Source organism: Strongylocentrotus purpuratus, unplaced genomic scaffold, assembly GCF_000002235.5.
Source record: "Strongylocentrotus purpuratus isolate Spur 01 unplaced genomic scaffold, Spur_5.0 spur5_scaffold_6, whole genome shotgun sequence".
Classification (NCBI taxonomy): domain Eukaryota; kingdom Metazoa; phylum Echinodermata; class Echinoidea; order Camarodonta; family Strongylocentrotidae; genus Strongylocentrotus; species Strongylocentrotus purpuratus.
The window spans coordinates 2945741-3072193 of record NW_022145612.1 but is presented as its reverse complement, the minus strand read 5'-3'; the positions used below and the strand labels follow the sequence as shown (position 1 = coordinate 3072193).

Sequence of the window (126453 nt, the reverse complement as noted above, 5' to 3'; positions counted from 1 at the left end):
CCCCCCCGTTGTCTACGCCCCTGTTATTTGCTCAAACTTTTTTGATTGGTTTGTCTGATTTTTCTGCTTCTATTGAAAGTAGGTTATTTTTAGAGTGGACTTGCCCCAGGACAAAGCTAAATATGCAAATCAACAGTTCAATGATTGGTAATTCTGATGTGTGTTATTTCTATAATTCATGTTCTGAAGTTTCAGTTTGGATATATTTAAGCGCGTGCCAAATGCCATGCCTCACCTTGCTCCATTGTTCTCAAGAATTATAGTAGATTAATAATATCTTAACAGAATCCCGAAGATGTATTTTACCCTGCTCAAGATATCGAATTGTTCTCCGAAGAGGACATTTTCCTTTCATGGGCATGATACTGAAACGCCTTCCAGAAACACGTTTGATTACGCAATCCTAACCGGAAGTGATTGTGGTATTCACGTGTGTAACGTATTGATTCCTATCTAGGGCCTACTGTGTATACGTACGGCACGTACGATCCGAGTATAAGCGACAGCAACTACTTAAAGGAGTCCAGTCTCGTCGCCTCTAACTCTAAGCCTTGCCTGAGTTTTTCCACTTGATTTCGGTAAGTATTATTTGTTCGGATAAATATTATTCTTGTCTTGCATGGTTTAGATAATTATATCCTAGATGTGGAGGGTGATTTATTAGCATGTTTAGATGCCAATACATTTGGGTACAGTACGTAGTTGACTGCTCTCCAAACAGCGAGGTGATCCGCCCCGTAAGCTCGGGCTAAGCGGAGCTGAGCTCGGAGCTCGTCGATCAGTGGGGTTTAGTGAGCTTATTTTGTAGCCTGTTCATACTAACGAAAATTTGTACGGAACTCGTGAAAAGAAATGTTGAAGGGAATCATCACATAGCGAAAGGAGCATACAGACATGAGAGACTAGAAGTACTAGAAGTAGAATTACTTGTATAACGTCAGTCGTCACTAAACAAGGAATGATTGTTCTTTTCGAAAGTGATTCCGAATATTAAATTGGAAATAGCACCCTATCGCCATGTTTATTATCAACTAGAAAATTGCCACATTGTTATTACATCATTTTTTTAATACATACGTGTAGTACACTTTTTGAAAATAAGTACACTCCAGGCGCGGATCCAGGATTTTCCAATAGGGGGGGCCGGAAATTTGAAAATTACGCAGACCTTTTTTAAAACTCAACATATCAATACTTACAAGGTCATATTAGAAGCACCATACCGGTACAATTTTTGTCATTTCAATCGGGGGGGGGGGGGGGGGGTATAGCCTCTTGCCCGAAAAAGAAATTTTCTGGTTTCACAATTCGGCTAGTGAGCGAAGCGATCGAGCAAAAATTTGAGCATAATATGTACATGTATATTATGAAAGTGTTATTTATCATGAAAATAAACGAGAAAAGATATCAAAAATTCATATTCGGGCAGCTCGCTGTCCCCCCCCCATTACGCGCGAAGCGCAGAAGCTCTGATGTTTCATGAAATTATTAGAGGAGAGGATTCGTTGAACCATTTTCGACTCTAAATCATTGTATGAATTTAGTTCGTCCCCCCCCCCTCTCGCGCGAAGCGCGGAAACTTTGACCTTTCATAGTTTAACGAAATTATTAGAGAAAGAATTAGAAGATTCGTTGTTCCATTCTCGGCTCTTATTCCTTGTCTGAACTCAGTTCCCCTCCCCCTCATGCGCGAAGCGCGGAAACTTTGACCTATCATAGTTTAATGAAATTATTAGAGAAAGAATTAGAAGATTCGTTGTTCCATTCTCGACTCTAAATCCTTGTTTGAATTTAGTTTGTCCCCCCCCCTTTCGCGCGAAGCGCGGAAGCTTTGACCTTTCATTAATTATTAGAGAAAGAAGAAGATTTGTTGTACCATTCTTGACTCTTATTCTTTGTCTGAATTCAGTTCCCCTCCCCCTCCGCGTGAAGCGCGGAAACTTTGACCTTTCATAGTTTAATGCAGGGAAAAAATTAATATTTATTTTTCGGGGGCTACCTTTCAAGCTTGCCTGCGTGAAAATAACATTCTAAAATTTGTTTTGCATTGAACTCTATGCAAATTTACAGGGGCTCTTTTCTGATTTTCGGGGGCTATTTTGGGCATTTCAGGGGCTAATTCGCTCCGAGCCCCCGTGTATTTTTTTCACTGGTTTAATGAAATTATTAGAGAAAGAATTAGAAGATTCGTTGTTCCATTTCTCGACTCTAAATCCTTGTTTGAATTTAGTTCGTCCCCCCCCCTCTCGCGCGAAGCGCGGAAGCTTTGACCTTTCATTAATTATTAGAGAAAGAAGAAGATTTGTTGTACCATTCTTGACTCTTATTCTTTGTCTGAATTCAGTTCCCCCCCCCCTTCCCCGCGCGAAGCGCGAAAACTTTGACCTTTCATAGTTTAATGAAATTATTAGAGAAAGAATTAGAAGATTCGTTGTTCCATTCTCGACTCTAAATCCTTGTTTGAATTTATTTCGTCCCCCCCCCTCTCGCGCGAAGCGCGGAAGCTTTGACCTTTCATTAATTATTAGAGAAAGAAGAAGATTTGTTGTACCATTCTTGACTCTTATTCTTTGTCTGAATTCAGTTTCCCTCCCCCTCTGCGTGAAGCGCGGAAACTTTGACCTTTCATAGTTTAATGAAATTATTAGAGAAAGAATTAGAAGATTCGTTGTTCAATTCTCGACTCTTAATCCTACTCTGAACGTAAAACGCAGAAGCTTAACGTTTTATTAAATTATAAGGGAGAAAGAAGACGATTTGTTGTACCATTCTCGACTCTTGATCCTTATTTGGATTTAGTTTACCCCTCCTGCGCGAAGCGCGGAAGCTTTGACATTTCATTAAATTATTAGAGAAAGAAGACGATTCTTTGTGCCGTTCTCGACTCTTAATACTTGTCTGAATTGAGCCCCCCCCCTCCCGCGCGAAACGCGTAAGCTTTGACGCTTCATTAAATTATTAGAGAAAGAAGACGATTCGTTATACCATCCTCGTCTCTTAATCCTTGTTTGAATTCAGTTTCCCCTCTCCCGCGCGAAGCGCGGAAGCTTTGACATTTCATTACATTATTAGAGAAAGAAGATAATTCGTTGTTCCATTCTCGACTCTATATCGTTGTTTGAATTTAGTTTTTCCCCGCTCGCGCGTAGCGCGGAAGCTTTGACATTTCATTAAATTATTAGAGAAAGAAGACGATTCGTTGTACCGTTCTCGACTTGTCAGAATTTCAAAAATATTTCCTTGTCTGCTCCTTTTTCGTCTTATGTCCTCTCACTGCCCCTACCGCCCCTGGCTATGCGCCTGCTTTACAGGGAAAATGAAACAATCATGATTGTGATAGCACACAATTAGACTAGTAGAAATAAAAGATTTATTACACCCACCATGGATAAATCCATGGTTTTACAAACATGAGTTCAAATACAAGCACAAGCGAGTTGGTATGAGCTGAATCCAAATGAAGGGCAAAATAAGAGTTGTGAAGCGGCCCTACCGCTAATTTAAAATTTGACTGTTGAGTATATAGCTTCTATTTAAAAGACATCCAAAATAGTGTGCCCTTTTCAAATTCTCACTAAAGAGTAGTGACCTTTGTAGCGCAGGGGCTGTTTTTAACGTTTAACTTTGAATCCGCGGCTCGAGATTTTATGCGGCCGGCCCGGCCCCCTCTATTCAATGACGTTTGCCAAGCTTACTGGAATGACCCCAAATCTCCCGATTACAGTTTTTCCCTTATTCGTTGTTACTGTCACTAAGCGCCATTTCCTCCCCCCCCCCACCCCCCCCCCTCCCCCCACTCACTCAGTGTTATCTAGGGTACGCGCAATTATGTTCCCTCTCTTTGAAAGCACCCCTCTATCTCCGATGTGTAAAGTCAGTACGGGCCGGACTTTGTTGCGTGAAAAGTAACCCTTTTTCGGAGATTTTGGAAACACAAATTGGGGGTGGGGGGGGGGGGGGGGGCTTCCTTCGTTATCATTTTTCCTTTGTTTTTTTTCTCTCTCTCTCTCTGTTTCTTTTCTCTTCTTTCTTTTCTCTTTTCTTTTTTTTTCTCTTCTCCTTTCTTTTCTCTTCTCCTTTTTTTTCTTCTCTTCTCCTTTCCTTTTTTCTCTTCTTTTCTTCCTCTTTTTTTTCTTTTTTTTGCGCCGCCAATAGGGGGGGCCGCGGCCGTTTCGGCCCCCCCCTGGATCTGCCACTGCACTCATTTCGTAATGTGAAAGAAAACGGCTAGCTACTAGCCGGGTTCCAAAAAATTGTGTACACTTAGCTTTAGCCGGAACAAGATAACATATTTTGACCATTTTCATCATCAGTGTTTTTTCTGATTTTCTCTCGAAATCCATCCATAGAGATGTCATTATTAATAGCAGGTGAATGAAGTGGCTGCTAACCAGGGGTTAGCTAGAGAGAGAGAGAAATATGCATAAATTAAAATACATTAGTAAACAAGTCTCTTGGGCCATTGCAGACAAATGTCAGTCAGGCATATATGAATGTTATTCAAATCTGTATAGACTTTATTCAAGAAGGTGATAGAACAAAGAAACAAAGGATAGCATAAGGAAAGATAGGAAGAGGAAATTAATAGAATGATAAAACAAAGAATAACATAGGGAAAGACAGGAAGAGGCAATTAATAGAATGATAAAACAAAGAATAACACAAGAGAAGGTGATAGAAGGAAGAAACAAATAATATCATAAGGAAAGACAAGGAGAACGTGATAGCATGATACTAACATAAGATTGTGACATACATGAGTATACGAGAGTATCATGTGAGCTTTGCTGCGTCTGATTTACTTGTTATTTTACTGTTTTTGATTGACTCTTCTACTTTTATATTCATAACCTGAATGTGGACTGATATGTAACTGTAGGTAAACTTATTTGATCATTGCCTGGATTCAATTAGTAACTGATTTTAGTGTATACTTTGATTTTGATAATATCACTGAAACTCTTCGTTAACGGAAGCCAACTTGTATTGGTCCCACTTACTGCTCCCAGTGCTGTTATTTTCTTCCACTCTACTTGATCACTACCCTTCACTATAAGTTATTGTCTCTCTCAATCAACCTGAACCTACCCAACCCGAGTAAGCAGATTATCTATTTATCGAACTATGTGAAAAGCAGGATTATACATTCGAGTCTTGCAGTCTCATCAACCCATCAAAAGGCTAGTCTTTTCTTGTGAATACAATGGCTGGTGGAGCCTGAAATCGGAGCATAGAGAATCAACTGAAGGAAGCAATCGTTGATGAAGAGATTCTCTCTATTTTAAAGAAAGCCCTCCTCGAAGCCCTGGATCCCAGATTCCAGGAGATTATTGATCGCCTAGATAAGCAAGATAGGGCTATCTTTGATCTACAAAGTAAAGTTGATAAACTCAAAAATGGGCTTCTAAACCTGCAAAACAAGTACCAAAATTGTGAGGAAAAAATAAAAAAGTTGGAATTATCGATAAACGATCGATGAGGGACATCGACAGGAGGACTCGGCTGCCACTCCTTTGAGGAGAAAACCACGGCCGATCATTGTGAAGCTAACATTTTACCAACACCGACAGAACCTACTGAGAAACAGAAAAAAACTGAAGGAGAAAAAGACGGGGGTAAGCATCTTTGTAGAAAACGGGCGTCGACTACAAACAAATAGGGTTATAAAGTAGTGAACAGGACGGGTTGTCTGCAGCCAATTCGCATTGTTAGAGGACGGGAACGCCGTCCTCGTCCACACAAAACGATTGTCTCATATATAAAAATGATGGCTAGCTGAACTCTGTAAAGTGTATTTTTGATATTTTTGGATAATTTGGATATCTATAGCATTGTTTGACAGTTATTATGTTGTGGTGTAGTCTCTTAAAGCCCCACTGTACTATTTGTAGCTACATGTACTTGCTCCCTTTATATAGAAAACTTCCCCAGTCGGTGCCTGTTGGTCCCACATGATCCCCTTTTTATATGTTAATTGAGGGCTGAGTTGATGAAATACCCACCTGTCAGTGACCTTGCTGGGTGGTCTTATCCCTTCTAGCCAAACTAGTACTAAAGTCTAATGTGGTATTTTTAGTTGGTTAAAGCTTATTGATCTGATCAATTTGGACCTTGATCTATATATGTATAACCATGTCCATGGTATAACAATGTAGTGTTGAATCCACGCTCATCGAGCATGACAAACTTCGAACTTTAGCTTGGCCATGATAGAACGATTGAAAGGCACATCAATGAGTGCTTTAAAAGGACTTTATAACATTGTTTAGATGAGGTAAAATGGTGCTTAGGTAGTGACTTCAATGCTGGATGTGCAATTAAAGATTATCTGAAAGTTTCAGTGAAAACAGACCATTATTAATGATAACAACTGGAAGAAAAAAATGACCTGATTGATTCCTTAATCTCCCAAAATATTATTACAATTTGATTACATTTTAGGTGAATGTTAATTGTCACAAAGCAATGACTTCGCTCTACATGTATATACTATTCCTGACATTTAAGAGTTATTTTTTGTTGTTAAAGCCTGTCTTATGTCTTAATTTTATGGAAAAATTTAGTAAAATTCAAAAAAGGTTCAGAGAATTTACTGTTAGAGGGTGTCGCACAGTGACGCCTTCAAAGAAAACCATAAATATCTTTGTAGTTTGAGAATTTGTTCATGATTTTTTGCATGTTATTGTTAAAGGTATTACAAAGTTTTGGTATGGGGTCATGAATTTGGTTCAAATTAACATATTGGAAGCATATGCGTTCATACAATATTCATTGATCGTTTCTCGAGTCTAAAGTTATGAAATTATAAATAATAAACTCTTTATGTTGTATAGCTCCCTCTCAAGGTCAAGATATTAATTTAACTATGAAACAATGTTTCTTGACTAAAATCGACCGATTAGCTAATCCTGTTAGGAAATTACATATATCACAACTACATATTCTGAGATTTTCATGGTCGCAGCTACCATTGCACGGCCATAGGCGCTATTTGAAAATTATCAAAATTTACAGGGAGCACCGGTAAATTTTTATATTCAATTTTTCTCGAAAATAGAAGTGTTTTAGGGGCTAATATTCTCAGTGCTTATAAAACATCCACAGGGCATCCAAATAAATCAAAATTGTAAAGATTCACTATCCACCCAATTTTCAAAATTTCCCAAAACTTTGTATTACCTTTAAGAAGGTTAGTACAGTAGAAGGAATAAAATAAGTAACATTTCATACAAAAATTATTTTTTTATCAACCTTTAACAATGTTACTGAGCCACTATAATGTATTTTTCTTCATTATTATATCTTGGGTAAGTCGTAACTTTGTAGATATTTTGACAAACAATGCTTTATATGACATTGTAATTTTGATAGTCTGATCGTGACTTGCCAAAGTGGTATTTTAACTTCCGTTACTTCCTTGCACCCTCAATTCTAGAGCCATAACGAGGCCTACCCTCATCTGAAATTATAACCATTTAGTTTTACAGCCTATATACATGTATGCACTTAAATTGAAAATCCATTTGTGAATTGTATATTTTAAATTCTGTAATGCAAAATATCAGTGTGATATTTGATTTTGAAATACCCGAAATAAAAAATTCAAACCTGGGTTTCAGCTTAATGGTCAGGGAGCGGGCGGGGAACAGTTTCAACTTGGGCCTACTTAGAACCCGGTTTGATTCTTTTCTTTTATCATCCGTCAAAGACATTCTTTGAAATAGTAAGAGACTTTTAGTTACTCAATTCATACTGCAGAAGAAAAGACAGTTTGTTTGAAAATGGATTTTTATTTCACAGAAGAATTTTATTTCCAGTTACAATGATTCATACAGGTTTGAAGAAAAAAAAAAACAGGAAAATTCTTTATTTTGAAGGCAAACAGACTTTTAATTATTAGGTTTTGAAATAAAACAAATTAGAGAATGAACTGTCACAAAATTTCACCTCGTGTAAAAATTGACATTCCAGCCACTTTTTTGACCTGCACCGGCCAAGTTTTAGGTATATATATATAGTTAATGCAAAATCTATACGGTTTCCTCATATAGGTTCATAAATTTATTGGGGTATTGGATTTGGAGCCTGGCTAGTTTTGTGCTCAGTTAAAGAGAAAACTGTTATAACTCAGGGTTATTATAACATGTAAATACTGCTTCCACATGAAAATATACATTCAAGGAAAGAAGAAAAATCTTCACAAGAAACAGAATCAATTTTTACAAACACTTTTTCCTTCATTTTTCTTTTTACATTGCCAATTTCAATGATGTTCATATGTAAATCAATATAATTTCCATACAATGTGTATGCTAAATTTATAATTGAATTATTCTTTGTAGCAGTACATTTACATGCTTTCTATAGATAGTTCTACTCCTCAAATAATCAAATAATTTACAAGCTCTTGCTAGCATTGATATAAATACAACATCTGGATTGAGACTGGATCATACATAATATTATTATTGTACAGTTTATCCATCATATTGTTGGTTGCTTTTTCATTCAGCACCAGACTGTAGAATTTTTGTAACTGCACTGACATTATTTTATCTCCATAAACACACATCTATTTTGAATAACAAATATTTTAGGTAGAAAGTGATAGAAAGCCTAAAATGAAAGGTTTGACAAAAAGGTTTGATTTAAAAAAAAATAATCAAAAAGTATTTAATAGAATGTGTAATTATTCCAAGTATTGTTTCATTAGATCATTAACAACATCTGGTTTGTGTTGCTGAATAGAATGCTGACCCCCTTCTATTCTCTTGACTGTAAGGTTTGGACAGAACTTCTCTGTCTCGTATGAAAGCTTGGTGTGTAAAGCTGTATCTCCTGTTCCCCAAATCAAGCAGGTTGGAACCACAATTTTCCCACATGGCTTGTTAAACAACTCCCCTACGAGATTCCGATAGTAATTGATGAAAGTTGTTGACCGACCTGAATTCACACAATTGTAGATCAAAAATGTATACTTTTGTTATCAATGTTGAAGTTCTTTCTACATTTTCAGAAAACAAGCTTATTAAAGGGAACCAAAACCTTCATACTAAGTTACTTTTATTGTAAAGTTTAAGGTATATGAATAAAATCAGTGAAAATTCGAACAAAATCGGCCAAGGAATAAGGAAGTTAAAGCTTTTTTAAATGACTAGTCACTAGAGGGCGATATTCAATTTGATGCGTCATTTGTGGACAACTCTCCATGCCTTTTGTACTTCAAATTTCACAATTCTTTCGTTTTTTTTGTATTCATATGTGTTCTTGATCTGACTTCATCACATGTGAAGTAGAATATCATGTTGTATTCTATATCTTGCTTTCAGGGGAGTAGATTATCTCAATCACAAGAAAGAAGGAAAGGAGCGGACTTTAAATTTGAGTCAAATACAGGCCAATAATACATTGCATGAGGTATTACCTGGTCTAGAGAGAGAATACTTGAATGCGTCAACATCTTCGTCTGTACCCGGGCCTATCTTAAAGGCTTTTTTCATCATAGCATAGTCCCCCATCGATATCATCATCTCCGGTAGATAGGGCAGTTGGAAAAAAAACACGTACCTGTCAAAAAGAAAAATTGGATTAGTGAATCATAAATTATTTTGTCTCGGTGAATCATAAATTATTTTGTCTCAATAATATGTAAAACTGAAGTCATGACATGATGGATAAGTTTTTTTTCGTGAATAGCTCACAGTTAAATTCTATGGAATTAGACATTGTGTTAGACATTGCGAAGGTGAACTTTTCTCCTCTCTCCAAACAGGGCCTCGATAGCCGTTACAAATTCAAAAGCTTTTACATATTTTAGGGGTTTTAATTGCACCCTAGCCCTGCTCCTGATATTTCATTTTATTCTTGGTTCGATTTATTTATATTTCAAACTTTCATTATTCTGCTTCTCAAAATATATCATAGATAGCTTATTATTATATATGTTATAAGTCCTCTCAAAAGAAAAGTCCCTCTTGAGTCACTTTGTGAGTTAAAAAATCATTCATTTTGTGTGTTGAAACAAATGAAAAAGTTGTCCAGCACTACGTCACATTGATATTACCGATTCAGCCAATTTGAAGTGCTCATAATTTTTGTATAGGGATTACAACTTTCAAAAATTCACACCTTGTTGTATATCCCATTTCATTAAAATTTTCACCAATCTGCTTTTCTGATTTTTCTGGTTTCTTGTAGAGTAGTTGTCTATTATACTAAAGGTTGCGTTTCCTATTTTTACATTTCCCTGTAGCTTTCCTACTTCTTTTGCTTCTTTCTCACCTTTTCCTAAGTGTATCAGGACTTTTTCCAAAGGTATAATGCACCATGTATGAACTGTTCTATTAGTGTTGTTGTCGTTAATCATCATGACTATTAGTAATATTATTGTTATTATTATTATTAAGAGGAAACAACAGTGATCTCACCATGACATGTTCATCTGAGCAATAGAGCTGGTGCCGTATTCCACAAACCTGTCTGGATGAGGTATGTTCATAGGAATGTACTTGTCTACCATGTCTGGGTAGCGAGCAGCAAACTCCCATGCTATCAAACCACCCCAGTCATGGGCTACTAGAACACAGGATTTATGACCTATGACTTTGATCAGGTTACGTACATCACCTAAAAAAGGACAAACAGAATATCCCTTTTGTTAGGAATTACATATGGTCACACAAGTTTACCTTTTTAACATATACCGGTACTGCTAATTTCGACTTATTACAATTATTTATCAATGGTTTAGTTACAACATATCCATGAGTGTACCGGTATATCTTTTTTTCAGATAATTTCATAAAAGTTGATCATAGCAGTACCGGCAACTTAATCAAGTACTAATCCTACCAAGAAAGTTGTGGAGTTTCATGTAGATAAATAAATACAGTTATATTTTCATCGAAAATATCTTAGTGACCAGACTCTTCACACTAGTTGGTTTATATTGCACATGTAAGTATGGTACATGTAATTTTTTTGTAAGAATAAAACTGACTCTTTATCGGGTCATTCACTGTATTGATTGATTAGTTTCATACATGTATTCACAAGGGCGTAATGTTAGGAATAAATATTGCTAAATTGATTCTTCATAATTAAAAGTTTATTTATTGATAATATGAGTATTATACGCTTCGTACCAACAAGTTTATCCAGTGTGTAGTTCAACACTCCAGCAGGGGCATCACTCTCGCCAACTCCTCTCATATCAAATGCCACACAGCTGTAAAGTATGAAGCAAAAGGGCAAATGAATTCATTTGGCAAGTAATAGTAATCTTTCGTCAAGCATTACAAACATAAAGATATGTTCTGTAGTATTCTGTAGTATTTCAATAAATTGTATGATTTTTTTGTGGAGGGGGGGGGGGGGGGTTCACTGCATCATATCTCAATGAGCCTGAAGACAGGGGTCATCCCAGTAGACCAACATTCCATGAGATCGACAGCCCACGAGACCGACATCTAGAAAATGCTTACTAGACTGAGAATTAACATGTTCATAGAACTGCACAAGAAATTTAGAGGAGATGAAAATTCTTGGACTTTACCAGATTGATGGCTCCCAACACTTTAGAGGGGCTTTAAGTTAACTTGTTCTGAAGAGAGTGTGGTTGTACTCACTGATAATCTTTGTTAAATGCTCTGATCTGATGTCTCCATGAATACCAACATTCAGGGAAGCCATGGAGGAATAACATCAGAGGATTCTTAGGGTCACCTGACTCTACCACATGTAGTTTCAAATCCTGAAAAGTAGAAATGAACAGATGATAGTTAGCAGTTTAAACATGTACATGCACAGTAGATTAGAGATGTCATTTTTGTCATAACATGAAACTTGATGAGACCAATTGCAAAAAAAATCCCCGTTGTCCACTTACACCTAGCTGGAGAGTGGCAAATGTAGATTAAGGTCTTATTAAAGGACATTAGTACTGGGCTGGGATTTGAAGCCTTACCTGAACCTTATGAATACAAGTAAAGTGAATGAACCACTATACCATAACACCTCTACATGTGTCACATATATGACTCTGAGTCTTTTTAAGTGTAATGTTCATATAAAACTATTGAATAGCTTAATTTCTCACCTTAATATCAATGAATTTATGTGTGCCAAGACTTGGCTCACTGAGGCAGTCTGGTCGGACGTCCATTAGCTTTTTATTGAACACCCATGATGGTCCCTTGAAGATAAGAGCACCAAGGAAAAATACCATTCCTTTGCACACGCTCAGAATGAACAGTGGAAACAGGATGATGTTCCTGGCGATGGTGTAGCTGAGGAGAGTCTGGAGACCCATGGCAATGCTGCAAGAAAAGTAAAGAACAGGCATGAATAAACTAATCACTTAGCCCTAATAAGGCCGGGGGGGGGGGGGGCCATTATAGCCCCCCCTCCACAATTTTTCAGATTGCTCGGGAACGCATATGGATGGCGCCCTGGCGCTCACTGACTTTTTTCTTTCGAGTCTTGCGCAACTTTTAAAAGAATTATTTTGAAAATCGGACCTACGGTTACAAGGTCACGTGACCTTTTGTCTTTGCATGTCAGCCCGAAAATCGCTCATTTTCGTGATTTGTGTACAAAGCATATGGAAAAGTCATTTTTCCTAAAAAAAGATCAAACATGGGTTATTGGGTCTTGTTTAAAGTTTAGGTGGTTGTTTTGGGAGTCAAAAAAGTTGAATTGTAGTAAGAAATGAAATAAAACAACAAAAACAATGGAATACTTAAGTTAAAAAAACAATGAAATACATAAGAAATTATTAAAACAAGGGATAACATAAGGAATAAGCTGGCTCTTCCAAATTTTTTTGTTGTATTATTATTCAGAATGGTCTAATGAATATATGTAGTGAAAAAGAATGCTTAAATATGAATAATATATGATTAATGGGTATAAATGTGATTTTTATGACTTTATTTGCATAAATTACCATAAATATGCAAATGAGTGAATTTTTCAAAAAAATTGAAATTATCATATTATTCTATACACTTCACTTAACATGCCGTACTAAGACCTCAAATAGCCTGGCCTTTTTAGGGTTCACTCTGCAAGAGATATGTATAACAAGCAAGGAGGGAAGGCCCTGGAATAATGCTTGTAATAAGCCAGTTTACGGTTGCAGTCTGCAGTCATTGCGGAACAAATTGTGAAATAGTGGATACGTGCTCATGAAAGTCATGTAATCATTATTCATTAATGAACTAGCAGTGCATTCCATGATACACAGGCAGAATTACAGGTGGAAGTATTCTTTGAAAAGGGGAAACAAAGGCTATTTATGTAGCACCTCCATTGCTGTAGAAGTGATTATTTCAAAATGTACAAAGTGGAATCACTTGATGTTTTAAAGATCTGTGGATATTCGGGGTCATTGCAGAGATGTGCTAACCGTTAACTGGTCTATTCACACTGCCTTAAATCATTTTGCATCTGAATAGATGTCGTGACTATCCGAGTGTACGTCTGCTGTGGACATGAATGACATTCTTCCACTTCCACACAATCAATCCACACAACCAATAGTCCTTATTGCCAGATATTGTGTTAGTTCTGCATATAAATACAAGGAAGATGGGGGAATATATAATTTGTAATTTTGAGTACCTTTAGCTGGAAATATTTGTGCTCCCAACTTTAAAATTTAGACTGAGTTCTCAATGCTTTCCTGGTTAATGATGATGAAATCATGCAAGAATAGTACATACTCGAATGTAGAATATCTGCTCCAAAGGAAATGGGTGTACGTCATGAAATCAAGCTGGAAAAGGATTTCTTGTACTTGGCATATACAACTTTATATGTATGTACTGCAATACGTGGTCTGATCAAAGTCCATGGTCTGACAATTTCCACTGTCTACACATGGTCTTCGATCAAGGTTCATGCTTTGAACAGCTATAACAAACTGCAAAGTCACTGTCATACATGGGTATAGCATACACTTGATTTTGTCATTTCTTTATTATAATTCTTCTTTATCTTTATTTCTTCTCTTTTCTGAACTTTTTTGTGTAAAGGATCAAGATTGGTATTGTCAATTTCTTTCAATTTTGGCACAGTCATGGGTCATTGTCATAAGACACCATAGCAACATTTTCAAGGTCATCAGAATTTTCTGAAAATCAACTCATGATCACATCTTCATAACAGAAAGTCATTTCTCATTCATATTAATCATGATCAAGGTCAATACCTGTATGGTCAATTTCAGGTCAATTTAAAAAAAATGCTCAGAATCGTCTCAAAATCATTTTCCATACTCTCTCTCTTTACTCTCTCTTGCTCTGTTTCCCTTCCTCTCTCTTGTTCTGCACCCTCTCCTTCTCTTGCTCTGTCTCTGCATCTCTCTCTCTATTATTTCCCCCTCTTCCCCTCTCTGTCTCACTCTCCCTCTCTCTGTCTCCCTCTCTCTGTCTCCCTCTCTCTGCCTCACTCTCCCTCTCTTGCCTTGCCTCCCTCTTCTTCTCTTGCTATGTCTCCCTCTGCCTCTGCCCTTCTCTTTATCTTTCCTCTCACCCTCTTCCTTTCTCGCCTCTGGTTCTCGTTCTCCCTCTAAAGGCCTCTATTATGTCTTGTAATATGTTTCCTAATTTTCTCTAGCTATTTCCTTTACCCTTTGTATTCTTATTTCACCCTACCATGTTTAACATGGAGAGAAACATGAATTGAAATACATAGGTAAACAGGTGTTTTCATTGTAGTTATTATAATCACATAATTATAATTTTCATCTATATTATCACCTATATCAAAAATGATTTTTTTTTTAAATCAGCATGATTGCTATCATTATCCTCATCATTTTCTCAGTCATCAATGCCATTTCTACTATTATCCTTATTATCATCGTCATCATCCTTATCACCACCATCATGATCATCAATACTGCAATATCAATTCGTCCCATATAATATATGATTCTACTCTCCTTAAATGATGTTTATAGTCTTCCAGTTATTCAGATTAAATATCAGACCACCTAATTTGTTCCAATGAAAAATCAAATTTATTGTTTTCTTCTATTTTCTTATGGACAAAAATTTACTGTACCACAAAGAGGCCTACCGTCATATGAAATTATAACCATTTATTTCTACAGCCCATATACATGTTTTTAATTAAATTGAAATTCAGTTTGTGAAATGTATATTTAAGTTCTGTATTGCAAAATATTATACCCAAAATCAAAAATTCAAACCGGGTTTCAGCTTAAAGGTAATACAAAGTTTTGGTATGGGGTCATGAATTTGGTTAAAATGAACATATTGGAAGCATATGCGATCCGACAATACTCAGTGATCTTTGTCGCGGTTGAAATTGAGTTTAAAGTTATGAAATTATAAATAATAAACTCTTTATGTTGTATAGCTTCCTCTCGAGGTCAAGATATCAATTAAGCTATAAAACAATGTTTCTTGACTAAAATTGACCGGTTAGCTAATCCCATTTGGAAATAATATATCACAACTACATATTCTGAGATTTTCATGGTCGCAGCTACCAGTGTACGGCTGTAGGGGCTATTTGAAATTTATCAAAATTTATCGGGAGCACCGGTAAATTTTAATATTCAATTTTTCTCAAAAGCAGAAGTGTTTCAGGGGCTAAATTTTCTAGTGCTTATAAAACATCTACGGGGGCATCCAAAAATATCAAAATTGTAAAGAATCACTATCCACCCAAATTTCAAAATTTCCCAAAACTTTGTATTACCTTTAATGGTCAGGGAGCGGCCGGGGAACTGATTCAAGTTTTTTATCATCTGTGTCAATGACATTCTTAGAAATAGAGACTTTTACTCAATTCACACTGCAGAAGACAAGACAGTTTGTGTGAAAATGGATTTTCATTAGACACAGGAAACATTTTTCTCCATGCAGTTATAATGCACGTTTGAGAAAGATTACACTCAGAAAAATTCACTATATTTTGAAAGCAAAACAGTCTTTTAATAACAGGATTGCAATAATTGATGGGCTTTGAAATGATACCAATATCTGTATTGGAAAATAAATTGTCAATGATTTTACTAAATTAATAATTAATCAAAGAGACATATATCACAATTCAATTTGAAGTACAAACAGTGACACCCTAAGTACACCAAAGCAACACCCTAAAACCACACACTAAACGCAACACCCTAACGTTGGCAAAAATCATAAAAGAAAAGAAAGAAAGAACAATACTAGTACCCTGTAAAATTAAACAATTTACAGAATGCAGCTATATCACATGAGGAAGATATATGATGTGGAATTTTGCATGCTCCTTGGCAACTAAAATTTTGTCAAGAGTATTCAGATTTTGGTTTTGGGAGGGCTAGGTTTCCAGTTGAATGAAGGCAATATTGTGGGGCTGAAAATACAAACATTTCATGTTAATATGGTGCAGTCAAGCTATGAATTGATTTTTTTTCTTTGTGATTCTAATGTATTAAAGTCAATCACTTGATGAAGTTAGTGATCAGAGATAGATATATGTTGATAGGGATTTACTCTAAGAATAATTTGAATTGTCCTATCTTCTGTAATTGATTGGTATAAATTCACTATTTTGAAAGCAAAATAGACTTTTAATAATAATAGGTATCCAATGATTTATGAGTTTTGAAATAATACAAATATCTGTATAAGAGAACAAACTGTCACAACATTTCTTCTAGTGTATACATTGACATTCCAGCCACTTTTTTTTACCATGCACAAGCCAATTTTTAGGTATAATGTACATTTATATATACTAAATGCAAAATCTTTACTGTTTCACATACAGAAATTATTGGGGTATTTGAGCCAGGCTATTTTTTATGCTCAGTTTAAGAGAAAACTGGTATAACTCGGGTTATTATAACGTAAACACTGCTTCCTCATGAAAATAAATGTTAAAGGAAAGAAGAACATTTTTTCACAAGAAACAGATTCAATTCTTACGAACACTTTTTACTTTAATTTTTCATTTCATATTGCCATTTTCAATGATGTACATAATATGTAAATTAATACATTTCAGTACAATGTGTATGTTAAATTTATAATCAAATGATTCTTTGTAGTAGTGCATTTACATGCTTTCTATAGACAGTTCTACTCCTCAAATAATCAAATAATTTACAAGCTCTTGCTAGCATTGCTATAAATACAACATCTGGATTCAATATTATTATTGTACAGTTTATCCTTAATAATTATGTTGGTTGCTTTCTCATTCAGTACCAGACTACAGAATTTTTGTAACTGCACTGACATTATTTTATCTCCATAAACACACATCTATTTTAGGTAGAAAGTGATAGAAAGCCTTAAATGAAAGGTTTGACAAAAAGGTTTGATTTAAAAAAAATCAAGAACTATTTAATAGCAAGTGTAATTATTCCAAGTATTGTTTCATTAGATCATTAATGAAGGCTACAAAACAGCCCCTGTAGAAACACAAAAGAGTAAAAACAAACGTAAATTAAAAACATCATAATATTCAAATAACCGATTACATAATTATATACTTCATGATCTGCATCAGCAACAAAGAAGGTGTTCAGTAAATAAGCCCATTATAGACCAGCTTCAAACATTGCATCAACTAAATAATCATCACTATTATTTTCATGACTTCAATGAACAGGTTAAATAAATAATATATCATGTCCAATATAACGGCTGAAGGACAGTTAACTTTTCATTTCACAATATAATGCCTTACATCACTTAGGTAAAACCTAAATTACAGTTGAAGTGTAAAAATTAACAACAGATTCATTCAATACATAATGCAAACAATATCTTTTTAATACAAATTAAAAACCAATAAGACTCACCGCCCACACTATATAAAAAAGGCTCGACTTCAAGGTACGCCCTTGTACATGCATGCAATACAGTCTTTGTGGTCCTATGAGGGATAAAACGTAATACATTACAATTAACATACAGCAACATTCAAAGGTATATATACTGTACATACAATTCAGTTATAATAGACCATTAATCTGTATAAAATTGTATAAAATTGTAAAACATCGTACCACCAATAAAATTAACAAGTGTGAGTTTAGGATTTCACTTCGTATACATGCACATACGCCACTCAAATACTATAAAAAGGATCGCATTGCAAGAACCTGTTACACACTCAAATTATGCCAAAAGGAACATCAATAATTGTTCAACGAGCATATAAGTAGGATACATGTATTACATATAAAAAATAAATGAATGTAAAATTTATAAGGATAATCGAATGATTAACTCACATGTAACTCAATTGCCCACTATGCACGTGCACCACTTGTGATTTCTCTGCAGTAATGTCTTCTCCAGTAATGTGAAAGCTGTCACCTCCTGCAACCGAACCCAAGCCCAGGTCATTGTCCAGCGTGCACTCAAGCCATTGCAAGATAGGCATGAGTGCACACTAAACAATAGCCTGCACCAAACCCAGGTCCAGCCACAGGAGGCAACAAATCTCACAATACTACAATTTCCCCCCAATTAATGACATTACCTGGTAATACATTAATTTAGCAATAAAATCAAAATTGCAAAACACACTAAAAAATACATTAAAGACATTTTCTCTGTTCCCCCCTTATGGAGGCAACAATCTCACATTACTACACATGCATAATGTTAAAATAAAATTACGTCTATATACCAGCAACCTAGCAACAACCTTACAAGATCATATTGTGATAAAATACAAATCATAATTGTTCAACGAGCATATAAGTAGGATACATGTATTACATATAAAAAATAAATGAATGTAAAATTTATAAGGATAATCGAATGATTAACTCACATGTAACTCAATTGCCCACTATGCACGTGCACCACTTGTGATTTCTCTGCAGTAATGTCTTCTCCAGTAATGTGAAAGCTGTCACCTCCTGCAACCGAACCCAAGCCCAGGTCATTGTCCAGCGTGCACTCAAGCCATTGCAAGATAGGCATGAGTGCACACTAAACAATAGCCTGCACCAAACCCAGGTCCAGCCACAGGAGGCAACAAATCTCACAATACTACATTAACAACATCCGGTTCGTGTTGCTGAATGGAATGATGACCACCATCGATCTTCTTGACCGTGAGGTTTGGACAGAACTTCTCTGTCTCATATGAAAGCTTGGTATGTAAAGCTGCATCTCCTGTTCCCCAAATCAAGCAGGTTGGAACCACAACTTGCCCACACGGCTTGTTAAACAACTCCCCTATCAGGTTTCGATAGTAATTGACGAAAGTTGTCGACCGACCTGAATTCACACAATTGTAGACCAAAAATGTATACTTTTGTTATCAATGATGAAGTTCCTTCTGCATTTTTAGAAAAAAAGCTTTAATATTAATGTAATTAATTCATAAAATGTGTACACTATAGTGCATATCAAACATACTTGGGTAGCTTCTGCTTAAAAAGTTATTACCTGAGTGACCTTAATCACATGTTATTAGAAAGAAGAATTAATACCTTGTCTAATGATACCATTTTCATAATTGTGCTGCCAAGGATGACTGAATAGCAGGCTTTTCAAAAAGTACCGGTATTGTCAAAATCCTCTTGTACCAAGTTTGGGCTGAAGCAATGAATGTGTGTCAAGAGCCATTTAAATAAATGTGTGTTATCAGATTCTAAAACAATTGCTCCTTTATTACATTGACTATTAGGAAGTTGAAGGAAAAAAATTGTTAACGTCAACACAAACTCAAAGAAATGCTTATTTCAAGCAAAATATATGATATTCTCTTTGTTATAATAATTACAATCTTGACTTCATTCGCATCCCTTGTTTAAGGTAACCTTCTCATTGAGTGATACAAAATGGATTCAAGTTTATCTGGGATGTTATTTTTTTATACAATTTTGCTGTCAATTCTTTTGGATATTTATCAGCATAAAGGTTCTTTCTTGCATTTAGGTTTTTGTAACCTTTGAGTTTTCGATCGCTATTCAAGATAAACACCTTATGCTCCTTTCCCGTGTGAAATGGCGCAGTGGACAAGTGAGCAGAGAGAACTTGGATGTCATGAGACAAGAAGTTAGTAGGCTGTTTAAAATAATTAAAGGTTATCCTGTCGATTGAAAAAATGAAGCACTAAAGCATGAGGCATACTTTAACTTTTAAAAGGATTTAAGACCTACAACTCTAAGAAGCCCACACATATTTGCCTGACCCATATTGGTTCCTTAAGCCCAAACTTGGAACAAGGTGATTTTGACAACACTTTTTAAAGACTTGTGGCAGAAATATTATGAATAGGGTATCATTGGACAGAAAAATGGTTACTGTTCATCATCTAAGCAATTCCAAAGTCGTATTGGTAATGATTTTTCAATTAGGAGCTACCAAAGTTGGGTAAACTTTATAATGATACGCCCTGTATAGGTCAGCAAGTCACCACCCACTCATGTCATGAACCCGCTCCACATTTTGAATAATCCTGTGTTCAGACTAACAGGATTCATCATATTGCTATATCAGAAATTCAGAATCGTATAGCTTGAAGATAAGTAATTAATTTTCCCCACTTCTTTGAATTATGATGGTAATCATATGTATGGACTTTAACTATTATTTATTGTACTATCGGGCTATTCCTGTTATTCATGAACCTTTGTTTATTACATGTAAGACACAATGGTCCAAATCATACTTCTTAAATCACTTTTAACAAGAGGAAATTTTAGATCTCTAACCAGCTTCTTTTGTCAACCCTGATTTCGAACAAAACCCTAAATCAAACATTGAGTTTAAATTTGAGTCGAATACCCATAAATAATTCTTTGCATGAGGTATTACCTGGTCTAGAGATGGAATACTTGAATGCATCAGCATCTTCGTCTGTACTCGGCCCTATCTTATAGGCTTCTTTCAGCATACCATAGTCCCCCATAGACATCAAGATCTCGGGTAGATACGGCAATTGGAAGAAAAACAAGTACCTGTCAAAAAGAAAAATTGGATTAGTAAATCATAAATTATTTTGTCTCAGTCTTCTTCTTATCAGGTCACTACACAATTCCCATCCAGTGCTCCACATAGGGTCTGGCATGCCAGTTCACAGCTTCCAGGTCATCTTGGGTGCATGGCTCTGGCAGGAGTTGGCAGACTAGCAGGTGTTCCATTGTCTGTTCCTGGTCGCATTCACATGCTGTTTGATCGTCTCCGAAACCCCACCTCTGCATTAGGACCCTGCATCGTCTGTAACCAGTTCTTAGGCGGTTGAGGCTTTAGCCAAGAAGGCCAAGTCTCGCTGGAGAAGGATGCAAGGGATTCCTTGGGGCCGAGGGAGAGTTTATGTGGAGCGGTCTTGAGGTAGTTAGACCACAAGGTCATCCTTTGGTTGTGAGGGCTGGTATTAAGGGGCTCTACAGTGTGCAGGAAGCTGTTTCTGGATTTGAGCCGCTTGCCCACTGGCTGTTTAAAGAGTGGGTGGAGTGGATTGTCTTTCTTGTTCTTTTCTTTCTGGGACAAGACCAACCTGCAGATGTGTGGTGGGGCAATACCGCAAAGCAGGTAGAGGTCTTCTAGTTTGCCTAAGGCAACCAATGATTGCTCTGCAGGATAAATTTAGAGCTGGGTGAATCTTGGACGCATGGGCTGACCTACTCAGGGTTAGCTCTGAGATGGTTGGTCGCGTATTATGAAATGAGTCTGGATCGATCGGTTGGTCGTTCGTGTACTTGTTAAAGAGAAGTGGTGCAAGCATACTTCCCTGTGGAAGGCCATTTTCTGTCTGCGCCATCTGCTGCGGTTGCTGTTGAGGACCACAACAAAATTGCAGATTGGACATCAATGTCTGAATGAGTCCAGTCAGTCTCACATCCTTTGTCAGCTCAAAGATCTTCCTGGTGAGGATTCTGTGGTTCACGGTGTCATAGCTAGCAAAGAGGTCAATGAAAGCAGCTCCGGTGATTAGCTTACCCTCATAGCCACTCTCGATGAACTGAGTGAGGTTGAGGAGTTGGCCAGTGCATGACTTTCCTGTCCTAAACCCTGCTTGTTCTTGATGAGATGTTCATCCATGGATAGATGCGGTTGAGGATAAGTCGCTCGAATAGCTTATCTGTATGGCACAGTAGGGAGAAGGGTCTGTACATGTAGCTCTTTGAACTGGCCAGGCTTCAGCAGGGCAACAACTTTCATGCTTTCCTCTAGAGATTTGGAATGCTGTTGGTGCTCAAGCATTCAAGAACATGTTGAGGAGACAGTTGAGGGCACCAGGTCTGAGGGCACCAGGTCTAAGGGCACCAGGTCTAAGGGCACCAGGTCTAAGGTCTCTCTACTGTGCCATACAGATAAGCTATTCGAGCGACTTATCCTCAACCGCATCTATCCGTAGCAGTTCCGTTGTTTATCATTGCTAATTTGATGTAAAAGTGAAGTCATGGCATGACGGTCATACTGTTATTCTAGTTAACAGTAAAATTCTATATAATTTTACATTAAAGCTGGACTGAAGAGTTTGGAGCCCCAAATTTGCTAAAAATTTGATGGCAAAATTTCTTTTAAATTGTATCATATTGTGAAAGAGGATGTCTTTTAATACACACTTCTGTAAAGATCCCCCCCCCCCAAAAAAAAAAAAAAAATGTGTTTGAAGACAAAAATTGATAAAAGAATATACATAATTTGGGTTTTCTGTTGTACAGAGAGAACCTAATTTTGTATTCTTTCATCAATATTCATCTTTAAACACATTTGTTTTGAAATTCCTTGCAAAAATGCATCTTAATTGACATCCTCTTTCACATTATGATACAATTGAAGTGAAATTTTGTCTTAACTTTTTGGGGGCTCCCAACACTTTAGAGCTAGGGGCTTTAAGCTTCAGTTGGGGGCAAATATCAGTGGCAATTAAAGCTTTCTACTTGGAAAACATTCAGCTGGCCTTGAAAAGGCTTGAATAGACCCATAGGTTAAAGTCAGCAGCCCAGAACACTACTGTGTTCACACAGCTCTACCTTAGTTTTTACTTTTTAAGTTTGAGAACTCTCAAAGTTTGAAAAAAATCAACTTCTCTTGTTGAGCAAGCAGTTGTTTTAACTACTAGCTGGCAAAACACCGAAGAGTGAGAACCCCCCTACTGCTCATAGTATTTCATTTAACATAGGATTGCATGGAGTAAAACCTTTGAGTAAACTTTACGTTTTGGAACTGGAACTGCATGGAACTCGATAACCTCAAAGTTCTGTAAAACTTCTGTTAGTGTTGTTGTTATTCTTATTATCATCATCTTTACTATTGTTATTATTATTAAGAGGAAACATCAGTGATCTCACCATGACATGTTCATCTGAACAATAGAGCTGGTGCCGAATTCCACAAACCTGTCTGGATGAGATATGTTCATAGGAATGTACTTGTCCACCATGTCTGGGTAGCGAGCAGCAAACTCCCATGCTATAGTACCACCCCAGTCATGGGCTACTAGAACACATGAACTATGACCTAAGACTTTGATCAGGTCACATACGTCACCTAAAAAGGATAAACAGAATATAAAATCCTTTTTGTTTAAAAAGGAATTACATTATTCAAATATCCATGAGTGTACCAGTAACCAGTAAGTTAAAGTATAACACAAAGTTTTGGTATGGGGTCATGAATTTGGTTCAACTGAATATATTGGAAGCATATGCGATCCTACAATATTCAGTGATTGTTGTCCCGGTTGAAATCGAGTCTAAAATTATGAAATTGTAAATAATAAACTATTTATGTTGTATAGCTCCCTCTCAATGTCAAGATATTAATTAAGCTATAGTTTTTGTTTGTTTTTGTTTGTTTTTGTTGAATTGTTGATTTTATGCCCTTCCACCTGGCACTGTGCTGGGCAACGAAAAAAACATGGCGGCAGTGTACACGTATTAGACCGTATGCCTGGATGCGTACAGGACTACCTAATTATACGCTTTGGTACAGCCTTACTTCGTACCAACAAGCTTATCCATTGTGTAATTCGACAATCCAGCAGGGGCAACTCTCGCCAACTCCTCTCATATCAAATGCCACACAGCTGTAAAGTATGAAGCAAAAGGGGCAAATGAATTAATGTGTCAAGTGATAGTAATCTTTCGTCACACATTACAAACATAAAGATATGTTCTTCTGCAGTATTTCAATAAATTGTATGTTTTTTGTTGTGATTCACTGCATCATATCTGAATGAGCCTGAAGCCAGGGGTCATCCCACTAGATCAACATTCCATGACAACGACATCTAGAAAATGCTCACTAGACTGAGAATTAAAATGTTCATAGAACTGCACAAGAAAATTTAGAAGAGATGAAAATTCTTAGAGGTTTACCAGATTGATGGTCCATTAGACCGACACCTCACGACATCGACAAAACAAAGATATACACAAGGAAGTGAACCGTCAAAGCAATCAACTGATATCTTTTGAGACTGACATTTCAGTCTTTCAGGCTGTTGGTCTCATAGGCTGTAGCTGTACAGTATGTTAAAATCCACAGATTGTATGTGTAATATGCTTAATTCCTTAATTTTTTTTCATCCATTAAAGCTATCAATATTAGCCAACCTATCTCCCTGATATTAGTATAAAAAGTGCACACCCCGACACCCCAGCCCCACACAACCACACACCCCCACAGGCACGGATCCAGGATTTCTTAGGGGAGGGGGTCCAACTTTTTTTTCAAATTTTTGCTCCCGGAAATTTGATAAATGCGCCGGCCGAAAAGTCGCTCAGTGGGGGGGGGGGGGGGGGGAGGTCGATTGAGCACTATATTAATTTTTAAATTTTTTTTTTGCTCCCTAAAATTTGAAAATCGCGCCGGCCGATAAGTCGCTCAGTTGGGGGGGGGGGGGGGGGGGGGGGGGTAGTGAGCACATTTTTTTGTTTTTTGATCTTCGAAAATTTAAAAATTTGCAACCCCCCCCCCCCCCCTTGAGCGCCAGGGGGTGCAAATTTTTAACAATTTTTGAGGACCCTTGAGCACCAGGGGGGGGGGGGGCCAAGTCGCCCAAACCCCCCAAAAAGGTAAAAATCACATGTTTTTACATGATTTTTTTCTCAAGGGTACCTCCCCCCCATGGATCCGCCACCCCCACACCCCTTCCCCCACACACACCCACACATGAGATAACATGTTTGAGTCTGCATCATAATATTAATAAAGCTTAACTTGTCCCGAAGAGAATGTGGTTATACTCACTGATAATCTTTGTTGAATGCTCTGATCTGATGTCTCCATGAATACCAACATTCAGGGAAGCCATGGAGGAATAACATCAAAGGATTCTTAGGGTCACCTGACTCTATCACATGCAGTTTCAAATCCTGAAAAGTAGAAATGAACAGATGATAGTTGGCAGTTTAAACGCGTGGATGCGAGACTTCAAAAATGTATTTAAAAAAAATATTTTCACATGTAATTTAGAAATATATGAACTGCAAAGTTGCTATTTCATATTCACTAATTTGAATGCTGTTAGGCTATTGTAATGTTAATTACCGGTATGCCTTTCTTAGTTTGATAGCACTTTGTTAAAGCAGGCTGGTTTACATCTCTTTGTAATGGTGGGGATAGGGGGAGGGGCAAATAAGTGAGTAACAATTCTTTTGTGTGTACCTCAATTGGATTTTGATGTATTATTCAAGATAAATTCAAAAGCATAGCATCCTGTTTTTGACGAGTATTTCTTTCTGCTTTAAAGAAACAAAACATAAATCTCTTCAGTCAGTCATACGTACTGCAATTGGGCAATTCTGTATGGGACATTTAGAAAACATTTTCTAGCCTTTTAAGAAAAGAAATCAGCAGTGAATTTTTTAATTGTTATACAAAATATAAGTACAACCAGGGGCACTATAAAGATATGAAACCAACTTTAAATTATTTATTTCTTGGCAATTAAAATAGTGCTGATATTGTGTTTGCTGTCAGCTGGTTCATGTATTTCACCAGTCAGAAAATATAAAACTTGTCCAGTTACACCTAGCTGGAGAGTGGCAAATTTAGATTAAGGTCTTGCTAAAGGACATTAGTGCTGGGCTGGGATTTAAATTTAGCTGAACGTTATGAATGCAAGTAAAGTGTGTGAACCACTATACCATAACACCTCTATCTACGTCATGGCAGGTACATGACTCTGGGTCTTTTCAGGTGTAATGTTCATTTAAAGCAGGACTGCATTACTTGTAGCTATACTTTTGCCCTCTATGTAGCAAACAATTAATGCCTAAGCGGTACCCGTTGGTCCCCCATGATCCCCTTTTCTATGTTAATTGAGAGCTGTTTTGATGAGATAACCACTTGTCAGCGACCATGCAGGGAGGTCTAATCCCTCCTGGCCAAACTAGTGCAGATATGCTTTAAAACAATCAAATAGTTTTCTCACCTTAAGAGCAATGAATGTATGTGTACCTAGACTTGGCTCACTGAGACAGTCTGGTCGAACGTCCATTTGCTTTTTTTTGAACACCCATGATGGTCCCTTGAAGATAAGAGCACCAAGGAAAAATGTCATTCCTATGCCCACACTCATAATGAACATGGGAAACAGGATGATGTTCCTGATGATGGTGTGGCGGAGGAGAGACAGGAGACCCATGGCAATGCTGCAAGACAAGTAAAGAACAGGCATGAATGGGAGATCATCTAACCACTGGCTTCACTCTGCAAGAGATGTGTATAACAAGCAAGGAGGGAAGGCCCGGAAATAAATGCTTGTAATTCACATTGCCCTAAATATGTTTTGCATATGAATAGATGTCATGACTATCTGAGTGAACATCTGCTGTTGACATGAATGGCGTTCTTCAACACAATCAAAAAGCTCTTACAACCAGAGATTGTGTTGAAGGAGAACTTACCCCAAAGAATAACTTTAGTTGTTCTGATAGATGTATTACATTCTTGCTCATCAATCTACAAGGTTCCTCACCAAAGTGTATGAGAATTTAAAGGCATAAAGCAAGAATCAAAAGTAGAGTTTCTTAGCAAGATATGGGCATCACCATTTTCTTGATTGCATGACGTACTATATGCGGAGTCGTTTATCAAATAAATCTATTCAAATTTATATGGATGCTTCCTTCCCAGGTGTTCTGCATATACAACTTTATACAAGGAAGAATGGGGAACCTTTAAACAACTCTTATACTCATTGAAATAGTGCAATGACGATTAGATTTAGGGGTATATGTACATTCAGAACGACAAAGTTTAGTAAAGTCTTTATTTGTTCTTCAGTTTAAAAAAATGAGCGAACATTAATATACAAAGCATTTAAAGGGTAAATTAAGATACAATTAGATACAAAATAGGAAGAACAAAAGTGACCATCGTTGAAAGTCTAATGACTCGACAGTTGCTAATTTTGTGCAGTAATTTTGTATACCTTTTGCTGGAAATAAACATGCTGCCAATTAACTTTAAGATTTAGACTGAATTCTCGATGCTTGCCTGGTTGATGATGATGAAATCATGGAAGAATAGTACATACCTCGAATGTATATCTCCTCCAAAGGAAAGTGTACTTCATGAAATCGAGCTAGAAAAGGATTTCTTGTACTTATACAGCAACATGCAGCTACGTGGGTACAGCAACGTGGTTACAGCTACGTGTACATGTATTTCATAAAGAGCGGTCTGACAATGTGCATTGTGTACACATGTTGTTTACTAAAGGTCATGCTTTGAATATATAGCTACATGTATTCCACAAACTGCAAAGTCACCTTCATGCATGGAAGTACCAAGAAACTGATAAAATCAAAAGAAGACATAATAATCGCATGTAACTTAGTATGTATTCCTGGATGACCTTTTATCACATATACTATAACTGTATTTTTCCCCTTATAATCCTTTTTTGAGTTTTATAGTTGTTTGTGATGATTCATGCAAATTGTAATCTTGCAATAAACACGGATTCATTCACTCAGTCCCATTGCAGAAACTATCATGATGATCTTCATACTTCTGTAGATGATTTACATGATAAATGTCAATGTCAATTTTCATGATGATTGGGTTATTTTATCATCTATGTCAATGACATTCTTAGACATAGAGACCTTTACTCAATTCATAATGCAGAAGACAAGACAGTTTGTTTGAAAATGGATTTTCATTTTCCAGTTATAATGATGCATGGATTCCAATAATTGATTGGCTTTGAAATGATACGAATATCTTTATTAGAAAATGAACTGTCAATACTTTAACTCAATTCATACTGCAGAAAACAAGACAGTTTGTTTGAAAACAAATATTTATTTCACACAGGATTTTTTCTTCTTCCAGTTACAATGATGCATACATGCTTTAGAAAGAAAACACTGAGAGAAATTATGATTTGATTTGATTTGAATTTATTTCTATATAAAAAGAAGTATAAAAGAAACATTACACAATGACGGCTGGATGGGTGGCTGGCCCTACTCAGCACCCACCAACATGGTGGCGCTGTGCCACTGACTGAGGGGTCCAGAAGAAAGTCACTAGCTATATACAAATTAATAATTAAACAAAGAGACAAATATTACAATTCAATTTAGAGTACAAAAAGTAACACCCTAAGTATACCCTTATAATATATTAAAGCAACACCCTAAAATTACACACTAAACGCAACACCCTACAGTAGGCAAAGATCATAAAAGAAAAGAAAAAATATTATTGGCTTTAAATAAAATTTGGAATTAATTCATTAACAATTGACAGAATGCAGCTATATCAGATGTGGAATATATATGATGTGTAATCTTGTTAAGAGAGCATGCTCCTTGGTAACTAAACATTCTTTGACAGTATTCAGATTTTGGTTTTGGGAGGGCTAGGTTTCCAGTTGAATGAAGGCAATATTGTAAATATGGTGCAGTCAAGTTATGAATTGATCTAAAGGTCATGAGAGTCGACTGTTTTGTGATTCTAATGTATTAAAGATGAATTTCGGTAGTAAAAGGGCGCGTTCATGCTTGATTTTGACGGCCAGAATCAGGCATCTGTTACGCGTTTAGTTTAAAACACGCTTGCGTTCATGCTCACTTTTGTAGAATCACCGAAAAACGGCGATCACGATCGTCGATCGTAAACTCACAAAAAGATGCGTTTACAATTTGTAAACGCGTTTAAATGGGGTCAACGCACTGACCTCTAGTGGGTCTACGTAGCATACGCACACAGGTTTGCGAATCCAGCTGAAGGCCACCAAAGGAGAATTGCCTGGAGAAGTAAGCATGAACACTACATCGTGGAACTGCGATCACGATGAGCGTTTACGATGAGCGTTTCAGATCGCTCATTCTGCCTTCAAAATTTAAGCATGAACGCAGCCAAATGCATATAATTTGTTTTTTCTAGCATCTCAGAATAGTTGTCAAAAAGGGTTCATTCACATACATCTATGGGAGATGTCAATAAAATCATTAATGGTGATGTACATGTACTTATTCGGGATTGAATGTTTAGCATTATCAGTTTTTATATTTTTTCCTTCACAAAAAGGAGCTTTACTATTGATAAACATATAGAACTTCATTGCATCTTCTAAAAGTAGCTTCATATTTTAAGAGTAATTTCTCTCTCCAAATATTTTCTCATCAGCTGATTGACTAGATCTGGCTTGTCCTGTTGGATGAAGTGATTGCCGCCCTCTATACGCTCTACCTTCAGACTGGGGCAGAATTTCTCTGTGTCGTAAGAAAGTTTGGTGTGGAGGTAATTGTCTGCTGTCCCCCAGATGAGCAGAGTCGGTGTCTTTACCACACCGGTCTTATTGAAGAGTAGAGTAAGTTCATTACGATAGTAGTTCAGGAAAGTGTGTGTACGACCTGTCAACAATTTTAGATATTTCAAGTCATTCAAAAACCTTATAAAAATTATTGGCCATAATATGATGTAAGGTGTTTGAATGGGTTTCTTTATCCCCCGAATGTATGAAAGCATATTTTCTATTTTGGATTTATATTTGAATTTCTTATAAAAGGAAAGTATACCGGTATGTTTATGATGGTTCATATCTAATATTGTATACACCTTTACATGTAAATGTGAATATATATTTTTTTAATCTTGAGAGATGTACATTATAGATGGATATGAATGTGAAGTCTCATTTGTTGAACTGTCAAGGGCCCATCCCGTACCACTGATAGTCAGTAATTACAATAATTGCCAATATAACCATGGAATTGGTCTCCGGTTAAGTGTATATATTTGGAATAGGGTTGCAGGTACCAGCTAACAGGATCGTTTATATGCCTTTCATAACCCCCAAAGCGAGCACTTAGAATGGATCCACATCAGAATACAGTAGTCACCACATCGTAGGGTAACAGATGAAGGGCATCTCCTGTTAATGGGGTATTATAAGAACAAACATCTCTTAATTATTTCATAGAAACTTTTCCCACTTATTCAGGTTCTCCTGTTAATAGGGTAAAAAATGCCTTGTCCAGCTTTTATACCTGATTATGTGTAGAGAGCTGTAATGCACATGTAATAAGAGTTTGGGTTTTTGTTTACCAGGTTTCGATATAGAGTATTTGAATGCCTGGATATCTTCATCTGTTGTTTCACCATGCTTGCATTCCTCATCAATCATGTTGTAATCTCCCATCTTTACTGCTCTCTCAGGAAACCAAGGAATTTGGAAGAAAAATATGTACCTGTGAAACAATGTCAAAGTCAAAAGATACCGGTAGTACAAAGTTGAGCAACTCCTGGTTCATGTTATACTCCATATTGAAATACCATGTACAGTTTTCCAGTTGCCAAGTTTGAGTGCTGGGCTAAATCCTTTAGCTCTGCTAGCAATAAGATGCAGGGATGTGACTGCAGGTATTTGAGGGGTCCAACGTCAGAGATTTGGCAACAATGGAACTGATGATTCTGTCGAACACAATGTTGCAATTTGTTCAAGCAAATAAAATGTTGGTAGCACCACTTCCCATTTGTTTTAATTCAATCATGCCTGAATTATGAATAATAAGTAGTGCATCAAATGAAAGAAGAGAAGCAGAGCTTTTCATGCACGTTTATAATCAAGGAAAATATTCAATATGGTAGAAAATATCTGCCATAAAACCTGGTTTTGTTTCTTCTGTGACACACTGTATATTCGAATTATTAGCCTCAATGCCCTCAAATATTATTTCTGTAAGCAGATTGTACACAATTTGTTTTGTTATTGTAATTGGTGCACTGTCCGGCCCATGGACCTTTTGGTATACTAGATATAGCTGTTGCTCACCATGACATGATGATCTGAGGTAGGTGAAATGTTAAGAGCTCGCTGAATCTATCAGGATGGGGTATGTTCATTGCTATATATCTCTCAACCATCTGAGGATACTGTGCTGCAAACTTCCATCCTATCAATCCACCCCAGTCATGTCCCACCAAGATGCATGTCTCATGCCCTAGAACCTGGATTAGTTCACATACATCACCTGGACATGAAGACAAACAAAGAAACAGATTAGTGTTTGTAAAAAGAGAAATAAATACTTTTGAAATGTCTCTGCTGTGAGTGAATACATGTCTACAGATTTTTAAGGTATCTTATACTCAGAGCCAGAAGGGTGTTTCCTCATGTACGCTTTAGCCCTTCTGGCTCCAGATGATGACATCCTCTAAATAAAGATTGTATGCTATATAAAGTTTAAAGTTTGATTGTGATCATTTCCAAAATATCTCCCCTTCGTGAGGTACAATTTGAAGGAAAAAAATAACAAATTCTATTGAACATTATATTTTAATGAGCTCTTTATATGAGCAACATTCATGTATCTCTAGGCAATATGGCTTTAGCAGATGTATTTTAATCATTATGAGAATGCTACCTCAGAATTGCACATGATACATACATTTATAACACCCATTAGTAAAAGTTTACTATTTGGAGTTACAAACTGACACTACAATACAAGTTTAAATGACTTATCGTTAGACATATGAATAGGAATGAAAGTGTGCTGAATGAAAGGCCAGGGAAGCTCACCTGTAATTAGGTCAGAAGTATAATTTCTCTTTCCTGGAGGGCCATCTGATTCACCTACACCTCTCATGTCAAATGCTACACAGCTGAGTAGAGATGAAAATCACATGCAATACTAGGATGTAAAAAAGCTTCTGCCTAAATGCCTTTTTTCGCACAGTCTGCACTTATGATACATTTAAAACAGAAATAAAATGTGAAACTATTAAATGTCCCCTTTCTGGTAATAATTGTTTGCCAATTGGCAAGTAAATTATTTAATTGTTATGATTTAGGTCAATATAGTTGGGGGGAGGGTTGAAATGAAACTATTTACTTGAAAAAGCCCTTGCACATCGGCTTTGCAGATGTTTGGATTAATCCTTGAAAATTTGCTTTGGGACTGAGTTTCAGCCACGGTTATACTCACTGATAATCTTTGTTAAATGCTCTGATCTGATGTCTCCATGAATACCAACATTCAGGGAAGCCATGGAGGAATAACATCAAAGGATTCTTAGCATCTCCAGACTCTACCACATGCAGCTTTAAGTTCTGTATCATGGAGATTGAACAATAATAATACTTCTGATGAAAGATTCTCGCACTCAGAAGTGATCGACACATCAAGTAGAACCTGAGGACTTTCATCACAAGTAGTACAAACGGCAAGCTCTGTCACTTGTATGGGTGAATATAGCAATAAAATACTCTTTTAGTAAAAATATTTAAATTTCAGATATGGTCCTCAAGACAAACTTTTGGTAGTCTCCATGTGCAATTGTGCATTGCATCATAGTTCATATACTGGACTTGATGGTATTACCAATTAATATTTGTAAAAATCTTGCTCATATCGAAACCGATGGCCAACACAGAAATTATTTGGGACCTGCAAGATATTACAAAGCATTCAGTCACTCTTCAGATGCAGAATTTATGATGACTTTACGTACTATGAGGTTCTTCTGAAGTTGAAGGAACTTGAGTGCATGCATTACGGAAGACCTATCTGTTGTAAAAGTGAAATCCACTCTCAGCTACTAGTAACACCCTTTTCTCAGCAACATGTACATTTTAACAGCAAAGTGGTATCAAATTGACATTGCATGAGAATTGAAAATAAGGGGTTGAGTGTCATGTCTTCTAATCACATATCCTGTATGTCTGTTACAGGTTTATACTAGTACATTTTGAGCTATAAAACCTCCATGATGATCGATAGACACTTGCCTTCACTTGAACAAATTTATGAGTTCCAAGCTGTGGGTCTTGCATGCAAGCTGGTCTCTCCCGTCTTTCCTTCTCATAGAACAGCCAGCGTGGGCCATTATAGAACAATCCTTTCAAGACCATCAAGAGAACTATAGGGATGCCCAAGATGTAGACTGGTAGATAGCATAGGGTCCTGATGCAGGGATACTTTAACATGCCCATTGTTGCTCTCTAGGGGTCAAAGATATGGTAAAGTTTCATATCTTAAGGAGTTTTGGTTGGCAGGAATCTTGTTGACAGGAATTAAAAAACCAGATGTGGTCAGTTGCTAGGAGGGTTTAACAAAAAAAATTAATATGGATAAAGACTTAAAGTTAATACATTTGTTGTTTGCAAAGAGCAGTAGGATTGCTACTTTAATAATATATCTAGATTGACAAGAGATTAGATTTAGCAAAAAAAAAATTATTTATTATTTCTATCACCCAACTTAAGACAAAATTTGAAGTCTATTCTATAATCACAGACTGACTGAAGATAGAAAACAGTTTGCAGTAGCTTTTTTAGAAACCCTTTTGAACTGTCCCCTGTAGGTCTTTCCATGGCAGACAGGCATGTTTTGTTACATTTAGGTGAGCTTCCTCTTGATGGCCCGAATTCACAAAGGAAGTTTGTCGACAAACCTTGGTTTTCGTATGTCATATGACGCGTTTTACGCGTTTTTTACAAACCTGGTTTGTAAAGAACAAAAGGAGGTTTGGCGAAACAAAAGGAGGTTTGAGCTCAAACCTTGGTCTGAGCTCAAGCCTTGCTTTGTGAATTCGGGCCGATGTGTTTAGGATCTTCTGGAGTGACAAGAATTATATGCCTTCTATGAAATATAAGTTGTTGACAGTCTGAAAACTAACCTGTTCCTTTTGTGTATCCGTGTGAGTATCAATATACTGCCTCTTAATCCACGTCACTCAATGCAATCCCTCATACACTTAAAGTCAACAGTTTTATGGTTAATGGACAACCATATGTGTATGTGTACCAGGTAAAAGAAAAATCTCCCACACAGTAGTGATTTAGCTATTGTGTTTTTATTGACCTTATATCTATAACAGATATCTGCATGGTACTGTTAATACAAGGTGAACCTTTGAATGCATGCCAGCAGGGATCCAGGATTTTCCAATAGGGGGGGGGGGGGGGGGCTGGAAATTTGAAAATCACGCAGACCGTTATTTCATCTGAAACAATGTTATTTTTTTTCTGGGGGATCCACAAACTACAAGACCTCCTTTTTGTAGTGGATCCCCCCATTTCCTCAGAAATTAAGAAATTCTTGTAATCATTTTATTATGTGTAAAGTGTATTTGTATAGTTACACAGAAAAAATGAATTATGTACATACATTTTTTAAAACTTTCTGTAATAATATATGCAATACCTTTGTTTGTCTTTCTGTTGGAAATGAAATAAATATGAATTGAATCTGAACATATCAATACTGACAAGGTTATATTAGAAGCACCGTGCCGGTTCCTATAAGCAAGCAAAATTTTGGAAGGGGGGCAGGCTCACGTCCGTCTCTTGTCAGATATCAACATATCCTGTTTTTAAGTTATGCTCGCGCGCTTGCAAAATTTTTGATATTGTTTTTGAAGCCTCTTGCCCGAATATCAATTTTCTGGTTGTGAAAGTGTTATTTATCACCAAAATGTATGAGATAACATGCATATTCGGGCATCTTGGTTCTTTTTAAATTTTCAAGGAAAGAAAGGCTCCAACCCCATCCTGTATTAAGACATCCAAAACAATGTGCCCTCCTCCAATTTTTTACCAAAGAGTGATGACTTTTGTAGCGCAGGGGCTGTTTTTAAAGTTTAACTTCGAATCGGCGGCTCGGGATTCATACGGCCGGCCCCCTCTATTCAATAACGTCTCCCACGCCCCCCCAATCCCCTGAGTACAATCTGCTTCTCTTTGTAGGGGCCGGGCGATGCTATATGTTGAATTCTTTTGCATGAACATTTTTTTTAATTTTTAATTTAAAAAAAAAAATATTATGCTGGATTCCGATCCAGATTGCACAACCTAAAACGAAAGGATGATCATCCCCAATACGCTTGCAGTTCACAATGTCATGTGCACCCCTTCCTCCTTATTCCCTTATCCATCGTTACCTTCACTGCCATTTACATATATGGCCGGCCACCTCTTCAATAACGGCTCCCAAGCCTTCGAGAATGACCCGAAAATTTCTAGATTACCATTCTGCCACTCTTTGGCTGGGCGCGGCATTTTCAGAAGTGTTTTTATACTAACCTTTTCATGCACTACGGCTTAACATAAACAAGCATTTTAAGAATTTTTGAAAATAAGCATAATTCCGACTCAGTTTAGCATAACCTAAAAATTAGAATACGGTCAGTCACCCCTCCCCCTACATGCACCCGCATTTCACATACGCACACCCCCCCCCCCAGTCTTGCCCTTATTCGTTGTTACTGTCACTTAGTGCCATTTCGTTGTCTTTCTTTCTCCCCGGCTGCTCTCTTGTTTTTCTTTTCTCTTTTTTGAACTCTCTCTCTTCGTTTTCTCTTTTTTCTTATTTTTTTTTTTTTTTCTCCTTTCTTCTTCTCTTCTTTTCTTCCTCTTTTTTTCCTTCTCAATTTTTTGGCGCCGCCAATAGGGGGGGGGGGGGGGGCTCGGCCGTTTCGGCCCACCCCTGGATCCGCCAATGCATGCATCGCTTCTCATGTAGTAATCACCTTTAAATATATTGTATCTCTCTCACACTGTCCTTATATTACCATCAAACACTCTAGTATGATAATAGAGACAAGTGGTACAAAGATCAATTTTACTTCAATTCAAAAAAGCTCTTTAGGTCATCATCTTAATCAGATTAGTATACCTACATACCCAGGCATTGAAGTCAAAAGAGCAATACACATGTTCAGATATCAGGCAGCTGCAACTGAATATGAATTAGAGTTTTTTTAAATCTTGTTAGGTGCGTCCGTCATACAAAATTATTATTTTAATGAAGCTATAAGTAACATTTCTGCTTAATTTAATAACAATTTGTGCTAAAAATAAACAATTTAATTTGGACCAAAGTATGTTAAATTTATTTACGGTACATGTTTTCATTCTAAAATTTCTTTGATTTACAACAAAATTAGGTATCTAGATAGCATAAATGTGATCACATTTACTATTAGGCCCTTTCCAATTCTTTTGTATAATTACCATTTTACACATTTTACTCAATTAACATTTCATGGACTTCTGTAATCTGTAGGCTCTCTCATGTTGCTTTCACATGATTAACATATAACAAGATCATTTTTTTTTCTTTTTTTTCTTTTTGATTATTCAACATTACAGACTGAGATAATATTCACATATCGGCATTTTTTATAGCATAAATTTTAAAAAAGAAGGAATCATTAAGGAAAGCTTAGGACTTGACCAGCTTATCAATGGTCCATGCAAGGCAGATTCTACAAAAACATACAAAAAGTTACACATGGAAATGAGGGAAGAAATAGATAGAAAAATTAAATTTATTCTGCAAGATACTTTTTCATGAGTCCATTGACTAGATCAGGCTGTTCCTGGTGCACCAACATGTCACCTTTTTCTACTCTCTCTATGGTTAGTTTAGGAGCGAATCTTTCTGTTCCATCCACTAGTTTGTTATGCAGAGCATAGTGTGCTGTGCTCCAAATGAGAAGCGTAGGGGCATTACGGACGAGGCTTGTTCCTTGGAAAAACTGATGCGCTGCATTTCTGTAGTAGTTGAGGAATGTTGTGACTCGCCCTTTATGTAGTGACAGAATAGCAAAGAAATTTCTTTGATTTCTCCCTTTGTCAAGGACTAGTTTAATTGAACTGAACTGATTGGAATAGGTTTATTGAAAAGGAACAGGACATGCAGCTCAAGAGCTGTTTGTTTCACTGAGTGATTAAACAAAATTAGTCACATTATAATAACTACAGATTGTATCACATCAAAAGAAAAATCATCAATATAAGAATATATTGTAATAATAATAACATCATAATCCATTGAGTAATATAAAGTAGAAAATTGTGTTTGAGATTAGGATTCATTCATTCACCAAAATTTAGTTAGGTATTGTTTTTGTATTCAGGTATTTGCTACTCATTTTGAGCATATTCGGGAATAGAGTTTAATACATTTGTATATCAATTAGATCCAAAATTAAAGCATTGAAATCATGGCTCTAGCCCTGTGTATATTGTGAGCCTTAACGTATATGTGCATCAAAGAAAAATATGACTTAAAGGTAAAGACCAGTATTGGAAACGCCCCAATTTCAAAAAATGAAATGGAAGCTCTCATTATCAATCATGTGAAAGAATTTGTATTGACTAATACATGATGATAAAAAATTTGCCGGGAAACCACCTACTAATTGATATATTTGGTAAATTAGTTTATCCATGGTCTGTGAGAGATAAACGCACGTGTCGTGCACGTGTGCATATAGTCCCATATACATCTTTCTGTGTACAGTGCTTGTAACTTTACGAAGACTGGGCCAAATTTCTTATCATTTTGATGATTCCAGAACCTTGCAGTACACACCAATGCTAGATGATCAACCTTTTCTGATCGATTCCACAACGTTTCTTTCACAATGCAATCGCATGACCACAACTGGTCTTTACCTTTAATGTTACCAACTTTTAACATTTGAATACAATTTTGCATTTCCTTCTTACTCCTCAGCCTCAACAGCGATAGGTATGTGGGATTACATTTTAAAAATTTGTAGTACTTATTTTTTCATGGGATTGATGCAAAAATTGTAGGCCACTTTGTCATTACTGTCATAGAACTTAGAACTTGGACTTAGACTTTAGACTTACATGTACATGTAAGATGGTTTCAAGAAATTAGCCCATACATGCTATCTTGTAGAAACCGTTTTCTTTGTTATAAGATATGTAACTCATTAAAAGTTGTGGTTATTGATGTAAGTTGATGTGTAGAAGGTACATAGAGTTAGATACTTGCCTGGTCTTGAAAGAGCAAATTTGAAGGCTTCTATATCTTCCTTGGTTGCAGGGCCCTTCATACACTGTTTGTCTAGTAACGTGTAATCACCCATGGAAAGCAACAGCTCAGGCAGGTATGGCAGCTGAAAGAAAAATACGTACCTGCATGGAAGGGAATGGGAGAACATCCAAGATCTTGTCACATTCTGGATAGGTATTTGTAGACTGACAGAACATTGAAAGAAGTCTTGATCCAATATTCATATGCTGATACACACCTGAACAATTTTCTAATCTGAAACGGCTTGGTGCCTCTCCTGTTTCAAATCTTTATGAAAAATCAAGTTTTGAAAGCAAGCTGAATTTAAGCTATATACTCTGAAGGATTATCAGCCTTTTCACACACAGCTAAAATTCTATAAACATGATTAGTATAAACGTGTTTCGAATGTGTTTAAACTAATCACGAGCCTTTCACACACAGAAATTTTGTTGCGATCGTTAATAGTTTCGTGATTAACTACTGCTCGTAAAATGCGCAGTAGTGCCATTGCGCATTGAAGGTCATGTCATATCAATCAAAGCGCACGCTCCATCCAGTTTAAACACGTTTAAACACGAATTTCCTTTCACACACAAAATGTCAAGCTCTCTAGATACGAACTTCGTATCTGCAGCCTGCTTTTAGGGGCGTATGGATCGCGACTTCGTATCTATCCCAACATCGTATAAACGATGTTCACACTGGGAAATTTTGTCTATAAACATGTTTAAAACTGTTGAGTGATTCTAATCATCTCTAGATACGATGAATTTTAGCTGTGTGTGAAAAGGATGCGCGTTCAACATTTTGATCACAAACCTATCATTTCATTTAAAGAGAAGGTTGAGTTCTGTTAAGAGTGAAAAATAAACTGAGCTTTTAAAAATATCCCAAATGTCCCAACATAGAAAAAAGAAAAGATTGCTCTTAAAATACCATTTTGGAATATGACTACATTTATTAGCTGAAAATGTTGGACCAAACCTTCATACCAGATGTGTGCATGCATGGTCTCATATATATATATCCATTTCTGTGTTTAGTGCTTTTCACTCTATGACTCTCAGCAAGATTGAGTCAATACCTAAATATTGTGATGACTCCAGAACCTCAAAATGCACAATTATCATTATACTACAAAATCTATCTCTCTGAACTCAACTTTTGCAATAATCCTCCAGATTGGAGGACACAGAACTACATGTGTATACCAGTGGAAAAGTAGTGAAAACCATATATGATTGTAGAAGGCATAAGAAAATGTGTGCGTGTGACTTTAAAATCACACAAAATACTTTGTCCCCAATTTCAAAAACATTGACTAGAATTGATTACCAGGAGCGCCACAGCTGTGGTAAGAAGTAGCTTTGAAAAAGTTCACTGAACTTATGGGGATGGGCAGCATTGACAACGACCAGTTTATCTACCATCTCTGGGTAGCGAGAAGCAAAGTCCCAGCCGATCATACCACCCCAGTCGTGTCCTACCAAGATACAGGACTTATGACCCATAACACGAAGCAGCTCATGAATGTCTCCTTTTAAGATAGAAAGGAATGAAAGGTTATAAATGAAAGTTAATAATATTCACAATCATTCTACCTTAATCATGATGACTTATGACCCATAATATTATATCAGCTCCTGAATGTGTCCTGTTAATTAGACAGGAAAATGAAAGTTGATACAATCATTCTACCACCCCAATCATAAGCTAGATAGGTTCAGGACTTGCATGTACATGTATGACCCATAACCTGTATCAACTACGAATGTCTCCCCTGTTTTGATAGGAATTAGAAATGAATAAGCACTGACATTATTTTGATCTTAATCTTTACAATCTAATAACTTTACACAATATAGCCCATACTAAGCCTTCAAATAGCAAAAGTTGACAATTATGTATTTTTATTTGAACAGAGTATGTCATCCATATGATGCAGTCATCAATTACCGGTATCACAATCCATCTTTTTTAAATTTCAGGGGGTAAAGACAGCTTTTTAGTCCAAACAAAAATTGTTAGGGCAGGATTTGCCACCAAGAGCACTGAATATGTTTAGTGCCACTGAAGTGAAAATTATTATTATTTACCAGTGAGTTGATCAAGGCCATAGAACTTCTTAGATAGTGGGGCATCTGACTCACCAGCTCCTCTCATGTCAAACGATACACAACTAAACAAATGAAAAAGTAAAGTAAAGGCCAGAGTACTGTAAAAGCATATTACCGTTTTGTATGTGTAGTAAACAAGACATAGGGAGAGAGAGAGAGAGAGAGAGAGAGTAGAAATACATGTACATCCAGAACAACATATTTGCAGAGCTATATGACATATCAGAGAAATAGAAATATCTCATTAAAATTATTTATGGTATTGAAGGAAAAAAATGAATTCATTTATCAGACATGCTTCAAAATCAAAGGAACAAATGAATCCTATTGGAATTATGATTACTACATAGCATTTTATTAAAGTGCAACATGTATTTTGATGTAACATTACTTTCTGTAATAATCTATTATAGGGTATATTATGGAGATTAAAAGTTCTTTGGGTTATCATTACATTGATAGTCAATAAATGTGGTTATTGTGCTTCAGCTCTGTAGTTTCTGTACATACATTTAGGATCTACAATGTATGCAGATTTTACTTGTACTTTCTCTTAACTATTAGTACAATCGCTGCGAAGGTATACTCACTGATACTCTTTGTTGAATGCTCTGATTTGATGTCTCCATGAATACCAACATTCAGGGAAGCCATGGAGGAATAACATCAAAGGATTCTTAGGGTCACCTGACTCTACCACATGTAGTGTGATATCCTGAAGCATAAAGAAGATGACAAGAGACAAATATTATTTGTTCTTTCTATACTAGAGTCACTTATTTGGAAGAAAATACATCTGCATAAATTAATATTTTCGGATAGATATCCTCTTGAGCCAAAGGCAAATCATTTAACTTTTTACTGGCTTTGCATGTTCGCCAATTGGAACAAATTGGACTACCATAGTCAAAGTTTGGCACATGATCAGTGTACATCTTGCATAATATTCCTCTGGCATGCAGTCCTGGGTTTCAATTTTAATCCATAGCAAATAAAGAGTTAAAAGTAGATTTTGTTGAGAAGCAGATTGTACATGCAGCCAATAGGATATTAGCATGATTTCTGTGCATTTATGCATGTACAAATGACATGCAGACAGCACTTTAGATCATACACTGCATACGTATTAATACATATTAATTTTTATTTGTAATTTAACGACAGTTATGCAAGACTAGCTAACATTTAAAAACTGAATTCCATGCAAAAAAGGAAATGGATATTTTTTTTTATTTCAATAAATAAACGACTGATATGCAAGACTAGCTAAACACCTATATTTGACATTTTTTAAATATCTAAGTTAATTATTTCATTGTGTTTCTTTTTATTTACTGATTTAATTCTTATAAATGCCTTAACTGCAAGACTATGCAAAAAGTAGTTTCAATTTTGATTATTTTAATTTATCAAACTACATTTCTATTCCTTAAACATTTTAAGCGACTGATGTGAAAGACTAGTCAACGCACCCTTTCGAGAAAAGACCCCCCTCTTTTCTCGAAAGGGTGTGTTGAGACGGTACTCCGTTCTCAACGCACCCTTTCGAGAAAAGCGGGGGGGGGGGGGGGGGGGGGGGGGGGGGGGGGGCTTTTATCGCACCCTTTCGATGTAAGCCCTGACTTACATTGCATCTGGACTAAATGCTGCATGTACACTGTAATATGCGTAGGAAAAGTTGACTGTGACTATATATACCTGTTTGTTTTGTGGTTGACCAAAAGCTGGTAAGAACAAATATAGACTTACCTTGACAGTAACAAATTTGTGGGTGCCTAGTTGCGTGTCCTCCATGCAGGCTGGTCGTAAGTTCCTGGTCTTGCGATTAAAGATCCATCGTGGTCCCTTGAAGACCAGGGCCATGAGGAGAATGACATTGCCTTTCATGTATCCAAGAAGGAAAAAAGGAAGGTAGAACAGGCCTGTTACAGAGAAGAGTTGAATAGGATTCCCCATCATGGATAGACCGTTTGAATGATGCTGTGCCTAGTATGACAGAAGTATGTATAGACCTAGCTGTCTAAGTGTGCTGCAGTAACATATGGCCTACACTGCATGTCTAAACATCTATATGTTCATTCATATATATACTAATGCTAGAGCTGTGCAATCAGCTAATCTACACTGTACACAGTCCAAGGACTCTACTAGGGGAATGTCCTTTGCATTTTGATTTCTTTATTAATATGTTTCCCTTTGAGAGACTTAATTGGTATGAAATGGTATTCATGAAAAAAATGCCTGAGTTTAATAATTTTTTATTAATATATGCACATATATACATTTTTTTTTTAAATACATACAACTGAATTTACACCGTAGGGAGCTTGTGTTGTCATCTCAGCTCATCCTTATTTAGTACTGAATATTTATTTTAAATGTTGTTGATTAACACAAAATGTATTTACTCCATGGTCAAAAATATAAAAGAGCGGCCACTCCTACTACCCATCAGCTCCAACCGTATATAGTTAGAACTATAAAGTAAGAAAGAATACCAACAGACTTTTTCAAGACTACCAACAGTCCTTTTTAAGGACTACACACACTCAAGAAAGAAAGATTATACTGACAGTCCTTTTCAGGACTCCCTAATCCCCCCCCCCCCCCTCTCTCTCTCACAGGGTGCAAACGCAATGCCTGAGAGTCTTTGGTTGTGAATAAGAATGGAAGGTACATGTATCAGGCCTGATAAAAACCTGATTTAAATCGGTTTCCTGATTTTTTCCCGATTTTTTTTTTCATCCCGATTTAAAAAAAAAAAAAAAAAAAATCAGGATTTTTTGTTTTCTACCAATTTTTTTTTCTTCCCTATTTTATCCTGATTTTCCCGATTCCCCCCTAATTTTCTCTATTCTTCCCTATTTTGCCCTATTTTTTCACAAATTTTCTTACTCGAAAGGGGGGAATGTTGTTAGATGCCATTTTTTTCCCAGTGAATCCTCTTCTTTTTTTTTTACTCAAGGGGGGCATGGTTGAGGGGGAAAACAAAAACCTTTTTTTTTTTATAGTGCTCACTATCACCCCTGATGTATCCATAAGAGGGATTTAGCCACTAATGATACAATACTGAAGAGAGAGAGAAATGAGGATAGTTCTTCAAAGAAAACTGTACAGTAAGAAGATAGAAGAGAAGACAGGGCATATTGAGGTAAAACAACATGCTTATATAACAAGATCAGAAGATGAATGACAAAAAAATAATTCTGTAGCTTAATTAGACCCTAAACTTATAAAGGTGTCTGATGTGAACTGTGATTGAACATTTCAACAATCTCTTGCATAGAATTGTAATTATACATGTTTTAAACCTAATGACGCAACTTAAACGCTGTTTTTACATGCCATACATACTTTTATTATTTCTGTCCTAATTTCAGGCCCATTAGCAGTAGGAAGCATGTGGATTTTTAGAAGGTGATACAACATCAGGAAAGCATATAAATGGATGGGACTATGGATTCTAATGGTGTAGAAGAAGAGGAGAATGATGACGTCAGATTCTGGAGATACATTAAGGAGGGAAATTCATCATTTGTTATCGGCCATAAGAAGGTGAGACTGCATGAGAATTGATACATGTAAACATTTAGTACCCTTGGTAACTTTTGATCACAACTTCTAAAAAATTGTGTATTATTTATTTGTGTTTTGGTGTATAAATGATGTATCAAATACTTTATTTCTACCTTTAATACAAACCAGGGTTGTGATTTAAAATAATTTTAATTTAAAAAAAGTAATGTTACAAATAATGACATTGTATTTAATTTTCTTTTTTATTCATGATCGCAGAAGCACATTGTTTATCAGCTGTGGAAGCAAGATGCCAAAGATGCCTTAGAGAAGGTACTATATTTACTGCTACATTGACATATAAATCGTGACATTTTTGAAATAATTGCCTCAGTGACTAAAAAGTATTCAGTGTTGTTTCTGTTTCACTTGATAAAGGCACTTCATCTTTTGATGAAGAAACACCATTTTGAAAAGTCATTAATTTTTGGGACCGTCATTTACACTCCTGGAAATACCCATAAAAAACAGTGGGTGTTTGCTCCTTCCGATTATGATTATGCCATGAAAAAAGAGATGTTATCAATCATACCTAAGTTTCTAAACTTTTTTTGAGGGTTTTTTATGCATGTACTAATCGTCAAAACTTGAACTGTAACAATCGATATTTCACCATCTCTATTTTCTCCAGAATTCTCGGAAAGAGGAGTGTTGGGCGAAAATCAACTACATCAAGAATTGCCTTCAACCTGCCTTGGGGAGTTATTCCAGTATTCCAGTAAGGGCGAATTTAAAATATTAAGATGTACCAGTTCATAGCACCAATCACCAAAACAGCTAGGTTTTGATCTTGGTGTAAGGGGTTCCATGTTACAATAAAGTTTCCTTGTATTAAGAGAAACAATGTCTATAAAGATATTTACTGTCATAACCTAACAAGATCTAAATGAAAGAGATAATCTAGACCTTGTAGTCTCCTCTGTCACAGCTGTATAGCTGAGCTGTATAATTACTCTTAATAATGCTCATGTTTGAGATAATAATTTGAATTCACAGTGTTTGCATTAGGAACGGAACAGAATAAATGAAAATTGGCATTATGGTAACCAAATTTTTTCTAGATTTTAAAGAGGATGTGACTTACCGGTATATGATTTCTCTCTCTCTCTCTCTCTCTCTCTCTCTCTCTCTCTTGTGAACACAGAAATGTATTTCGGTCAGTCCACATTTCATTGATTCAGTGAGCAAGGCATTTGAGAGTCAAAGACCATTGAAAAGATGCCACCAGGTCATTGACCCCTATCAGACGTCGGTGCTCTGCTCGCCAAACTTCTGCTTTTTAGATAACATTGGACAGAAAGGAAGATCAACGCTTACTATCGAATTGAAGGTACAAGTCTACCAATTTCGGTTATGTACATTGTACATATATATCCCTCTATCAACATTTATTTGTTCAGTTTGATACTAAAACTTGCTTATCCATAATATTGAATAAAAGATATCTACATGTAATTGGCGATGGTGTAGTAGAGTCTGTCCTCAAGCCATATCTAATGATTGAATCACGTGTACAAAGCCTATGGAAGGCAAGGTTTTCTAGCAGCCTTTTGATTTCTATGTAATCTTGTGTAGGTTTTAGGATATGACACTGAAAATATAAACGAAAGACAATAGAAGTACTTATTATTTTTATATCTAATTTTAACAGTGTATTAGATTGCATTTATCCTATTCATTTCTATTGATCAAATTATTTTAAACATTCTCCTACGAAAATGTTAGGTTATTACATATTTTTGTCATCCTCATCACCATCAAAATATTGCAATTGCTCGTATTTCATATTACAATGTAAAGGAGTTTTATGGATTGCTTAGCCAAACAAATTAAAGAATCTATTTTTTAAAGCAGTAGTGATTATTATTAGTCCTAAAATGTTAATATGCCAGTAATGTAATTTTGTTCTTTCTTTTCTTTAGCCCAAGCGTGGTTATATACTCACCCATCATCTACCATCTATAGAGATTGAAGATCAACTAGTGTGCTTGTTTTGTATGCAACAAATACTGAAGGTTTGAAATATAAGACTATTCATATCTCTTTGAATCAACAAATAATTATGAAGCCTATTGTCTGATATTTTTCACTTAAAATATTTACCTCAACAGTGATTTTACTTAGATTTATGTCTTTTGAATTGTCTGAAGTTTTGTTTGTTTTCAATTTGGTTCTCTATAAAAAATATTTACCAGTAGATTTTGATTTCTACCAGCTTTATGGTAGTTATTACCATTATCTTTTTTTTTGGGGGGGGGGGGGAGTCAGATAGGCTTGTTTTTCTCGCTGAACACAATACTAATATTCAGCAAATCTTGTTTCATATCAATGGCTCAGTATTTGCCTTTAAAGGTGAAATTCAAAGAAAATCACAAATATGTCAACTAATGTATCACTAGAAACTGGTAAGCTAACAGATGGCCATCGTACAAGTTTGAGGTCAGCTACATATCGGGTGATTTATAAAAATAAAAATACAACCACCTCCATAGCAGCTGGGATATACGAGAGATTCGCCAGAAAATAACGATGTTTTAATGACGTCACAACAGGGACCAATACTGCCCAAGCAGACGACATCCCATAAAGAATGAACATAATTGCAAAGCTATTATTTGTCAAATTATAATGAGTTTAGTGTATATAAATGTACTGGCACGTCAAACCGATCAAAAGGGGACATGACCCGATTCTGATAACTAAAATCTTATGCTTGTAAATACACAGGATAGGGGTAATTAACAATCAAAGAAACCAGCCTTTCAAATTGAAAAGCCCCCGGATTGATATTAAGGACAGCATTTGTTCCCTCTTAAAACGCCGAACATACCGCGGTGTCTGCAGCTGAATATACAATGGCGTCTTATTTTGTTTACAAGCGACAGATTCCTTTATTTTTGTATCGCTGCATTTGTCATCAAAATAAAACCATGCGCGGGTTTAGAGTGAGGCAATAGATTATACATTTAGCCTGGCGGTAGTGAAGTAAGAGAAAGAACTCAAGAGAAGATGAAAATACAGGCACTGAAAATGTGTGAGATGTCATGGTACATCGTCTGCTTGTGCAAATCATGTCCCTGCTATGATCTCACACATCTCAGCAGCGTTCGGAGAGCTATTCAGGTGCTATGCCGGGGCTGTATTTAAGCGTTTTGTAATTTATAATAATCATTACTTCGAATGTTTCCAAGCATTGAATTTTGATAACCTTGTCGAATCAAAGTTTCAACTTTGCAATAATGAAAATAAAGCTAGATTTAAAATCAATGAATATCTACTTTAAAGCAAAAATGCAATTGCTTTGTTGCAATTGTATAACATAAAGAACTCATTCTACTTGAGTGAGTCTACTGAAAAGGACTGAATGCTCTAATAGTACATGTTGCTAATCTACACATACAGTGTTATTCATCCAAGGTACAGTAAAAACTAACTTCCGTTCATAGTCTTAACATAACATCTTATCTCTTTTACGTTTCAGAGGAAAAGAGGTGTATGGGACTACACAAGCAAATATTGTCCTATCGATCTCTTCTCAGGGTAAGATTATAAATTGGTTGGTGCATCAGTGGTTACAAAAATGTGCAACAAACTGAATTCCCCCATGACCGTGCGATGCAAGAAGAATTCTTGGTTACACTAAATTACATGCATCTGATTAAACCTGTTGGATTTCAAAAAAATTGTTGATTACAGTCTCTGCATGATATAATAATATAAAGAATAAGAAAATTAAAAAAATGCTGTGGACATAGAACTCTACTTTATTTTTACCAGTTATATGGGGCCCTTGCACTATGGGAATGGAGGGCATGTTTTTCAAAATATATCTCATTGACAGTATGGTACATGTAGTCTTACTGGAGCAAACATCCCAGGTTTGGTTGGGAATACCTATATAGGATTGATACGTAGAATCAATGGTTTGTTTACTTGTATTTTGACAGAGTTCCAGAGAGAATGAGGCATGCACTGGAAAGCTTGTTCAAAACACCACAAAACAACTTGTGCATCTTCAAGGTATGTCATTGTTGAAATGTTTCCCTTTCAGGCCTGATAAAAATCCGATTTTTTTTTTATTTTTCCCGATTTTTTCCCGATTTGTTTTTCTTCCCGATTTTAAAAAAAACATCAAAAAAAACAGTTTTTTTTTTTTTTTTTTTTTTTTTTTTTTACCAGATTTTTTTCCCCTTCCCTATTTTATCCTGATTTTCCCGATTCCCCCCTTATTTTCTCTATTCTTCCCTATTTTGCCCTATTTTTTCCCCAATTTTCTTACTCGAAAGGGGGAATGTTGTTAGATGCCATTTTTTCCCTGCGAATCCTCTTCTTTTTGTTTACTCAAGGGGGGCGTGGTTGAAGGGAAAACAAAAAAACTTTTTTTTTTTTAGTGCTCACTATCACCCCTGCCCTTTGCAGTTGCAGTACTTAGTATGATCACCATGTGCAACAAGTATTTAGTTGATACATTCATTCTTCTCTTTTGTCATCAGTCATGCCTGCAGTATTTCTTTCTTTGCTGTTCAGCCAAATGTTTCTTGGCCTGCCTATCATGGCAATTATTTATTTCCCTTTTGTCTTGATACAGGATGGTGAGATAATTTATCCAAGAGAAGACAAGTCTTTACCCTCCCAGGATGATCAAGAAGATATTACCATGGCAATACAAAGTTGGTTTGAATGTGAAGAGGGTTCTCTGTCTTCAGATAATACTCGTCCACATGTACCTCATACTTTCTCGAAAAGGTAATGTCTTTATGATTTAACAATTGTTTTGTGGCTCTATCTCTGAAATGATAAACCTTGTCCAAATTTGCACATAGCAGTTGTAAAATATGAAATATTTGACTAAAACGAAGCATTATTTTAGCTGGTTTCAGACTGATAGATAAATCTTTGTAAATCTGCGATATAAGCAAATGAAGTTTTAGTATTCCAAAGGAAATACTAACACGGATATTTCAATCATATATGGGCGGGGAGTCATTTTATTCAATGTTTGATTGAGCAGTGACCAAGCTGTTAATCCAGCACAGTGTCTGTTATCATTCATTTTTCATGTTTTATTTTTGTTGAATGAGATTACTATTGTTTACCAATTCTTGCCATTGTCATCTTGAATTTTAAATTGTATCATTGTTTATGTTGTATACATATGGGTGATAGAGTCAATAAAACATTAGCATTAAGAGTAATCATATGAATCTACAAAGAAATAAGTATGTAGAAGTACACTCTACACTTGATATGTTGTCTATTGCTTGAGCCCTGTTCACCACTCTACACTTGATATGTTGTCTATTGCTTGAGCCCTGGTCACCACTCTACACTTGATATGTTGTCTATTGCTTGAGCCCTGGTCACCACTCTACACTTGATATGTTGTCTATTGCTTGAGCCCTGGTCACCACTCTACACTTGATATGTTGTCTATTGCTTGAGCCCTGGTCACCACTCTACACTTGATATGTTGTCTATTGCTTGAGCCCTGTTCACAGTGTTTAAATGACCTGTTCAAATGAATGGTAACTGCACGTAACAAAGTTCCTATTCACTAAGCTCAGTATCATGAGATACATGTACACAAGGGTGACAGTTATTACACTTTACGATCATTTTAAAAATGCCGTTTTGCTGGGGCATACCTGAACGAGGCCTTATTTGTCAAAATACATCAAAATGATCAAGGTCTACACTCTTTACATTCCCTTACAGTGCATGTATTCAAGATGTAATAAGTCTTGTGATACAGGCCCTGTGTAGATCTGATAACGCATCAACATTCCAAGAGATCACTCAGGGGTCATCACCATGGATACCATGTCTTGAAGGTCAACAACATGGATTGAGTGAGTTTACTTTTCCATTCATCAACACAATTCAGCAATCATATTAAGACTTTTCAAGCTATCAACTTGTTCCTTCTTGTTCTGAAATGAAAGTTGATTGATAGTATATTGCAAGGCAAGTGTGATATGTAAATAATCTGAAGTTATTATATCTATCCTAAAAATACACAATTTGTTTCTCTTAATGACTTCTTGTTTGATACATGAATAAAGAGTCCCATTATTTGTCAACAAACCATTATACAGAATTTTGAAATGAAAAAGAAATACCTGCATTATAGGAACTAAAGTGTGCATTTTCCCCCTTCTTCATCCTGCAAATTTACTTACATGTAAATGTGAGTTTTCTTGACTCCCTGTACGCTCCATTCATAGTTCATGCTCTTCATAACTTTTGTAGATGCATATTCATATATTGTGTTAAACTACTTGGAGGATAAAAGGTGTTACAAATTACATGACTATATATGGTTGTTTCACAGATCATGATGAAGAAGTGAGTTCATGCAGACTAGCCAAGGATTGTGTCCTTGGGCGTATCTTAACTATGCAACGTATGGACACCCATGGTATCCATGTGATCCACAAGGTATACCAGAGATACATGGAGCATCTTAGTCACTATCCGGAGCAGAAGTAAGTCTTTTACTTGGTTGTATGGCTCTTGCCCTATGCAACAAATGCTCTGCATTAATATCCTACACTAATCAAATGGACCAAACACTATACCTTATCCTAAAGCTAATCCTAAATCTATCTTAAAATCTATTGCATCCTTGACCCTAACCTTACACCTTTGAGGAGCGTACGCTAGGTCACCCTTAAATTCTATATTAACAATCATCAAGAAAGTTGACAATCTAATATGACAAAAGAACCTGTATTTTTTCCTCTAAGACATTAATCCATGTCAAGCAAGATTATCAACGCATATCTAGATGTGTTCCTAACCACAGTCCTGTTAACAAATCGATATTCTGCATTCCCTAAAACTGGACATCGGCTTCCATTTTAATCCACTTCAGGGAGGGATTACGCATCACTGATCCATGTTTAACATCTTGCCTGACAACCAATGTGAAGCAGAGGTTGAGTGATGATGAGATATCCAGTCTACCTATCCAGGAGTGTGTGTCTCTTCTCAACGCCTACATGATGTCAAGAACAGCCAGAGACTGCTCCATCTTGATCACTTTCAAACCAGCTGACCCTTCTAGGTAAGAGACATGGGGAGAAGCTTTTTTTTTGTATTAATCTAGACCTCTGTGACTTTTCATAAAGGCTACAGGAAACATTGGGAAGAAGCATCCTATTTGTAAAAATCAAGTCCCTGTAACCTTTTCTCGGACATGTACCATTTATTGATTTTGATTGTCCTTGTCATGATATTTTAGTGTATCAAACTGAAGATACATGTAAAAGGAGAATTTCTTCCATGCATTATTATTATCCAATTAAAATTCAACTTGTTTTTGTTGTCCTAATTTCAATGATGCCTAAAATTAATAATTTACTCTCTTTCTTTCTCATCCTTGTTATTCTGTATGTCTCTGTCTGTCTCTCCCCTCCCTCCCTCCCTTCCTCCACCCCTCTCTCTCTCTCTCTCTCTCTCTCTCTTTCTCTCTCTCTCCCTTCCCTCCCCTCTCTTCCTCCACCCCCTCTCTCTCTCTCTCTCTCACTCTGTCTGTCTGTCTCCCCCATCTCTCTCTCTCTCTCTCTCTCTCTCTCTCTCTCTCTCTTACTCTTCTCTCCTCACTCACTGCAGTACCATGGATGATGACATGGTATCATTGAAGGAGCAGAGATTTCATGTTGCATGTAACCTAGTCGACCTGGATTCTAAGTTAACCACCAAGATCCCTTACTACCACAAGCTAGAACAACTTATCTCAGAAACTTATAGTAGCAGATAAGGAAAAATAATTCTAAGTTAGGCCAATTTCTATCACGTCAGTATTAGCAGGAGTGTTTGAGGGATTCCTTACCTGTTTTACTGAAGATGTACACCATGCTATTGGTCCCCAACAGTTTGGGGACATGCCCGGAACATCAATTGCCATTACTTAATCAGTCTCTTGGATAATGCTCATCTGGGAATCGACCGATCTGGGAAGTATGTTAATTTATGCATGATCGATTTCAGCAATGCTTTTGATCATATCAACCATGTCACAGCCATGTCACAGCTCCATACTTCCGACTATTTGTAGTTTTCTGACGCAAAAAACACAAACTGAACGTTATCGCGAGGCTACATCAAATCTTTCTCACCTCACTTGTGGTGTTTCTCAGGGAACTAAACTAGGACCCATTATTTTCCTGATAATAGTTAATGATGCTGCGTTGTCAACAGAACACTGCTGGAAATATACTGATGATCTAAGCCTTGTAGAGGTTGCCAAGAAGTTGAACCCTCCACAGTTACAAACACACATTGATTACCTTGTTGACTGGTGTGAAATAAACGACATGAGGCCAAATCCAACAAAGTGCAGAACCATGCTGATCTCATTCTTGTGCAATGCACCGCCTGCCCTTCTGTTGGAGATCAATGGTGTTCAGCTTGAAGTGGTATCTCACATGAAATTACGTGGTATAACAATCCAGATGATCTTAAATGGGATCAACGCAATAAAACCATCGTCAAAAATGCATCACGCAAACTATATGTACTGAGTAAACTGAAAAGGAACGGTGTCAACACTCAGGACTTGGTATTGATATACATGATGTACATTCGTCCGTGCCTTGAATTTGGTATACCCGTTTGGTCATCAAGTTTAACTGTTGTCCAAGTAAACAGCATTGAGCGGCTGCAGAGGAGAGTATTGGGCGTTATCACTGGTCCATTTCCCGACAAAATGTCTTATGCTCAACTTCTGCAGTCGCTGGGTGTTGTCAGACTGTCTGAACGACCCTCTGTTCTTTGTGAAAAGTTTGCTAAATCCCTGGTGATCTCACACCGCCACCACCATCTCTTGCCTGAAGCTAGACAAACCATCTCACGGCACACTCTACGCAACTCTCTTCAGCTCAATACTCCCAAAATGAGAACAGAGTGTTACAAGCAGTCTCCCATTCCCCACTTCACACAAATCTTGAACTCAAATCTGTTGTTATTTCTACCCAATATTATGACCATATTATGTTCAGGTGTCTAGATCAAGATGTAATTAGTTTCTTGTCATACCAATTAACCAGATTTAATCAGATTTCATAGTTTACTGATAGGACTACTCTGTAAGTTATCATAATTTGAATATTTTGTATTATTATATTTCTTGTGATAATCATCTACATAGAAATATGCTTCTAAAAGAAAAGATTAAAAAAGGTTACTAATTAATTTGAAAGTGTATGGACAAAATTTAATATGACATTTAGCAAATGGTAAGAACATATTTAACTATTTTAATGTTTTAACTGAATAATTGAAATATGTATTATTTAACGATTATTTGATATTAGTTGTTTAGTTAATTACAATCAGTAATTAATATAAAGATTGCTAAAGGTATTGATTTCTTATAATCTTGTATGTATTTATAATTTGTAAACTGAATTGTATGACTCTCTGGACTTTTTATTCAGCATGTTTTTATTTACAATAAACCAGAATTAAAGGAATTGAATTGAAAAAGTTACCAACCAAGATCCCTTACTACCACAAACTAGAACAACCTTATATCAGAAATTGTAACGAGGGCGGTCTGTGTGCGACGGCCTGAACCCTGAGGGCTCCCGCATCATAGAAGGTCTGTCCGTCGCTGAGCGAAAACTCGCTACTATCACAAACTAGAACACTTTATCTCAGAAACTTATTATAGCAGATAAGGGAGAATTCTAGGTCATCAACCAAGATTCTATATTATCACAAACTAGAACACTTTATATCTGAAACTTATTTTAGCAGATGAGCGAGAGTCAAGAGACAGAGGCTGCTATTAAATACCTTGGAACCTTGTTATAAAGAACACTGATATAACAAACTGTTATTATAACAAGGGGAATTTTGCCAGTCCCATATATTTGTATTCTATTGTCTTCAATTGTCATCTTCATTTAGGTCCGTGGATTAAGTCAATAATTTTCTTAGCACTTTACTTGGTTTTACTTGATAAGTAATATACCTTGATTCGTATTCACATCTCATGTCAGTATTATACTGTAGAAAGCTGATTTTAAGGCAATATATTTACTGATAAGCATTGTGACCTCACGTTGTCAATCCAAAAGAATGTGCATTAATGTGTGGCATGAATACGCTAATATTATTGTGCCAAATGTCTACTTAACTAGGCCCTCCAAAATAAACTTAAACTTAATGTAAAATACTGAGCCAAATGCTTCAACTGAATTCTAAAGTTGGCCAATTATTTTATCAAAGACGAAATTTGAGTGAAATACTCATATTTCTGATGCAAGTACTGAATTGAATACCGGCCCTGATATAGCATGGTGTCAATGAAATGAGGTCATTTCATGAATTCAAGGATGAAGTGACACTGAAGTTGAAAAAAAAGTGTTGAAGACAAGGTTGAAGAAGCTACCAAAGTACTTTTTCATATCCGTCCCTTTGATTTATTTCTGGGCCAGTATTCACGTGAATACTTGATGAAGTCAAGGTCTTAGTTACCTCATTATAGCCTTTATTTCAGCTGAGTTATGTGGACTGGCACAAGTTGTATTCAGATGGTATCTAAGTTTTGTACTATAGAAGTCAGCTTGCAACAAAATTCAAGTGTGGCATCACTAGACTAAGCCTTGTTATATTCTCATCCTTGAGCTGACTCCAAAATAACTTGCCTGGAAAGCATTGTATTGTTCTTGTGCTGCTTCATTACCAAGTAATATATTAAGTTTGTTTAAATGTCTGATATGTAGTATTCAGCTTTCTTAACCCCTAGCAGTTTAGTGTCCCCTTTTAGTGATGTTTTGTTTTGATTTGTTGATCCAGAATGCTCTGAATTAAAGATTGTACATGCATGAGCAAAAAGTGCACAAATCACTTGAGAATTGAGTCCATTTCTGTAGAGCATAGCAATACTAATGAAAAAAGAAGAGAAAACAAAGATTCTCTGTAAAATCTTATTGAATATCCTCCTGATATGACTTACCAGATTGTAGTATATGGAATGAAAGAGATAAGGGCGAAACCAAAGATTCTGCACCTGATATCATGCATTATCCTGATGTTATGGCATAAAGATAAAGCTGAGTTCTGATCATGCAATTGCATTGTGAAAGAAACGGTGTGGAATCGATCAGAAAAGGTTGATCATCCAGCATATAAGTTTTGGTGTTTACTGCAAGGTTCTGGAATCATCAAAATGATAAGAAATTGGCCCAGTCTTGGTAAAGTTACAAGCAATGTACACACTGCATGTACACAGAAAGATGGCATAAAAATCTGTTCTGATTTTTATGTTGTTACATGTCATATTTAGAATATGAGAGCATTTGAAGAATTCAAGATCCATGCTTTTCAGGAAACATATTTCATCTGATGTTGTTATTCCACACATGCATAATAACAATAATGCTCACAAATTAGTTTTCACCTCTTCCCAGAACTCAACTTTCTCTTTAAGTAAATGCTTCTAGTTAGAATAGACTAGGAATGTGGAGAGTATTTTTGAGAGGGGTGTATATGACCCCCTATCCCATCATTTGTTTTCAGTCCAGGTATATTATTGGACAAGAATAGAGACATACTTGTGTGGGCAAGTTAAAGCTGAAATGCAGTTTGTCCCATATGTGGTCAACCATAACTGTATCAAAATGATAGCCCTACTAGAGCTAAAATCAAAAGAAAAAAAGTCAAATAAAATTACATCTTCATGGCAGTTTATTTTCACAATTCTATAATACAAAATAGTAATACTTGGTAACATATGGTGCATGTCTTGGACTTGCCATATTATAAAGATAATAATGATTATTACATTAGTGTATGCTGAAATTGTTTATTCTCTAACCTAATCATTATACATGTACCTGTAGGTGCATATTTCAATGTACCAGTATTCATTTTTATTTCAGGTTAAAGATGGCATTATTTGGTATTGGGTATTTGGTAATGTTTTGTTTTCACTAATTTAATATGTTCCATATATTTTGTTATGATATGTTATGTTTCAAAAATAGATGTTATATCAATTTATGAAACAACAGAAGATGCATAAATCTAGGACTATTGATCACTAACAGTACGGTATATTGAATAGAAGCATTTTACATGTTTCCTATGTGATAAATAACACTGTACATGTCCACAGATTTTATTTAAAGAATTTGCGGTTTCACAGGAATATAACATGTAGAATATCATCTTTGCATCGTACCATTTCAGTATGTCTGCTTTCATTGCTTGTCATGTAGGTCTTTCATTATTGTCTACTACAACCCCCTAGTCAATATTATGAGAAACTTTGTTTCAGTGTATTTTGGTGCAGAAATATGTAAAATAATTTGGATGTATATTTATATATTAAATACTAACAGTATGATAATTAAACATTCTATTTGTGGGCTGTCATGTTTTCTGAGTGCTTTTCCTTCTATATACCTGTATTAATAATAGAATAAGCCATAAGGAGAGGTTTATTGATTTGAATATTGATTTCATTTGTATAATTGCATAAAGGAAGGTTTGATCAAACAAGTTTATACAAATTCCCTGTTCAACCCTGGACATAACTAACCCTTACCCTAAATTGAATGTGAAATCACACCCATTTGCAGCCCTAAACGTGACCCAATACATGTACTTATGACAACAAATAGATTCAGATGTTAACCGGGATGTAAATGATTAGAAGGTGCTTTAGTGTTTCATGTACCATTTAAGAAGGAAAGATATTTTACACCAATCTGGAATTGTTAATTGATATTTCTAAATTTAAAATCAAAGAATATGAAAATGCAATTCGTGGGGGGGGGGGGGGGGGGGGGCTTAGCGAAATTGGCTTTAAGAAGGAAAGGGTGTTGTATTTTGAGCACTGCTTGCATCCATCTTTCTTGAATGCTGTGAACATCGAAATCCGTAGCCTAGCTAGCAGGGCTGGGGTAATATTGGAGTGCTTTAAGCACCTTGCATGGTGTGCGCTATGAAAATATCCATTATTATTATTGTTGTTGCTACTATTATTATATTATTAGAGATAATGAACTTATGCTTGTGAGTGCCTTTAATACTTCCGATTTACCCCCCCCCCCCCCCCCCCCCACCCCCCAAGAATTGAAAAAATGGTGACATAAAATACAGTACAAACTAAGCAGAAATACATATACCGCTAGAGATATTTGTTCACATCACAATTTTAATACAAAAAGCACCATTAAATCATAATTATATTGTACTTGTGCTATGAAGATTATTTACAAGTTATCTATTCACATGCCACACTCAGTATTCAGCCATCAAAGTTAGCAGCTTGTCAAAATGATACATGTTTCATATACCTAGTACATGTCATACACATCAGAAGTTCTCCTTTTTTACAAATTTCTTTTGTCATAAATTGCTCTTTTAACTGTTTTAGTCTTAAAAGACTGTGCATTATTAGATATATGATGTATACAAGTTTGAAGTAGGTTGGATTCATCTATATTATAAGATTAAAGAAGCTGACAATCTATCAGTCAGAGTATATTTTAGTCCACCTCATATTAAATGAAGAGCAGCTCATTCTTTCAATAGCACCAGTTTGTTTTGTTTTGTTATGAATATTCCACCATGTGAAAGATGTAGTATACAATGGAAACCATACAGGAGTTCAATATTTTGTTGTGTTACTAATTCCTATTACATGTATTTTCTTATACAAGTAACTTATGTACACATAGTTATGCATATATAATAGCTAAACATTTAGGTCTCTTTCCAGCTATAAAGAAAAGAATTCTACTGAACTTCTCGTAAATATCATCCTCTGTACATCCTACAAAGAAAACATAAACTCAAGTTATACTATAAAACCAGAAAATTGTGTGCTCACAAAATGATCTTCAAATTTGACGGATGGTTCACAGTGATGAGAGTTTCATGCCGTCAAGTAATAGAGCCCAAACTGACATAACAAAGAATTTTCCCTAGGCAAAGAGTTTCTTGAGTGAAATGTGCTAACATTTATAATTTGCAGAGGTTTCATGTCACAAAATGTTGTTTTACAATTGTTGTTAATTTCTTAAAGCATTGCAATGAAATCTCATTTTGTCCAATGAATCAATTACTATATCATACAATTAAAACAATGAGATGTGCTAACATGACAGAACAGTGCTCCTTAATAGTACATTACAAACTGAATTGCTCTAATATGACAACTGTTTACATTACATTTCATTAACATTGAAGAAGAAAAAATCTTCTATATCTTTAATGTGCATTGTACCTTTGCATTTGTATCTAACAGAAGTTTTCCATTATAGGTCTTTTAATAACAAATGACTACCATGGAATCAAGGTCCACAGGATATGTGCTGAAATGAGAAAATAATCAGAGCAAGGAATAGGGGTGACTTGATGCTTAATGTTCTACTCCTAATTTCTCTGTATAAAAGCTTGAATTACAAGATTCTGTAACATCGGAAAAGTTTCATCAGCGGACATGGCCAGTGAAAATAAGAATCCTAATCGTCGTGATAAATCAGGAACTTTCACAGAATCAGTGGAAATCTTATAAAAAGTTAAATCATGGACAAAAGTTAATTCAAGGAAATAAAAGTTGGTTTGAAATAGATAAGCATTAATTGAATCTATGGATATATCTGCAACAGGTGAAGGTTCAGTATGATAACAAAATTGTGTCAAGAGGGGGAAAAATGGTTATACCTACATGTATAAATCATATCTAATTGATAATTTCATGCTTTTTACACCCTTGCTATTTCAAAGGGTAGAAATAATCAATTTTAGACTGCACAAACGCACCACATTGTATGAAAGACATACTTTTACCACATTAATGAATCAATGACATTACATGGAATCAATGACATTACATGGAATCAAACACTGTGGATTACTGTACTTTAGAAAATATGAAGTTTTATATTTTGATGAGCTGCAGCATGGAAGCAACAATCCTGAGCAAGTATGCAGCATATATGGCTTCAAGTAACCATTGTCTGCAGCCAAGTCCCCATTTCACTTCAACTTTAATAAAGATCTACTCATCATAATCAACATTTAAAGTTAATTTTCTTTTTCTTTCATCAAATTTCTAGACATTACATCAATATTTCTCCACTTTTTGAGCAATACAAAATGTTTACATCTCTGATTATTACATGAGAAATAACTACATGTATCTTCATATGTTTGTAATTTTTTCTTCTTCTTAAATTAATAGTCCAGGACTCTGTGCTTTTTTACTGTACGTCAAGGAAGGGAAGGGTCAAATAAACGGTTTCAAATTATCATTGACTTGGTCTAAAAATAATTCTGCCAAAACATATACTCTACATTAAAGTAGAAATAGATATACATACAATAGCACTACCATTCATAATACAAGTATACCAAGCAGAAATGCAAAGTTCACACAGTAGATTACTGAAAAAATACATTACAATGCTAATTGTTCTCCCTGATCATATTACATGTATGAACTTTCATTCTTAAAGGTTTCTTGCATATTTACTACTTTTTACATCTATTCATACATGAAATTGTGGTCAAAATAAAGTGATCTGTGATACTTTGTGGGGGGGGGGGGAGGGGGAGGGGGGCATTCTGTGAGCTAGAAGGAAGGGGGAGAATAGAAATGAGTCAAGGAGGAGCAGACACAGAATGAGGGGATGATAGTGCATGGAAGAAGAATACAAAGACAAGAAAAGTATAGTAGTGTTCATATGTACTCAACATAATCTAATTATATGGTATATTTTGATGACCACACACATATGTATTGTAAAAAGTATATGTTTAGTTCATTTTTAACATCTATGTATTATGAAAATCACAAATCCTTTTTATGCTACATGACCTTTGACCTCCCTGACAACCATCATCCATATAAACTCAGTATGTCCAAAAACAACATACCGTAGTCACACTTCACCCTGCATCATACAAACATCTCTCACTTTAAATATATTTATAATATTCATACATGACTTATGTACACTATGTTCAAAGTTGGTACGAAAATACATTTACATGATTAACATTAGTTTATAACATTTATATCCGCAGGAAGTTTCTTGCTTGACTCCACACTCTGCCAGTCTTCAACTTTCCGTAGCTGCATGAAAAAAGAAAGGAGAAATAGTGGAAATGCGTTTCAATCTAATGTGCTGAAATAAAGCAAGTTAATATTCATTGGCTAAATTGCATACCTTTTGTTGTCATTTGTGTAATTGCAACATGTATCTTAAGATATAAAGATTGATATGAAAATAATCACTTCCAATATTGAAAAATCAGAATTTTATTTCATTTTACAGAGCAAAGACATCGATGTATCCTATAATTATAGTTGGTATAGAACAAATTGAACCCAACAATTAAAGGCTGGTATTCTTCAAATTAAACTCAACTTGGCCTGATTTTGATATTTTTTTCCAAATCAGAGAGGTCGAAAAATGGCCTTTTCTTACAAGGCCTAACATTTTAAGGAAGACGAGCCAGAGATGATACAGGCTCAAGTTACACTCAATGAATGTGTAAAAGGTAATCCATGTCTTACATGTATATACCGGTACTCACCCTCATTTCAAGTAGTGTATTGTTTTGCCTGAGTCCTGTAATAGTCTTATCCATAGATTCAACCATAAGTTTGAGGTCCATCAACATTCCCTGTAGTTCTTCAAAGTTCTCACATGTCGGACAAGCTGGAAGAAAAAAACCCACAATAATTGTACTGTTAAAATTAAGGTAATAGTCTTTTTAGATTCTTTCTTTTTAAAAAGTCTTTTATACAGAAAGAGGCAAAAGAAGGCTCAAATAAAGACATACAATGAGCAAACAAACAATAAGAAAAAGAGTGAGATATACATGATGTTGAATATGTGGAGATCATTCACAAAGACTGAAATATTTGCAATGTGATGTGATACTTACGGCTACATGTTTGTGTGTCCACATTGAGTTTGGAGTTGCCTTGACAGGAGCAGTTATAGCCACCAGGATAGTTAGAACAGAAATGATCACATCCTCCATTTAACTGAAATTAAAGAGAAAGCAATGACCTTCATTATCATGTTTTAACAGTTTTTAAAGAGTTGTAGTGAAATCGAGTATAATACTTGTAGGATGCATGTAGCGGTATTTCTTACACTCATATGAATGCAGCCATGTATATTATACATCAAGAAAGGTTTAAAACTACACACTTCTACAAATATTGCAAGTGATTGAGATTTGTGAAAGTTTTAAGCAAAGTCAATTAATTACATGTACAATACTGAATCAAAGCTTGAAAGTTTTTGCTGCAAAAGCAGCCAGCGTCAACAATCTGTTAAGAATCATGATATTAAAGTTTTACAGTGAACCACAACAAGTTTAAGAAGCCTATCAGAGACAGTTAAGAACAATAATACAAGTTCAGCTGCTGTTACAAAGGAGATGAGAAAGTAAAGAAATAAAAATGAACTTACTGTTGCACATTCATCTATATCTCTACACCTGTTAGATGCAACATGGTGAGGCTCGTATCCTTCACTACAGGAACAACTGTAACAATTACAAGACATTTTATGGATAATATTAACAAGAACACAGATATAGTCCAACGAGAATACTAAAACATCATTCTCAGGTGACATACTGATGGCAATATGTTCATCTACAAAATACGAGGTAGATTAGATTTTAGTTGATAGATACATGAATATCTAATATAACCTCAAGTAAATGAATACATAGATAGATAGATAGACACGCAGAGAGAGAGAGAGAGAGAGACGGGTAGACAGACAGATAAATAGATAGATCTATTCATCTACCACAATTTTAGTTTTATGCCAAATATCATTTGCACAATGAAAAGATATCTATCCCCTTTACTTGACGAAAACAGAAATATAAATTCCACAAAGAGCAGGGTTATATGAACGACCTTAAAATCAAATATTTTCTATTCACGTGCTATAACACTTTTAATCCAAATGTGTGAAAAAATTCAAATTTCAAATGCATGAAGAAAAAAAAAAGATATTCCCTTTAATTACTCTATGAAAACAGAAATATAAAATCCAGAAAGCAGTTTTATATCACCATCTTGAGAATGACATATGAGAAGGTAACCAAGGCTTACTTATATCCTCCTGGATAGTTTGTACAGATGTGATCACAGCCACCATTGTTCAGCTCACATTCATTCACATCTATTGAGAGAGAGAAGGAAAGCGAATATAGTTGCATGATTTGATTGATCTGATTTGATTTGTTTTGTTTTTTAATTTTTATCGTCCAAATAATTGGATTTTTTTTTCTCACATGGTTACAAAGTATATAACATCAAGCATAATCAATTAAACAAACTTCAAATTACACATTACTCATTAATCACAGAGTTGGTCATTTTATTAATTTAAATTTAATATTTATAGAATCAACACTAAATTCAAAACAACAAATCATACTTTTAAATTTTAACTATATGATCACATGATCTCATTTTATTTAATTTCAATATTCATATTTAAATAATATTAATCACTTAAAAATCAAGTCTTAGGTTATGAATGGTCTTCAGTTATTGGTGAGAACTTCATCACGTCTTGGAGTTTATATTACCCACCTTAGCTGTCCACGCATAATATTCAATTTTTTGGTGCATTTTTTACAATCCTTCATCAAATTATGCATGGTACTAAATGATATACAAGTCGAGAGAATGACAGAATGTTGAAATTGACAAGGAATAATTGAATCAATATCTTGTGTCAATGGAAAGATTTGAATTTTATTTTTTTAAATCGCACACATTTCGTCTTACCTAAACAAGTACAGTTATCAGCATCCATGTAGAAGCCTGGATCACAGCTACATGTATATGTGCCTGGTAGATTGACACAGTTGTGTACTTGATTACAGCAGGCATACTCTGTATCACACTCATTGTTATCTGTTGAGAAATGATCACCACACCATTTTAGGACAATACATTTTGTCATTGTTAATGTCGTTCATATTGTCATATATGACAGTCTTTCGCTTGGCGTGCATCACGAGCACGAAAAAAAGATTATCAGTAACACCTGAAATGTTTTTTGTTTATAATTATACTGAGTAATCTACTGATTGATATTATAACAAAATAATGGTCAAATGACATAATAATTTATTTTAACAATTTAGAAGTACTCAACTACAGTGAATGTTTTCATATTTTTAAATGATTGGAATATAAAAAGATAAATGCAGCTAAATAGAACGAATATATGAGACAGGTCATGCAAAAAGGGATAGGAGGGGGTTCGCACAGCAATTCAATGTAAAGACAGATGGTAGAAAATAACTCAATAATAGCTTTTGTAATAAAAAAGTAAATTCATAAATGAATCTGTTGTATTTACTCCAGCACACTGTTCCTCACCTCTGCATGTTCTGCCATTCTTCTTGAGTTCATAGCCTTCCTTACAGTCACATCTATGTCTAAAGGATAAGAAACCATAATGAAAAGGGGTTTTATTCAACATGTGAGCTTCTACATGAATGTATGCATAGCTGGTGATAAGTAATAAATAGTGATTAAATCACAGAGAAGTCATACGGAAATAGTTGAATAATGATTAATTAACATTCCCTCAAAAGGATCACAATCATTGATCTTTAAAAGAGGTCAACACAAATTTGAGCAAAGAGTCTAAGTGTAACAAAATTTGACACAAAAATAGACTCTTAATATTATAACTTGACAAGAACTGCCTATCTCTCATGCTCGGGTTAGAATTGCGTCAAACTAAACCAAACTAATAAATTTACAATAAATCCAACATGAAAGCAAGTAGACTGACCCTCCTCTATCATTGATGCATGTCTGTTGACATTCTCCATTATTAACCTTGCATTCATCAACATCTGAACATGAGAGACCATCGGATGTCAGGAAGAAACCATCGTGACATTGACATGTAAAGCTGCCCTCTGTGTTCACGCACAGGTCATTGTGATCACATAGTCCCTCCTCACACTCATTGATGTCTGGTACGATACATGGTAAAACAAGAAACATCAGCTTTTATTTTTACATTTTCTTGTATAATAAATAATAAAACATAAATCAAATAGAAAATACACAGGAATTTGATTACATCTGCTATAAACTAGATGCAGATTAGATAAGGAATCAGAATACAGATTGGTACACTACTAGCCTTATTCATGTAAACCTTCAATAAAATGAAGATGTAAAAGGGGCTACAAGCCTATAAATATATTCATATGCAATATGGACAATTTGCCATCAAAGAAAAACACTAATATAAAAGGTGAAGCTCATCAAAACACTTTGGGATAATATGTCCACATCTTGCTTTGATCATATCTGATTCATGTAAATTAATTTTTAATTTTTCAGGAAAGAGAAAGTTTAAGTTGTGGCCTTGAGCTTACCTTTGCATGTACCATTGACCTCTACATAACCTCCGTCGCATGAGCATAAATGACTGCAAGAAAGAGAAATACATTCAGTAATGAATGCTACATGAACTGTATGGATATAAAACTATCAGAAAAAGACAAATACAACATGGAAAGAATTACAGGAGCAAAGGCTAAAAACAAAATAAATACTGACTCGGAGCATTTTGATAGAGTGGATATGAGTCCATTTCAGAAAAAGGGAGTAAAGAGAGCGTAGGATAAGAGTATTGCAGGATCATTTACTACGAGCTTATCTTCAATATTTTTACATCTCCTTATATAAACAAGTATGTCAATATGCATACATAATGAACACAACTAAAAATATTGGAAGAGAATAATAAGGTGTTCATACAGTTCAACATTCTTGAGGGTAACTTGCAGTTCTTAAATATTTTGGGCTCTTTTACAAAAAGGATATTATTTCATAATCAATTTAAATAAGAACATCCTAATATAATGTTCAAATAAAATATACTTAAGATACACAACTGAAATACATGTACATGATCAACTACGGTGTTTATCAGCAATGTTTGAAGGATGGAAAAGAAAACCTAAAAAAACATTATGAGAAGCCTAGAATATTAATTCCTCATTGGAAATAGAAATACAATCCTAGTTTTATTGAAATATTTCCTGTGATTTGGGATGAATGCTTACCTCCCTGGTAAATTATTGCACGTTTGCTGGCAGGAATTGAGAGAGGAGTTGCTACACTCATCAATGTCTGTCAAAAGAAAACATAACATAAACATAGGAATAAGTCTACATATTGTGAAATGATAGCACTTGATACAGTCAAACCTGTCTATAGCGACTGCCCAAGGGAAACACAAAAAGTGGTCTTTGCAGACAAGTTCCTTTAGTACATGATTCAATGAGAAACCATTTTCAAGGGAGACAAAAAAATGTGGACTTTGTAGACAGGTGGTCACTAAAGCAGGTTTGACTGCATATGCCTCTGTTCTTTCATACTGAATGCCATATTCATGTGTATCAAATATGATTACAATAAGACTAATTTCCAAATTACTTATGAGTATGGATTAACACATACATGTAAGGGGTGTATTGATGTTTGTGATATGCACCTATCAATTTTTACAATTTTAGTGTCTATGTCAGCAATTTAACCGAAGAAAAATGAAGGGGTATTATAGGGGCAATATTGTAACTCAATATTGAAATACACTCAACACTCCAAATCAACACTAAAAAATATGTAAATGTATACTCAGTAATCAATGAAGAAACATGACCAGTTGCATGGATCTAATTCCATTACTACAAACTTTTAAGATCCTTATCAATAGAACGAAACATAAACTATTCATCTTACAATCTAATCAAGTACTACAAGTAAACATGTGATCTTACCTCTACAGTGTATCCATTCAAATGTGTAGAATCCATTAGGGCAGTTGCATGTATAGTTGCCTTGAGTATTCTCACATATAGCTTCCTCTGCCCCCACACACTCGTGTCTATTCTCTTGGCATTCATCAATATCCATGCATTCATCAGAATCAGGGATCTCAGGGTTACGAGGACGGAAACCTTCAAAGCATCTAGCAGTCAAGAAATATAAACAGTTTGTATTCAGCCCAGTCATACAGTCACTCTATATGTAGCTTTATTTTTAATGATTAAATGCACCTAGGGCTATGATATATTTGGATCAAGTCTAAAATTGTAAGGTAATTCTAGTCCAATATGTCACAAAAGTACCATGAAATAAAGAGCATAATATTAAACTTATCATTGTACTTCATACTTGGGTTGATCCAAGTGGTAACTGTGCTAACAACTTAATGCAACCATCAGGTATATTGAAATCTGATCTAGTTGGTAATAACTTAGAGTTGCTTATTGTATAACTTAAAATTTCAAGATCTGACAAAAAAACTCCAGCAATTCGACCATCTAAACTGCATCATGATTATAAGGTTTGATTGCTATCATTTATCAATGTGATCAATTCAGAGACTAACTGTAAATTAATGAGAAGGCATCTATTTCAATTCTTTCTTCTTGATTTAAGCAGCAGTTTTACTATTGAGTGTATGTATATTCACAATCTATTTGGTAGTACAGTTTATCCTGATGTTGTTTATTTCTATTCACCTGCATTCCCACACTCCTGGTATATTGACACACTGTTGACTGCATCCTCCATTATTATCTTGGCATTCATCTATGTCGCTGCATGTCAGTCTATCCTCTCGCAAGTAGAAACCACTACGACATGTACACTGGAAAGATCCTTGGGAAATAATGTAGTATATTTTGATGTCACAAAATTCTTGCGATAGAATGACTACAAGAAGGCCAATTACAAAACAAAGTATTAACATATTAATATCTGGAAGTCTCAACTTTCTTGATTTCACTATGTACTCAGTAACCAATTCACCAAACCGAAGCTCAAAGCTACCTAAAAAGGACAGTAACTTTACTTCTTCTGTGCTACAAAAAATATGAACGAAACTTTCAATGGCTTTCTAATTTTGTTTATTTCCTGCTTTATTGGTAAAATGGACATAATATCCATGGCAGCAGATTTGACAATGCACAGATACATTCTTGCTGTTTGAAGAGGAATACAATATTCCTCCAGACTTTAATCAAACATGTGAATTTTGGGGGTGAAATTTATCCCCTTTGTGACAGAAAGATCAAATAAAAACTTTACAAAAACAAAAGTAAGATTTTTTTTGAAGGAGAAATGGTTGACAAACTACTTATATGAATGACTTTTCTTAACTATATACCTCACATTGAGGTGGTACTAACCATCAGTGTTGTCACAGCGGTGATCACACGGTCCACTTCTATCTGCTCCACACTCATCTATATCCACACAGATTATATTAGTAGGGTCCGTCCCCTGGAAACCTGATCTACAACGACACTCGTGGCTGCCTGCAAGGTTCACACACACATGCTGACATCCACCATTGTTGATATCACATTCATTGATGTCATGACAGGCAGTAGCATTGTCATTAGTTATGAAGCCTTCTCGACAAGAACATTTGAATCTGAAAGAAAAAGCAACGAAGAAAGAAACAAAGTGAATGACTTCTGTTTTTGAACATTCATGGACAAAGAGAAATGAGACCAGTGGAATTACTAATACAATAGTTTGTTCTTCGACTGAATATTGTTCATCACCCTAAACACTGCTGCACCACTATCAGAAATGCACAGTATGATCATTACTCTAAAAAAATGCAAGAGTAGAAGATGTTCCAACATTTCCACATCTGCATTAGATACAGTAGCTAGAGGATGCATTGTTCTGATATGCATACAGATTTACAATCTAATTTAAAATCGCATGCCCATATACTATGTATTTATATTCCAAATATATGTTCATGTACATGTATAAGCTAACAAATGGTCTATCAGAATATCTACAACTGTTGTACATCTTCTTATGATATAAATAAAACTAAAATAACAGATTTTTTAAATGCTGAATTAAATCTAAATCCACCCAATATTCACTGAATATGATGAAACAAGATCTCATGCTTTCCCTCTTGATTTAGGAAGTAATAATTTTTAACATGAAAGATTTTTTAAAGATTACGTAAATGAACAATTTGTATCATGAGATCTATGTTGCATAATTTTTTTTAAAACTTATCTTTCAAAAGTAAACATTCATTGATGTTCAGTCAATTACAATGACATGTATGTATTCAGAAATTGTGATTTATATTAACTTTTTATGCATGCTGACCCATATTAGATATCTTTAGTCTTACATGAAATATAGGTGTTTTTTAATAACGAGAAATCTTTCTACAAGTACATTTATTGAATACATACCCTCCATCTAAGTTAGTACACACATGGCAGTCTTCAGGTTGAGGATCACACTCATTAATGTCTTCACATTGGATGGTTAATGCCATCGGTAAGACACGGAAACCAGGGAAACATTGACAGCGGAATCCACCAGGGAAGTTGATACAGTCATGTTCACATTGGTACCTCAGCTCAGAAGCACACTCATCAATATCTAGTGATTGACATCGGGGGAGAAAGGGAGAGAGAATAAAGATATAAACAGGTTGATGATTACGCCACTGATGCAACATTTTCACAATCATTGAAATCAGTGTTCCCATTCCAACCAATATCATCATCCACATCATCACCATAACATTCATTTACCTCACAATCATCAGCATTCCCATCACCATCATTGATCCTCATCATTATCATCACAATATTTATCATTATCATCATTTTCATAATAAAAACTTATCATATTCATCATCTTACAGTCATCATCATCATGACTAACTGCATTTAATACAGTGCTACAATCAGCACCTTGTGTCCACCATATTCATACTCATTATCTTAATCATCCTTATCACCACTACCAAAACCACTATCATCACCACCCCAGTCATCCTCATCCCTAATATCATTATCATCATCAATCCTCAACATCTTCACCTGAATACATATCAGCCAGATCACCACCACCAGCACATGTACTCGTTCAATCCAACAACTACACATGGTTTAGCCAACAACATTGCAGCACAGAAGTAAAGAGTCTACCAATCAACCACCTGATCCAATCTTATAGAGAGGAAAGAACTGTGAGTCTTACCTTTGCAGACCCTGCCATTGGGACTGAGTTCAAATCCTTCATCGCAGTCACAGTAGTAGCTGCCTGCTGTATTAATACATCTCTGATTACAATGATTGCTGTATGTAGAGAAGTCTGAAGCAGGTCTCAGGCACTCATCCACATCTAATAGAGATGAAAGAGGCAGATGAATAATAGCAATTCAGTTTCTTTTGGGTTGGGGGTATGAAATCAAATGTACTTGGTACATGTACATCAGAAACTGATCAAGAGCTTTTTTGTACACAAACATGTATATCTTTTTCTTTTCCGAGGCTATTAAATTTCACTATTTATTAATCTAAACTTGTAAGAAAGAATGCAGAATGATAATTAATTCAATTATGTTTACTAATCTACATAGATGACAGGGGAGAAAATAATTTGAGTAACATAAAGTCTTGATTATTCATAGCTAGATCCTTGATAAATTACCATCTTTCTTCTTTTATTCAATATAGTCAATGCTACATGTCAGAAAGAAATTCAGCATATACATATAAATATACCAAGATCAAAGAATGCAATATACATATGATGATAATAAGAATATAGGGAGGTTTGTATTTACCAGTACAGTTGACTCCATTAGGTCCTAGGTTATACCCAGCATGGCATGAGCAGTAGTGACCACCATGTCTCTCATGACATACCTGCTCACAACCACCGTTATTCTCACGACAACTTGAACCTATAGCGTCTAGGAACAGGAACAAAATAAGGGTTTGTGATTAGAATAAATAATGGATTTACATCCACACTACTCTCTACAAACCAACAGAATATTAATGAAAATATATGTAAATGTAGAAAATGAAATCATTTCATATGTTTGGAGCAGGAATACTCTAAAAGAACCTCTTTTTCAGATTTTGTGCAATATCTGTTTAAAAATTCCAGGATCACATGCTCCAAGTGTCAGAGAAGGAAAAATGGCCACAAATGATAAGCGAGAAATTGTCATTGTCATAATCATTTCATAAACAAGCATTTGAGGGTTAAATTGTGACAAGTCTCTTTGGCTCCTCTTGTTGGACAACATCTGAATACTCAAAAGGAAAACATTGCAATTTCATTGTCAAATTTTAAACACAAAATGCAATTTTGTAATGTAGAAGAGGAACACCCTAGAAACTAATGTGAGTCATACTTTCTTGCTATTCTTTACAGCATGTATAATATAATTAAGTTGTATTTTGAAAGTTAGAAGGAGGTGAGCTTTCTTATTTCTCACCTGGAGAACAAGTGCGTCCATCTTGACCGAGGATTGATCCTGTTTCAGTGCAACCACAGTAGAATGAACCTCTTGTGTTGAAGCAACTCTGAGAACAACCACCATTCTCAGTCTCACACTCATTCACATCTAAAAGATTGTAAGACACCAGGAAAATGAAGTCATTAAAAGTTGAGAGGCATATAGCAGACTATAAATATTTTAAGATATATTCTCTCAAAATTCCTTGAAAATTAGTCATCTGATTCCATTACTACATTTGATTTCAATAACACAGACATTATCACAAGATACTATCACATTTAAAACATCTAAATCTACATCTTATAAAGATGAATAGGCATCCCTCACTCAATCCCTCATTTACATTATCAAGAAAGCACAAAAGTACAAGTACCCCAAAAAGCCAGACTCCTCCAAGAATTCTGTCATTAAGCTTCCTTACTTGTGAAAGGATGAGAAACAACAAAAAACTAAGACACAAAAATAGGGCTGTCAATTTATCTCATCATCAAATGTATACATTCATTTGCAAGATACCATACTCCTCTATTAAGGCTGTCATTTATATAGCACCATTCCCCCCTCCCAAAGGATGAGAAACATAACTAAAAACTGAGACATTTGGACAGCTTACCATCACAAGCCTTGCCATTGGTGGATACCTCAAAGCCAGGGATACATTCACATCTGTAGCTACCCTCCAGGTTTACACAGATGTGTGGACAGCTCTCACTACGAAGGCACTCATCAATGTCTGAAGAAAGGAACATTATATGTCAAAACTTTGATATAATTTGCAGTATATTCTTCAGATATCTATCAAAGACCGTGTCCAGGGTCCCAAGTTATACAGAGTTGTAATAAGTTTGAACCAGCCACAACTCTGAGATACAGAATATTTGTAAGGCCAAACCCCTCATTCTGAGATCAATCAAGTACATGTAGATTGTTCCTAAAGTAGGGCTAACAATTTAACAAATATTTCTAATATTCTGACAATGATTTCTCAACATGATAAATGGCATTAACAATTCAGTTTACTATCAAGAATATTGCAAGATTGTAAGCTTTTATTCATCAAATGAACAATCAAATGATTCATTACAATGTTCATTCATTTCTTCATCTCAAACATGGGTTAAATTTACATTTTGTAGAAAATGAAGTAAAATGGTTTAAATATTTAAAAATGTAAATTAATTGTAAAAGTTAGAAATGCAGCATTTCAATTACAATTAAATACAAATAAAATAATAAACATCAATAGATAGGGAAACTCTGATCTATGATCTCCTTCAAACTGTAAATACTTCAGAGGTATCTTACCCACGCATCCTTTCTGAGTCTGATCCAGCTCATAGCCCTCAGGACAGCCACACACTGCATTCCCATATCCATCTACACGACAGTATTCCCTGCAACCTCCATTGTCTACCATGCATGGATCTATAGCAGATGCGTCCACAGCTGTACAGTAAACATTAATAGCATTATATTAATACATTCATATACAGGGGTGTATTAATAATAAAAATAAAATATAATACTAATCAAATAAAAGATTTGTAAGACACCTAATTCAATGAAATCGAATGCTTAATTTGCACTAGCTCAAGAGATGAAATAATATACAAGCAATATACACAACATAACATGAGTTGGATACTGATCAGGGATACAAGTTGTTTTTAGTCGATGAGCCTGAAAAAGCCCAAGCAGATATTAAGATCCTCCTACTTTTTGAGAAAAAAAATGAAGACTGAAACAAGGAGGTGCCAAGGTCCAATATCGGTCAACAATTTGAATACTAGCTGGCATCCTGATCATTGATCTGATAGCTATTCTTTCATCACTCAATAGAAGCATGGTTGCTCCTCAAGGCCAATGTTCTTCAACTGAATCATGCTATCTCAAACAAAGAAAACAATCTTGAAGACAGGGTTGTTGTTTTTTGGTCCAAACTCCCTTCACTGGATACGTAAGGAGGTCTATGAAAGAGGGTTTCTTGATACAAATTTTGCTGAGGTACATGTCATCGAAGCATCCCTCATGGTGATAAACATCTTGATAAAGTGTAATGTAGATGCATTACATCAAATCACAAATATTTTACATATCTTATACATTTTATGTCATACTTTATAAGTTGACATTATATTTAATCCCACAGTTGTCCAATTCGGTAATGCAGTTTTATGACAAATCCCTGAATAAAGATATTTCTATGAAAAGAGGAATATTCTAGTAGCTAGACTACCGATAACACATTGGGAACAATATAGATTTTTTAAATCTAAATCTACATGTATTCCTCTGCTCTACATACAAGTAGCTCTTGGAATCTATAAAAAAAAAAGGAAAATAAAACATAAAAGGTAACATGTGTGATGTGGACTGACTGCTGACTAAGAAATACACAATAAAACAGATTGAATGTAAAACACCCTAAAACCAAAAACATTTTGCAAATTGATAACATACATTTTGTGAAAAAAAACTGTCTCAAATTGTAAAAAGCCAGTATAAAATCAGTTGTGATTTAATCATAAAAAAGCACAGTAACTTTTCTTGAAGCCTTCTGAGTCTACCCTTACCAAACGTGAATGTATTCCTGTTGTATTCGAAGACATGTATCTGAATACAACTAACCACTTATTCTGTATGAAAATTAGTGGTTTGAATACACATGATTGTATTCAAACCACTTGTAATAGTATTCCTTTGTATTCCTATAAGCCGAAATATGTAAATGAGGAATACAAACAAGTATTCAAACCACTAGTATGCAAATTAAAAGACGAATACTAGCTACAAATTAGTATTCGAACCACATATTTAGTATTCCTGTCAGCTCAAATTATTCGAACCACTTTGTTAGTATTCCTTTGTATTCCTATAGGCCGAAATATTTAAATGAGGAATACAAACAAGTATTCTTACTACTAGTATGCAAATTAGAAGATGAATACTAGCTACAAATTAGTATTCTGACCACTTGTCATCTGAAATATGCAATGCTGGAATTAGTATTCCGACCAACACCAAAATCCCACAATGCAGCAGAATTATACCCCAATAATAATCACCTCATACAACATACAAATTGCAGTGTAGACCCTACATAACATACCAATTAACAGTCATCAACTACAGTACGTGTATATTTCTGCTGTATTTTTAAATTGACATACAGGCCTACACTGTTTCACCCGAAGTACTAGGATGTTCATGCTAGATATTAACTCTTATTTCAGTGCGTGCTGTTTAGCAGTTTTAATAGTGCTTTCTGAAAACAAACTGGGGTCAAAATCTGCGATATTACTTGATAAGTATTAATTAGCCCATGTTCATACTACAAATGTATAATGTATCATGACTTATATAGCACACTTTATACAACTTCACAATGTAGGTTCAAATGCATAAAAATACATCAAGTCTATAGACAATTAGAGTAAAGGAGCCCGTAATCGGCCAGCTCCTGTTTTCGGCCGATTGGTTGGATGCACGGTAAAATCACTCTAAAATACATCGCATAATAGCATAACACATATCCCACACATACCATACCATGCCAGTGTCACTGAAGAACCACATTTGCAATGGAAAATATATCCTAAAATATCACATTTTAGCGATGTAATCGCCGGTCCCGCTACCCAAATCTGAAAAATCGAGTATCTTACGCGTGTCTGTAAGAAATATGGGTACCATAAAATGAGCTTTATTTCGAGTATTTTTCAGATTTAGAGCCCGATTTTGTGCTAGTCGCAAGCTCAAAAGTATGTCATCGCATGTATTAAATCAATGCAGCCGCACACCGCGACGCACACACGATATCTCTGTCTAATTCAGATTCCAACTTCCGATCACCGCTGTGCCTGTCTTCGGCCAGGCGAGCATCAGGGAGCTCCGGCGTGGGATACCTGCTCCGCCCGCTTGTGCTGTACATCAGCGCGGAAACGCACGGCGCGCGCGAGCGCTTCCTATTGACTTTGTACATGCGGCCGTAAACTGAAACGCTCGGCCGATAACGGGCTCCAAAACAGTGAAAATTGAAATGAATATTGTCATGGCAATTCGTGATTTTTTTCTGGGATTCTTTTTTTGTTTAAATAATATATTTGCTTCATGATTTGAACAAGAAATGATAATAAATAGGAAGTAAAGAGTCCTAAAAATAGGATTTTGTCTTAAGTGGCCGAAAACGGGCTCCTTTACTCTATACCCCCTTGTGTAATATTGGTCCTATACATGTAGACAACTGGTCCTGGACCAGCTTTGAGGGAATAGACCTTCGATCCTGTACGTGACTCAACCAAAAGGAATGAAGTTACCACAGACCACTGTTTCAGTATTTGGTCTACCAGTATCATCATGCACATACTCAAAAGTTAGACATTTCTAGACTTAGATCCAGGGTCCACATGTAGAAATTGGACTTAGGCCTATAGATCTATTATCTAGATCTACTTAGGCTACTTGTATAATTATGTTAAACACATCCTAACTGAGCCCAATTCGAAACATTATAGGCTATGTCTTAGGTAATTAACCTGTTAGGTCTAGAGTCTAGACCTAGTCCTTTTAGACTAGGACATAGAGTCTAATCTAGTTTTCACTCCACAATCAGATCAATCAAGTCCAGCAACTAGTCCTGGATCTACTTGCATGGTCCACTCATTTCTAATCGCAACGTGACGCGCTCTGAGCGGCTCAGTTCCAAAACCAAAACCAAACTGCAGTGCTATACTGTTCTGGTCCTGGTCAAGCCTCTAGGCTCTCGTCCTGGTGATCTAGGCTCTGGTCATGGCGAGCCTCTAGGCTCTGCATGGTTCTGCCTCTGCATCAGTTCTGGTCCTGAATGTAACTGTAGGGCTCGATCTGACAGTCAATACATTGTGTGCCCGTCGGTCATACTCCTAATGCCCCACATAATACAGTCCACAGGTGACACATGCAGATTTACTCAACTGGCTGTGATTGTCAGCAGTTCAAAAACGTTGCTTGAATCCAAGGTCATGCAAGATTTTTGCTGGCTCAATGTAATTTGCAGTTTAATAGTAATAAATATGGCAATCCTTTTGACCGCTGCCACCATGTAAAATGATCAGATCTACAGATCAATAAGATCATTGCTGGAGACACTGTTCATGTATAAGTGGCCATCTTGGAAGTGCTTTATTCTGGTATTCCTCCGCCAATCACAGCCTGATTACGCACATCAATGAACTATTGGTGTTGTTAATATAGTACCACAACAAACATCAGATTTTTAGTATTCAAATTGGAGGAATACTAATAATCAAAGACTCAATTCTACTAGTATTCAAACCAACTGCAGGTTTTGAATATTAGTATTTTCATGGAAAATATTTGTATATTCAGAATACTAATGATCGAAGACTAAAATTCCTTTGTATGGATTTTAGTATTCGAACCACAACAATTTGAATACTTAAATTGATTTTAGTGGTTGTGACAATCGATTTTTAGTATTCAATTTGGAGGAATACTTATAATCAAAGACTCAATTGTACTAGTATTCAAACCAACCAGTTTTGAATACTAGTACATTCAGAATACTAATAATCGAAGACTACATTCCTTATAATGGATTTTAGTATTCGAAGCAGCACAATTTGAATACTTAAATTGATTTTAGTGGTTCTGACAATGAGATTTTTAGTATTCAAATTGGAGGAATACATGCAACCACTAAAATACCACTTATTTTGTATTCTGAATATTAAGCGAATATATTCAGAAGACTTATTTTGTATTCCTGTTTGGTAAGGGTACTCACCAATAGCTTCATATTCCAGCATGAATCCTTGTCGTTTGACTGACTCATCAGTGACGAACCTTAGCATCATAGTGTTACCAGTAGATACCAGTACTCCAGGATCCTCCTCTCCACAGAAACGGCCAATTGACTTGGATTCTAAAGGGAGAGATTGAAAAATATTATAATAACATCTTCATTTCTAACAAAGATTGTAAAATTTGTAGAGTATGACCACTGATACTCTTGTTATCTGCTCGAGGGGAAGGGGTCATTTGTATCTTTGGGTCATCCAAATATCTTTAAGGATATTGCTATAATACTCTGAGAAATGATACTCCAAAATAAGGACATAACTAACCACAGAAACAAAAAGCAAGTAACAAAATAATAAAAAGAACATGAACTTTACACATCCTGTTATTTAGTGTTTATGGCAGAGTCCATCTGCAATCACTTGAGCAGGACATTAAGGATATGCTAAAACCATAAAACATTTCATCTAACAAATTAACAAAAGAAATACATTTGAGATAGGTACATTAAAGAGATATTGGCTGAAAACATAATGCTTTAAGTCTTTATCATAGCATTACAAATTAGAGTAAATGTATGTTTCCATGCATACATAGATACTTCACTCTGTTGCATGTAATTCACAATGTTTTAGTTTTTTAATTTCCATAAAGCTGCTTGAAATCATTGTAAATTGAGAAGCCTTTGATGAGTTGAGAATATGAATTTACAGATTTTCCTCAAGTTGAAAATAAATAGTAAATAAATCAGGTCTTAAAAAAGGAAACAACAGAACATAATTCTTAAACATGGTGAGAAGAGCCCAGATGACAGAGCATTATGATCAAGACAACATAATCATCACATTACTTTGAGGGTGTCTTTAAACCAGAAAATGAACATCCTTACTTTGTTTTTATTTCCTTTGCTTAGGTGGACAATTACCAATTTGACTGCCAAAGTAAACTTTACAAACTTCCTAAACATTTACAAACAGGAACGTGATACTTACTACCCAAAGCCTGAAGTAATAAAAATAATTCCTGTTTAACAAAGAGGATTAGATAATTCATGGCTCTTTTCACCCTATCGGCAAGGACTAATGATGTCTGAATACAAAGAGATGTGTTTTGACATGTCCATGACAGCTAAGGGTGTATGAATCACTCTCTTCTGAACCCATGGCCATGTAGAACATAAAAAGGGGATTTGCTGGTGAAGCAAGTGGTAAACTTCAAAAGGAAATGATACAGTTGACATGCTAAACTAATTGGCTTAAATACTACTATTATCACTTTTCATCGAAACTCATGGAAATAAAGGAAGATAAAACTAAATTACAGAGGAGGTAGACAAAGGATGAGGACAGGAGAAAAAAAGATGATTTTTAAAAAAATATAACAGGTAAAAATGTACAAGAAGACATGACAAAATGAAGGAAGAGATATGCTGTACATGTAAAATTAGGTTTTAAAAATATATAAATGCATAGATGACGAATAAACAATGTCGTATGTAATACGTTAATACTCTTTAATTTAGAAGTGTTGTTACACACTTTATTACTTCAAATGTGGGGCAGGGATGCAACATTTTCAAACCTGTGATATATACCTTCTGCCATCCTTTGACTTCTGTTTTCAATTCATATTTGTCAAAATAGTAAACCTTTTTACAGAAAGAAACAAATTGTGATTCGAAGATAAGAATTTCATCCATAAAATATAAGCAAGAACTCCACAGAGGTATTTACTTTTTCTTCTCTTTTGCAATTTGTTTGTTTGTATGTACATAAGCTCAATTACCTGATGAAGATCCATCTCTGATCTCTAGATAGTCATAGCTGCAATAAGCTGTGCCGCCCTCTACGGAGAATGTTCTAAAGCCAAGGCGAATCACTTTGTGTCTGCCAACCACAATCTTGAAGACACAGTTCAGGTTGTCCAGATAGTTCCCTGGGTATTTAGGTGATATGATGGTGCCTGATGGACCAAAGAATGTCCCGGAACAACCTGATAAAGAAAGCACAAAGCAGTTATTAGAAGTTAATGACTTACTTAGATGAGAAACACTATTATTGTCTTTGCTTGCAGCTGCAATAATTTGTGTTCTGAACAAGAGAATAATAATATGAATTAATTGCTTACTATAGCCTTACTTACATGCAGATATGTATATTTATAACCTCTAATGATTTTTTTTGTGGAAGTATGCCTCTATTTCTACACTTATTCAATTTTTTCAAGAATTAAGGTACTAGAGTTTTGGAAATTATCCCTACATGAAGGATTTGTGAACATGACAGAGAATCAGTGTCAGTCTCTACTGCCTCTTCCTTGATTGAGATGACCAATGAATAGCCTAATTCAATTGCTGCTTTTTTATTTTTTATAGAAGGTAATATATTTTACAATTTGAACACACCATGGTTGATTGTATCCTGTGAATGGGATCATTAACACTTCAGAGAGTCTGAACTCCAGAAGTACTTACATTTGTGAGGATTCTCACAGTAAGCCTTTGTAACTTACTTATTATCTAAATTGAACAAAGTTCAAGTCCTGGAACCTACACAAAGACCACCATCAGTCTTTTGGCCATGTACATGTACCAAACTACTATATTTCCAATAATTAATGTGTAATTGGCTACAACGCAAGTCACACAATTTAAGTATATGAAAACGACATCTAAATTTATGGGGCAATGCACTTCTTCAATATCAATGCTAGCTTTCTTGTTGACTGCTGATTTGCTTTGTTATCAGGTTAATGCCTTTTTTTAGATATATAATTTTCATCAAGTAAATCCTTTCAAATGGTATCAATTGAGATGGTACTGCATAAAGTTAGATCAAAACAATTTTTCCTTATTGTGTACTTTGAACAGAGGAACAATAAAGCCCTGTTTTGACACACTTGGGGGTCGATGACAATAGCAATTTTCCTCTCTGTCAAACACGCAAGAGGTATGACAAGCATATTATTCAAGGAATTGTTTACATTCCAATTCAATGAACGCACGCAATCCGCAACCACAACTTATCCTACTTTGAATATAAAGGGATCTTTTTCTTTTGATACCCCTCCCCCCCCCTCATACAGGGATATTCCAATAATCCATACCACACAGAATCAAACATTTGGCATCAGATAATTAAAACATGATTTTATTTTGACGAAAACACATTGAAAACACATTTGAACAATGCATATTTTCTTAAATGGATTTTATAGACCAAGTGGAAGCATAACTAAGACAAAAAAATGATGCAATCAAGGAAATCTTTTAAGAGAAAAAGATATAATCTCTGAAAGATATATATGTATATATATATATATATATATATATATATATATATGTATGATACATATATACCTATGAATCAATTCTTTCATAGCATCTCTGATGATGATGATGAAATCCATGGAATTTATGCTAACCTATTGTACAAAAACAGCAACTCTATTTGTACCCACAAGGATTCAATAAAGAACAATGTTAACCAATTAGAACAAAGATATTTGGCTTTAAATGGCCATAGATCTCTTTTTTGTGGTGGTATGTATCTTCCATCTTTGTTACAATCCAAGCATATCAGACTCCAAGATTTCACAAACAGACTTAATACTATTCAGAAGGTGACAAATTGAGAGCAAATAGTTTCCTTCACAATACGTAGCTTATACATACAGCTTCCAAATGAAACCACATTACAATAACCCAAATCCACACCAACCAACAATCCAAAGTTCATTGACCCTAACACTAGTATTCGGTTTGAGGTTGATTGACAGTTGTTCATTCCATTCAAATCTTATCACCCATGAAATCTCGACATTCTAACAATGAGAGACAAATCATTTGTTATTAAGAGAAAAATACAAACTTCTCATTAAATATGAGTTATCTGAAGTATTGTCCAGCTGAACAATAGAGAGTTGTCATATTATGTTATTTCGTTGACTGCGCTGGAGCTCTGCCAACTCTTTGTTTGATTTTTCCAAACCATTTTGGGCACTTTTTAAATTTTGTGACAAAATGTAGACGTCACTTTGAATTACCATGTACACTAATCATAGCTTTATTGATGACTCAGTTGATGTGCACATATCAATGACATTTTTGAATTTACGATACTTTAATTCACATACATGTATGTTTTAATGACTTAATACATAAATGAATAAGAGAAGAGATAGATGGGAAGAGAGAGAGAGAGAGAGAGAGAGAGATAGAGAGAGAGAGAGAGATAGAGAGAGAGAGAGAAAGGGCAGGGATGAAGGAGGAGGGAGAGAAGGAGGGTGGGAAGGAGGAGGGTGGGAAGGAGAAGGGAGAGAAGTAGGAGAGAGTTAGGGAGGGAGGGAGGGTGGAAAATAGGAAGAGGGAGAGGAAGTGATAGATATATGTATGTGTAGAGAGAGAGAGAGAGAGAGAGAGAGAGAGAGAGAGAGAGAGAAGGAAGGAAGGAAGGAAGGAAAGGAGAAAACAAGTCTCAAACAGAGAACAGCAATTTCCTGTATATAATATGGATATTTAAAAACACTTCATTAGCTTGGAAACTAGACATCTGTGAATAGGCACTAACCTCATTTAAAAACCACAGAATCTCTATAAACATATCTTAATATACTTTAAAGATAACTTGATTAATACATGGACTTTCCCTGATTGTTTACTGATGTAGTCCTATTATACTGACCTGTACTGTAATTAGCACTGAATCCTAGTCTCTCTATGGATGAGTCTGTCATGAAGCGTACAAACAGCATTTGAGAAGTAGAAGTAATGGTCTGTGGCTTGGTTGTCCCACAGTATTTACCAAGTAAAACATCCCTAGCACTTTCACCATCATACACCTCCACGTAGTCATAGCTGGTAGAAAGAGGAAGAAACAAGAGAGAAGATTTGCATGATCATATAAAAAACTTGAAGGTCAATTCATTTATATTTTTCTTATGGCAATTCCAATTATTTTCAACAAAGACTTCATCATAGTTCAATATTTGATTCTTGAACATGAACGGGTTCATTGTGACCACTACATGTATGTAATCTTAACATAATCATCATTTATTTCAATTTAAACTCAGTTGTACACCTGTACATCATTACATTATCATTTTTAAATTGAGCCAGACCAAGAATTTAACAAGTCTTGTTTATTAACCAATTGTGACGTAACCTGCATGCAGCTGCATATTCACCAATGCACTCACAAACATGAACTATTTGTACATGAACTTTGTTTTCATTCTGAATGGTAAAAACAAGTCCCAAGTTCACCTCAACTCAACAGATGTAAAAGACCTCTAAATCACATCATCAAATGAAACCAAAGTATCTTAACAAGCTTAAACCCATGGGCATGTAGAGGGTCAATTACACCTCCAATTGAGTGCTCTATTTTAGGACATTGGTGTTAAAAAGCAGATGTAACTAATACAATCTCCATGCATCTCCATGCACAGCCCAGGATCCATCCGACAGGTTCATAATCCGCTCTGACAACTGAACTAGAAGTGAACCTCAACACCACCACCAACGGCATTCCACAACAATCAGAAGTGGATCCGGAACAAACTCTTTCATCCCGTATCCTGCCTGCCTGCCAGTGCTGCTACTTTCTACTCTGATCTACCACCAGCAATGGCTCCATGTGGTCTCTCCATTACTATTGTGATGCAAAATAGAAATACCCGGCTGAACTTTAAATCACAGCTATTAATTGATGCCGCAGGAATGAGCATCTTTGCATGTTACCAGAACTTGTGGTCTAAAAGTGGTGTTGGCTCTGCATGACAGCCCTATCAGGACACTATTTACGGATACAATTCCTGATATCATGAGGCTAATGCTCTGCTCTGTCATGATACTGTGGCTTTTCAAAGTATACACTGTGGTAATATATTGTTAAACATATAATGTAGAACATCTGTTCAGAGGTGCATAGAACCCAATGGCAAAGACTTTCCCGAAAATCCACCTCTGGCAATTTGAAGAGCCTTGTGCGTAACATATTGAAATGCACAACAATGACACTACTGGATATGAAATTGCCCCTAAGCTGATTTCACAGGAGTCTTAATCATGATATTGATATGATAGAGCATATATGGTCTGTATTAAACTAATGATGTACATCTATCTCCTTGATCTACAGATGAGCTAGACATAACTCAGGTAACAACCAAATCATAAAATAGAATGAAAAGATATTGTGCCAAAGAAAGTCCACACTTCACATTTATTGGTATTTTAAATTTGTCTTTCTACTTTTTACGCAAATATACCAAATACAAGTGGTGATCGTTATCATTATTTGGTAAACATCTAGAAGATTGTTTGAGGTTGATAACATCACTTTCCAGTTAGGAGTATCTTGTAAACTATCTGAAGGAAATTGAACAGGACTATATAGGTCAGAGGAAGGCCTTGTATATCACCCCCATTGAATACTTAGGGATTTGAACAGGGAAGTAAACACTTCCATAACCTTAACTAACCTTTGCAGTCACCACAAGATCATTGTTAATTTCCAGTAATATTGACTATTCAACAATAAATTAAAACAACGCTTTGAAGCTTATCCAGATCAAAAGTTAAAGGTGAAATTCAAAGAAAATCACAAATATGTCAACTAATGTATCACTAGAAACTGGTAAGCTAACAGATGGCCTTCGTACAAGTTTGAGGTCAGCTACATATCGGGTGATTTATAAAAATAAAAATACAACCACCTCCATAGCAGCTGGGATATACGAGAGATTTGCCAGAAAAATAACGATGTTTTAATGACGTCACATCAGGGACCAATACTGCCCAAGCAGACGACATCCCATAAAGAATGAACATAATTGCAAAGCTATTATTTGTCAAATTATAATGAGTTTAGTGTATATAAATGTACTGGCACGTCAAACCGATCAAAAGGGGACATGACCCGATTCTGATAACTAAAATCTTATGCTTGTAAATACACAGGATAGGGGTTAATTAACAATCAAAGAAACCAGCCTTTCAAATTGAAAAGCCCCTGGATTGATATTAAGGACGGCATTTGTTCCCTCTTAAAACGCCGAACATACCGCGGTGTCTGCAGCTGAATATACAATGGCGTCTTATTTTGTTTACAAGCGACAGATTCCTTTATTTTTGTATCGCTGCATTTGTCATCAAAATAAAACCATGCGCGGGGTTTAGAGTGAGGCAATAGATTATACATTTAGCCTGGCGGTAGTGAAGTAAGAGAAAGAACTCAAGAGAAGATGAAAATACAGGCACTGAAAATGTGTGAGATGTCATGGTACATCGTCTGCTTGTGCAAATCATGTCCCTGCTGTGATCTCACACATCTCAGCAGCGTTCGGAGAGCTATTCAGGTGCTATGCCGGGGCTGTATTTAAGCGTTTTGTAATTTATAATAATCATTACTTCGAATGTTTCCAAGCATTGAATTTTGATAACCTTGTCGAATCAAAGTTTCAACTTTGCAATAATGAAAATAAAGCTAGATTTAAAATCAATGAATATCTACTTTAAGGAGATTTTTTGCTGTTTTTGTTTTGTTTTAAAGATTGATTTTCTGTAGCACAAATGACAAAATCAACAACCCCAGTTAGTCTATATGAGCATTATTGATTACAAAAGAAGGTTCTAAAGGATATGTTCATTATGTAAAAATGTCTTGTACTTCAAAGAACATTCATGAGGAACTGAACAAAAAGAGAAATTTGATGAGACAGCCGATACTGTCACATCAATAGGCCTGTTTACTAATGTATTCACGGACCTTTAAATTTGCACACGGTTGTAAGCTCTGGCAAACAAACCGAGCGCAGTGTCTGCTACGGCCCTGCTACACACACTTTGTATACGGCGATGTGGGGAATGCGAGGAAAAAAAGGCTGATCATCGTCCTAATAAACTTCGTTTAAAACTGTTTGTTTTCCAACCTTAGGGTATATAATTAAAATAAATATAGTTTTTCTCAGTTGTACATGACAAATCTTCGATTTTATTTTCCGAAATTTGACGAAATATCGCAAAAATGGGAGGTAAGCATTGCTGTTACGGCACGTGTAACAGCGATTCACGGTACGCAGACAGATCCCATTATGAATGGTGTGTTTTTCATCCCGTTCCCCAAACCAAAGACGAACCTGGAGAAGTGTAAAATATGGATTAAGAATTGTGGAAGAAAGGACTTTGGAATCGACAGGATTTCAAGGAATACCTACGTCTGTTCAAAACATTTTGTAGGTGAAAAGGGTCCAACAAACGATCATCCACATCCTGTACCCGCTGCTGCAAGCGACTTGGAGAGAAGGATTGCGACTAAGGTCGTCCGCCCGCCACCCCGGGACCGTTCGGCCAGTTTACCGCCATGCAAAAAACAAAAACAAAACGACGTCGAATGCAACGACCAAGAATTAGACCCTCATCAGGATCCTGTTGAATATGCTTTTACAGATCAAGGTAAGTTGATGTCATAATTATAATTTTTTTAGCGTGAAATCCGAGCATGGAATGTGTGAAGAAATTATAATAGTAAATCATTGTTGCAGCCCCAAAACGTCGCGGTCGCTAGCAATGGCTTTGTATGTGTATAGCGTAGCGGGCATGGAAAAACAATGTGGCGACCGTGCCGCACCACGCAAAGCTTGCCCTACGTAGTAACAATCGCTAGGGTGCGAGGGATTATGACGTCACTCGCATATCATTAGTAAACAGGCCTATTCAAACATACCGGGTAAGGTCTTTATCAATCATATCCTGTCTTTTCTCAAAGTTCTACTTTAACATATCTTTGACAGTTCAAGGGGTCTAAGTGGCCTTCAATACATATTACAATTTGTTGTGAGTGATGTATGAAAATCTAGCATTCTGAGTCTAGCAGTCTAATCCTGAAGAAAAAAATGTTTCAGTGAAAATTCATATTTTGCTGTCAACTTTCACTTTGAATTTAATTGTACTTTGTAGTTGTATTTTTCAATTTTCATTTATTTCTTTTAATTCAATCTTCTTTATCTAGCAACTTGCAATAAAGATGATCTCCAGGTGGAGTTCATTTGTTCTTTGTTGTTATGCTCTACCATCTAAGGGCCAGAATTCAACATGTTATATGTTACCAACCCCTTCCAAGAAGTAGAGTCAGAGAAAGGGCTATGCCACCAAGCATCAATTGAATGCCAAGGCTATGTAATGGTTCCTTCCTTCCTATCTCTTCACATCTTGGCACCTTTCCCTTTTCACAGATCAAGAGAAAGGAATTTATCAATTTCAGAGCTTTCTCTAGACATGGCATCCGAGGAGGCAGAGACATCTTTAACTGATTACAGGTCAGATATCCCAACGTGATGTTGAGGATTACAATACGATAGAGCACAGAGAAATAGCATAAAGATGTCAAATATGCTCTTATTGGATGTCTTTATAACACAGCAGCATGGTTTTAATTGAATAGAATTTGAACTTCTGAATTAAGATAACAGTGTGAAGAAGTCATAGAGTATGTCACCAATCAATGCTCACACTCATATCATACATCCACCATACTCTGCTGAATTAATAAGGTTCAGTCAACTATCAGCAGTTGTCTAAACTAGTCCACATTTTTCAGGTACATTATAAAAATATGTTGCCAGCTCATGCAGCTTCTGTGAAATTCAATATCACTCTCAGATTGAGAAAGTACTGACCATCATCATCGTATGGCAAGTACATGACTTTATTAATTTGGCATACATCTGACAATGACTATGGCATCATTATTTGACCTCAAATTTACTTTTCAATCTATTTATCCAATGTCGCTTTTACTCATACTGAACTAATAGGACATCATCAATTTCCTACAAGAAAGCCAGTGATCTCATCTTTTAGACATTCAGGCTCTGAGAGAAGAGAGAGAAAGAGAAAGATTGGGAAATACAATACTGTTAACAAGATGGATCAAAAGAGACAGAGACAGAGAGAGAAGATATAGATAGAGAGAGAGAGAGAGAGAGAGGGAGAGAGAGAGAGATAGATATATAAAGATAGAGAGAGAGAGAGAGAGAGAGAGAGAGAGAGAAGGTTTGGGGGATAATATACCGAAAACAAAACAGATAAAGAGAGACAGATATATAGACAGACAGACCGAGAGAGAGAGAGAGAGAGAGAGAGAGAGAGAGATAAAGGGAGACCAAGAAAAGAAAAGGACAAAAAGAGGATGAGGCACGAGACAGATTCAGAGAGGTAGAAAGAGAGAGAGAGGGAGAGAGATAGGGGGAGGAGAGAGAAAGACAGGGACAAGAGAAGGAGGGAAAGGTAGAGAAGAAGAAAACTAGATGGAATTTTGACTGCGCGCAGTCGAAAATGATGCCTCCGCCATAGAGCAATTTAAACAAGTTTGGAGTTTAAATCTCCAGTGGTTCTTGAGATATCATGATAACAATCTCAATGTATGGAATTTCATAAGTTGACCTCTGTGACCCTTGACCTTTGACCTACGTGCTCCAAAATCTAATCAGATTGTCTTCCTATGGTGATACACACTATCATTAAGTTTGAAGTTTAAATCTCCAGTGGCTCTTGAGATATTATGATATGGTGATACATACTATCATTAAGTTTGAAGTGAAAATTCTCCAGTGGTTCTTGAGATATCGCGATAACGATCTCAATGTATGGAATTTCATAAGTTGACCTCTGTGACCCTTGACCTTTGACCTACGTGCTCCAAAATCTAATCAGATTGTCTTCCTATGGTGATACACACTATCATTAAGTTTGAAGTTTAAATCTCCAGTGGTTCTTGAGATATTATGATAACAATCTCAATGTATGGAATTTCATAAGTTGACCTCTGTGACCCTTGACCTTTGACCTACGTGCTCCAAAATGTAATCAGATTGTTTTCCTATGGTGATACATACTATCCTTAAGTTTGAAGTTTTTACATCTCCAGTGGTTCTTGAGATATTATGATAACAATCTCAATGTATGGAATTTCATAAGTTGACCTCTATGACCCTTGACCTTTGACCTACGTGCTCCAAAATGTAATCAGATTGTTTTCCTATAGTGATACACACTATCACTAAGTTTGAAGTTTAAATCTCCCGTGGTTCTTGAGATATTATGATAACAATCTCAATGTATGGAATTTCATAAGTTTACCTCTGTGACCCTTGACCTTTGACATACGTGCTCCAAAATCTAATCAGATCGTCTTCCTATGGTGATACATACTATCCTTAAGTTTGAAGTTTAAATCTCAAATGGTTCTTGAGATATCGCGCTAACAAACTCAATACAAGGAATTTCATAAGTTGACCTCTGTGACCTGTGACCTTTGACCTACGTACTCCAAAATCTAATCAGATCGTCTTCCTATGGTGATAAATACTATTCCCGAGTCTTAAGTTTAAATCTTAAATGGTTCTTGAGATATTGTGATAACGGTCAAACGGGACGGACGTACGGACGTACGGACGGACGTACGGACGGACGTACGGACGGACGTACGGACGTACGGACGTACGGACGGACAACCCGAAAACATGATGCCTCCGGCACCACCTTCGGTGGCGGAGGCATAAAAAGAGGCTGATGAGTAAAAGAAAGAAAAGGAGGCGTGGAAGAGGAGGGAGGGGAAGAGAGGCAAGAAAAGAAAGGGGAGAACAAAAACACTGTCGGCACCCATCTGACAACCATTATGTTTCCAGGGCTCCAAAGAAACAGTAGCCAACAACAACCCAGGAAAAGAATAAAGCAAGATAAAGAGCAATACAAGTCATGTGCTGGGGTTGATCATCGGAACCAGATGGTTCACTGACGAGCTTTTGATGACGATGTTGATGTTAATGAGGATGGAGTGAGAAGAGAAATCACTCAAGGCTATTGTGAACCATTACAAAACTCCTTGCAGCTCAGATGACGATGATACTGAGGTCATAGGTCCATGGGACAACCATGGAGACAAGGGAAGGTGATAATGAAAATGTTTTTCTCTCATGAAATGGACCATTGCAAGAATGATACCCCATGCTCTTTCCCCCTCCTTTTATATTCTCCTTGATTCGAATAAGCTTCAGCTCTATTCCAATTGAGACCATGAGCAATTGAGAGCTAGAGCAGAAAGTGATAGCTCACCATCAAAATGAACAAGATGGACAAATGTACCAGTGAAGCAAACAAGTATTAAATGCACACTGCCGGTCTAGACTGAATATTAAATCAAAAAGCTTTTAAAACTATTTCATACATATAATCACATTACTGAACTGCTTTCCATTAGGGTGGCTCAATACGATAGCTTACTCATACAAGAAAAAAGAGCACTCCGTAGTTCTTGTTTGTCTTTTCTCATAGATAATGACAGTGTACATGTAATTGGCAGATTACAGCTTCATGTGATAAATTCAAACAAATAATGTTACTAAGATTCTTGGAAAATGATTCTGAAAAAGATAATTCATTTGCAGAATAAACACAACAAATAAAACACTGATTCATCATACTACATTTAACAGCAGAATCATTCTATTTTTGATAATCAATGTGAAAACAAAACAATCTAGCCTATAAATATTTCTTTTCAGAACAATCCACAGTTAAATTTGACATTTCAATTTGAAATTCATGAATTTCCAACACTGTTTCAGGTGCATTGCATCAACATGCATGTCCTTCTGTTACATGATCATTTTTAGTACCTCAACTTTTCCTTTAATTATGATCTCATCGTTGTTATGACGGCACGTCTTACTTGTCTTACTTGCGTCATCTTGAAGACTTGTTCTGAGTCTGTTTACTAATCATGTTGATGGTGGTATAAACATAATGTAATTTAAGTATGGCTGGATCCAATTAGCAGCATACTGAGAGTGCTTATAGCAATCAATCGATGGTGGATTTATCGTCAGACTGACGTCAATAACTGATCTGCTTGATAGCTCTTAAAGTGCTTGAAATGTTTCAGGTTTATCTTCATCCTCATTAGCACCAACTATTTCCAAGACTGCACACTTCTCCTTCAGAAAAGTTTGTCTTACACAAACCAGTCCCTATTTATAACTTCACCATTTTTGTTCTACACCTATAAACACTGCCCCTCTCAGACAAGCTCATCTAAACAAGTCTCCGTATCTCCATGCATCCCTTGAATTCATTAGTGGAGCCCAACACTACCCTTATATCATTCTTGCCCCCATCAATCATAATAAACACTACTGGTGCAGGTTTCATTTGAAATTGCTCCAGGTCAATTTCTAATAATTAAAATCAAATTTCTCATTTTAACCCCTGGACGTTAAACAATACATACAGAATACGTAACACTTACTCTGAGCCTAAGTATCCTAATGCTTTAATACTAACTCTAACAGAGGATAAATCCCAATTGCAACCCTAACCCTATATTTGAAGAAAGCAAGTATTGCTAGATTATCTGTTGCATCATCTAATGAACCTCTAGTATCTTCATATATGTTCAGTTTCTCGATCGCCATTTCTTGACCTCAAAATATCAAACAGTACAAAGGCCATCGATTCATCCCAGCCCCTAATCCTAGCATGATACCTAAGACCTAGCTGCTCCTAGCTGTCCTGAAACACAACTCCCTTGCAAGTTTCTTTTCTTTTTCTCAACGTTAGCAAAGCTAACCTCATCTTGGTGTCAATTCTTGAATCTCCCCTCATCAGTTCTCTTCTCCCATCATTAGATTTATCATTCATCACGACTATCATCTCCATCCCATCTCATATTCCCTCATCACCTTCCTTCCTCTTCCTTATACCACAACAACTTTCCTCAATCTTTTATCAACAGGCAAGTTGCTATCTCATCTACATCACTTCCTGTCATTTGCCATCTCTCAACATGTTTATACTATGAAATTCATAAACTTCTAAATATAAAAACATCCAGAAAATATAAAATAAGACCAACAAGTGTTCTCTGGAATACACCCACAAAAGTTCCTCAATTTCGTTTTTAATATACATGTAGGAAGGTGCTTCAAAACACAGATGGAAGTCTTCCTTCTCAAAACTTGCCAAGCTTTACAATTTAAATTAATTTGTATGGAAGTATATGTTATGCTCTGAATTGCTTAGTTTTTATTGATCAATTTTCTTGCTTTTTGTTTTCTTCCACCTTTGATTAAACTTATTTAACAAATAAATTTTAACTTTAACAGATTGAATGTTATTTTGACTCAACAAACTTATACACATTTTTTTTTGTATAAGCCTAAAGCATATCAGATTATAATATATTTTCCTCATAAAACCAATGTCTCTACTAAAATATGAAGTTAAATATTCTCTCTATTACAACCTATATATCCACATGCATGCAGATATGATAAAACAGTCAAACCTGCTTATAAAGTGACCACCTGTTTACAAAGACCACATTTTTTGTTTCCCTTGAAAATGGTATCTCATTGAAACATGTACTACAGACACCTGTCTACAAAGACCATCTGCCTGTAAAGATCACTTTTCTTGTCTCTGATGGGTGGTTTATATAGACAGGTTTCAATGTACCTACATTTCAATCTACCTTAGCCTATCAGGGTTTGTATCTATAAGCATACAAAACAAACAAGAAAAAATGATTTTGTATACAAAATGTAAAATTGTATATTCATGTACCAAAACTGTATTTTTGATAACTTACTAGCATCCTGGGCTTTCTTCCAGCTCTAACGCTTCAAACGTTAAGGTCACATGACCCCTATCCTCGGAGATGAGCGTCCACTCACAGCTGATGTCACTAGGGTACTTCCCTGGAAAGTTTGGTGATTTGATAGTACCTCTACCTGCATACAGTCTGGAGCCACATCGTAGGGCTGAGGCAGAGATGTGCTCAATGAGGTAGCAGGATCTGGACAAAGAAAGAAATCATGAAAGAAGGAATAACAGTTTGAATTTAAAACGCACAAGTATATAAAACCAAATTTCTTGAGAAATCATAGAGTTTTAAGTTGCCTTGAAAGGCTGAGGCAGAGATGTGATAAACAAGGTAGTAGGGTCTGAAAACAAATAACAAAGCAAATCAATTATATTCAAAACAAAAGCCCTGTAATTCATGAGGAAGTACATTTAATTTCCAAATATCAAGACATAATGGCAATCAAAGTGACATCATTTGACCAAACTGTTGGGTCAACAAGTGAGTTTGATGGGTGAGCCTAATTTTTGAGAATACTTTGTGATTTTACAAGGGTTTAGCACCTTTTCATTTGAGACCTTTCAGATCAATATACAAGATGCTATTATCAGTGGTTCTAATACATGTACATCTAGCATCTTGCAAGTTAGAAGAATCCCATTTAAAACAGAGACCTGGTTCAAAGCCAGAGAGTGAATGAAAGCAGGTGCTTTGAGCCACAGAGTCAGAGACTCTCAAATTCACTCTCAAACAGATGAATTGCATAAAAAGTCAATTTCCCATGGAAATTATGAAATTAGACTGGTTCTTAGTCATGAAGTTTACACAGAGGTGACGTAAATACTTGTTTTCTAAAACCTCTTCTACTATTTGTTTACAAGTACGTACCGTATGTAACTAAGTTCAAAGAGAAATGTTAACATCCACTGTGTCATGTGACCTATAATGTAACAATGAACTTACATCTTCCATGTATGATTGAAAATGACAGCTTAATAACAGGCACTTTCCCACTCTCTCCATCACTATTGCTTCATTGGAAGAAATAGTTTCTCCAACAGAGCTAACATAAATTCAAAAGAACCCAGGATAAATCATCTTTGAAAGAAATATAAAAGTGTTTCGTAATCCTATCAATTTTAGAAGCAAATTAAGTTAGACATACAGGTTAGATGTGAAATCTAATATATTGGAGCTTCATGAATCAAATGGTGTTTCATATTCAGTGCTAAGGTTATACAAAGGACACTGAAAGGATGTCAAAGTATACTACAGGCAAGTTTACTTTCACATTGTTCTGATACTTTAGATCCTTATAAATCTCTTAATGTCATCATTAAATCACCATCGTAAGCCGTTTTCTCATCTTCACTTGTTCCTACAGCTTCCGCATAAAATGTCTAATGGGGATCATTCAGTTAATTCTAAGTGACAGAGATCCTGCTTTTTACCATTTCCCTCTTTCAGACTGTTCAGACTAAACTGCATTAAATGAAATTCAAACTCATACTTGTAAAGAAACATTGTTTAAAAATCATATAAATTTTGCTATAGATGTTTTGTTTACATTGTTTCATTATACAACGTTCAGAATATAAACAAATCAATTACTTATAGTCAGGTGCGTAGCCACGGGGGGTGGGGGGGGGGGCACGGGGGCACATGCCCCCCAAAAATTTCTGAGATCGATTGAACTTTTTTAGACCCCTTTTTTTACCTCGATCGATTACATGTGCCCCCCCCCCCCCAACATCAAACTCTGGCTACATGCCTGCTTATAGTATAGCCTTACACTTTTCTCGTAACCATACAATGAATTCAGGTAGTCTGAACGGAGGTTTCTGTTGTCTTGGCAAAGTAACTACCCCAGTTTGTATTTGACAACTGACACTTACAATCAGATGTAAGCAAAAAATAGAATTCTCAAATTAGTTTTCCTATAAATAGTGGTGAGAGGTATACCAGCTTTTATATTCAATACTGAAAATTAGTTTCATTCTACACAATCTACACTGTTGCTCTCCAGATCTTGAATAAAATATTTAAAAACACCAAAAAAGAAATGTAAAAAAATAACAATAGAGCAGGGAAAGGTTTAGTAATATGTGCAACCAACAGCTATCTATAATCTTCTATCCATAATCTTCCCATAATCTTATTTCACATCCAACATCAAACATCTAGTGCAAATGACTTAATAGAGACATAATAAATATAATAAAAGGTGTTTTTTTTCTGTGTAAAGCATTCTTTTCCTGAAATTATTATTCTTTGTGCTTTCTTTATATAGTCAATCTATATGATTTTATTTCGACCAATATTTTGACAGCCTTTTAAACTCTTCATTGTTTGATATTCTACAGAAGATTGAAAAACATTGCAGTTGCTTATAACTAGCTATTTAGAGACTGAAATAAAAGATGGCTGTAAATCCACCACCTGGTATGTTCTATTGAATGTTTCAAACTGTTTCAAACCATTTCAAGCTGAGAATAATATGCACTGTTGATGGGCACCCAGTATGACTGATGAAATAAGAAGCTATATGGGTCAGGCTACTGTCAGTCCTATCAGAGTAAACATCTCAACACAATAGTCCTCTTCACATCTACGAGATAATACCCCAATATCGCAGATGCGCAGAGGTTACTGATTTTTTCTGCCCACTGTTCATATCAGGGGGATAATATCGTAATATTGCGGTACACTGTATTATCCCGTTCATTTACGCATCCACAAGTACCGTCTTGAGCTGTGGGTGCCCGGCGTGCAATGCGCATTTGTTGACCATTTTCAGATACTTTCAGATATCTTTAATATTTTTTACCCAGTCCTGAAAAGGAAAATATATAGCTGAAAGCAAAGTACCACATTATTTGGTGGTTCCTTTCCATATCTGCCACTATCGGTAACATATCCGTAAATAGCTGCAACGTACTGTTACTGCTACTTTACGTAAAGGTCGTAAATATGAAGAGGGCTCGTGATGATGACGTTGGTGACATGCCAAGATGCTCCTGGCAACCCACCCCCTATCTTTATCTTCCTTTACAGATATCTATTTTGAGTGGAAGAACTTGGGTATGCTAGGAATAACATAAGGTGCAAAAGCATTTAACACGCTTTCTCAAGACAATTGTATGCAATTTATTTTTTCCATGCCGGCAACATCAAGTAAACATGCCACTGCCGATTGTAACTATAGATACAGTATTCAGGAATACTTTAGGAATGTAAGTGTCAATACTCAATGTAACTTTAATGCATTTTGATAACATTGACTACCCTGCAAACGAGCCAAAATCAATATGCAATTTAGGACACTTCAAACATTTTGTTACTTTTCCTGAAATAAAGATGTTAGTCACTCAGTGTTTCTATGCATTATCTCACACAGGTGTTCTCTAAAGAAAGATATGAGGTCAGAATCTATTTCAGATACTTTGGCATTGTTTGTTTTTATGATATTTAACTTGTTATCTTCTCCAGTATGCCAAGATTCATCAGCAACTGCTATATATCACTATATTTCTACTTCTAACATTCTCAGTAAAGCAGGTGGAAGCAGAATTTGTTTTGGCACAGAGAGAAGATGATTTTAAAATGGTGTCAAACAACAGATGATGCTTCTGATCTACGCAGAATAGCTATAAAACCTTGACATTTCATTCCACAGGCCTGTTTGTTTATTACACGATATATGGGGTAAAGAGGAGAGGGGGGGGGGGGTGTCAAACACCATATCTTCCTTGCATTGTGAATACTATTATATGATATAGGATTAAGAGAAGGGTGTGAGGGGTCAGGTTCAAATATCTTTACTGTAAATTTAGATGGATTTTATTGTGATTACCATTGTAGTAATCTTTCAAAACAGAAGGAGAAGAACATGTAAATTAAAACTCTATAAACTACATTTCTAAAGTAAACAAAAGCCAGCTTTCAGTATGAATATAAATATACATTCATCTGACATTTGTAAACAAGTGACAAACTTCACTTTTTGATATAGGAGATAATAACTCAATGTCTCATTTGTCCTTCAAGTTGAAGTAAAAGATACACATGCATTAGCTGATGCTAAACAAAGACTATCTCAATAAACATTCTTTGAACAATGTTATGCTATATGTGATAATGTGGGACATTCCTAACAAGATTTTAAAACAAATTTAAAACAATTAGCAAATGAGATACCTTTGTATACAACCTTTTCCCTGACTAATAGTTTGTTGATAGTTATATTCCCTGATAATTTACTTGAGCATTGATCAGCTGCTACTGTCACGGATGATTTGAAATAGGACAAGTAGGCCTACGATGGGAAGTAACAATAACATTGCTTGGTTTGTTGCCAAGTCAATGTTTTAAAAAGGTCTTTGGTGCAATTATAAAGTTCATCGTCTCATGAGGGCCACCTGTCCAATCTAATGAGTGGTAATCATGACCTGGGACTTACTTGCTATTCCTATTCCCCTCTCTCTCATTTTAATGCTTTGATTAACCCCCTCCCCCCAATTACAATTACTACCCATTATCTCTCTCTCTCTCTCTCTCTCTCTCTCTCTCACACACACACACACACGCACACACACACACATACACAAACATACACTCTCACATTCTCTTCCTTTATCCTGAATTTCCATTATTTTCAAAGTTCCAATGACATCCTTTCTACTTGAATACTATGAATATAGCTTTATGCACTATTTTAACCAATCCCTCTATCTCTCCCTATTGAAATACATATATCTTTGATTTTTCATTCTAAATGTCTACGCCTAAATCTTAATAGATCAAGGTGAAGAGATGTACAACACTAGAAGATGAAAATACCTATATTTACAGACTTAAATAATAGACAGACATATTTTTTTGGGGGGGGGGGGGATGGGGGAGGGCGGGGGGTAAACACCACTGAACTTCTACCTTGATTCATTGTTAGATACTGTAAATGCCAACATGTTTTTCCATTGATTTCTTTGGGGATGTTTTGAAGGTATTCAGGAAAATGAGATAATTGAGGAAAGTGTTAGCTGTCAATTCTCATCAAGGCACCCTCTTCCTATCCCAGGGTTCAATTCATACAGTCTTCTTCACCAGACCTTATAATGTGAAGTAAAGTCAGGGTGAATGCCATAAGACCTGTGCACTCATGTACATTTGATTCAATGTATGCATGTTTCTCGTCTGTACCCACGGTTACCAACTACTTGCTTCAACTCCTATGCTTAATGAGATCTTCAATGTTGCTATGTCACATACACCTCTGGAAAGCTCTTTAGTCATGAAGGAAAAATTTTGTTTAAAAGTATGCAAACAATTAGTTGGAGGTCTATTGAGGAAAAAATTCAACCTGTTAGATACTAAACCAGAGACAAATAAGGATGGAGTTTATTGTCTGTTATATCAAAATAATCAAAGCGTATCACCATTTTCAGAGAAACCATGGATATTGAGGGAGGGGTGGAAAAAAGAAGGACAATAAAGAACTACATTGAAAGATCATAAAGCAAAGCACATTCATCATTTCTCACACAAAATGCATCCAATACCTTATTATCATAAAAATGATGATGATAATGATGATATCTATTCTTTGTGTATTTATGAAGAAAACAAACTGAAATCCTGATGACTGATCAGTTGCATGCACAATAGGAACATTACATAGTACCCACATAACCTGAAGATCACTGTTTGCAACTCATATGACTTATCCTGTTCTAGCTTTTCACTGGAAATGATATTGAATATTGAAGATATGAAAAACATTGAAACGTTTCAAACAAAATGTTTTAAAATTCAAACAGACACAAAGAGATTTTGAGACCAGTTTTGATTTGATACATTTACTTACTTATACTATTATTGGAAGGGGAAGGGGTTGTTGCTCTATTTCTATTCTTGGTTAATTTGCTATTATATCATGAAACAATTTACATTATCTTATTTAAAACACTAAAAAGTAAATTGAAGCCGAACTTCCTACTTCCCAGACTCCGTCATCTGTAATGAACTGCAGTAGCTAGGGAGCTCCAAACTAATCAGTTACGGTGTCTGAGTCATGAAGACTACAAGGTTACCCCCTGCAAGGTTATCTTTGATGAGCTCTGATTGATACATTAGCAAAGTGAGAAACAGTTAACGAAGGCCAACTACTGTTCTGCACTTCACACCAAATCTACTCACTCAAATAAGGCCCATTTACACTCCAAAAAGCCAAATTAGAAAAGGAAAAAACAAAAACCTTGTTTTTTTAATACATTTACACTACTGCAAACAAAAAACATTATAAAACCAACAGTGTTTACCTGCCATGAAAACCTTTCTTTTTTGTGGGAGTCACTGCTCTGCACTCTGTGTGCAAGTATGGAGTGCCTAGTTACTAAAAACCAGGAAAAATCACCAGTGTTTTGAGAATGTGCATTTACACTATGAAAACAGGTACGGTTTCGGCCAGAGTTTTAAACGACACACTCCAAATTTTGAGGTTTTTTTTATTCAGGTTCTTTGTCGTGCAACTTCCAATAGCCCAGGTTGTTTTAATTCAAGTGTAAATGCCCCACTTGTTAGTTTCAAGGATTTTTTTTTTTCTTTTTCTTTTTCCTTTTTTCTTTGTCGACTTCCACAGAAGTCAAAATGAAATGCAGCTGTTTGATATAATCCCAGATAAGTGGAATACAAACAAAGTTGGAGAAAAGACAATGAAACTAAATCAGAAACTTATGTCAAATTGTATATATCAGCTACAGTACAAAAATATTTGCTGAATACAACATTCTGATTTTCAAAAGTCCCTGAATTCCTATATTTAAAATAGACACATTTCTGTAATCCTTTAAATCTTTTTTGTTGTTGTTTAATCTCAACTAGCCTGGGCCTTTTGTTGTTGTCTAGACAAATAAAAGACATTAATCTCTGGTTCTATTCATCTCACAAACAAAATATCTCTTCCAATGCTGAACATAGTGTCTAATTACAGGATTATGTAACATGGCTTAAAAGAGTATGAGTAACAAGTTTGGAACCCATCTCCCAACTAAAAAACAAACATGACACACAGATATTCAAACCTGGATGTATGTAAAATAGAGAAATTTGCTTTAAAATTTTAATTATTTTTTATTTTGAGCCTGATCTTATTGTGTAAAAAATCTACCCAGAAAAATATCTATGTATAATGTTCTGAAATACATATTTTCTATTATAAGCTCACTTAATGAAAGATCTAATTTTAACAATAACATGGTTGAAATTTTTCTTTCTAAAATTACTTAAGAAGATATCTAGGAATTACTAACATGTAAAGCTATAAAGCAGAACAAAATTTCAATGGCATAACAAAATAAAACACTCTAAAATTGGGAAGTATATATATATATGATAGATAGATAGATAGATATATGTGCATGTCTTCACATTTTGTGTGTATTTCCAGCTTGTTTGTATATTACCCAATGTCACTTTGAGAAACAATACCAGAATCTTCAAGGAGTTACTCATGAAGAAACTTTCAATCATTTTTATAAATGATAAGTTTCTGAAGATTATCAGATATGAATAGTAAAATTCAAACTGGTATTCATTACTACTCTAACTGGAATTTTATTTCTAGCTCTCCCAGTCCAAACTAATGTCTACAGTACAATGTTTCAAATTCAAGACCAAGACAAACTACATGCCTACATGTAAACCCACAAATATATGCCATTCAGTGATGGGTGATTCAAATACCTTATTATTACTTTTATATCCTTTTAAAACCCCATACAAACACAAGGTTGTTTTCCTGCCTATCAGTCTTTATAGTTTTCCTTTGCAATAGATCTTAGTTATTCACTATGGAAAAAAAAGTTTGGAAATCCTGCCATTTGAGAGGGAAGTTTTTTCTTCTGTCCTTCTTTATATTTTCCCATTTGCAATTTATCTCTCTTATTTACTTTCAACAAAAAATATTATTTGAAATCCTGCCCTTTGAGAGAGGAAGAAAAGAATCTATAGACAGTGTAATGGAACACTCAGTGAAACCACACAATACTTTTAATACAAGATTTAACCTTGGCCTTGGGAGATAATCTAGAAAATAGATTCAGTTGATTGCCATCTCTAAGTCAGTGATACAAAATTGTGATTTTATCTTTTTAGAGTTGAATTTCAAAGTGAGATCTTGGAAAATGTAAGAGTCAAAAGTTGGGCATATTCATACTTGCATGTTTGTGCACTCTGCAGTCTCTTCCTATCTTAAGAGCCATTAAATAGCATTTCAAAACATACATTTTACAACTCTGTGACAGCCAATTTTGAAATTTATATGTATTCAAAACAGGTGGTGATTTTGGAAAAAATTGATCAGTTGTGTTCATTACTAATAAATCCACCTCCAACTATACGATATCTCTAATTGGTCCATATTTTAAAAACAATCTCAAATCAATTATCCTTTCCCTGTTTACAACAGAACAAATCAAATATTATTAAAATCAAATTGTCTGATTTCACTTCCTGCTTTTATATGATATCTTATAAACTCGGTATCTACTCGCTGACATTGAAACTTATAATATTAAGATATATGTATTCAATCATATCAATTACATTAGAGAATTCACTGAGATTTCATAAATTTCCCCTTCTCCTCTGTTTCTTCGGTCTCACATTGGTTACTTCCTATTTCAATAACATGATATGTCAGACTCAATTTTTTTGCTCATTTGTTAGACCTGGGAAGGCCTGTTACTGTTTAATATTTAAGCTAGACATGACTTTTGACCTACATCATTAAAGGATTTTGGGAGATGACCTCGTCATGTACCTCATTTTCTCCCATCTGGCAAAAAAATGATTTTAAAGAGAGAAATGCATCTTTATGCATCTTTTGTTTTTTATTCAAAGGCCATAACACATGTCACATTAAAAAAAAACATTTGAAAAGAGTATACCAGGTATAAGAAATTATTGAATTCCACCTAATGATGTTTTTTAATGAATGAAGGAATCAGCTCTGATAATGCTTCACACACTTTGATCTAAAATATTACTTTCAATTTTTTTCTACTATAAAATGATTTTTTTACAATAACTCTTTAATAACTATGATACATACATTGTATCTTTTAGATAATTTATGATGCAGTCTGAAAGATGAAATGTTTATCAACATGTACAACAGTAACACAATAATGATGATCTACTTCATAGAAAACTTGTCTTTTTCTTACGTCTGTATCTTTTTCTAAAACCCTTTAAAAAAGAAAATCCCCAGACCTGAAAGACTATGCTTCGGTCCAAATTAAAGAGATTCCCTTGGTAGATACACACAAAATCAAAACTGTCCATCAATAACATCTTTTCATCCTCAGAACAGGTGCATCAAAGTCAAATTTTCCTCTTTTTATCATTTTCACTTTTTGTGTTGTCTGATGTAAGGTTGGGGGCAGTCAGAGTGATTTGCAAGCATCATCAATTTTCTTGAAGTGTCATCTTATTCGGCTGTACAAAGAATGGTGAAGGTTTAAAGGATCAATGTACAGTACTAGTGATAATTTTGTATTTACTCCCACTTCTTTATATGTATTAATGCATTGGCAAAAATTAAACATAATAATAATAATAATAATAAACTTTTAAAGTCCACTCTAAATTTTTATTAAAACAAAAATGGAAATTCTTTTTGCCCAATTGATTGTGAGCCCGACAGCCACTGAGCAGCACCAGATCAACATTGCTCTACCCCTTATGAACGCCAAACAAGGTAGCAGCAACTCCCGTTTTTTAACGTCTTTTGGTTTGAAGTGGCCAGGGTTCGTACCCACTTGTCAATTCCTATCTTAAAAGAAGAGGGTTTTTATGTTTTGTTTTGTTTTGACTTTTGAGGGATGGAATACTCTTCTAAATTCTTTCTTAATTTAAGATATTCAAATTTTACAAATTTGGATGAACATATTTTCAAATGGCTTGTTTTCAAGTTCTAGATTGAGAGAAAAATCAAGCCCCTCAACATTTTAACTTGCAATTTGTTTGCCCCCTCCCCCCCCCCCCCCACACACACATACCAAAGTTTGAGACACTGGATGTAGCTGTGAATGATTAAATAAAGTAAAATATTGCTCAGGTGATACAAACTTTGGGCTTCACTATATTTTTGTCACAAACCATCATTTTGCTAACATCGAAATTGTTTTATTAAAAAGTCACTCAAAATCAAAGAAGACACAGAAGGAGATGAAAACTGCTGACTGTTGAAGTTCAATGGAATAGAATGACTAAGAGAGGAGGTTGAGTGTGGTTGTGTTGTGGTAAGGTCTGAATAGAATGTCTCCTTGGCTAGTCAATTAGGTATGAAAGTCAAATAGGATTGTTTGACTGTCACTTAGCAACAAGAATATATAGCAAAGGAATAGTGTTATTATAACCTAAATGCAAATGCTGTCTTATGATGCAAAAAATAATAATAATAAGATAGATTTTAAGCTCTACATCCAACAGTTTTTATTAGGTCACACATTTTTGATGTACCTAATATCTTTATCAAGTATGTTATGATGTTATACTAACGATGACTTTGCTCTTAACTACTTAACAAATATACAAGTGATAAGTAGTCTTTGAATTGATTGATTATAAAGCAGCCAAAAAGATGAAATGTTTTCCAGGCAATAATGTCAAGGGAATAATTTGGGTGCACCCAATACTTGTTATTCAATTTGTATTAATTTCCACTTCTTCTAGCCAGCCAGCCAACAAATCACTAAAACTGGTTTTCATGCATGTTTATATCTATGGTGGCAAAGTTTGGTTTGGATTTAGATAATCTATAATTCATTCTAGTTAATATGACAAGAAATACATTATATGTTTCAAAGATCTAATGTACATGTAGAAACAGTCAATAGCTAGGAATACTTTTCTATGATACATGTTTTAAAAAAAGAACACTTACAGTACAATATAATAAATAGTGATGCTCTCATAGATTTGCAAAATATCTTTATCAACAAAAAATATATTTATTGTACTGATACAATCTACAAAAATACAATTTGTTAAAAATTCAAAATCAAAAATGAAAATTAGAATGACATCATCATTGACCTATATTTGAATAACAATAGAGAGAAATGGCAATGAACCAAATCAGCTTTAACGAAACCAATACTCCCAAATCATATGTTTTTGTGAAGCTAAGAATAGATGGATCCATAGTCCTAATCCCTTTGATACAATAACTTCCTTATACAACTGGATGGCATGTAATGTAATCGGCCTCTGATTTCATGGCACTGATAGCCAACCTCACAATAGAAGGATTAGGATGCTTCCGTTCAGACCCTCAACTATTCTAGGCATCATTTGGATCAAGGATATTTCTCACAAAATGAAAGATAATCTTTATAACCTTATTTTAAATTATTTTATAAATTGGGTAGCCAGACACATAAGAGTGCAAGTGAAACAATATAAGTTATGCAGCTGCACACAAAGAAATCCCTTCACAAATTGATAATTCTGTGACACACATATCGGGGACAAATGCTATTTCACATATTTTGAACATCATTTTTGTCATGTGGTTGATAATTCTAACTTAAGAGTATTCATTAATAAATTACTGTATGAATATTATATTACTACTATTTAATCATCTCTTCATTTTCATGAATATGCTTCAAAATGTGTTTACAATATAGGAATATACATGAACTGAATATCATATTTGAAGAAAAACATGAGAGCACAACATCATTGTGTTTTACAAAAAAAACAAATCAATGACTAATTATCATAATACAAATCTATTAAAACATCTATATAACATACTAATATATATATATATATTTGATTAGTCTAAGAAAATCTGTAATTAATCTCAATGAGGCACATTTAAGCTTGTAGTTGAATAGGAACAAGTCCTTAGCAGGGTTTACTCAATATTGAAAAGTTTAATTCTTAATTATAGATGTGACTATTCTTTTCCTTGAACTGAATTAAACCTTATAATGTAAACCACATCCCTAACTTGGCTCATCAACGAACATTAGAAGAACAAGGCCATATAATGATTTCCTGTATCACACATCACATGACCAGATAGCATGAATGCAAAGTGGACATCGCTAAAGCTAATTACATCCATTAGTTAACAATAGATAGTTACATCTATGACGTTGTCATGGCCTCTTACATCATGTTTATATATCAATCATTGGCAATGATTTGATTTGAACTTCCTTCCTGATGTCTACAGATAATATCACCATAGACCTACCACCATTATGGTAGGTCTATGATATTACCTAGCAAAATTCTCCTTCATATTGAAATGCCAGTATGTGTGTACCTCTTAGTTCAGTGCTATTCAAATGGATATGATTTTTAGATTTAAAAAAATGATAATTTCTTTTACAAATCATCTGCTAGGAGCTAGAAGGGCATTAACTGAAACCATATGGTATTTTTTCAAGAGATCTTTTGATGTAGCCAATCTAAACTAGTGTGAACAAATTAAAAAAAAAAAATCAGTATTTGGGGCAAGATTTGATAGTTACTGCAATAACATGAATTAAAGTTCCTGGTATGAATCAATGTCGCTGATATCTCAGTAGGATTATACATTCAGAATCAAAATTATAAACTGATATCTAAAATAAACAAATCAAAGTATAAACTTTTTAAATTTACAACTGTGCAACTATACATTCAAATTTCATTAATAATGTCTTGATTCCCTTAAATTTTTCAATTTTTCACTCTTTTGGAGAGGCTTGACCAGACAGAGGGGATTAAGTCAGGGGTGTTACTTCTTCTTCTTCTATGGGGCTATAAGGGTCCATTCAGAGAGGACTAATCTCATGGATGATGGGATTAATTTTGATCATCCTACATCAAAACATCCTACAAACCACACGTGACTCAAAGGACTAAAGTCTTCATTTATAATAGAGGAGAATGATTCTGAAAATATTTACTTGCCAAAACTGATTTTAAAGGTACTTGTATAAATTTTTTGATTAAGAATAAAATTGCATCGATTAATGTTAGAAATTCTGAAGCAAAATATTCATTGCTATGTACCTTTTTTACAAGGAAAATTGCTATTATGTATTTCCAAAATGGCTGAATTATCAGAAAATTCTATTATTTAAGAAAGGTATTTCACTTGGCATTTGTTTGAGTCAGAAGGGCATTCACTCATTAATGCCCTCCTGGCTCGAAACAGAGTATAGCAAGAAAACTCATAACAATTGTATATGGAAATTTACATTTTGAAGAAAAAATTACTGGCTGTAATAATATGTAGTAGTATAAAAACTAATGGCATTTATCGCAGTGGCAACCCATGATATTTGTGATCAATGGCCTGATAAATTTGCTATCCTTGAGATATCGGGAGTGATTTACTAAATGGTAATGAACTGTATGTTCATATTGCCTGTTTGGAGCCACAAGATCGTTAACTCTGTATTAAAGTATATGAGTTAATGTCCTCCTGGCTTAAATTTCACTAGTAACAAAATAAAAATGCAGGTGATATACAAATAGATCTTCACATAATTTGTTGCCTGGCTGGACAAACCTCTCACAACAGTATTGCTGTAGTAGAAACATTAATATCATCAGAGTCAAAGTATAAGATTGAGAGCGAATTCTATGTAGGCTACTCTTCAATATTCTTTGATAGGATGAACCTTTTGCTCTTGTGAGTCTGAAGGACATTAAGTACATGATGTCAACTTGAATGTGTTATGACACAAGAAGCTTCAAAGATGAAAAGTTCATCTGTCAATTTGCGGTTTCTGATCACATTCCTTCTAAAACAAGAAGAAAAAGGTCACAAAAACACAACTTCAAGGAAATGATACAAGCTCGAAGCCAAGTGGCACCTGGTATTCATAATTGCAGGAAATTGCCCCACTGCAATAAAGTTTGACTATCTTTTGACAGTTTAATGGCCATAGATAAGGAATATCGATTTGTAATGCCACTAAGGACGGGTCGTATTCTTAACAATCTACGATGATTGACTTTCTGCAAAGATCAAAATAACATATCTTACAGTCAATGATCAAGAAACTATCAATCTCGCAACTATTTGTGTGTAATATCTTCCAAAGAGCAGTTCATTAAAAAAAATGAAACTTTATTTTCAAATGGTTGCTGAACTGTGCAAATGATCTACCTAGTCATCCACCAAACAATAGCCACCATAAATCATATTGATTGGCAGCTCAAGGTTAGATTCAATAGTAATATCGGTACTTTACATTCAATTCAAACATAAAACAAATGTCCTCTGAAAATTTATTTTACTCAAAAGATATTAGTTTCCTGTAAAGAGCTCAGGAAGCTATTACAATCTTCATTTTGGAGGGATATGAGGGTTGTTTTCTATTTTAGTACCAGTCCAGAGTAGACGTAGCCTTTTGACAAGGCCTCGTGACTCTGGCTAAGCGGCCGAGATGAGTCTAGATACCCGGGGTGAATGCGCGACCACGACGAGAGCCTTTTGCAATCTAGATATTACTGCTCCGCATGAATTATTCATAGCATTGGATTTATTGACCAATTAGAACGGCCATCCCCCAGTTGGCTTCGTTCGTGATTCGTTCATTATCAAAACATGTAAGAAAAGGTAAAAGACATAAATACATTTTGCTTATGAGATGAACGTATAATTGATAGATACAAAATATCACAATCAAATTTATTGGAAATGCAAAATTACAATGAAAAAGGGAGCATTTGATGACTTATGCTAACAATCATAAGTGAGACTAGAAATGCAATCGTGTCACAACGATGTGCGTGCAATGACGCCATGTTTCTACGTGTCAAACGAAAGAGCTTCTCTCGGACTATCCAGAGCAATTCGTACGAAGTCTGTAGCTTCTTTGATATTGGAGATAGGTAGGGCGAAAGAAAGGCCTTAACAGTGACCTTGATTGGATGGTAGTGACTATGCCTACGAATTTTGAAAGAAATTGGGATAGGGAAAGAACCTAGAAAGGGCTCGCAAGCACTGCATGCAAAAACCAACGGGATTTGGTGCATGTTCGTCATTGCAATAAAGATCGTTCTGGGAGCCAAAAGCGTGAACCCGATATGTCCCATAGACAATGCGTGTAATGCATGGGCGAAAAACCTACAGGATCTGTATTATGACCGGGGTTAAAGGAGTCACACCAAGAAGCAAAAGTGTATTGAATTGATGCAAAATTCATATCATTGCGAAGGGAAAGCCTTACTGATCAAATACAACAAATTTCCTCTTCAAAATATGTTTGGGGCCCGCAGAAATCAACTTTCAAAAATGTTAGTTTTGAGATCCAGATTTACTGCCTATTCGTATTTTGTCGTATTTTGTCGTAGTTCTTCGTATGACGTCACTATTGTGACGTCACACCCTGGACACGGCTGTTAAAAAAAGGCTGCTCGCTTCCGCTTGGTCTGCAGCTAGACAGACCAAGCGGAAGCTAGCAGCCGGTACTGAGCTGTTTGTCCAGGGTGTGACGTCACTATTCAGAGCTCGCTACGCTCGTGTGTTTGGCTTACGTTCGGGGGCGCTTGGGGGTCTAAGAAGGGTCTTGAAAAATTGCATTTTACGCCTTTCCACGATATCTATATGATTTCTCAGCAAATTATTCGTGTTTTTCAAGAGAAAATCTTTCCATCCATATGTAATTTGTTCTAATTATCAGTTTTTAGTAAAAAAAATTTGTGTAGCTCCTTTAAATTGTTTTTTCCCTCTCTCTTGATGTCTCTTTATGGGCCGTATTTGGTATCATTAGAAAGAAAATTTCATGGTTGTTATTGTAAACCACTCTTTTTTTTCCCTATGATAATCCTATCGAAACACGTGATGTAAAATAGATTTATAGTACAAAATGGCGTCTTTAATGGCCCCCTTGACCAATTTCAAAAATCCGGCCACGAGGTGCCCTGCGTACTGCAACTTGAAATGTCACTGCAAAATTTCAAGGAAAAAAAAGTATGTTTAGGGGGCGAAAAAAAGTCTGAGAAATGACGTCATAGCCGATACGTGTTATAATATTGGGCGGAAACTCGGCGGAAATCGTATAGTGACCCTTATTCAAATGTGATTTACTCAAAATTGTCTGTGTGAACATATACCATACTTGGTATCATTCGAAAGGGCACTTCATTGCGGTCAGTTTAACACCATTTTCATCTGCGCGCAATGTACTGCACGCATTATAGGCGCTATTACGTAATGCATAGCAAATTCATCATTTTTGGCGATAACTTTGCGCTGACAAATTCGAATTTTACTAAACTTGGCGGACAGTTGTGACATAATATATGGATACATATATCTGCCAAGTTTTATTGATATAGGTATAAAGATCGCCATTTTAGAGCAAGTTGAAGTTATTTTAGAATTTTCTCGAAAATGGCGAATTTGGAGGGCATTTTTCTCAAATTTGGTCAGTGTTAGGGTATATAATTTTGTATATGGCTGGAAAGGGCATATCTTCAAGTATCTAAATCCAAAAAAGGGTACGGGTTTGCCAAGCCATTATGGAGATACGGCCACAGAAAGAAAGCCAATTTCCAGAACTTTAGAGGGCGCTATTTATGTTTTGCATAGCCATTGGAGCATGAAATTTGGCATGGCTATGTGCAGTTATGAGATAAGGATAATGTGAGATTTAAACACAAAACGGAATTTATATGAGAAAGTTATGGCAGTTTTAGATTTTTAGGGGTTCATTTTTCAAGAATTTGAGAGATTTTTGACGGAGTCAGTTTCAGATTTAAATTTTGAGTACGAAGATGGCATTTTGAAGGTCAAGTCATGCGTCGCAGATGAAAGAATATCTCTTTGACAATCTAGAGGAATTTGTTACAAATGTGTAGGATCTAGGATAGTGGAGATAGGAAGGAAGAAAAAAAAGGCCTTAAAATGGACCAGAAACGGACAAAATGGCGCCTGGATGATTATGCATGACTGATTTCGAAAATCGAAAAAGTAGGTGACCTTGATGAGATGCTAGAGACTATGCCTATGAAATTTAAAAGGAAATGGACATGCGGAAAGTACCTAACTAGGAATAACAAGCACTACGTGCAAAACGAATAGGATTTTTGGACGATAAGGAAAACCAGGAGAACAAGAATATTAATGGGGCAGAATGTGAACGAAAACAAGGCAATGACGAAGGTCGTCATTGCAATAATTGGACTTTCCCTGTATATAAGATGAACCAGTCTTGTTTTCGTTCCATGTAGAGGTCAGTTGTCTTAGCCCGAACGTCAGTTCATAGTAGGTCCATGTTTGTACTATACATACAGTTTACTCTGTGTGTGTGTGTGTGTGATGGATACTATATGCTGACGTAATGCGAGGATACGTTCGGTGATTGGACGCTACCATTTCGGTAGAGAATTCGAGTCGGAAACAAAGGTTAACATAAGAAATCCAACCTGGATTACCAAAGGCTAGAGTAGATGTAGATGTAGATGAAGGATATTGATGCATATGCTGTAACATAACACAGAGTTAATCAACTTCTGGCACTGAACAGCGTTTTGCCAACTTGCTCATAATAACAAAATGATACCTAGAGAATGATGACCCCCTTTTAGTTAAACTAATGCGAGGCCAAGCATTTCTATAATCAATTTGTATTTTGGGATACTTTAATCATTATCATAGATGAGGAAATGTGTGAAAATGTTGGTAATTGTCAAAGACATTACTTGTTGCACAGGATGCCTCTAGAAATGGATTTGCTCTTCCTCTCTGCTGAATGAATAGGCCATAATTTTTTAGAATGAAGAGAAAGAAGTGCAAAAATATTTCAGAGCCACTATTTTTTTCTTTTTCTACTAATGAGCCGATTACTTCATGCTTGAAGCCATTTAACATTAAGGACTAGTTCTCTTTTATTCATGGTAAATTGTGCTGAACACATACAGATAAATCTAATGTGTTTGGGCTTTTCCCAGGCCTTGGAACTGTAGTTGATAATGTTGCTTTATCGGATATCCGTCTGAACCAGACAAATTGCCCTTTTTACTGCAATGATTTCCTTCCTGGTATGATAGAAGAAGGTTGGACTATTTAATATGTAGTTCCAGATCTCACTTAAACTAGGTTATCCACAACATGAAAGTAGGTCTACATATACTGTATGCTATGAACCAGAAGGGTGATATAGTTCTGTGCAAATGTACATGAGCTACAACCCTCCCCGTCTCCCAAAAGATGATATGCAATTATGCATTAAATAGTTTCTCCAGAGTATAACTTCTTTTTCAACTGCACCAATCTATCAAGTCAATTATACATGCCTAATCAATACTTATTACAACTTGCATCTTTAGACATGTATAAACATGCTAACGGTTTACCGGTATATCCTAGATATCATCATTTTCAATAACCTTGATGCCTACTTCATTCCTGGATGGAATGGAGAACTATTAGAAACTCTATATCTGTTCCAAATCAAATTAAATTCAATTCAATTCATTTATTTTCCACAATAATAAAAGTACAAAGATGTACATTACATATAACAGATATATACATGTATATACAATAACAACAACAAATACCAAAACAAAATGTGAACATTTACAGTAACACTGACAAAGAGGAAAATGAGCATAAGTGATTGATTAAAGTGTAATGATATAGAACATGTTATTATTGCGGAGGGAGCCAACTGGAAGACAGGAAAATAGTCTTAAGTGCGTTGGCACCCATCATGATCAATTAAATATAATCTTAATACATTAAATAACAATTGAATAATTGCGTTAAACAAAAAAAAAGCAAAGTAAATTTGTATATAAAGAAAGAAAGGACAGGTTAAGAAGCTCTACTAACGTTGTAGTTGATTACGGTATGAATTTATCAAGTGTTTTTATGCCTCCGCTACAAAGTAGCCGGAGGCATTATGTTTTTGGGTTGTCCGTCCGTCCGTACGTCCGTCCGTACATACGTCCGTCCGTACGTCCGTACGTCCCATTCTCGTGATCGCGTTATCTCAAGAACCGATTGGTTGATTCCCGCCAAACTTGGGTCATGTATGTATCTCACAGAGCCAATGAACTGATTAGATTTTGGGGTCACGAGATCCAAGGTCAAAGGTCACAGGGCTCATTATTTATGCGAAAATGGCTCGTGATCGCGTTATCTCAAGAACCGATTTATGGATTCCTGCCAAACTTGAGTCATGTATGTATCTCACAGAGCCAATGAACTGATTAGATTTTGGGGTCACGAGATCCAAGGTCAAAGGTCACAGGGCTCATTATGTATGCGAAAATGGCTCGTGATCGCGTTATCTCAAGAACTGATTGATGGATTCCTGCCAAACTTAAGTCATGGATGTATCTTGCAGAGCCAATGAACTGATTAGATTTTGGGGTCACAAGGTCGAAGGTCAAAGGTCACAGGGCTCATTATGTATGCAAAATAGCTTGTGATCGCATTATCTCAAGAACCGATTGATGGATTCCTGCCAAACTCAGGTCATGTATGTATCTTGCAGAGCCAATGAAATGATTCGATTTTGGGGTCACCAGGTCAAAGGTCACAGGGGTCTTTATGTATCCAACAATAGCTTGTGATCGCATTATCATGAGATCAAATAGACAGATTACTATCAAACTCAAGTCATGTATGTATCTTGCAGAGCCAATGAACTGATTAGATTTTGGGGTCACCAGGTCGAAGGTCAAAGGTCACATGGCTCATTATGTATGCCAAAAATAGCTTGTGCATGCATTATCATTAAAACCCACAGATGGATTACAATCAAACTTGAATTTAAAAATTGTTTCTGTTTTGGTTTGTAAAATTGCTCTATGGCGGAGGCATCATTTTTGACTGCGCGCAGTCAAAGTTCCATCTAGTTTTAGTTTGCGTTTGAAAGATTGGAGTGACACTGAGTTTTTGATTTCATTTGGTAAAGAACTCCACAGTTTTGGGCCGGTAAAAAATAAAGTAGATTTTGCATAGGATGTACGTATTTTGGGGAAATGAAAATCATTAGAAGACCGAGTTTGATAAGAGTGAATACTTGCATTTATAGGAAATAGATCAGTAATATAACGAGGGAATAAGCGATTTTTACATTTATACATGAACATACCAGTTTGTAGCTGACAAATCAGGATTAGAATGAAAGAGAAAAATTTAAAACTGTAAAATTAGCAAGGCAATCTTCACATCATGATCACAAAGAGGCTTCAATTATATAATGCAAGAATAGTGAACTAAAAGTTAACTTTAGCTTGAATTCAAAATGTTACTAGCGAGGTTATTTTAGTGCTTCTGTATCATAATGATTATCACTAATACCAGAAACTATTATTGTATTTCCTTCCCTGTGGTGATAAGGATAATTACAAAAGTAAAACATCAGATATTTCGTAAGTTTCCTGATTGCAAGAGTACATGTTCTCTACAATTCTCTAAACAGGCAATGCATCCTTCATTTGACGATCGTAAAATTAGATACAGGCCTCATTACTCTACAGTCTTGATAAAGCCTCTTTCGATACAATATCATTTAGGATGTGATGTTATCTGGACCACACACACGTGAGCAGTTCATTTTATCATATCATCGGATCATGATCTGATTCAGCATTGTGGAACTTTGTGTCAATGATAAATCATAGAGATAGACTGAATGAGTCTAACCTACATTTTGATCTATGATCTGATGGGCCTCAAGCTTTCTCACATATACCATCTTTATTTTGGTTACTTCAAAAACCTTGTAGGGTTGGAACAAATGATCCCACCATCACTCAGCAGACTATGCTTTCAAGGGTGGAGTTTCCATCTGCTGCTAATAGTGGGGCAGCGGTATGAATGGGTAGAAAAGGGGAAGTCCCATTTGTACACAGCAGAAGATACATCTTTGTCAACAATCCAGTTTTACTTTGCATGTTGCTAGCATTAATATCAGGAGATCATGACCCTGACATGACAGTATTCAGGGGTGGGGGGGGGGGCAATTTGTGAGTGGCGACTCAGCCAGCCGGCGATTAAGCGGTTTAGGGGGGGGGTGCGCTCTAGTTTAATTTTTTTAAAGGTAAAATAAACGTTACCATCGTATTTTTTTACCCTTTTTTTGCTAGGGGGGGGGGCGGGCCACGTCAGGTGAGTTTCTTCCTTCATCTTTTGCCACTGTGCCCTTGTGCTGAAGAGCAGGTATCTTCAGGATGTCATTTACCCCCTCTCTCTCTCTCTTTCTCTCCCCCTTTTTGCCTGTCTATCCTTCTCCCTCTCTATCTTTCTCTCTTTCTCCTTTATTTTTTCTTCTTTCTATCTCATTTCTCTCTGTCTGTCCGTCCGTCCGTCTGTCTCTCTCTCTCTCTTTCATCAAGATCTTCCATTATCACTTGGCTTCTTCCATGATTCTTCAATCACAAGTTGTATTTCTTCCTTTACCCCTGTGCCCTTGGGCTGAAGAGCAGGCATCCTGAGGATATCCTTTTTCCTAACATCTAATCTAACACTGACAGATGGGTGTGTGAGGGGTCCCATACACAAACAAATATATACCCCACACCAAAATATGGCCATGGGACCATTACTGCAATCCCTTCATTCTACCAAAAAAATGAATAACAATTATGGATCAAACAATCCACATAAAAATCATACCCCCCCCCCCCCCCACCCACCCCCTAGAAAAAAAATCAAAAATTAGTAAATACTCCCCAAGATATAACAAGCCCCAGATATAATGTTCCACTTTTTAGTATTAAAGAAAATGCACCTTTTTGAGTGATTTGCAAATGACATCATTGAGCGAGGATTCTTCGTCCACATATCATCTTAGGAGGGGCTCAACACTATCAGGTGCATGAGAAACATGGGCGCCCTAAATGTAAGTTCAGACCCCCCCCCCCCCCCAATTTAAAAAGAATTACATAGAGCTCAAGCATATAGACTCTAAAAAGTTAAATCTAGACCCCCTTCCTAAAGTTAGTGGATCAAGATTTCTTCAATCTACAAACACCAAAAAAACATTTATATGGACTCTTATGACACAATAATATCCATCCCCCCTACCCCTCCCCCCCAAAAAAATAAAAAAATAAAATAACAAGTATAACATATAAAAAAAAGTCTGAGTGTGGAAGTGTGATCCACTTTTGATTCATTGAAGAAATTTGTGAATGCACTTTTCAAAGAGTGAGTTACAAATGATATTATTGAGCAAAATGTCTTCATCCAAATATCATTACAGATATTTGATCTGCCTACGCAATGGCCCTAGCCTGAGAAATCAAGACATATTAAGCACAGGTGAAAATCATTTCCATCCAAATTCAGAAATAAAGACTTGAAATGAATTATATCATAGATACTAAACAACATTGGAATTGATTTTCGATTGAACAAATCAGAAAAAATGGCATCCTTAACATAAAAAATAGCTGGTGTTAAGGAGAAATTGAAAATACCTCTCAGTTGCTTGTTTCAAATGCAGATATATCATCTGATTGGAGCCATTGTGGCCATTAGCGCCTTTGTGGCTCAAACTAGATGATATCAAGAAATTGCCTTATCATTTCCTATGCTTCCTTGGCCTACTTTGCTCAATATCTTCGCAGGATTTCAGGTGTGTCTAACAGTCCAATAAAACTATAATGAGAACACAATTTTGGTCAAATCATACAATTTGGCTGGTTTAGATTAGATTGTGACAAGTCATTTTGTTCCAATAGCATATCACCTTCTGCAGCTGCTGCTACTCCTCAAAACAGAAACACCTAGTGTGGACTCTGTATCCATTGGTAGTACAGACAGCTGAATGGTCAGATCGTTGAACTATATTTATATAATCTCATAACTCTTTATGCATTTCTTTAAGAGATTTAGGAAATAGAAATCATACCTACATTAGCTAACACCTGCTTAGAGAGACTGTATGTCTGTAAAGACCACTATTTTCCCTGAAACAATATTTCTTGTAGAACTTCTAAGCCTACATACAGACCACCTGCATATTAGAATCGTATTTTTCTTTCTCCTTAATTAATAGTAGAACTTATAAGAACCCTCAAGGATTATTAAAGAATGCTTGTTCATGCAAAAAATCTCCCAAACATGCCTGCATCTTCCAATACCAGTTAAAATCTGAAGGTGAAACCATAACTGTTTCCAGCATAAAACTTTCAGGTTTTTGAAAAGAGAGCAATTTCCAAAGTTAGAAACTTCATGAAATGCAAAAATTAAGGGTTGAGTCGGCTGTATTTCATTTATTTTGAGAAATTAAACTTTCTAAAATCTAAACCACTTGCAAAATTTGCAAGATTTTCATACATGAAAAGTGTCTGGTTTTACAGTAAATGGTTCTACCATGCTATCCATGACTCACATCACTAACCTATCTCCAGTATAGAATGGATATGTTCTTCTTTTGCCACTGTGAGGATGTTTTACAATCATAACAAACCCTGGGAGTCTTTAGGGACCTGCCCTCATGGGGTGAATATAAACACCAACCTGCTGCATCCATGCTGCATCCATGCTGCATCCATGCTGATTCTTCAAGGCATGATGGGTCAGTGCCTTGGAGAGCAGAATCTTTCAGGCTTGGATAATCATTTGTTCTCGATGGAAAACAAATCTTTATATGAATTGCAAGACAGCACATAAATCAAACTGAATTGTCCACATTTGCAACCTTTTTAAAGGTAAAGACCAGTATTGGAAACGCCCCAATTTCAAAAAATGAAATGGAAGCTCTCATTACCAATCATGTGAAAGAATATGTTTTGACTAATACATGATGATAAAAAATTTGCCGGGAAACCGCCTACTAATTCATATATTTGGTAAATTTGTTTCTCTCATGGTCTGTGAGAGATATAGGGTAGTCCCATATACATCTTTCTGTGTATAGTGCTTGTAACTTTACGAAGAATGGGCCAAATTTCTTATCATTTTGATGATTCCAGAACCTTGCAGATGCTAGATGCTAGATGATAAACCTTTTCTGATCGATTCCACAACGTTTCTTTCACAATGCAATCGCATGACCATAACTGGTCTTTACCTTTAAAATACAAAACATAATTATACTTTATAGCCAGTAATTACATTTTTAATTGACTGCACTGACTAAAAACATTTCAGAGCAATTAAATGCCATGAGGGCCCAGGAGAGGTGGATATAAGCACACTACCAGAAGTCATCACGAGTATCATCATTATCCTATCCTATGATACCAAAGGGGATCAAGTTTGGAAGTATCAATAAAAGATTACTGCACTATAATAAAATGAATGATTCAAATTGATTTTTCGTCATTCTTATTAAGATCATTAACTCTTTATTCACTATGAACTGAAAAAAATGGACATTGGAAAAAATAAAACATACAATGTAAGTGTGACTGTTTGTTTCTGTAGTCTACTGAAGCAAGTAAAGGGTTAATCATTCAGCGTCACCTGTGCCTGGGCAGGGTAAAAGTGAAATGAATCACCACTGTAGGTCCATGCTGTAACCCTTGGGTCTCACAAATTTCACAAATGATTGGGAAATACAGGTGCACAACTTCATTGGGATTTCCCCTATTTTTTGGATAAGTGCAGGGCAAGGCTATTCTACAACAGGACCTAAATTCAACTGAGAGAATCTTGCAAAATAGAAACACCTCTCATGGGAGGTGACATATTTATATTCAAAATTATGATTGCAAGTGTTTGGATAGACAAAGCTCTGACAAGGGCCATTAATTTTGAGTGCTTCATTGTGTGAACGTAAGCCGTACCAAAACCCAGGAGATGAATATTGCAGAAAGTAAACAAGGGGCATCTGATTCATAGCATTTAGGTTCACATAATGGTCCGTTAACCTAAACTGTTATGAGTTTAGGCCGCAGTTTTAAACTTTGAAGTCATCTTGTAGTTAGGGACTGCACGAACTGACTTGTGGTGACAAAACTTTAAGATAACTTGAAGTTATAAACCACAAGCGATCTTCGAGCAGCAAGGGGTTATCACTAAAAAGTTAAGCCAGCTTGTAGTAAAAATGACTGTTTGCCGGACTTGTAGTTAACTTAAGATATTTCCTGTTCAGATCTTGTGTGAACACTCCTTATTGCTAGTGGATTGTTGTTCATAACTTCAAGGTTGGCTAAGTATTAAAACTACAATGGCCCCATGCGAACATAGCTAACAAGAATATTGCTCAAAGTAAAGGGGACTATTTAGAGTTATCACATATCACCCCCCCCCCCAAGCGAAACTTTGGAAGTGGATGATAACCTGGGGAGCTGGGGTACTGATGTAAATCTGCAGGTGTTAACCCAAGATTGGGTCAGATTTTAAAAGATTAATTAAAGGTCATGTACAGTTCCTCAAAAACTTTTGTAGAATTTCTTTGATTTTAGATGATAAATAGCAAGATACTACCTATACAAAGCTGCTGTCAGGTTGTTTGTTTCCACCTCGGGTGAGTTATTAAACAAATGTGAGGTGAAAATAATACATGCTTGGCCCAGCATGTAAACTCAAACAATGTCAATGTGCATTACATACATATAAAACCTATGAGGCGTGTCTGTCACGCACACATGCCATCTCCAAGCCAAGCGTTGAGATCATCATGGGGGAGCTGTCCATAGAAGACCCAAGTGAATATAGCCATAGTTCAGCATTCCTTTTACTACTGAGATGTTTACACTAAAAGAAGAAGGAAAGAAAGAAAACCTAGAAATCATGGAATACCAATGACCTATCATCTTACACATGTATCTTTTGATACAAGAAGGAGGACAATATAAAGACTATTTCTTCATTTCAATTTCATTTTGCTACCAAAACTGTAGATGAGCTTTAACAAGAGCTGAGCTCACAAGAGGGTTATCCTGAAATGACCCTTTTTTCTGTATCTGAATTTATGAACAACACTATCCATCTGATGAGTGATGGTTGGGCCAAGAAAAACTGAAGGTCACCCAGTGGTTCTTAAGGACAAGGTCAAATAGGATAGGGCCAAGTCTGGTTTCAAAACATTGAGGATGGGTTTATCAAGTTGAGCTCTGGGTAAGATTAGATGTGGCAGAGAGCCATTCTATTCAGCTCTTATCCAGTTTTTCTTTTCAACATAAAACAATGTAACAGCTAAATTGCTTTGATTTATGAGAAATTCCAATTAAAACTTTAAAGTCCTATAAACTTTCTTCAATCGCAAATATGCATGTCTGAATGCTTGTTTTAAGAATTTTCTGTTTAAATTTTGCTTTACTTGTTGAAATATTCTAGAAATACTTTCATGGGGGGGGGGGGGGTCAGAATCCATTCAGTGTGTACCTTACATACAAGAGGAATTCTTTGTGACTATGGCGGTCTCTCAGCTAAATAAAAAATTTTGCTAGCTAGTTTATCGCATCATCGCATAGGAACAAAACAAAAAATGAAGAAAAAATGCAAAAATCAATGAATTGCATTTTTTATCCTCAGTGGGAATTTTACATTTTTAACCCACATGTAGGGTAACCTAGGCTCTGCCTTTGTTGCTTCTGTTAATTACAGACTGATTAATATCCTTTGGTTACTGATTAAATCTTGTTTGATGATTCAACCTCCCTGAACGCCCCTGCAAACCTTGAATTGGATTGAGGTCTATGTAGACAGACCAGAAACCGTTCACCATAGTAGAGTATTAGGTGGGCAAAATGTGGTTGTGCAGGGTTGGTGTTTTGGTTTAATGCTTCCATGGCAACTAAATGGAGACTCACTCACTACAGCTACAGAGGACTGGAGAGTGAAATATAGATTAGAGTACTACCTGAGGATCTAAACTGGAAAGTGTTGTTTCATTCAACCAAAGTTTCAAAAGGACTGATGAGAGAATCATATTTGTTGAACAGAGAGAGAGAGAGAGGGGGGGGGGGGAGGGGGCACCAATGGGTTAGAAAGAGTGTGTGTGTGATATTCAGAAAGAATGAGATAGACAGTAGAAAGAAAGTGTGAGTAAGAAGGAAGAGGAAGAGGAAGAGAGAGAAAAATAGAAATGAAGCATGAGACAAGAAGAGAAGAGAAGGAAAACAATAAGGGAAAAGAGAGCTAGAGAGAGAGAGAGAAAGAGACAGAGAAAGAGAGAGAGAGAGAGAGAGAGAGAGAGAAAACGAAAGAGAGAAGTGCAGGAGAAAAGACAGGAAAGAAGTAAAAGATGTCTATAAGCAGTAGTTGAGCTGGTTAAGGGTTTCTTTTGATGAGAGAGGTACAAGTATACTAGACAGGAAAAGGCAAGGGCCCAAATCATGCCACAGGGGAGACAAAGAGAAACTAATAACTTTTTAATTCGATTCAAGCAGCCAATATATTTTAAAACAACCTCAAGGATTTCATTATTAAACCAAAAAAATATTTTTTGATCATTTCTAAATAATGATTTCATATTATTGGAATATCTATACCAACAATATATGCATGGACACTTCATATCATTTCCACTGTTTTGTAATTGCAGTCCTAAAAGATATATGCTTAAACTTGGAGTTTCAAAGATGAATATCTTGCTGTTTAAATCAGTTTCCATACTCATGAATGACTTTACACATTTCTTATTTTGCTGACGTGAAGGGAGAGGTTTGGAATCACGTCTCTTGTGTGGTGTAATGCGCATTTCCACCACTCCCTATATGATTACACATCAAGAATCAAGGGGGAGGGGGACTACTTTCAACAAGATTTTTTTTGGGAGTAGAGGTTTTCATTAATTCCAGAGGCAAAATCATACTCAGCTATACATGTACATACATAGTGGGTATTATTTTAATAAGAAGTAATTCATCTCTATCTTGGAAAACGCTGTATTCCTTTAGTTTCAGTATCATTTTTCATTTTCATACTCAAGTTGGTAGAGTTTAGCAGGACCGGTCATTTCTCTGTGCTGCCCCTAGATTATGGAATAAATTACCACTAGAAATAAGGAAAGCCCCATCACTAGATAATTTTAAATCAAAACTGAAAACGCACTTGTTCATATAGTATGTATAGCACAGCATTTACGAGCTCTTGCCGCGCAGTAGAATATATCCACATAGTTATTGCGCTTTACAAATGAATATTATTATTATTATTATTATCTCAGTTTCCACACCCTTCATATGCAAAAAGTAAGCAAAACAAGAGCACAATTCAGTAAACATACTGAATATTGTCTCCTACATATACATGTACAGTTTGTAAAATCCAAGAAAGACATTAAGTTAACCCTGTATAAAAGTCTGTGAGTTGAAGCCTTCTGGCTCTCAGTATGTATGATCTAGTAGTACATGGAGTAGGATCCCTGCTATACCACAGAGCTCTCTGATTGTACTTTCATCAAGGACAAGCAAGAATATACCTTGGAAGAAATTGAAGGGCCATTTCTCAAACAAGGTAAACTAATTAGTATGTAAAACTACTTAAATCACTAATGGCTTCCATCAACACACCAATTGAATCCCACTGATCGCACTTATGCAGTTTGAACAGCTAATCCTATGAAAAGCTCTAATGGATAGCATAGTAGGGTGAAATATAAATCACAGTGACATGAAGTGCTATACTATGAAAATACCCTGATCAGATCTCACTGATTTCAATACAAATCCAGACCTTACATATGTTTCCTCAGGTAACCACCTAAATCGAACTCTCAAAGTAATTGTTCTGATCTGTTAAACAAGACATACAAGACGAAACTATTTATTTCTGTTAAATGTTGTTTTGAATTCATTACATGTTAGTCTAAATATGAGATATCAAACTCCTGTGATAATTAGTCAAGTCAGTCAAAATGATTTATAAATGATATAATTCCTTCTGTCTGCATTACCTACAGTATGAACAAAGTAATAATACTATATTCGGTTAATTAGTATAGTTATGTAAATTTACAAAATAAACATTCTTTGTTCATAACCCTGAAAACATTTGTATTTAAAATCTCCTTGCATACTGAGAACATTACGGACCAACTATGCTGTATATCATGTATAGGAGCTTAACTTGAATCCATTATTTCTGATGCAATTTCAAATGATTAAAAGATATCCAACTTATTCGGAAATCATACTAAACAATTTGGGATCTAACCAATAGTACTACTCATTCTCATAGGATGAAATCAGATATTGTGAAAGAGGCTTTATCCTGAATTGATACAAAATATGATACTCTTGAAATCTGAGTCACCATATGTTTGCATTCACAAAAGAAGAGAGTAAATCTGTTCAGTAGTTCAGACGGCAATGATGACAAAGTCAGCATTCAAAAAACCGCTTGTGCCACGAGCACCGTTCCATGCGAGACGATTACTATTGTGCTTGTAATAGCCTTTATCGCTTAAGGACCATGCCAGACAGAGGGCTTCTTTTATGAATGATATAGATTTCAACCCAATTCTTAAATAAGATTTGAATTTCCTTCATTGATGATTCATTTCTATCTTGTTGAGGAAGGTAACATTTGTAAACAATCAGTAGAAACTGATATTCAGTATTCCAGCATTTTGGTGAGCATTGTGCACCATCATTAAGGCCTCTCAACCCATTGAAAACTGAATTCTTTCATTTCCATAGGCTTTATGCTGGGACCACCTGGTTCCTATAGGCATTGGGTTAACTAACTCTTTTGTGCCATACAGATTGACTTTCAATCTAGAAATCAGACTTGTATTACTGTTTCATTCTTAAATTGTGCATAAAATATCTTTCATGGATACAAATTCCAGAATAAATTTACCTGTTTTTTAATTGTTAAGAGCAACATAGATGCTCTAAGCTCAAACACATTATTAATTTCTACTAGTGAGCAGTATACAATTCTTGGGGTGGGATTTGACACTTCAACACAGCAGATAGAACACATCTATCTGTTCATGGCTTCAAAGAATACTGATAGCTCCATGTTACAATCACTCCTTCGTCTGCATCTATCCCACTCATAAACCAATTCAGTAGTCCATTATGTAGTGCAAAGGACTATCCACAAAACACTATATCTTGAAAAAGAAACAACTATGAACAATACATAATTTTAAGCTGTTCTTTTCTTGACAATAGGCTTACCAATACCCTTGTATTCAAACTAATCTGCTACTTGTGACTTCTCTGCCCAATGATACCCTTTCAATCAAAAACTTCTCATGTCACAAATTCTCCCATAATTATTATTTCCTCCATTACTTTTGCCAAGGAAGATAATGCAATTATATCAATTAAAAGCTCACACCCTATTCATTGTTATATTATTTCATTGGACAATTGAAAGGGATAATCCTGAAATATATGGAGGCCTGATGGATCAAGGAAAGTCTATAATTAATGGTTCCTCTAAAATTATTGGCAATGTTCTAGATCTAGCATTGTATGAGCCACTGTGAATATAGGGATCAAGGACCAAATTATATATATCAATTAATATGTCAGTGAAATTCTAAATGTATAAAGATAGAACCTATTCTTCCTGAATTTGTTTTTCCATACTTGTCCTGTTAAACAACACTATGAGGCCATGAATTCCTACAAGTGTTTATTTATTTGTTTGTTTAAAAGGCCAAAGGGTTTCACCTCATATAATTTGAGTAGAGAGGTAATTATTCTGGCTCTCAATATACATTACATTTCTATCCATGAACAAATTAATATGAAACAGTCTTGATGACCAAACATTTATGTATTACCCCCTATATGATTTCCAAGAAGCCCTTGATAATAAATGTTTCCCAATGGGTGATAATCGATACTAAAGCAAGCATTTTAAATTGGACTATTTGAGGTGAAAGTTTGAGTTTCTATTAGCCCCAGGGGCATTCTATTATGCTGGCTGTCAGATTCGCCAGAGATGGGTAGATTACCCTGATGTGAAAGGGGCTTCCTGCAGAGATCAGTGAAGACTTCTATAAACAAGACAGTCAAAGGTGAGGTTTGTTTTGACTGGTTCATTTCACAGCAGCCTCATCCCAACTCTTCTGACATCACAATGGAAGCTCATCCCAAGTCTTCTGACATCACGTTGGAGCTCATCCCTCATCCTGGTCTCAGGGGAGTGATTAATAACGATAGGGAGTCTTTCCTCTACCATTCCTACTGGTCTTGTATTTCAAGGGCAAGGTTACAGTAGGGATGATAGAGTGCACATTACTTGGTATATCGTACTCTCCTTTAGTTCTCCTTCATCTATAAGCACGGTTTATAGGGGGGATTCAGATTTTCTCTAAATAAAGGCCCATTTTCCGCAATTTTCTCTATGTAAAATTATTTCCATAACGTCTGAAAGGATGTTTCTAATACTATATAGATGATATGGTAAGTTTTTTAAGGAAGCAAAATACACCCAGAAAATGATATTTCATTAATCCCATCGTTGCCTTTACAGCACCTATATTTTGTCAAACTATTATACCTGAAAATGTTTCAATCTTCATAGCACTTGGATGTAGAAGGATATAAAAGAGGGCATCATCTAAAATATAAAAGTACATTTATAGTACCTCTATAAAGAAGATAAGGGAACTTGATATTTTAGTCAACCAATCTGTTGGCTTTATGGCACCTATTCAAAGCATTGTGCCTGTAATAACTGACAAATAACAACTATTAGCAGCACCTAGAACTTAAGACTAATAGAAGTAGGGCTGTACACTATTTAGGTATCATAAAGAGGGCATTGGCTCAAAAGACATTTGTAATGCCTCTATATAGATGATAGGGGAAATGTTTAGGGGAGGCAAAATGCACCCCAGAACTTGATATTTTAGTAATCCCATCTGGGTATGATACCCTGCACCTGCTGAGAGAGATCACTCTTGAGAAAGATCCAAAACTCAGGTGACTTCACCCCCAACCAACAAAACAATCCAAACCTGTGGTTTACAGGGTCCCAGACAAGACCTGGGTCTGACAAATACAAAGCTCCTTTTCATGGAATAATGACTGTGAAAGTGAACCTGGGGTAAGCAGAATGGTTAGAGAGGAGGGATGTCCATCCCATAATGTGCTGAGTGAACTGACATTGATTTACTGTAGCTCACAAAAAGATTTATGATTTGATCTATCAGTGATTGACAACTAAATCTTTAATAGAAATGAACAAAAATAAGCTCATAGCATAATCCATGATCATATTGAATGCATTAATCCTGCGAGTCTACAACAGAAAAATATCAACACTGACTGTATCTACTTCTCTAGCACTCTTGAGTCTCTGACCATTTCATACTCCAGTACAACTTTGTATCAAACTAAGGGCGCGTTCATGCTTGATTTTGACGGCCAGAATCAGGCATCTGTTACGCGTTTAGTTTAAAACACGGTTGCGTCTTAGCTCACTTTTGTAGAATCACCGAAAAACGGCGATCACGATCGCCGATCGTAAACTCACAAAAAGATGCGTTTACAATTTGTAAACGCGTTTAAATGGGGTCAACGCACTGACCTCTAGTAGGTCTACGTAGCATGCGCACACAGGTTTGCGAATCCAGCTGAAGGCCACCCAAGGAGAATTGCCTGGAGAAGTGAGCATGAACACTGCACCGTGGAACTGCGATTACGATGAGCGTTTACGATGAGCGTTACAAATCGCTCATTCTGCCTTCAAAATCAAGCATGAACGCGCCCTAACAACACTGGTGGCTTTCAAACTTATAAATCTAAATTTTCAACTCAATTGGTCAAGATCATCTTAAAACTAAGAGAAAAAGAATTGAAAATGTACAAATTTGACTATACTTGCCTCCTCTACTAGGGAAACCTAGTTTTACAAGTATGACCCAATTCTTTCATTGTCGCTGATAACACCACACAATCTCTGTTTCCATAATCATTCTTTTATCATTCTAAATGCAATCTGCACTAGTTGCAACAAAACCTACGCAAATACAAACTATTGCTATGAAACGAGAACAAAAGCAATACAATTGAATGTTTGATCATAAGTAAACATTGGCTTTAAAAAAGTCACAGATCATTGGTGAGGCAAACTGTCTGATGTTTACAACACTCAAGTGTATCAATGAATATATACAGAGGACATGTATACTCACAAGAGAAGAAACCATATTTGGCTGAGCTTGCCCTGATAGTTCGCCATGTTCTGAATTAAGCATACGATCTGATCCAGACTAGAAAGTAATTGAATATTCCTCAAGACTTCCAGGAAATGAGTTCTTCATGGAAGGGGAGCACAGAGATCTCTCTTTCGCTGCTCCCTGCCTGATCAGATCTATCACCTGTACCGGAGAGAAAACATCACAAAATGACAGATATTCAGATGATCATCTTCAAACAAAATCAGAAAAGGGAAACAGAACAGAAAACATTTTGTCAGTTGAGGAAAAAAGTGTAGTATCCGATTCTGAACATGAGGGGATAAACTGCATTTTGGGGATTTCATGTTTCATGGCAGAAGCATCTTTTTTTCTTTCCTGGCAAGATGTCAAGAAACTAAAATTAGCTGAAGTTTTTAAACATGATGGTGAAGAATACATACCAGTATTTCTCTTTTTTCTGACCATTCAACAAAGATGGCTTGCTATGACATACAGTAATATGCTAATGTTACAGCAAGAGGTATGCACAAAATGATTCAAAATGTTAGTTACATGTACACTGTGACAACTGTTTGTCTCTCTCCTTCAACAAAGCTCTCTCTCATCTCTTGGAGTAGCCACTCGACTCTGAAAACCACATACCGGAACTCTTTACAACTTTCACAGATCTACTCCAATTCTTGCTCTCCAAACTCTTCCAAAGCTCTAGTTGTCGCCTCTGAAAAGCACATACTTTTCAAAAGTTTCACAGATCTACTCCAACTCTAGCTGTCCAAACTCTTCCAAAGCTCTGGTTCTCTGTATCTCTTTCAGTTGAGGATCCATTCATTGTTCTTTGAATGAGCGAGTATGTGAGTGTACATACAGCCCTGATCATTATTCTTCTCAGATAGACCCTAATCTAAACCAGGTGTGACCGATAGGTGATAACAGCTCAAGTCCCTGTCAGGTAACAATATGGCACCTGATGGGGATATTCAAGATGTTCACACGACAGTAAGTAAACTTTAAGTTTAGCTTGTGGTTTTAAACTTAGAGGTTGACAGCGTGTCCACACACAAAACAATTTATCCTGAAACTCTGTAACGAAACGTCGTATAAAGAATCATCGTATAAATTTCAGAGTGTCCACACACAAGAAACGTCGTATAAATAATCATCGTATAAATTTTAGGATGTCCACACACAGAAGAAAGTAATCCTGAAACTCTACAGCGAAATGTCGTATAGGTGCGCAGTTTGCTACTGCGGTCATGAAATGGAAGCGGAAATGAGAGGTCTTGTCTCCTTTTGCTCGAGGTCACGTTAAGCCCCGCCCAGTTAGTTACACTAGTTACACTCCCCCTGTCCACACACAACATTTTCCGTGATTAGGCGTGATTAGGCGTGATTCTTTATTGCGTTTCAGTTAGAAACGATGCCCAAACCTGCGTTTCGTTAGACTAGTTTTGTTATACGACGTATCGTTAGTGAGCGTCCACACACACAATTTTCATCGTAAAACTATCGCGAAACGGTATAGCTAATCACGCCTAATCACGGAAAATGTTGTGTGTGGACAGGGGGTATATCTTGTAGTTAAGAACCATGCGAACTTAAAGTTTACTTGAAGTATCAAACCACAAGCAATCTTATGGTTAAAAACTAGTTATGTGCTAAAAAAAAGTTATGTGCTGTGTAGAGGGAATTAACTGCAAGGGTTTGCCAGCTTGTAGCAATACAACTGATGCCTGACTTGTTGTTTAAAACTTCAAGCAGCCTTCTGATGCTGTGTGAACCGGTGTCGTAGTTAGTGGATCATTGCCTAAAACTTTGAGGTTTTGAAACTCGAAGTTCAAAGTATGACAGCACCATCTAACAAAGCTATTGACTTGTCACAGAGTAGTGCTGTCACATTTAGAGATGGCGTGCGAAGGAATTGAAATGCTGCACATCAGCCTTTGTTCCAATTTTAAAAGTGACAACTTAACGCTAGGTGTGAAAAGGCGTCTAGAGTTTACACAACAGCTTTCAAGAATAAAAAGGGGCAGAAAAGAGAAACTTTAGCTTCTAGATGACAGACAACATCACTCGATAATCTCTCAACAAATACACATCATATATCAGGAACTCCTGTAAACATATCTGCACTTTAATCACTTAATCACACTCTTCTTTATATTCACATCATTTTTTCTATCAAACCTTCCAATATCATCAAATAATATCTAAGGATGCCTCACAGAACAAGGTAGAAGTACTTGAAGAGGAGATAAGAATGAGGGGGGAGGGGGGAATAGGTCACAAGAGTTATCCAACTGAATTAATTGGAGGTCTGGAGACTGTGAATAACACATCTTGAGCTTGTTGTGCCGCCCTAGGTGACAGGCATAGAGTGCAATGGGGGATTTATCATTCCCTGCGATAAAACAAATCTAATTTATTGATTTCAGACAGTCTCTGCAAACTTCTCCTGTTTGTTTAAAGTTTGAGTCATGACTTTTCCAAGGCCTGGAACTGTTTTCTTGAAGGAGGAGTAGTACTAGTAGGACTGAAGTTAGAAGCAAATATGTGGGTTTGACATTGATCTGCGGTTGGTTGGTGATATATGGAGGTGGATATATCAACAATAATAGAAGCGAGCATAGAAGCTTTCCAAAACACAGCACATCT

At 35.8% G+C, this 126453-nt stretch overlaps 5 protein-coding genes and 1 pseudogene across 8 annotated transcripts; 1 reads left to right on the top strand and 5 right to left on the bottom strand.

Annotated features, from left to right (window-relative positions):
• Window positions 1-7770: 7770 nt before the first annotated feature.
• On the bottom strand, window positions 7771-18619 carry LOC591783 (epoxide hydrolase 4). 2 transcript variants are annotated; one of them, XM_030973297.1, is made up of 7 exons: window positions 18269-18619; window positions 12098-12317; window positions 11628-11752; window positions 11145-11227; window positions 10428-10626; window positions 9425-9567; window positions 7771-8943 (listed from the first exon to the last, which is right to left on the bottom strand). In XM_030973297.1, exons 1-7 carry the CDS (start codon window positions 18418-18420, stop codon window positions 8690-8692), a joined length of 1176 nt encoding a protein of 391 aa, XP_030829157.1. In that variant the 5' UTR covers window positions 18421-18619; the 3' UTR covers window positions 7771-8689. The 2 variants fall into 2 exon arrangements, with proteins under 2 accessions (XP_030829157.1, XP_796427.5); XM_791334.5 differs by lacking the exon at window positions 18269-18619 and adding an exon at window positions 13725-14156.
• Window positions 18620-19003: 384 nt separating this feature from the next.
• Window positions 19004-26986, bottom strand: LOC115919283 (annotated as a pseudogene).
• A 2311-nt stretch (window positions 26987-29297) lies between these two features.
• Window positions 29298-32599, bottom strand: LOC591839 (epoxide hydrolase 4). The gene is made up of 5 exons (XM_030973298.1): window positions 32402-32599; window positions 31996-32078; window positions 31246-31444; window positions 30519-30661; window positions 29298-29824 (listed from the first exon to the last, which is right to left on the bottom strand). Exons 1-5 carry the CDS (start codon window positions 32596-32598, stop codon window positions 29553-29555), a joined length of 894 nt encoding a protein of 297 aa, XP_030829158.1. The 5' UTR covers window position 32599; the 3' UTR covers window positions 29298-29552.
• Window positions 29677-54794, top strand: LOC100890290 (inositol-pentakisphosphate 2-kinase). Of its 3 annotated transcripts, none has more exons than XM_030973293.1 (13): window positions 29677-29781; window positions 43749-43923; window positions 44164-44217; window positions 44576-44662; window positions 45089-45274; window positions 45867-45959; window positions 47426-47484; window positions 47892-47964; window positions 48533-48690; window positions 49660-49793; window positions 50276-50429; window positions 50819-51010; window positions 51559-54794. In XM_030973293.1, the coding sequence occupies exons 2-13, from the start codon at window positions 43813-43815 to the stop codon at window positions 51704-51706; spliced, it is 1449 nt and encodes a 482-aa protein (XP_030829153.1). In that variant the 5' UTR covers window positions 29677-29781; window positions 43749-43812; the 3' UTR covers window positions 51707-54794. The 3 variants fall into 3 exon arrangements, with proteins under 3 accessions (XP_030829153.1, XP_030829155.1, XP_030829154.1); XM_030973294.1 differs by lacking the exon at window positions 29677-29781 and adding an exon at window positions 38339-38422; XM_030973295.1 differs by lacking the exon at window positions 44164-44217.
• LOC754157 (epoxide hydrolase 4-like) lies at window positions 36268-42594 on the bottom strand. The gene is made up of 6 exons (XM_011663012.2): window positions 42118-42594; window positions 40959-41083; window positions 40348-40430; window positions 39587-39788; window positions 38228-38370; window positions 36268-37003 (listed from the first exon to the last, which is right to left on the bottom strand). The coding sequence occupies exons 1-6, from the start codon at window positions 42325-42327 to the stop codon at window positions 36747-36749; spliced, it is 1020 nt and encodes a 339-aa protein (XP_011661314.1). The 5' UTR covers window positions 42328-42594; the 3' UTR covers window positions 36268-36746.
• Window positions 54795-59534: 4740 nt separating the features above from the next.
• On the bottom strand, window positions 59535-90960 carry LOC100887851 (fibrillin-1). The gene is made up of 23 exons (XM_030973292.1): window positions 90758-90960; window positions 80789-80961; window positions 77892-78098; window positions 76093-76230; window positions 71613-71753; window positions 70921-71040; window positions 70284-70412; window positions 69621-69749; window positions 69032-69175; window positions 68233-68425; window positions 67186-67433; window positions 66517-66655; window positions 65770-65960; window positions 65053-65119; window positions 64360-64412; window positions 63762-63948; window positions 63341-63399; window positions 62741-62869; window positions 62057-62126; window positions 61398-61473; window positions 60862-60964; window positions 60508-60632; window positions 59535-60043 (listed from the first exon to the last, which is right to left on the bottom strand). The coding sequence occupies exons 2-23, from the start codon at window positions 80856-80858 to the stop codon at window positions 59969-59971; spliced, it is 2793 nt and encodes a 930-aa protein (XP_030829152.1). The 5' UTR covers window positions 80859-80961; window positions 90758-90960; the 3' UTR covers window positions 59535-59968.
• Window positions 90961-126453: the final 35493 nt, after the last annotated feature.

Excerpts from the sequence above, each read along its gene's own strand:
- LOC591783 (XM_030973297.1), bottom strand. The coding sequence starts at position 18,420 with ATGCCTATCTTGCAATGGCTTGAGTGCACGCTGGACAATGACCTGGGC. Across the intron at positions 12,318-18,268 it reads AGTGGGCAATTGAGTTACAT|CATTGCCATGGGTCTCCAGA; the intron begins GTGAGTTAATCA and ends CTTTTCTTGCAG. Across the intron at positions 11,228-11,627 it reads GCATTTAACAAAGATTATCA|CTGTGTGGCATTTGATATGA; the intron begins GTGAGTACAACC and ends CATACTTTACAG.
- LOC591839 (XM_030973298.1), bottom strand. The coding sequence starts at position 32,598 with ATGTGTCGATCACTTCTGAGTGCGAGAATCTTTCATCAGAAGTATTAT. Across the intron at positions 30,662-31,245 it reads CCTCAGATCATCATGTCATG|GTACATATTTTTCTTCCAAA; the intron begins GTGAGCAACAGC and ends ATTGTTTCACAG. Across the intron at positions 29,825-30,518 it reads ATACTCTATATCGAAACCTG|GTCGTACACACACTTTCCTG; the intron begins GTAAACAAAAAC and ends AATTGTTGACAG.
- LOC754157 (XM_011663012.2), bottom strand. The coding sequence starts at position 42,327 with ATGATGGGGAATCCTATTCAACTCTTCTCTGTAACAGGCCTGTTCTAC. Across the intron at positions 38,371-39,586 it reads CCACAGCTGTGGCGCTCCTG|GTACGTATTTTTCTTTCAGC; the intron begins GTAATCAATTCT and ends CCTTCCATGCAG. Across the intron at positions 37,004-38,227 it reads ATTTGCTCTTTCAAGACCAG|GGCGAGTCACAACATTCCTC; the intron begins GCAAGTATCTAA and ends CACTACATAAAG.
- LOC100890290 (XM_030973293.1), top strand. The coding sequence starts at position 43,813 with ATGGATGGGACTATGGATTCTAATGGTGTAGAAGAAGAGGAGAATGAT. Across the intron at positions 44,663-45,088 it reads GGAGTTATTCCAGTATTCCA|AAATGTATTTCGGTCAGTCC; the intron begins GTAAGGGCGAAT and ends TTGTGAACACAG. Across the intron at positions 47,485-47,891 it reads CCTATCGATCTCTTCTCAGG|AGTTCCAGAGAGAATGAGGC; the intron begins GTAAGATTATAA and ends GTATTTTGACAG.
- LOC100887851 (XM_030973292.1), bottom strand. The coding sequence starts at position 80,858 with ATGCTGTTTGTACGCTTCATGACAGACTCATCCATAGAGAGACTAGGA. Across the intron at positions 63,949-64,359 it reads GGTCAATGGTACATGCAAAG|ACATCAATGAGTGTGAGGAG; the intron begins GTAAGCTCAAGG and ends GTATCGTACCAG. Across the intron at positions 60,965-61,397 it reads ATATAGATGAATGTGCAACA|TTAAATGGAGGATGTGATCA; the intron begins GTAAGTTCATTT and ends CTTTAATTTCAG.